The sequence below is a fragment of the Eupeodes corollae genome, chromosome 1 (assembly GCF_945859685.1).
Source record: "Eupeodes corollae chromosome 1, idEupCoro1.1, whole genome shotgun sequence".
In the NCBI taxonomy this organism is placed as follows: Eukaryota; Metazoa; Arthropoda; class Insecta; order Diptera; family Syrphidae; genus Eupeodes; species Eupeodes corollae.
This window is the reverse complement of record NC_079147.1, coordinates 30,991,032-31,095,073: the sequence shown is the minus strand read 5'-3', so window position 1 is coordinate 31,095,073 and position 104,042 is coordinate 30,991,032. Positions and strand designations below refer to the sequence as shown.

The 104,042-nt window shown below is 32.1% G+C and overlaps 3 protein-coding genes and 2 long non-coding RNA genes across 5 annotated transcripts; 1 reads left to right on the top strand and 4 right to left on the bottom strand.

Moving 5' to 3' along the window:
• The first annotated feature begins 5,369 nt into the window (after positions 1-5,369).
• Positions 5,370-12,735, top strand: LOC129941358 (integrator complex subunit 5). Its single transcript, XM_056049970.1, has 8 exons — positions 5,370-5,982; positions 6,037-6,366; positions 6,423-6,767; positions 6,834-7,083; positions 11,080-11,857; positions 11,916-12,195; positions 12,259-12,401; positions 12,470-12,735. Exons 1-8 carry the CDS (start codon positions 5,466-5,468, stop codon positions 12,716-12,718), a joined length of 2,892 nt encoding a protein of 963 aa, XP_055905945.1. The 5' UTR covers positions 5,370-5,465; the 3' UTR covers positions 12,719-12,735.
• A 9,048-nt stretch (positions 12,736-21,783) lies between these two features.
• On the bottom strand, positions 21,784-31,959 carry LOC129940239 (serine/threonine-protein kinase STK11). The gene is made up of 5 exons (XM_056048503.1): positions 30,498-31,959; positions 30,092-30,414; positions 22,780-22,974; positions 22,546-22,709; positions 21,784-22,473 (listed from the first exon to the last, which is right to left on the bottom strand). Exons 1-5 carry the CDS (start codon positions 31,170-31,172, stop codon positions 22,232-22,234), a joined length of 1,599 nt encoding a protein of 532 aa, XP_055904478.1. The 5' UTR covers positions 31,173-31,959; the 3' UTR covers positions 21,784-22,231.
• A 3,624-nt stretch (positions 31,960-35,583) lies between these two features.
• Positions 35,584-36,921, bottom strand: LOC129942283 (uncharacterized). Its single transcript, XR_008781012.1, has 3 exons — positions 36,571-36,921; positions 36,396-36,500; positions 35,584-36,057 (listed from the first exon to the last, which is right to left on the bottom strand). It is a non-coding gene; the product is annotated as an uncharacterized LOC129942283 (long non-coding RNA).
• A 3,510-nt stretch (positions 36,922-40,431) lies between these two features.
• Positions 40,432-80,387, bottom strand: LOC129939061 (elongation of very long chain fatty acids protein 7). Its single transcript, XM_056046927.1, has 6 exons — positions 79,800-80,387; positions 72,669-72,859; positions 72,147-72,227; positions 63,097-63,259; positions 62,199-62,335; positions 40,432-41,926 (listed from the first exon to the last, which is right to left on the bottom strand). The coding sequence occupies exons 1-6, from the start codon at positions 79,939-79,941 to the stop codon at positions 41,690-41,692; spliced, it is 951 nt and encodes a 316-aa protein (XP_055902902.1). The 5' UTR covers positions 79,942-80,387; the 3' UTR covers positions 40,432-41,689.
• An 11,621-nt stretch (positions 80,388-92,008) lies between these two features.
• On the bottom strand, positions 92,009-93,230 carry LOC129942682 (uncharacterized). The gene is made up of 4 exons (XR_008781078.1): positions 92,999-93,230; positions 92,608-92,763; positions 92,505-92,532; positions 92,009-92,451 (listed from the first exon to the last, which is right to left on the bottom strand). It is a non-coding gene; the product is annotated as an uncharacterized LOC129942682 (long non-coding RNA).
• Positions 93,231-104,042: the final 10,812 nt, after the last annotated feature.

Genomic DNA, 104,042 nt, shown 5'->3' with positions numbered 1-104,042 from the left:
TTTGATTTTTAATCACTTCAGCAAATCTTCAAAACATGGAGTCAATTAAGTTGTTATTATACTGTTTACCAGTATTTTTAATTAAATCAAGCAGATAATTTTTATTTCTGGAATAAGTCCATACAATTCATCGATCTACAACTTAACATAGATTTTCTTGGGATAGACCTGGCAAAAATCCCCGTTTCAAACCCTCCTAGTGGGTGCCGGGCGGTAATGATCACCACAGTTGTCTTGCTCGTTGTCAAGATGGAGATCAGCTAAGGTCAGATTGAATTGCTGAAGTTTCCTACTTCTTAATAGTATCAAGCATTAGCAATTCAATTTGACCATAGATACTATACGGGGCCCCTAATTTCAGTGGTGGTGTGAGCGTCTTACATAATCCGTGCCGAAGAATGAAAGGCTGGGGGCAAACCAGTAGCTAACGAGCTCATTCGGATGCCTTGGTTGGGTTCCGTCTTATCTTTTACCTTACCCCGGTATACTGGCTCTGTCGGGGCTGACCTCTTTTTTCCGGCCTACTCGTGGGACCAACATTCAAAAAATGAACTCTTGGCCTCCAGCCAGGAGACCTTGAGGGGAGCTCAATTAGCGCTGGTAGTTCCAGTACTTGTGAGCAACCCAAAACCACAGGAAGTATAGGCAGCGCTATTCATAGTACTCCTATACTTCCTAAACGGTATACAAAACTGAAACCCTCGAGTAGCAGTGCAACTCGAGGAACCAAAAAACCATCAGAAGGCGCTCTTCTCAGGAACCGCTTCAAAACGGCCTCTCACATTCTTGCCAAGATTGCCAACAATGAAGAGACCGGAGTGATTCATGAGAGGGACGCCCAAGATAAAATAAAGTACCAGAAGGTTGTTGATGAATACAACAACCCTCTGGCCAGCCGAGACAAGGCCGTTAAGCAAAACAAATCTCAGGTAGAGATCTGCACGTCTCAGAAAAAGAGCAAGCTTGACGGCCGGACAAAGCCAGTGAAAGCACCATCTTCTGGAGCAGCGCAACTGCGTACTCTTAGTGAGGCTGTCAGGGATGACCTCCACGTAGCAGTTGTGGATGAGCTTTCCACAAACAGCAAAGGTCTGCTGAACGTGTGGAACTCTATCGAAGGCAAGCTCTCTGAGATGGTGTTTTCACACACTATATCAAACAGTGAGGGCCCCTACCCTAGTTTTGACTCTGGCGAGATTTTTAGGGGGTATAGGGTAATTAAGTGTGCGGACAGGTTTTCTAGGGAATTCCTTAGTGAAAGCATTGCTAAGGTTAGCAATGACTGGGAGGGCATAAGGAATGCCAAAATTAAAATTCTGCAGAGTCAGGAAACAGACACCGACAAAGCTGATAACAACGTCCAGGTTGACGATGTTATAAGCGGAGTCGAGATCTCCAGCGATTTGCCGGGCACCAGCTCTGCAGTTAAAAAAAAAAATAATTAAAAAACGCGCTGAAGGTCATCCAGATTAATCTGAAGCACTCTAAGTGTGTGAGATAATCTGAAAATTTTCCTTAGGGAGGAAAACTTCGACATTGGCGTTATCCAAGAACCGTGGATAAACGGCCTCAAGGTGCGAGACCTCCAAGACAACCAATACGACCTCTTTTAAAAACCGCAGATCAAGACCAAGGTAATCCCAGAACTTTTATTTTAGCTAAGAAACATTTAAAAGGTTTTTTATGTCCAAATTTTAGCACTCCCGCTCCCAGGGTTTGCTGTTGGCCTCTTTTTACTCTGTCCATAATTCACCCTCACCTTCGGAGGAGGTGTGAAAAATCATAACCGAAGCTAAAATCAAAAAGGCAAACCTTCTGATCGGAGGTGACGCAAATGCTCGCCATACCCTTTGGGAAAGCTCTGAGATCAACGAACAAGGTGAGTCACTTTTTGATTTTATTATTGAAAATAATATGACCATTTGTAACAGAGGCAATACTCCCACTTTCGTCTTTCCGAGCTCGGAAAATTATCATGGATGGGAGGATGTGCTTGATGTTATTTTAGTAAACTACCGTAATTTATTAGTGGAGAATTGGAGAGTTTCCCTTTTGGATTTGTTTTCAGATCATAAGTGGATTCTTTTTCAAATTAATTTCGAGTAGAAAACCCTCCGCCTTATAGAAATCCCAAAAGAACTGACTGGACGAAATTCAGTCAAATCGCTAATACCTGACTAAGCAACTTACCAAATCTCGCTGCATCGATAGGAGACCTTGAATCAAAGGTGAAAACCTTTGAAACTTTTATAAGTAAAGCTTTTAGAGTCACTTGCCCAGTTAAATATAGCCGTAAAACCCTTCCTTCTTGGTGGAATGAAGAACTGCCCAGTCTTAGGAAAATGACGAGGAGCATTTTCAATATCTGCCACAAACATAAGTTTTAACAACCGTATTAAGACTCTCTTAAAATTTACAAGTAAGCCCTGTCATCACCCAAAAGTAAAGGCTGGAGAGAATACTCTCAATCAATCGAGGACATAAAGGACTCCGCAAAGTTTTATCGAAGCAACATTGTAATCCTTCATTTCTAAAAAATCCTGATGGAACCTGGACAGCCTCTCCAGCCGAATCTCTTGAGCTACTGATGAACATGAAGACGCACTTTCCGGGTTGCGAGAGTGATAACCCCGAATCGCTTGAAACCACAGAGCTAGACGTAGCTCATGTGGAGCAAGTCAATTTCCGTTATAACTAGAGAAAATATTTTGTGGGCCATCAACACATTTTCTTCATATAAATCCCCAGGCATGGATGGCAATATGGCATACTGCCAGTTATGCTTCAAAAGTTGCATGATGTGGCAGCTCCATGGCTGGAACAAATTTTCAAAGGTTGATTCCTTCTCAAACATGTGCCCATGTCGTGGAGACAAGTCAAAGTAGTTTTTACCCCGAAAGTGGGTAGGCGAGGTCACGAATCCGCGAAGGATTTCAGACCAATAAGCTTAACATCTTTTGTGCTTAAAACCTTGGAGCGCATTCTTGATTACCATATTAGAGGAATCGAAAGCTCTCAGCATTCTTATCTTAAGGGCAAATCTACGGAGACTGCCCTCCATGAGGTAGTGCGTACTGTAGAACAAACAATCCATTATAAAGAATTAATTCTTGCCACCTTCCTAGACATAGAAGGTGCTTTTAACAACTTCCTTACCGAATCCATAGAAGAATCGCTCGTTAAGTTCGGTGTAGAAGAGAATCGATTATTTCCATGCTCAGTGGTAGGAAGATTCGAGCCACTCTAGGCAATATAATCGCAACAAAACACGTGAGTAGGGGAACACCCCAGGGTGGTGTCCTTTCGCCTCTTCTATGGCTTCTGGTCATGGATACAATTCTCCTTAAATTAGAGAGATGTGGAGTGAAGGCGGTAGCCTATGAGGATGAGGCCTGTGTTGCCTTCTACGCCTGCAGCAAAACTAACGGCAAAAAGTGGGGACTTAGTCGAAGATGACTTAATGGACGTACACAGCCGTAGTACGCCCAATCTTAACATATGGTTCGATTGTGTGGTAGCCTGCTCTTAGCAAAGCCTATAATATTAATAAGCTAAAGAAGGTTCAGAGAACAGCTTGCGTGTTCACCACAGGTGCCATGCGAACTTGCCCAACGGACGCCTTAAACGTTATTTTGGATCTTCTACCAATCGACCTTTTTATTAAATACATCGTTTCCTGCAGCGCTATTAGGCTGAAGGAATCAAACAGCTGGTTGTCCAAACTTTATGGTCACAGCAACACAAAGAAATTGATTCCCTCAGATACAATCTCGGTAAACACTGACTACTGCACTCCTACTTTGAGCTTTAATAAGGGTTTTAAGGTTATTTTCCCATCCAGAGAAGATTGGGAGGATGACATCGTGTCGATAGGTTTCGACACAACCATCTTTACTGACGGCTCAAAGATGGAGCGCGGAGTTGGTTCTGGGTTCATTTCTGAGTCCCTAACGTAGCTAAATCCTTTAGGCTTCCTGACTTTGCTAGTGTTTTTCAGGCTGAACTGCTGGTAATAAGGGAGGCATGCAAGATACTTAAACAAAGCCCAAACCAAAACCGAAATGCGGCTATCTTTACAGACAGTCAGGCAGCTGTCAAAGCCATTAACTCGGCCACATCCTCTTTTTAATTGGTCCAGCAATGTCGCGATGAGCTTGCGAGCCTGAACCTTGGCGTCACCCTGATCTGGGTTCCGGGCCATATCGTGGGAAATGAACGGGCTGACGAGCTAGCCAAGCAAGGATCGGCCCTTCATAGCTCACTTGCGGAAATGATTAACATTCCTATTGGTGCTATGAAGGGTAAAATCTTTTCTATCTAATAAACTGAATCAAACCGAAGGTGGAGCAATTTACCCAACTGCATTATATCTAGGAAGATATGGCCAACCTATAACAGAACCCGTACAAACGATCTTCTATGCAGGCCAAGGCAAGACATAGCCAGGATTATTGCGGTTTGTTTATAGGAGTTCATGCAGAGAAGTTGGGTATCTCTTACAACACCTTTTGCCGTAGCTGTAGTGACCAAAGAGAAACTGAAACTATAATCCATTTCCTCTGCAAATGTCCTGCTTTGGCAAACACTAGAATGAAATACTTTGGAAAAGCATTCTTTCACGAACTTGATGAGCTATCTAAGACAAAGATTAGAGACCTAATCTTTTTTCTCAATGCGACAAAATGGCTCTAACATAATCGCTATGAAGCTTCTCTATAAATCTGTCCATTTCAATCACTGCTCAAACGAGTTTTTGGTATCAAAACGGCGCACTACAGCGCTAATTTTATCTCAGGCTAGGCTACCTTGAGATCGCCATTTCTACCTACCTACCATTAGTTGTTGCATGGTTTATATTATGACATATTTTAAGCTCCACATTTCTAACAAGAAATTCGTAAAATATCAAATTACTTAGCCCTCTGAAATATTTATGAAACGTACTGGAGCGCTAATTACTTGAATTTTTTGGAAGCCTTTTAGTCTTATTTATGTAAAGGTCAATACAAACATCATTAATAATAAATAACAATTTTTTCTTTACTTGAAAAAGACTGGCGAATGTCTCGTCCGAACCCATTTTAAATTCCAAGTTCACTTTTATGTTTAAATCACTAAAAAGGTAAAAGGTCAAACATAAAATCGTTATACTAGTGTTGATAGCATAAGTAAGTGTTAACAAGAGAATCAATTGAAAATTTACAATATCAAGCAATGTAAAAAGCCTCAACTTTTTCCATGTGGACGGGGGCTTAAATATATAAAAAATCTGAACACTTAATTCTCATCAAATTCACACCTACGTGGCGCTAGCATAAACCACACAAAATGTTTAGAACGTCACTTTCATTTTGACAGTTGCAATTGACACTTCACTGATAACATTTTCTTATGAAGCGGTCAATGTAATGTTGTTTACTTTTTCCCATTAAAATATTAAATAATTAAAAAACCATCAAATAAAAATGCTTAAGCAACATATTCTCATTGAATTAAAACAATTTATTGCCGCCATAACTGGCCACCGAGGTAATCCGAAGAACATCAACGCCACTCACTTGGTTCGGACGAGCCTGCATTTGCTGGAGGATCTGCCAGCGTCTCGAGAAATCGTCTTCGAGTATTTTTCTCTCGTCTTTGATGTTGCCGTAGCCAATTATGTTGCCAACAACGCGGGAAGTGAATCAAAAGCCCAACAACAAATGCCTCCTGAAGATGAATCCTTCGCTGACATTCAGGAAGCTCTGGAGAATCTGGTCAACAAGGGACCGTCAGCCTGGAGTCCTCTGATTGCTTCGTGGAGTTTAGACTTGGTCGGTAAATTGTCGGACAAATATTCCCATAAAAGAAAAATGAGCATTGGGGCGTCTTGTAATTTCTGGTTAAATTGCAATGCAATGAAGGGACTCTTGAGTTTAATCAGCTCCTGCTTTAGGAAGCTCACCGATTCCGAGGCAGAATCGTGCGTTGAAACTTTATTAGGTTTGACCTGCATTTATTTTATCCAAAGAATTTCATTTGAAAATTTATTTTCAGCTGCATTTCAGAGGTATTCTCTGACCTTTGATTGGGTTGTTGCGCGTCTTGGGGGCTGCTTCCCTCTCAAAATCATTTCACACATTCTTCAGTGTGGATTGAAGCGTTTTTCGGAAGACATTCGCTGTCGATTTGACTCGGAGATTGGAATTCTTGACTATTTGGCCTTCGCTCACGAAAATGAACTCCTCCAGTCCCTCCGAGACCTCCTGGAGGACGGCTTCGTCCCCAAGAAACCAATACACGTTCACATAATTCCCTTCATCACTCAAATATCCCACTACTCTGAGTCTCTGTTGCAAAACGTCGTAACTGTGTTTCTTGAATTATGTAAGTTTTTTAACAAGATGTTTTTTTGTACACCAACTTTATAACTCTTTCTCCAGATAACGACACCCTCCTCGAAGCAATCATCCGCCAGACACCAGTTTGGATGACCAATAAAACGTTCATGGACATGCAACCCTCTTTCAATAATCTCCCCCTCAATCTCAAGACAAATGGATCGAAACTTCTGATGACCGCCGCTCGTCTAGCTGAACAATATTCGTGGTGTCAGGAGTTTTTGGAGTACAATCTGCAAGAATTGGAACAGGTCATCCTCATGAATGCCCGCTGCCCACTGCTCAGTGATTTGGCCACAGATGCATCGAAGTTTCTCATTTGGAAAGCATGTCTCAGTTGGAATACAATCGAACAACAAACTGCAGTACGATTGCTTTTGCTTGTCTGTGAGTCGAATCAATTGAATTTTTTGTTATTTTTGGAAAACAGAATTTTGAAAAATTAATTTTCAGCTACTCAACAATCTCACATCTATCATCAAACAATATCGGAGTTGCTTAGGAAGTCGTACAATTTGAATAAAGGAGGAATTGGTGCTCTCATTCGGATCATTGGCAGTCAAAATGGTATTGTGGATTTTCCAGACATAAAACCCGGCTTCCAAATGGCGTTGGAAGAGGTTTTGCTGAAGTTACAATTCCACGATAAGGAACAACAGACGCAGGCTTTGAATACGTTTCAAAACTTAGTTACACTCGCCAAGTAAGTTTAATCTTCTCAATTTTTTTTTATAAAAAGTGATTGTTATTTGTTTTCAATGCTTTGAGTTAAAAATGTGTCGAAAATATTCACAAAGAGATGGTTGAGCAATTAAGACAGCCTTTAATGCATTATTGATCGATTGCACTAACTCCTTTTCAAGGTCAAACAAAGTTTTAATTATTATAATACTATTTGAAAAATTAAATTCTTTGTTTTTTTTTAAACTCTTTTCTTGATATTTGTTTCGACGCAGAAACAGGCGAGGGCGACATACAATTAAAAACATGGATTTTCAATATTAATGCCACAATCGATTAGCGACTGCCTTTGATATTTTATTCATCGACATTGCCAATGCAATTTAATTGCAATTGAAATTTTAACCGTTCCAAGTATGGCATGTCGTTCGGAGACAAAGGAATCCGGGAAATAAAACCGTCATCGCTTTTGTACTTAATTTGAGTGTTCCAACGTCTTTCCATACAATTGAATACTTAAAATAAGCGTTAAATTCCTCGCCTGGTGTTGATCGTGGTACTACTGGTGTTTGACAAAAATCACCTGTTAATAAAATCATTGCACTATTTCGGAAATCTTGCAACGTGCGGTCTAATGTTCAAAAATTATTAATGTGTATTGAAAATTTCTCAAAAAATTCCAAAGTGGTGTTTCATTTATTAGCAGGCTCAACGGGAACTTGAGTGCGGAATGAGCTGTTCGATTGACTTCTAACAACGTAGCTACAATACCTAACGAAGCACGTGCAAGTGCGATACCATTTTGCGATCGAATCAATTATATCAAACATATTTTTTCCGTCCTACCGGGAGCGTCTAAGAAAAAAAATTAACCAGTTCAAACGTCCACTACTTTCGAAATCAAAATATGTCTTACATTCCAAACAACTGTTTGTTATATTTCGGTAAAAAGTTCGCTCAAAATTTGTTCCAAGCCATCTGGTGTTTCAGGAAGCAAGCAAAACAATGTCATCTTTGCACCATATGTTTGTTCAAAATCTATTGGTTCGGTTAAACTTGTGAAAAATGTCTTCGACTGCTGATGGTACTTGCCAAACACCCATTTATGTCCTTCGTTGAAAACTATCGATTCGTCAAAGACTTTCTGTAAATATATTTTATAAATTGCAAGTACGGTCTCTCCATATTTTCTGCGGAGTCTACAACGATGTTCATTTGAATTTTTCTAAAGGTTCTGGTGAAGAATGTATGGCCGAGGGATGTTTTGTGTTTTCTTTATTTTCTGTTGCAAAAGTTGGCGATTTAATATTAGCTTTTCGAAAAGTTAAGGACTCCTAGTTTATGGTTAATGGATCAAAAGATCTCAAAATTCCCCTGTAAATATTCAGATGTTTAAACTGTTTACTAGTTACATCTCGTCTACACCCTTAATCATTTATATTACGTTATGTCGTTCAGATTGTATTTTTCAATTAAAAATTTCTTCTCTACAACTTTACAACTTTAATGTCTTAACTACGGCTTGCGTCGTTGGCTTTCTCCTCTTTGAAGGCATACGCACATTTTGAAACTAAAAAATCCAAATAAAATAATCGCTGCAAGATTATCTCTTGCCATTCACATCCATAGTCCATACCCAAGGCTTGCTTTTGCTTCGCAGAGTATATTTTCGTGCCCGAGAGTGCAATCCAGCTAGATCGACAGCAAAGTAACCTCATAAGGTGTTCACTAAGTGGTTCAACCTAGCTGATTGTATACCTTTACTATTTTTTTGTATTGTGCGCGCACTAAAGGGGTTATGAATACCCTTATAATGATTAAACACAGTGCGAGCAATTAGGAAACAAGGATAGGATTTGAAAAGAGAAACCGATGCATATTAGTTTTGAATGTCTGCACATTGCAATGAGTGGGATATATTGAGTGAAAGAATATCTGTACTTAACAGTACGTCCGAAATTGGGCTCAAGGGTAAACTGATGGGCATTCCTAGCAGTATGGGTATTACGGTTGAATTGTTTAAGGGGAGGAATGCAACTGGCTATTTCGCTAGAGCATTGTTTATACAAATAACAATAAAACAGTGACAGGCATGAGACCTTGCGGCGTTGTTCAAGAGAAGCAAATGTCACGGTAAGAGAACGATCTCCTTTCATTTTTAGAGCTTTTTTTTCAATTTTATCCAGAAGGCTCAAGTACGTATTTGGGGCAACAGCCGAAATGTGAGAATTATACTCGAGTTTTGGACGAATACAAAATTTTTAAATTATAGCCAGATCAGAAGGGGTAAAAAACTGTTTGCATCGTCGGAGAAAACCTAAACATTTAGCAGCATTTTTAGCGATGTCAAATATATCATCACTCCACAACAAGTTGTTTGTAATAGACAAACAGGACTGATAGTTGTTCAGTCTCCTCGATGCAAGTACCATTCTTGGAAAGTGTTATTGGGGAAGGGTAACGCTTTTTCGACAGTAGACAGCATTGAGTTTTCGAAGCATTATATACTACATGGTTTTTGATTCCCCATTGGACAATGCTGTCAAGATCAGAATTCAGTTAGCTTATCAGTCCACATCCGAAGAACAAGGATGACAATCTAAAAACGAATATGAAAAGCTTAGGATACGTCATCCAGTTGCACACATCAGAATTCATGATCTTCTTCAGGTTTTTAATATTCGATCCCTTTTTTTTTGATCGGGGGTTAATCAGGGAATCCAACATGGTTCTTTGACGTTTGTCTTAAAATTCAACGTTTATATCTCAGCTGATGAGTTAAGTTTCCAACCCATTTTCACCACATTATTAATAAACATCAGCTAGCGACTCACTATATAGAAATCTCACTCCCAACAAATACAAGCTACACAACGCAAAACAAGTATTTGATTTCTATTCAACAGGAAGGTCCGCCCTCTAAGTTTAAAACAAACAAAAAAAGAGAAAGATCTGGATACTTTCAGTCAATACTTACAATACTAGCGAATATCTTACCTGCAACGCATCAGAAATGGTTATTACTGTTTCGTTCCTAACCAAAACACAGCCCAAATAATCAGCTTTCTTTGCAGATATCTAACTACCCTAACATCACGGTTTCTTAAAAAAGAGATCTACCAACACAAACCTCATAAAGTTCGTTTTATACACTCTAGGAGCCTTAGAAAGCTTGATAAAAATGCTCATATTCTTATAGTCTTTAATCTCTCCACCTTAGGTTTTGAACCGCTTTCTTACCTTGAGAATCGTTAATATTATGTCGTATTTAGAATCGCACTTCTAGTGTGCCCCAAGGTAGTCATTTAGACCCCCTCCTTTATCATTACAATTAACGACATTACAGCACATGAAGACATATCTCTCCTCAAAACAGATCTCGATAATTTCTCCACCTGGTGTACAAAAAATTGCTTACAGCTTAACATTACCAAATTCCAGACAATGAACTCTTCAGGTAAATCTTAACTCAATAGGAACGAAAATGCTAACATACTTTTCATACATCTGCTTCTCTCTGGTTCAGTTGACTTCTCCTCTCTCTATAATACATATCTTTTAACACTAACACCCGTAACCTGAGATACTCTCGTCTCTTCTTTTTACCAACACACCACACCTCCTATGGCCTTAACGAACCTCTGACCCTGTATGCTTCGGTTCATCAATTAGAATCCAAATTCATTTTATTTCAACGTCAGCACCTATAACCTCAAACTCCTTTTGACCCCCACTCACCGTTATTATACGTACATTTAAGTTAGTTTTTAAGTTAAACGAAATAAATGGGGGTTAAGCCCTCACTCAAATTATCTACGGTTGTAACATTGACTGGCTCTAGTTCCTAGTTTTGATTGACTGCTTACCCTTGTTCCTGGTTGTCAATGACTACTTTATAATATCCATGTGGCTTTGTAGATATGTATATTGACGCGAGAAGCTCTCAAAAACTGCTTGTTTTGACCAAATTTTACGCATCTTCCTTTTTGAATAGCCTTCATTTTTGTTCTATTCACAGATTGGAGAAAAAAGGAATTGTGCCCTACTTGAAACAACAAAGTATCGTCAACACTCTAAATGAATGCCTGGGAAAAATTTTGGAAGTCTTTAATTGTGCTTTGACTAAATTACTTATGGAAATGGAAGATTCAGCTCGATCAAACTTTACAAACAACAACAATAACATTCAATCTAATGACCCTTTGAACGCAAAACGTGCTAAAACTGAGTCGGATAAAATGGACACCACCCCCTCGAATGAAGTTTTAATTCCCAAACAGAGTGATCACGCTACATTAGTTCATATCATAGCTGATTTAATTAATACCATCGATGCTGGTTCAAGGATCAATGTCATAAGTACGGCGGATGTACTCAAGTTGAGCAGACTGACAGTGAAGTACTTCTTTTGGAGTCTCACAGAGAAAAGTCCATCTATTCGTTCGACTGCAATTAATCGAGCGCTTGATCTTTTCCAGAGACAATGTAGTGCAAGAAAATCAGCACGTTCTGTCTGTCTGAGGGAATTGGTTGAAGGAGCATTGTATTTCTATGGATATCTGTTTGGAGCTTATCAAGAACCAGAAGTTGATGATAGCATTCTGCCGGAGAATGAAATGCTTTTTTATTCAAATCAGAAGCAAAGTGTTGGACCGAATGCCAATCGAACAGTTCTACATGCGGGAGTGATAGGCAAAGGCTTGAGATCGGAGAACACTCAGGGCAGGGCCTCAGAACCAGATCCTGAAATGCAGAGATTGTTACTAAAAGCAATTGATTGTTGTTGTTGTGATTGGGTAAGTCTAAAAGTTACAATCAAAAACAAATCATTAATGGTATTGAATTTGTTTAAAGGAAAAACCTAACCACGTTGAAGGTTATTCCATGGTTTCATTGCTTCTGGTCGAAATGGTTTCAACCGATGTCATGTACAATGGTTTGCCTTTTCCGGATGAGGAATTCACAAAAGTTACCATGGAACGAGATCTTCGTATAAGACGAACCTTCATATCATCGCCGATTTTGTGGGCTTTACTTGGACTCATAGCAACCCATCGGCCAGCTCTTTGCTTCTCCTCTGTCCTGCTTCGTGCTCTTTGTGCAACTTGTCTACATCAATGGAGAGCGAAAAATGGTAGAAAATAGAGAATATTGGTTTCTTAATTTGTCTTTAACTGTAACTTTTTTTATTTTAAAGTTAACAAATTCCAACAAATTGATAAAAGTGAGGAACTCATGCAGTGTACCATTAAGCTTCTCCAGATTCTAGCTATGGGCCAATTGTTGCCACCTCCTTTGGCCAGTTTGCATATGGTTGTTGAATATTTTGATCCACCAGAGGTAAGTAACCTTTATCTTATGCTATGGAGAGTTCTTACACCTTGTCTAAATTTATTTCATTTCATTAGATGGCTCTTGTTCTAAAAGAATGCATATGGAATTATCTGAAAGACAATGTACCATCACCTGCGCTATTTACCTGCGACAATAATGCCCTGCATTGGCGCAATCCAAGTACTTCGAAAATTCCCCCACAATATGTTGATATTCTACGAAATATTATGCAAAAGAAATTACCGCAATTAGGTACACATTATCATCAGATGTTTCAAATGGGTGATATGGAAAATGTAGTAATTGAAATTGTTGAGAAATAAAATTACAAATTTATGTATGTTTTTTTGTTCATTAAAGTTTTTATTTTGTAAAATTGTTTACAACGTAAAATTATGTTAATAAAGAAAGGCCTAGTTAGAAGGTATATGAATTTTAAAGTAACAACAAACAATCGTTTTGAATGCGTCAACTTTGTCTTTTCTAAACGAAAAATTAATAACAATAATCAACAAAATTAAACTTTATTTCTGTTTTAAATATTTATTTATCAAAAGATTTTCATGTCCTAAATTCGAACTTGACCTTTTAATAGATAGAGGCTAGATTGAAGTGGCTGTCAGGGATGGAGCGAGAAACACTTTGGCCAGTTTTTTTGAAGAAGTTTATAAAAAATTAAACAAGAGAATTTGTTCGACTTTTTTTTTATAATAAGCACACACTCAAGGGGATATTACCACCTTTATTATGCAGAGACACAGTGTGAAGAGGAGAGAGGGTTTGAAAGGAGATGTTGGTGCACATTGATTTTGAATTTCTGAATATTGGAATGACTGGCAAAGACAGAGTGTGGTAATGCATTCCACATTCGCTTAGTGCGGCTAAAGAATGAATCTCTGTATTTGGCAGTACGGCAGAAGCTGGACTCGAAGGTATACTGAAAACTGATGAACATTCCTATAAGCGGGAGTATTACGGTTGAATTGTTAAAGGGGTGGAAGGCAGCTGGTATGTTGTTATTGGAGTTATACTCAAGCTTAAGATGTATACAAGTCTTGTAGATAACAGCCCGATCAGAAAGAGTGAAACATTTCTTGCATCGCCTAAAGAACAAAAACACCTTGCGGAATTTTTGGCTACATCGCGTATGTGATCGTTCCACAAGAGGTGGTTGGTGACACACATACTTAGAATATCGAGATGTTCAGTCTCATTGATGCAAGTGCCATCCATGGATACTTTAACGATACAAGACAGCATTGGGTTTTCGAAAAATTAAATTTCACGCGGTTTTTAAATCTCCATTGTAGAATGCTGTTTAGGTAGGAATTTAATGAGCTCATCATATTTTGTCGTTGCAGTTCCACATCCGAAGAAGAGGGATGTGAGTCTAAGCGAAATAATAAGAGTACCATCGTCAGCGAAACAAGGTATTTGATTAGAAGTAGCAGACAGGTGTTCATTAATAAAAATAAGAACGAGTGTTGGAGATAGAACAGATTCTTGGGGCACACCAGCATTTATTTTGTGGTTTTCAGGCTTGAATCCATCCAATACTTCTGGATACTACTTGTATTGTCCGATCCGAAAGGTAATTACTAATCCAATGAAGCAGGGATTGATGAAAACCGAAAGCACGCAATTCCGATAAGAGAGCCTGATGCCAAGCCCAATCAAATGCTGTTCGGTGAGATGAATCATGAGATCACCTATTGCTGCGAAAGCCGTACTGCTGGTCTTTCGATCTTCGAGATATTTCTTGAGCTGATAATTTAACAGTGTTTCCATGACCTTGGAAAGACGAGACGTAAGTGCAATTGGTCGGTAATCAGAGCGTGAGGAAGATTCGCCCGTCTTGGGTATGCGCTGGACAACTACAGTTTCCCATCCGCTCGAAACGAGACCTGAGGAGTAGGACAGGTGAAAAATCTTATGCAGTGGTTTTGCCAGCGTTGAAGAACACCTCTTCAGAACAAGGACCAGTGGATTTATATTGTTTAGACCTTTAAGGACTCTTGCCACATTACGAGTGCGAAAAAAGATTGGTCCCATAAAATTACTAATTAGCTCAATTTATTATAGGAGGAGTCATAACGCTTACTGGCAGCATAAATTGGCGGCGAACAGCCTAGCAAAGAGATTGGCTTTCTCTAAAAAGCTTACAAAAGGAGTGGTATTGACAACGAGCGCAGGAAGAGGAAGAGCATGTTTTTTTTACAAATTACCAAAAAATTGTACTGCCTTTGAGACATTGCAGTATTTTTTGCCGTGATTTTTGGTCATGTGTATATTTGGTCCGTCGAACATGGACGTTGCATGCCTTCCTGACTTGCTTGAACTTTCCGGCTTTCCTCAGTAGGATTGATATTATAGCAACGGAAACTTACTTCTTTGGCCCTAATAACTTCTTTACAGCTCGCATCAAACCCTGCGTTCTGTTTTCATTCCCAGGAGAATGATCATATCACCACTGGCATCAACGTCACCGTATTGCCAAACGGTTCTCCTAGAAGCTCTTTCCTTAACCGGAAAGTTTTGACACGAGAAATTTGCACATATGTATAACATTATGGTAAGATATCCTTAGAGGAGATAGAACTCTTACAGCGTACATATCAGGGTCAGAGGTATGAAACAAGTCAAGAGTGTTTTCTGCTGGACTTTCCACGTCCGATATTCAGGTGGGCTCGTTGACCAGGTGAGTTAGGTGGTTCAACTCGGCGAAGATCTTAGCACACACTCCTTCGGATGGAAACAGTAGTTAATTTGTACCATAGAAATGGGGAGGGTTTGGTAAAAGGTATAACCAAACCTAACAAACAAAGCCAAGAATATAAAAGTGCCTTAAGATCAATATCGTTGATTTTTGAGCCGCTTAAGATTGGCTCTTAGAAAATCCATACTTTAATCCTAAAGAGTGCTTTGTGTAGTCAGAATTGGAGAGTTTGACAGGATTTTCTTTAAATTCTTAAGATATATTAACAGAAGCAGTGTCAAAAATACCAATGGAAACTGTATGTGTCACTATAGGCCGATGACCAAAAGCTTTAAGGCCTGACTTTAAGGCTGATAACGGTCATTTTTACTGAAACTGCCAAATTAATTAACAATGAATACAAAATATTATAAATTTCTTGAACTAATGGCACGACTGGGTACATATACATACATATATGTACATATTATGTTTCAAGAACATGATATAATGGCCTATTTTTGAAAAACGTGTTGGCTAACATAACAAAAATAAATTTTAACCGCTTATGAAAGAAACCGGTGTGAAGTGAAGATAAGTAAATGCGTTACTGAAAATATTTAAACTATTTAAATGTTGGGGAAGGGATTACAGCTTCGAAAAAATATTGTGCGTTTTACTAAAAGAAGCTTTAAGTGATAGAGTGATTATGAAGGCGGTTTCGGACCAAGCCTACCAAAACCATTTGGAATAATGTAGAATTTGATTGGCAGTTACATAACTCTTTTTACTAGTGTAATCGATTTTCATAAACATTGCAACCGTAAAACCAAAATTTAGAATCAAAATGGGGTGGCGCAACAGTCCGTTGTGAACCAGGGCCTAGTGACTTACAACTCTCAACCATTCCTGTGTGCGAGCACTGTTGTCAGGAATGGAAGGGACCTACAATTTAAGGCCGAATCCGAACGGCTAGTTTGAGAAAGCACTTTTTCATGACAAGAATTACTCTTGAAGGATTTGTCAATTCCTCGCAAGAGGCAGTACCCGCGAAAATTAATTTTTTTAAATTAAGGTGGCACAGGCAGGAGGCAGGGATTGAACCCAAGACCCCTTGCGTGACAGTCCAACGCACTAACCATCATGCTACGTGTACTACAAAAATTTAGAATATTTGTATTAAAATTATCTTTCAAAAGCAATACATTTTTGTTTTTAATCCACAACTTTTTTTTTGGGTCTTGACATGCTGAATCTTTTAGAGTCCCGTGCTATGCTAGGGGATGGCCCTGTGGACTTATTTTTGTGTGTTTGTTTACTATAATTTTACTTAAAGTCCTTAAAATTACGGCATTGGTCCAACTCAGAACTCAGTTTTTCTGATTTTCTTGCTATATGTTGTCTGGAGATTTTGGATCAATGAAACCGAAACATTGAAGATAATGATCTTTTTCGACATTTTGTCAAAAATTACTACACCTGGTCTATTAGCTGATGAATTAGTCTGTCACAATGGCTTCTGTTTCTTTTATTCACACAAATATCAAATGTCACATTGTACATCGGGTCTTTTTATATTCTGATATAGGAATATTTGGATTCAAAACTTGAAGAAATAATAATAGTTTTTATTGGTAAATAAACGGCTAAACATTTAAAGACGGAAAAGTTTAGCCGATAGTTATTTTTATAGATCAAAGTCCTCTATCCAGACATCATATAGCCTGGATAATTGCAACCTCTACAAAGTACTAGCCTAGCTGCAGCAAAGCTGGTCGTAAGTGTGAAGACCGACAACAATGAAACATTTGAAGAATCATGTATGAATCACATGTAATTATTGTTACGGTAAATTTTACCGCTGTTTTTTTTCCCTAGTTGTAACTGCAAAATATCGGCAAAGTTGAGGGCAACCATGGTCTCATCAACCACAGGGATACCTAGCCTTTTTTTGCAAAAGCAACGAAAGCAGGTGATCGAGAACGAGTTCTTTCGACAAGGTCGAAAATCCCGGTGGATGAGCCGAAGAAGTATGAGGTCAGGCGGACCCTTACTTTAACAACAATAACAACGTGTATTGTATTTAAACAATTCTTATGTTAACGTAAATTAACTGAATTTAACATTTAATCGTTTATGGAAAAAATAGGTTTTCAACGCCACGTTTTTAAAGTCGCTTATCTTAATGTTTGGTACAAAACTCACACCTCGAATCTCGCGGGTAATATAAATAGTAACAGGAAAATTCCTAGTTGAGACTTCTACTCGATTTTTGTTTTTCTTTAAACTTTCTCGAAAAATAAGAAAAGTTGAGAAGGGGTCTTAACTCGTCCATTATTTTGGGTGTGAAAGCAAAGTTTCGCTGAGAATCAACAACGGTGGCTTTCCTGATGAGCGTAAGGGGCCAGTTATAGCTATCAGTAAAATGTTTTACTGATGAGCGATCATAGCAATCAGTAAATTTACGTCATTAAATTAAATGTCACTTTGAAGTTTCTATTTGAAGAGTTCGTTTTGTTATTCATTTGTTTGTTATCGTTTGTGCTTCTGTGAAATTAAGTTGATCTTATCATGGGTCGTGCAAAAAATAAACAAAATTTATTGATTGCAACAGCTTTGTGTATAATAAATAAAAGATCTTCTCAAAAAATACGACGCTTTCAAGTACACCCGCTTTTCCATGCTCGGAAGATACATGGCGAATATTTTTCACTTAATTGAGAGACTCGAGTTGTTCCCAATTAAGTTTTTTGAGTACTTTCGGATGAGCCGTCAGCAGTTCCAGTGTATACTTTTAAAAATACGAAGTGATATCCAGCCTAGATTTAATTTGTTTCGAAACGATACCATAAGTGCCAAGGAGAAACTTTGTTTGACTTTAAGGTACAAAAATTCAATATTATCATAATTTGAGATTTTCATTACACTGATTGTTTCAGATTGCTCGCTACGGGAGCTAGTTTCGCGGACCTATCTTTCCGATTTTTGATGGGAAAAACAACAGTCAGATGGTGTATAATGCAGACTATTCAGGCAATCAACAACAACAAGCATTATACAGACTTGGTTATGCCAGTCCCCGAAATCCCCAGTTTTTGGAAAGAAATTTCTTTGGATTCGAAAATAAGACCGAAAAGAGTTTCGGAGCGTGGTCCATTTACTTTGGCACTCTTCGACTGAAAATAACAAATTTTATTGCCAACAATTCAGGTTTAATCATTCCATAACTATAAACTTACCAGGCCTTCCCAAGACAAGGGATATATCCCCCCAAGCATTTATTCGTGCCATTTTGTCTGAATACTTTTGGTCGTCTTTGGCATAAAGACACATATGGTTTTTCACTTCAAGTATTAATTTGGTTTCAAACTCTTTTTTTGAAGTCATTTTTGTTATTTTTTTAATTTGTTTTGCTAGGAAAATGTTGTTTACTTTCGATCATAACATCGAGCTTCGCGCCTCAGACAATTTTTTTGCTGTTGCTTTCATCAGTAAAATTTTTAATGATGTTTTTTTAAAAATTAAATTGTTCCATATTTTCTGACGTTTAAACTTTTCAAACCAAAAAGGAATTTGTCACTTTTAAGGCACGTCGGTTATACCTATAGCTTTTCCGATTATACCTTTGTCTGCGTCTGCTTAGATGTGGCAATACTCAAGACACCGTTTTGAACCCCCTCTTTTATCCCGAAAAACAACGAAGATCAAAGACAATAATTATGTACCTACATACATAATGTATACATATAACAAAAATATTAGTAAAAAAAAACTTCAGTTTCGATCCTTTCGATTACGTATTTTATTTGATGACAATTAATTTTTTATACGCCCGCCAGCAATTAAACCGTAAGTTGTCCCAAATTAGCAGGGCTGATTCAGACAAGAGTGTCAAAAACAACGGTTTGGAGAGCTATTCAGCGAAATCCAAGCTTGTGTTGGTCTAAAATGAATCAGGCACCACGTCACAACATTTCTAGGCTGGGGTTCAACAAGAATAATGTGGACACTAATTGTACATCTGTATATTTGAATTCAAAGCTCTTATTGAATCTTCATTAACGTGCATTTTTTTTTCACACCTACTTAATATGTTGTTTAAAGGTTATTTTTTCTGATGAGAAATAATGAAATTTATATGGCTCTCTTATTGGAAGGAGTTACGGAAGGAACCGAAATATTTCCTTAGGCGAACTTTTGGTGGCGACTGGGTGATGATGTGGGGTGCTTTCTCATCAAAGGCGTGTCTAGAAATGCAATTCACTTCATCAACAATGAACAGTAGAGATTATATTCAAGTTCTTGGACGTTGTTTGGTTCCTTTTTTGGCAGACAACCATGAGAGATCTTGGATTTTTCAGCAGGATAATGCCAGAATCTATACCAGCAGAAAAACCATTTATTGGTTAGGAATAAATACTATGTAATTAATTGGCCCGCATGCTCTCCCGATGTAAACCCTATTGAAAATCTTTGGGGAAATCTTGTAAATAGAATATAAGCGGAAGGAAAGACATATACATACATATGGGACGTTATCACGCTCATCGTGAGGAATGGCTTAAAATCGAGGCAGAAATTTAGGATAACTTAATTAAATCAATGAGAAGAAGAGTTTTTGACTTGATTCTTGCCAAAGGTTCTCAAATAAATAGTTATGCCCATGTTCTGCAGTCCATTTTGTGAATACACTTTGCGAAAGTGAATTTGGATGTTCCACAATTCGTTATTGTGAATTGGATTTTCGAACATGCAAATGGATGTTCTGTATTTCGGTTTGTTTTATTTTTTTAACGCATTGAAATCACATTTTTTTTCTGCGAATTTATTGTTGATAGCTTCCTCCTGCTAGGATTCGGAGGGTTGCATGAAGTTTTTGAATTGAAGTAATCGATGAAGGTTCTATTTCCCTTAAAACATATAAAAAAGCGTCTTTCCTTAATCTAAAATTATAATGACAGCTTTAAAGAGGAAACCAAGAATTTACTATATTTATCAGAACAATTCTACATAATTTTCACACACTTATATGTTGTATCAGGTGAATCCAATATATTTGATTTTTCTAAAAAAATTCGTCTTCTTATTTTTTCTCTTCAATTTTGCTTATTTTTTTCACTTAAAATTGCCAATAATATTGCATCCATCTTCAAAACAGTAAACATTTTACTTCAGAAACAAAATAAAAATGGACGATCCTTCAGTTCTGGCAGTTCGAAGCGATTTCGAAATCGATCGAATTGAAGAACATGGAATTTCATTTCACGTGAAATCGAAAAGTGATTTCAATTCACTTTCGATCGAAATTCGGAACATGGGCGTTAGTTTCCGTTTTTCATTTAGTTTAATAAACTGTTGTAGCCATGGGTTATAAATTTGAAACACTTCAATTTTGTTATTTTCGTATTACTAAGAAGTAAAAATACACTTATTACGTTTTTGAAACTAATTTATTGCTTGAATTAACTGCCATGACCATTACTTTTATTCATTATCATTTTTTTTTTAATTGTTCATAAACGAAAAAAATTCACGCTTTTTAAAGTGGGTTATAAAAAAGAATCGCACTGTACAAATTGATTGATAAGAAAACTACCATTATGTAGTAAACATAATAGATAGTATATCAATCTTGTTAGGTGATTTATCTTAAGCTTCCACACTTCCTTCATAAAGTTTCTGTTGTTGTCACAACAAACATTAAACATTAAACAAAAATAAAATGTTTATACTTGATCAATGCATATTTTCTTTTGAAGTATTTAAAAACGAACTCGATGTTAATAGGTCAGGTCTTGAAATATGTTACAGTGCACCTTCACTTGAAGACATTATTTTAGCTTCAGTTGTTGACAAGGCCACGTTAAACTTGAATTGTCCATTAGGTTGAATCGATTTTTTTTTCCTTTTATTATGGATTTCATCCATTGATAAAAAGGTGTCACTATTCAAACAATTTTTCGAAAAAAATCAATTTTTTCAAAGCTAAATCATATTGAAAAAAAAAATCAAAACAATAATTGCCTTTAAAATTTATATTTCATTGCAGTTAAAAGATCAAAAAAGACATTCTTGGATTTGAACACTTTTTTAACAAAACTTGATTAAATATTTTAATCTTGAATAAATTAAGGAATATGATAGTCTTTTTCCGTATTAAAAACAGGCATTATTTTGTGCGATTCTTTCTCCTGTTAGGACCGCATAAAACAGCAAAGGCCTCAGTTACCAATCCTTTAACACTTACAGAAAATAAAACAAAATTATTTTGAATTTATTATATTTATTTTTTTCTTTTTCATTTTATTTTTAACAATTAATTCCACTTTGGTTTTTTGATGTAAATTTTTCGTTTAGCTTTGTGAAGTATAATCCTTGGTATCAGATCATTCTGTCCAGCAGTAAATGATCACTAATAAATTGTTGTATATTATACACAAAAAGCATTATTTAAGGTTTTTTAAACAACTTTCTATAATTTTTTTTTTTTTTTTGATTTAACATAAATTTTACATCAAGAGTAGAAAAATGAAATTTTATGCTGAAAGATGCTTGAAGATTTTTTTGTTGTTCTATATTTATGTATATATATTTCAAAGTGAAAAATAAAGAAAATTAAAGAAAAAAAAAACATAGAAAACGATTTGTTATTTAAAAACAATATTTGGCCCGTTTTTTATGTTATAATTTGAATGTAAATTGTTGATTGAAGAGTTATTTTTTTTTAAACAATATCAAATCAGAAATATAAAACTGACGGAAAAACAATAATATTATAAATTATTCTAAAGACATGCAAATTCATAACAAAAGATGCAGATGCTGGTGTGTATTATTTATGTATTGTATTGTCGGTAGGAAAGTTCTTAAGTTTGTGACTGTGAAAAACAAAAAAATCAAAAACAAAATCGTTGTAAATTAATTAAACTAATTTTTTTGAAAATTTCACCCTACTTAATTTTTGGGGGTTTTGATAAACAAAAAGAGAAAAAAGACAAGAAAACAAAACTAACAAAAAGAAAATTAAATAACAATGATCAAACGATAAATAGGTCTATCAAAAAACGAATAAAAGAAAAAAAGAAAACGTATTGAATTCGTCATCTCCGTTTCTGGTTCCGTTTCCGTGTCCGTCTCGGTCTCAAGATGGTCGGCAATTGGTTAATTTTCTAACCGATATACACGATGTGAGTTTCTTCGCTCGCCTTTTGAGCGATGACGCCGACGAAGAATGATGCTTTTTATTTTCTTTGAGACTATTGGAGGATGCAACAGCAGCGGCCGAGGTGCCTGCTGATGAAATCGTTGGATTCGATGCAGAAGCGGCATTCTTTTTGGCTTTTATTTCAGCTGCTGCAGCAGCAGCTTGTCGGGCAAGTTCCTCTGAAAAAAGGCAAAAGAAAAATAATCATTATAAGATTTTTGTTTATTCTTTAAAGTGGTATCAACTCTTACGATTTAGGTCGTGTTCGGTGAAATAATTATCCTCCTGATCGTATTCAGTTTCATAATGGAAAGCATCTAGGTAAGGCAGTACTGTGGATCGACGATACTTGTCATTTTTTAATGGTGGAATGGGAATTGGTGGTCCTTTTTCTTCTGGAGCAGAAATAAACCAACTATACAAAAATAAATATAAGGTCAAGTATTACTATATTATCTTTTTTCTTTGGTTTTTTGAAAACTTGCGGTTCATATCGAATTTGTTGAATAGTAAAGCGTTTTTCTGGATCCGATTGCAACATCCCCAAGACTAGTCGAGCTAATTTTTCATCTAATTGATAGAGCCAATGTGGTGCCTCCCATTGTCCGCGTCCAATATTTTCTAATAGCCTATAAATGTTGTCTCCCTCGAATGGATATTGCCCAGTTGTTAGATTATACCTGCAACAAAAAGAAAAAACATGTATAGTATACAAATTGACTTATTAAAAAACTCGTTCTATGGGTGGTTCACCATCGAAAACAGAGGCAAAGATGGAGTCAATGAAGATTGGCATCGGTCGCTAAGCAAATATTAAATGTTTTAATTATATTGAAATGAATAACAAAATCTTAGAGGTAATTTAAACGGTTCCTTCTATTCTAGCCAAACTTACTTCCATACAGTAATTTTTAAGATTTAAGAAGGACTACGCTTTAATTTCTCTAATTTTATCGTAAACGAGTTTCGAAATTTTGTGTGGAGGATTTTATTATTCGAGAGGAGTGAAGGAGGACAACCAACCAGAAAAATTTAAAACCCTTGTGCTGCCAGATGACAAGAGAAATATCTACAGCAACTCAATTGTGAGAGCTTTCGCAGCAATAGAGTTTGAAAAACAAATATCGGCAATTTCCTAAATAGATCTTATATCGACAATTATTGCATTGGACTCAAACATCGAGGGTTGCTTTTTATTTATACGGTTTAGGAACAATAACACATAATATTTCATTTTTAATGCTTTTATAGTTTTTCAACATTTTTTTGACCAATTTAGAAATAATTTTTAACCTATACTCGTAAAAGACCCCTAAAAACCTATTTTTACTTTATTTTACAAAAAGACTTCCCGCAAAAACAATTATTGAACACATATCATTCCTTATTGACCACTCTACGTCCCTCAAGTGGCCATACATCCGGCTATTGTAAAGAAACATGTGAATAATTGTTGAAAGAGCTTCGTACTGTCTTTTTTTAGCAATTGTAAAATTATTTTGTAAACCGTTTGAACATATGGCCAATTATTTCAAAGCAGCTGGAGATAATTACGTGCGGCTTTGTCAATGGAGCCAGATTTAGGCAAGAAGTCTTGATCTATAGGTGTATCAACGAGCGCCTCATGATCATCCGCATCAAGGCTAAATTCCGAAACATTAGCCTGATATGCGCGCACGCCCCCACAGAAGGGAAGGATGACAACACCAAATATATGTTCCTCGAGCTCTTAGATAAAACATATGAACAGTGTCCTAGCTACGATATTAAAATTGTCTTGGGTGATTTTCATGGCAAGCTAGGAAGGGAAGACATCTTTCGTGGAATAATCGGGAAAAACAGCCTGCACGACAACACTCCCGACAACGGATTCAGGCTCATAGATTTTGCTGAGGGAGAAAAGGTCTTGGTAGCCAGTACGCGTTTTCCACAAAGGAACTTGGAGTTCTCCAGATCAATTTACCGTCAACCATATTGCGATCGATGCCAGACACGCTTTAACATCATAGATGTCCGAACTTTCCGAGAAGCTAACATTGACTTGGACCACTACCTCGTTGTAGCCAAGGTATTTCTTCGGGTTTCAAGACCCAAGGCACAACAGGGAGATGCTGGGAGAAGGTAAAACGTCGAACGGCTACAATCGCAAGAGATCACCAAATCCTACTCCGACTCACACTCCTGATACACTTACTACTCCGAGTTACAAGTAACATTGCCGGCAACACAATGTATTGAGGACCAGTGGCAACATTGCCAAGATGGAATCAGAGAAGCCGATTAATTATCTATGTTAAGGTCCATGTCACTCTCCCTAGCAAGTTTCATTCATTCTGCATAACATCCTGAACATTGAAGTGCCACTATCTTCGGTAACCGGTAGTTATCCATATTTATGATTTTGAGCACATTATCAATCTGTATTCGAAGTGTTCGTACAAAGTGTGGATGTAGTCCTGTTTCCAACATAAATTCGGCGTATTTGGTGGCAGCCGGAAGATCCTTTTAACGTAGAAGCGTACAAATTTTTCCACATCTTCATATTGCTTCGCTACCCACACTTGAGCTGCATAAAATAAGATTGATTCTGCTACTGCCTTATTTATTTCTGTTTGAGAAATACCTACTCCACAATGCGCTGATGGCGGCTTTTGCACTTGTAAGCTTTTCTCTTAGATGCGTTTCCATATTTCAATTTTTTGTCATAGTCACTTCCAGGTATTTGAACTCTTTGACAATCTCTATATTTTTACTATTGTTGGTCCAATTTTCATTACGGCAGTTTCTATCTCCTTCGTTCTTAAAAATCATGATCTTGGACTTTTCCATGTTTACTATTAGGTTTCATATTTTAAAGTACTCAAAAATCCCGTTTATCATAAGTTGGAGTGATTCTGGAGATGACGCGAGAACCACAATATCATCCGCAAATAAGAGTGCTTTAATTAATTCTCCCGCGTATTCGATACCAGCAGGTAAGAAATCGACTAAATCTTCGATAAAATAGAGCGAATAAGCTTGGGCTCATCTTAGAACCTTTTCGAACGCCTGATTCAGTTCTTAACTAATCTGACCTTTCTGTACCATTCCAAACTGCAGGACTCTTCCAAATTTAACCGACATTCCCATACCAAAGAGCTTATAGAAAAGAGCTTGCCTATTCACCGTGTCAAATGCAGACTTAAAATATACGAAAAACGCGTATAAATTCTTCCTTCTTCTTATAAATGAATCCGCAATGCTTTTTAGAACAAAGATATGATCGATTTTTGAGTAACCGGATCTTAAGCCTGCCTGAGATTCTTTCAAAAGCTTATTTTCTTCAATCCATTTATTTACTTTAGCCGTATTTGCAGAACAGCTGTAAGTATTTTATAACACGAATTAAAAAAAAATATTCCTCTGTAGTTCGACATCTCAGACCAGCTTCCTTTTTTGTGGATCGGAAAAATAATTGATTACCTAAATTCTTGAGGAATCATACCTGTTTCCAACACCTCGTTGTAAACTGCAGTAAGCTTACTTATTAACTCAACGGTTCCATACTTAAAAAATTCCGCTGGTATCCCATTGGAGCCTGCCGCTTTTCCATCCTTCATTTTTTTCATTGCTGCATCTACTTCTTCGTTGGTTATATCTGTATTCTGCCGACTGTTTGCCCGATTCTGAAAAAAGGAGAGCTTCTAAACTGCAACAACTATAGAGGCATCAGTTTACTTAACCTCGCTTACAAAATCTTCTCAAAAATTCACCTTCTACACATTCTTAAAAATGTAAGGTCGAGAAAAACTTTAAAGGGCAGTTCAATTAGAAGATAAAGTTATTATGTAAAAATGTAAATTACAGCTACAAACCAAATACCACAAAGTGGAAGAAAGCAAGATTTTCCCCAAACATATAAAGAATCCTTTAAAGTTTATTAGCGAGCTATAGAAACCGCCAAAAAGCAAGGTTGGAGGCTTTTGTCAAGAGATTCTGCCATACTTAGTAAAATCTTATCGGAGGACCATTGCAATCCATATTATCTGAAGAAACCTGATGGATTGTGGACAGCCCCTCCAACTGAGTCCTTGGAAGTACTAATGGCGACTCAATTTCCGGACTGCGAAAATTGCAACCCCGAAACTCTTATAACTCCAAACACGAATATAGTTCATGTAGAATAATATAATAATTACTAGTAGTCCTACAAAAACTGCAAGACATAGCAGTAACATGGCTGGAGACCATCCTTAAAGGATGCTTCTATCTCAATCATATACCGGAGACAAGGAAACAGGTTAAAGTAGTTTTTATCCCGAAAGTGGGATAAACACTACTACAATTAGCTTGACCTCTTTTAAGCTTAAAACACTCTAATGCATCCTAGATACCCATATCTTGGTATCATTTTGGACGAATGTCTGCTAGAAAAATCTCAGCATGCATATCTCAAAGGCAAGTCTACTGAGAGGTAGTGCGTACCATTAAGAAGACAATTTATTACAAAGAATTTACTCCTGCTACCTTGCTAGACGTAGAAGATGCTTTCGAAAAAGTCCATCGATTCACGAATCACTTACGAACTTTGGGGTAGATGTTTTTATTCAAGAATAGATTATTTCTATGCAAGTGAAAGAAGAATTCAAGCTTCGTTAGGTAACACAATCTCTTCCATGCATGTGAGTAGAATAACACTCCAGGACGTTGTTCTCTTCCCTCTCCTATGGATTTTAGTCATAAATAAAGTTCTCGTTAAGTAAAAAGTTTTTAGGTGAAGACGGTAGCTTTTGCCGATGGTTTGGTTTCAATGGTCTAGGGAAAGTAGTAGACAAAACTGTACAGATGCTCTTTACGACCAAAACTAAAATACCTCCCTTCACTCTACGCCGACTGAACTGTCGAATCCTGTCTTTACACAGCCGTTTTACGTTCTATTTTGTCTTATGGAACCATTGTGTGGTGGCCTGCGCTAAACAAAAAATACAATATCGACAACAAGGGAAGGTTCAAGAATAGCTGGTGTCAGCACTACCGGGGCCCAACCATCCTGCCCAACAAATAATTTAAATGTTAGGCTTAACGAATCAAACTCTTGGTTTTCCAGACCCTATGTGCATGGCATTACTAATGAACTGATTCCAACAAAATATTTTTTGGCAGACACTGACTACAGCACCCCTGCTCTGAAGCTCAGTAAAGATTTTTAAGTCATCTTTTCTACCAGAAATCTTTACTGCCGGGTTAAAGATGGAGTGTGGAGTTGCGTCGGTAATCTTCTCTGAGGCTCTAAGTCTTTTCAAATACCAGTTTTTGCCAGTTTAGTTCAAGCGCAATTAATAGCAATCAAAGTAGCCTTAACAAAAATGTGTTAAGGCTACCAATTCGGCCACAAAATCCTCTATACCGGTCCAACAATGTCGGTATGAACTATCCAGCCTCAACATCAACTTACAGGTTACTTTTATTTGGATTCCAAGTCTTAGTGTCATTTATGGAAATGATGGATCGGAACTTAATAGCTCAATTACGTAGAAGCATAATTATTCCGCTTGGTGCTATGAAGGGCAAAATGTTCTCAATTTTTCTGTCTAACAGTCTATCGTTTTTTCGAACTTTTATGCAGACTCATGCGTGGTATCACCAGAGTCACTGCAATATGTATCGAACATTGACCGATAGGAGAGCATGCAGCAAAGTTGGTTATCCCTCACAATACTGATTGCCGCAGCTGCGGCGATTAACTGTTGGAAGGGCATTCCTTAAACATCTTGATAAACTTTCAGAGATTAAAATCAAAGACTTGATATCCTTTACGAACCTGAAAAAGGCTCTTACTTACTTACTTGAGGTCTCCAACCACATGTGAGCGTTACCTGAATCGCGGTTTTCCTCTACTGTGCCGTCCCTCGGGATTGGATTCGAAGACCTTCCGGGCTGGAGCGTTGATGTCCATTCGCTCTACATGACCAAGTCATTTAAGCCTCTGGACTTAATTCTGTTAACTAGGTCAGTGTCGCTGAGCAGCCCGTACAGTTCATCGTTATATCTTCTACTTCATTCACCATCTATGCAGACGGGACAAAAAATCACCCAAAGAATTTTTCTCTCGAAGCATCCTAAGACGCTCTCATCTTTCTTTGACAGCTTCCAGACTTTAGCGCCATAAATGAGAACCGTAATGATGAGTGTCTTATAGATGGTGATTTTAGATGCTCGAGAGAGGACTCTACAACTCAATTGCCATCCAAGTCCAAAGAAGAAGCTATTTGCAAGAGTTATTCTTCGTTTGATTTCAGCGCTGTTGTCGTTGTCCGAGTTTATAGCGGTGCCTAGGTAGGCAAGACCTCAACTACCTCAAAAGTTATAGCTGCCCATGGTGATGTTTCGTCCAAGACGTCGTTGTTCAATGTCCTTTTTTGATGACAGCATATACTTGGTCATGCACTCATTGACCACTAAACCCAATTATGTCAATATCATCTGCGTATCCGAGTAATTGGATGGACCTTTGGAAGATTGTGCCTCTAGTGTTGACGGTTGAGTTTTGCACAATTCTTTCCAGAACGATGTGGAAAAGTCGCATGACAGTGCATCGCCTTGTCTAAAACCTTTTTTTTCATCAAATGCATCGGTTAGATCTTTTCCGACCATGATAGAGCAGCGTCCATTCTCCATCGTCATTCTGAAAAAATGAATAAGTTTGACAGGGATGCCAAAACTAGACATTGCTCTGTAGAGGTCTTTCCCGTAGATGCTGTCATACCTGGCTTTAAAATCGTAAAGGGATAATGGGTATCGATTTGAAGTTCCTGGGTTCTCTCTAAGTTTTGCCGTAGTGTAAATATTTGTTTTATCGTGGACTTTCCTGGTCTATAGCTACACTGATACGGACCAATCAGGTTGTTGACGAACGGCTTCAGACGTTCACATAATACGGCAGAGAGGATCTTATACGCAATGTTAATGAGACTGATGCCTCTGTAGTTGGCGCAATTTAGAGGGTCTCCTTTCTTATGTATCGGGCACACTATGCTGAGATTCCACTCATCGGGCATGCTTTCTTCCGACCATATTTTGCAGATGAGTTGGTGCATGCTCTCACCAAGTCATCGCCTGCTGCTTTCAATAGTTCGGCAGCAATGCCGTCAGTCCCAGCAGCTTTGTTTGACTTCAGTTTAGATGTAGCTATCTTCACTTTGTCAAGGTCGGGTAGGCGGAATTGTTGATCTGCGTCGCCGAGGTTGAGTGGTTGTATCTCCCTTACAGCGGAATTCGGTTCGTCATCGCCGTTATATAATTTGGAGAAGTGATCTTTTTATATTCTCAGTATCGACTGCGGTTCTACTACGATGTTCCCCTGATCGTCCAAATGGCTCTAGCGTGGGTGATTTTGTCTATGTAATCATAAATCAGTTTTAAAATATTCTTTTTCAAGACGACGCCTGCTAGTACAAATTGAAACGTGCAGCAAGGGCTTCTTGTGACTGTCATTTCTACTTACCTACCTACCTTCCAAAGAAGACGAATCAATCAAATTGAAGGGGAATTCCAATTCAAATTGGAGAGGAATTCTATACCTATTTGATTAAGCTAAAGCTTTCCTATGAAACAGGGGGTGTCTGATTTAAGGGATATAATCAGGTTTTTCGTAATACGCAAATTAGAAACACATTTGTCCCCTCTCCTTAAATAAATAATTAATTCCTTTCTGCAACCAAATTTCCGCCCGAAATATTGCGTGATAGGTCACAGACGACATTAACACTTTGGGATTGGTATACACTTAATAAAAAAGTAAATAAAAAGCAAACTTACAAAGTCACCCCACTGCTCCATATATCAACTTTAGAACCGGAAAACGATTCTTGACCATTTGCAATTTCTGGTGGCTGAAATGCCGGCGACCCCTGTCCCGTTGTGCACGTATCATCTTCGGCAAACGTCTCCAACTGCTCTGCCACCCCAAAGTCTGATATCTTCAGAGTCTGATCCAACGTTAGCAATAAATTGCCAGGTTTTATGTCTTTGTGAATGACTCGACAGCCATGCAAATACTCCAGGCCATTGATTAACTGCCGAAAGTATCTATGAGCTTGAAATAAAGGCATTTTCTTTTCAGGCGCATGGTCTAACATTTCCTTAAAAAAAGGAAAACAACAAGAAAAGACAGAAAGGAATTTAGTTAGTTCCAGTGTATGGACAATAAATGGAGAAATCTTACTTGTAAGCCTCCAACGCAATACTCCATGATAAGGTACATCTTTTGTTTTTCATCGTTGTAAAGAACATCTAGAAGTTGGATGACGTTTTTGTGGTGCAAATTCTTGAGAAGTTGTATCTCCCGCTGGACATTTTGTTCTCCATTGGGGATCCTCCGCAATTTTCGCTTGGTTAGGATCTTCACAGCTCGCCTCGTCAGATTCTCAGAGTCAAGGACTTCTTTCACCTTGCCATAGGATCCCTCACCAAGGACATCGCCCATCATGTACTTCCCGACCATTTTGATGTTCTTCTTCTTGGGCTGGTAGATAATCTCGGTGCTGTCCACACGATTGAAGAACATATGCCCCACATCCAAGTCGAGGTTGTCGATCTCTTCGTCGTCATCCAACCAGGTAACCTGATTCTCGCCCCACGCCTCCTTCACAGTATCTTCTCCATTCAGACCCATAACACTTACACTTCCGCCAGCTACGTCAGCGTCTATGTCCACGTCTGTCTCACTGGCACCGTCGCGGTGATAGTTCTCATTTATTAGCAAGACCTTGACTTCATCATCCTCACCTGTGCGCAGCGGTTTGTAGTAACTCTTGGAAGCTCCTGCTACGGCCTGGTTTAAAGCTGGAGGATTAACATGCGATTTCACTTCCATTGTATGGATGGTTGTGACGGTCATTGGGCAATTTTCGAAGAACTCACTGAAATTTTTGGAATTAGGTGTTTCCTTCTTTATTTATGAGGATTTCACTTGGAGTTTGGCAACCACGTCCAGAGCCGAAGCGGTGCTCTTCTCTCGCATAACCCGGATCTCTTCACAAGAACTGCAGCTGCGTCTTTTTCCTCGTTTTTACCTTTGTCGTCTTCAACGTCGCGTTGTCTTATATCACAATCAAAGAGCTCAACATTATTTTTTCGTAACTCTTGTGTCCGTTTTTTTAATTATTTATCTTGTGATTTTATTCACTCGCAACTCATTGTGACCGATAAGTAATTTATTATGCAAATATTTGGTGCTCTTGTAAGCAAAGCAAGTTAGCAACTTGGAAGAAGTTAGCAAAGGCGATGGCGAAGACGACTAGCGACTAGAAAATTTGTTGTTTTTGGAACGATTAAGGCTAAGCAACTATTGACGACTTAACTGGAACTGGACTGAGGCTGGGACTGGCTGCCCGAACGTTCGCACAGAGGGAATTTGAAGAAGTTCAAGAGCCAAGGAATTCAATTTTGATTTTGATTTTATTTTTGAAACAAATGAGAAAATTCTTATCACTTGTGTGTTTTTGATATAATTTTTCTTTCTTATGTTTTTGAGGAGTTATATTTTATTTTTGTATTACGATTTTGTGCAATTTCTTCTTGTTTCTATTTCTTTTTCTAATAATTTTTCCATTCTCTAATTTGAAAGATGGCGAAGAATGTGGAAATGTCAAAATTTGAAGAGAACTCGATAAGAGGAATAACGGAGGAAAAGAGATAACAAGTGTTTCGTTGGTTTGTTGTTTTCGTAGATGGTAGAAGGAAAATACAAAATAGAACGACAGAGAGCAAAACAAAAATGTGTAAAAACAAATCTGAGAAGAAGAAGAGCAACACGAGATAAGTGCATTTCTTTTCTTCTTTTTTGTTTTTGTTTGTTTTATTTTTTGAGAAATGTGAGAATGTGAAATGGAAAGGGGAAATGATGGTAGCTTTTGCATGAAGTTGGATGGGGTTGGTTTTTTTTATTTTTATAACTGGAACCGGAAGTAAGTAGGATGGTCGTTAATTTTGAAAAAAAAAAGAATGACAGAAGAATGGATTAGTGAATTTTGTGGTACATAAAAGTTATCGTGTGTATTGCCACACGCTTTCACGCTTTTAAAAAAAACACATTCAGTTTCGTGATTGACTAAAGATTGCTTACGCTATGATTTGTTGTTTCAAAATATATTGCTTAATGCTAAAGAAATTATTCAATTTATTGTTTCAAAATGATTCTTAGAAATACGAATGACAAAGATAAAGTATACAATTCAATACAAGTTATTATTTATTTGGATTTGGGTTTGGGAAAAGAAAAAGAGGTTTGCTATGGAAAAGGAAATTAGGTGTAGTGTTAACTCCCCCTTTGTTAATTATCTGCGTCCCGCAGATTAGGTTTTAATTTTGTACTGATTCTAGTGTTGGAATTTGGGTAGAAATTGAATTGAGTGAGTCAAAATTGAGTTTTACTGGATTAAATTGAGGAATAATGAGTTTTTTCTTATGTTTTGATTGTCGTCTTATGAAAATAAACAAAACTAAGTTAATTACTACACTGATAAAAAGAATAGTTAAATCTGAACCTAAGAATAATCCAGTTTTTGAAGATATATACGAAAGTCTCTACATTGTCTAAATGTAGCTTATGCAAATATTGAAGGTCGAGTCTTATTTGACCTTCCGTAAGGTTATCTTGAAGCAGTGGAGGAATTATGTGGTATACTTTATTTTCACTATTTATATATTTAACATTATTTACTTCTATAGATTCGTTAAAGAAATTAATTATATAACTACCGTTGAGGCTTCGAAAATGTCGACTGTATGTAATGTTGCAAATAAAATAAGTAAGAAATAATGTAGCTTTTATTTGTGCAATTGCACCTCTTGAGAGATTTTTCAGTGGCTTTGCTACTTTTGGAAAATGTTTGATGAATTTCCGATAATACGATGCAAGACTAAGAAAGCTTTTGAGTTCTTTCAGATTCTGTGGAGGTGGAATTTTGAATTACAGTTTGCGGGATCAGCGCAAATTCCTTCTTGGGTAATGATGTATCCTAAAAAGTCAACTTGGATTTTCAAAAACTTCGACTTTCCTAGATTCACCTTTAAATTTGCTCTTTTCAAATATGATAAAACTTCGTTCAGATTCTTTAAGTGGTCAAATTCGTTTTTCCCAAAGACGATGATATCGTCTATGTAGACATAGCAAGTTTTACCAATTAGAGGGCTCAAGACATCGTTTATCATACGCTGAAATATAACGGGCTCATTTTTCAGACCGAATGGTAATCGAGTGAACTCATATTTACCATTAGCTGTTGAAAAGGCGGTTTTGGGAATATCGCTATCTTTCATTTTTATATGGTGAAAGCCAGATGTCAGGTCAGGTGTTGTGAACAATTTGGATTCACCTAAGCTTCCTAAAGTGTTGGTTATGTCTGGAATGGGATAGGCGTCTGGGATGGTTATTGCGTTCAATCTTTTAAAGTCCATTACTAACCTGTATTGTTTTCCACCTGCTGCATTTGTTTTTTTTTTGACACAATCCAAAGAGGTGAATTATAAAGGCTTTTAGATGGTCTTATAACATTATCGGCTAGCAATTCATTAATATGGGATTCGACTTCGGATCGAAGGTTAGAAGGATAAGGGTATGATTTGGTATAAATTGGATCGGAAGTAGTGGTTCTTATTTCTGCACAGCACTCGTGTCTACAGTACCACTGTCAGAAACCGGTTTAAATAGTGATTCATGTTTTCTTAATAGGTTCTCAATTTTATCTTGTTCATCGCAATTGGTTTGGATATTGTTCACTTGTTAAGAAACTTTTTCTTTAAGGTCAATTTTAATGTTTGAAATTGTAAGAGTATTATTTTTCCTATCTATTATGGCTTCTAACTCTTTCAGCTTATCATCACCTATGATACCATCAAAAGAGGTTAGTCCGGGAAGAACAAAAAAATCGAGGAGGGTGTTGTTTATGGGTTTGAAAAATGGGACTATGATTTTTTCAGTTATTTCTAACTGTCCAGTTGCAGATTGGATTTGAAATGGCTTAGAGACTGGTTTAGTCTTAAGCGCAATTCTTCCAGATATGAAGTTTTTGTTTGCTCCAGTATCTATTAAGAATTTTAACACTTCGCCATCTCTTTTAACATACTCTAGGTATGGTACGCTAGAGAGACTCCCGTCGTAAAATTTAGTTCTGTGTAATCAGTTTCATCGTTGTCCTCAAGTTTATTCTACGCGATTGAATTGACTGATCATTCTCCATTGGTTTCGGAGGCTTTGGATTGGATGGCCTAGGAGGTGGTGGATTTGCCAAACATGCTTTTTGATCTATGGATCGTTGATTATATAGCTGGGATTTTTCTGCTGGTTTTAATTGAGGAGATATGTATTTTGCTTGATGTGTTAAAGGGAACATCTGGTTATTTCGAGAAGTGATTCTATTATTTAGATTGCTATTGTGAATTTGGAAATTTCTAAAATTAAGATTTTGAAACTCTAAACAAGAGGTATAAGCCTCTGGTAGTGTCTGAGGTTTCTGAATCATTAACATTTTAGAGACATCTCCGTTGAGAGCTCTTATAAATATATCTAACGCTCTGTTTCGGTAATTTGCCGTCAAAGCATTTACCGTCTCTTGGCAATAATCTTCAGCTTTAATTTTATTAATTAAAATGGATAATTGATGGTTAACCCTGGCGTAAAATTCGTCAATTGTTCTGCGGCCTTGTGTTAGCAAATTGAGCTCGTGCTCCAAGGTGCGAACGTCACGTTTGTTTGCATAGTGCAGTGACAAAAATTTTTTTATTGTTGCCCAATCTTCATCAAAAATATTATACGAAACGATGGCAGCATCGGCTGGACCTCTTATTTTATATCGTATATGTTGTAAGATGGCTCTATATATTGGTTTTAATTTTACAATCCATAGTCTTTTAATATGGACTCCACACTGTGGACCCATGAAATATAGTGGACGGCATTGCCGTCAAAGACTTGGAGATCCTCAACGCAGTCCAGAAGTTTCCTTATTTCGATAAGGTCTTGTTCCGTTCTTGGAAGGGAAAGGTTATTGTTTAAGCTTTGAGGTGGTGTTACCCTACTCTCCACTTGACTCAGTATATTATTTATTAGTTTAATTTGTTCGATTTGGGCATTTACAGCCCCCGTTAGTTGCCTAACAAGTTCATTTAAATGTTCAATTTCAGACATGATAGTTGGAGGAATGTGGGAATGGGAAAAGATAACAGATATGTGACTTAAAAAAAATTACTTTTTTTTTTTGATTTTGGCACAAATATTTATTTGCGTAACAGCTTTAAAGAATTCGATATGATTTTTTTATTTTAAATTCTTCTTTTTGTATAAAGTATATTTTTTTGAATTTGTTTGTAGTTTATATAAAATATAATGATATAATTATTATGAAATATAATATAGTATGGTAATATATTTTTTGTAAAATATAGGAAATATTTGTAATTCCTTACAGAAATAGCAGCATCGCCGGGATTTCGTTTAGTCCTTTTTTTGTTGGATACTCGGGAACGGGTTCTTCCACTGTTTGATGCACTTATTTACGAGGTTCTGATGTTTCCCGTAGGTTCTCCTTAATGCACGCACTGCACTGCTTTTAGGTCTGTGTGAGGTTCTGATGTTTCTCCCTTCACTGTTTTTTAATATTTTTCGCGAATCACTAAATTTTTCCGCAAGGTGGTTCCGCGCTTTAAGTTTTTAATATACTTCGCGTAGCCCTTTAGGGTTTATAATGCTCGGACGCCAGTTATTGTGCGTGATCACTTACTCGCTGGAAGAGAATACTATATAAGTTTTAAAAACAGACTTGACATTTAACGTAACGTTATTCACTTATCTTTTACAACGTTCACATAGTTTTACTCAATATGTCTAAATTAAAATATTCATCTTAAAAGTACTAATGATCATGCAATAAAGAACAATAACAATCTACCTGACACAGGACTGACGCCATAGGACTGATGAAAAAGACGAAATTTGAGATTATAATAAGGACTAATTTTTTTTTGTAATTTCGAATATCAACAAACTACATTTTAACAAATCAAAGTCTAATATAAATAAATAAAAATAAACTTTAGATTAACAAAAAAAATAAAGACTTACCATACGACTGACATGTTGACTGGCCTAGCACGTGTATAAAGAACAAACATAACCCCAACTCTGGTACAGTTATGGTGACCGTCAAATTGTGCGACCCGCAACTAACTTTATTAAAAAAAAATAAATAAATTGGGTGGCGCGACAGTCCGTTGAGAACCAAGGCCCAGTGACTTACAACTCTCAACCATTACTGTGCGCGAGTAATGTTGTCAGGAATGGAGGGGACCTACAGTTTATATGCCGACTCCGAACGGCTAATTTTTGAGAAAGCACTTTTTCATGACAATAGTTACTCTTGGAGAATTTGTCAATTCCTCGCAAGAGGCAGTACCCGTGAAAAGACTTTAGATGGCATAGGCAGGGATCGAACCCAAGACCTCTAGCATGACAGTCCAACGCACTAACCATCATGCCACGGTACCACTAACTAACTAACTTTATTACCAACATTAAAATTTAAAGTGGGATTTGACGTTGAATTGGCGATATTTCGCTCGAATTTTAAATTTAAATAACACACAACGGACTGAGGAACGAAACTGAACACCAAATTTCAATTTTTGTTTAAATAAAGTGGAGAACACTGCATTATGAAAGTTGTATAGTATATATTTATATACATCGCAGATTGTAGTATCATTATAAGTTTTCTCAAGTCAATGATAATGGTTAATAGACAGTCGCTTAATTGTTAGTTTTCGGGGTTGTGACATGCAAAAGGGCTGAAGTTTTAAAAACTATTTGTGTTTATTTTTAATACTTTGTATTAAAAATGAAGAACTAAAATTGGGTGATTTAATAAAGGTATTTCCATTGTTTTAAAATGAATTGTAATCTCAATAAAATATAATAAGACTTTGTGTATATTGGTTGATGACATCGAGTTACTTAACTTTTGTATAGTCACCCATATATTCTTTTTCTTCCATTATTAATATTTATTTGATTTTTTTAAATTTAAGTTTCGTTTTAATAACGCGGTTCGTGGAAAATACTTCACACCACAAACTCGAAACTCATCCAAAATTTTACAAATAAATTCAGGAACTTGTTGGCTGTTCTACAAAGTTAATTTAAACCCAGAACTAAAATGTGGAAAGAAATTCTGACGAGTTATTCGATTATTGAAGATAAATGTTGTGTTCATACACACGTAGATAAATGGTTAAAATTTGAGTAAGATCATTAAAAATGGTGAAATTTACTTTGGACTGAAGAGAGGAAGGTTGTGCTTTATGCTAAAAGTTATCGGCAGTCCAAAAGACGATCTCCAAATTTCTAATAAAACCTTAGGTATATAACGAAAAGGATCAAACATGAAGGTTCGAGCGTAGAGCGGTATGCTGCCGTATACCGATTTGGAAATGCTGCTCAAGTGCGTCTTCCAGCAGAATAATGATCGTTGAACAATAGTATTGCCGTAATGGGGGTTCCTGCTCAGTCTCCTGACGTAAAAGTTGGGTTGCGAAACCGAAAAATAATAATAACGATGTTTGGCTGATAGCTAAGCAGGTATGGAGGTCAATACAACAACAAAGATGTGAAGCGCTAATCAATTATATGCAACGTCGTTGCGAAGCTGTGATTTAAAATAAGGGTCATGCGAACTTTTCAACTAAGGGTATTTCTTGAACCACTGTATTTTGTTGCTAGCAGCAGCTGTATGTTTTTAACACTACCTAATGTGACCGAGTACACTTAAACCATAGATTTTTTTTCTTCATTTTTAAAAAAATAAAAAGAGACTGTGATGCGACCCACACTGATAATTTCCCATCCCGTCTGTTGCCTTGTTTAAAAGTTTGTCTATATGTACTCGTATCAATTTTTACCAAATTTGCGTACTATTTTTTGTAGATTTTATTTTTTATGAAAAAAAACAGACTGTTGGATATTTATATAAAAATTACTGAATATCGAAAACAATGTTTTCTGTGAAATAAAATAAGTTTAAAGCCAATATTTTTAATTTTTGAAAAGCTATTTGAATCAAAAGTAAATTTTTACCAAGTTTTAGTATTGTTTTTTTAGCGTTTAATTTTTTGTGAAAAAACTGTCAATTCGATTTTTTCAAAATTTTACTGAATGTTGACAACAATATTTTTTGAAAGATAAAAGTAAATTAAAGACAATGTGTCAAAGTTTTGAAAAGATATTTTTAGTTAAAAATCAATTTTTTTCCAACTTTTACTGTCAATTCGATTTTTCTCAACATTTTTTAGAATATTGAAAACAATATTTTTTTATAAGATAAAATAAGTTTGAAGCCTAAATTTCAGGTTTTTGAAAAGATATTTGAATCGATATTCAATTTTTACAAACTTTGAGTATGTTTTTTTAGATTTTTATTTTTTATAAAAAAAAACTGTCAATTCAATTTTCTCAAAATTTTATCAGATGTCAAAAACATTATTCTTCGTTGCACAAAATTGTTTTGGAAATAAAATCATATTTTTGTCGTTTTTTAAGTTTTTTGATTTATAAAAAAAAAAAAACGTTAAATGTATTTTTTTCAAAAAATATTCTTCTTTGATAACACCTTACAATATATTATATAAAATTTAATTCAAGTCTCTAGCGTTTTTGGTTCGTATGATATTTAGGGTTAGCCAAAATTTTCACATTTTTTTCAAACTGCTATGATAAAAAAAACCACCCACGCAATTTTCTTGAGAGCCCTTTCTGCATCTTTCTGCCTTATTATCTGTATAACAAAATTTATTTGAAATCGATATCTGTTCTGGTTCTTGAGCTATGGACGACGAAAAAAATGTCGCGGACGTACGAACGTACGTACACACGCGCGCACACTCATCTTTCTAAAAATCTTTTATTTCGACTCTAGGGACCTTGAAACGTTGAGAAATGTCAAAATTTTCAATTTGACAAATCGGACCCATTGCAACAACTTCCTATGGGAAGTTAAAAAGAACTTAAAGTTAGGAACAATATTTTGCATATGATAAAATAAGTTGTATTTCAAATTAGTCGAAACCCAATTTTTGCCAATTTCAGTAGCATTTAAAAAAAAAAACTTGTAATTGTTTATACAAATATACAGATATAATTTTTCTAATACCATTACCTAACTTCAAAAACAAAAGTTTAGCTCATATTTAAATCTTTTCATTATTTTTATTTATTTCAAGGAGACTTCGAGAATCAAACTCAAATTCTTACCAATTCTGTATTTTTTGTGAAATTATTTGTTGTATTTTTATAAAAATTTTACTAAATGTCGAAAACAATATTTTCTATAAGATGAGAGTTTGAAGCCAATATTTTTCTTATTTTTGACCGATTACAATAATTTCATTTGGGAAATTAATAAATATGGGTGGGAACCACGCTCTGGTATGAACAGTTGAAGTATTTTTGTATATTGATTCTACATGATTCAGTACCAATCATAAATTGACAACCCCGAGGCCTACAAATGCTAATATTCTTCAGTCAATTAGGGCTTAACAATTAATTTTTGAAGTTCTGTATATAACAAACTGCTTCGGATTTAAAGTTTGAATTTGGCCAAGTGCTGTCCTCAACAAGCTTAGTAAATATTGCAAAACTAACAAATTTCAAATATCTTTCTATTTTGGTCGTGATGTTCGAGAAGCATCTGACTTCGCTTCTGTTAAAATGGAGTATTGATATAAATTGGAAAACTCGTTTTAATCAATATATGAATTTGGGATTCGAGATGTTGACCCCCAACTTAACATGTACACTACTTCAATAAATGTTTTCTATTTCAAACAATTATTAAAGATTGAAATAAAAGTCTTAATGGTGAGTTGGAAAAAAAGGCTTGTAAACCAAATCCCAAATGCAATTTTTTGACTTAAGAAGCTTACACATGCCTAAGAATTTTGGGGCTCTATTTGACACAAAGGTATTATTATTAAGACCTGTGAATAAGCCTTAATAAATGTTCTTACACTGGATAATTATTAACCCAGTGATGGTGTTTTAATGACTTTAACACAATATCAAATAAAATTAACAAAATTAATAAATGAGATAAATAAAAACACAGTTTTTAACAAGTAATAAAAAGAATCATTTTATTGCAAAATTCTGGTTAATTAACTAATTATTATTGGCAAATTTTTCAGTGTCTTTTCTTAATTAATTCAATAAAGATCTTATAAATTTCTATCTTCCATTAAACTCGAAGCTAAAAAATAGTTTCATATAACAATAGATCGCAAAATGCTCTTTAAGTTACGTATACAATCAATGAAATAAAAAAGAAAAGGCACTGAACAATTTGTTTAAGAACTAAATAATTTTGTTGTAATTCGTTCCAATTTATTTTTATTTCCGTTTTATAAAAACTTATTTTTATAATAATCTACACATTTTATTGTTCGATTTAAGACTAGGATAAACATTATACAAAGAAAACAAATTAAAAAAAAAAGTTCGAACAAACAAATACAAGAATTATTAATAAAATAAGTTTTTTTTTAAGAAAGAAATAATAATTAAATTATTAAAATTTCTTTTACAATATTTCGGTCCGGCAAGGTCGTCATAAGCTTTCCAAGCTTTGATATATAATATTTTATTTATGTATATTTAAAAAAATATTCTATTTATTTTACTCTTGAAAATATATTGTACTTTGTAGATAAACATGGATGTCTTTTTAAAAACACCCATGTTTTATTGCTTTTTTCTTTTTTTTTTTTTAATTTTTAAATATTTACAGAAATATTAATTATACATTTAAAAATCTCTTGTAAATATTTTAACAATATTTGTTTACTATATATTTAGCTTAAATTTTATGTAAGGTATATATTATTTAGTCTATTGTTTTGTTTATTTTTATATTTTTCTTTTATTTATGTCTTATTTATTATTTAAAATAATTAAGAATATTATAACATTTTAAAAACCTATTTATATATAATTTGTGATTAATTTACACAACCAACAAGTTTTTTTTTGATTTTGTGACAATATTATAAAAATACCTACTTATTTTTATTTAACTTAAAATTTTATTTAGTTTTCATTTTTATATACGAAAAAAATCAATTCTAAGGTAAAAATAAAGAAGATATTTTACAAAAGTCTAATTCTGGATAAAAACAATAACTAACAAAATACCACAATTATTCTTCATTTTCGAATTTTAACAATTTATTTCTAGTTTTTGTTTTGCTGAGACAATCAATGAATTCAAAATTGAAGAAAATATGGAAATTTATCAGTCAGTCATTCTAAAATCCAGCCTAATGGATGTTTATTAATATAATTTTCAGTTGCATCTTTTGTTGTTTTGGTTAATTGGCTTTTTGTTTAACTCCTTCCACAGCTTTCACAGCTTCTTGACTTTTTTTCAAAGCAGCCTCCTGTTGCAGGGTGACTAACTTTTTGTAACTTTGAATGTAGAAATTCATGAACAAACAGAAGAAAATAGCTGAGTTCAGGAGCAGAAGCGATGAAATGAACTTTGAGAATTTACATTGCGTTGAGAAGAGGGCGCGGATGGTGTGTCCTATGCACAAAACAAATTGAGCCTGGAATGAAAAAAGAAGGAGAAAGTTAATAAATTGTTATAAGATAAAGTAACTAATTAATATTTGTGATATTTTTAAATTCAAAATTCAAAAACCTTTAATTACAACGTTTACAAAATTTCAGCGAATCTATATTTAGAACACAATCAAATACTTAGTTAGAAACATATTTTTCTATAGCATAAAATATTTAATTTATGATCAAAATAGAAGGTCGTCAACCACGTTGGAACCACTTCTGAGATAAGTAAATTCTTTCATAAAAAATATGTTAATAAAATATACATGCGTTGGTTTTCGTTAGTAACAATTTATTATGTTCTTGAAATTCATCTTCAAGGATTAAACTTTTACCAATCAATTTAAAAAAAAAAAACAAAAATCACTCTTCTTGGGTTTTTAAATATTAATTTTGTTGATTTTTCTGAGCTCATCATGATGATATTTTAAGATCCTGCCTTGATTTGTTTTTGTTCTTCATTATAATAAAACTATAAATTTAAATCGGAAACTCGCAACTGATCATTCATATATATATATACAAATTAACGCGTGAAACTAATTGATGAATAATGTATAAACCTTCCAGGCATTAAACATTCTTTTATCTATTCTTTTTATTGCTATATCAATTTTAGCCATTCGAAATATCAAAGTTCAATTTTGAGTTCACACCTATGAACTTTTGAGGTTTGTTTAATTGGTTGGAGGTTCTTCCTTCCGTGACATTTTGTATCTATTTGAAATTCGGTCATTAACTTAACAAAAATTCTTTCTTTCAAACTTATAGATATAAATTAAAATCAAGCTTAGTATTTTGCTCGTTTTGTTTATAATATTACTTTAAATATTAATGAATTCGCAATAGATTTCTATAAAGTGAAGATTTTAAAGCGGAATTTTAAATATAAAACCAGAATAATTTTGCAAAATTAATTCAAGCAAAGAAATTTTAAGAAAGATTATAGAAATTATAATTTTGTCAGCAAAATAAACGGGTTTGTTTTTTAAACAAATTAAAAACATGGAAACATTTATATTTACACTTCTTAACGTAGCTATAAAAGCTATTTGAAAAGAATTTGACTTAAAATATATGATTTATGTAACGTTCGGTTATTAGCTTTTAAAAAATAATAATTCAATTAAAACTCTAATAAAATGTAAAGCATATTGGATCAAGCAATGTGATACAATATTTCATTGGTTTTGAAATATTGTTCAACAACTTTTCTTATTTGTATTCGACTTAAGTTTTTAAAACTCAAATATATCATAACCCGGATTTGTATACGTGTACTTGAATTACACCACTAAATAAATTTAAATCATAACTAATTTTTTACTTTAGTTTCTTTTAAGGAAGAAAGGAATTGAAAGGTTAAAGTATTTGAAGTACATACAGAAATTTAACTACAGTTAAATTTCAAGCATAGGGTTTTTGTTTTTGCAATAAAGGTTTCAGCTTAGAGAAAAATGGATGAATGTTTGTTTCGTTGTAAACAGGAACACATGCCATTAGCATTGAAAAATATAATCGAAATGGCCGCCACGTCAACAGCACCATATCCTTCTTATGAAATTTTTCATGACTAATTCGCACATTTGTGGTTGACTCCCTTGATTAATTCACAAATTCCATATTTAAGATCTTGATATGTCTGTGTAGTATTGGAATCGAACCTATATTTCAGATGGCCTTAAATACAAAAGTATAAAAGTGTAAAATCCCAGATCCAAGGTTATTTTGAGCAAAAATTGTCCCTTGAGCTTAAATTTTTTCACTGGTTTCACAAGTGCTTTAAGTTTTTCGAACCTTTTTTGTAACCAGTTTTTAAAACTTCAATGTATTGTTGGAGTATTTCTAGAAATGGAGTAATTTTTTGTTATTTAAAGCTGCCAAAATAGTGGGCTATTAAAAAATCGGGAGGTTCAGATGACAAATGGGACTTAAAAGTAAGGCAAGTGTCTGGTTGGCCAGCTGTTAAAAAATTAAGGTTACTTAATTGGAAAGTTGAATGAAAGATAAGTCAAGCAACAAATGCCCCTAACTATCAAGACAAGTCTACTTAGGTCAAAATCACGGCTAATCATATTTTTTATTCAACTACAAACTGAACCTTACATTCTCAGTGATTTATTTATTTTCTGCATAATTCCATTTAATGTTTTGTGTAATTTTGTGTAAAAGGGTTCCTTATCGAAATGGAAAAAATATAAGTGAGGGATATTTGTTGTTGGTATTTTTCCCTGATTATGATGTCTGGACCTGCCCAAGTTACCTTTTTATTGCGAGTTAGCTTTTTCAGTAATTGTATTGGTTCTTGAATTTGACCAATAAATTCACAGCCCTATCCTGAACTCTTAACTGTAATTTTTCTTTGAAATTTCCGAAATGCCAAAAAATAAGGGATTTTAAGTTTTTTCTTGTCACGGATATTATTCATTTTAAATTGATAAAGTTTTCCGAACTTACAATAACTTTTTTTTCATCAAATTTCAGGCTTTTCTCGTGACCACGAATAATGAAACTTCCTCGAAATGTCGGAACATTTTTTTAAATTTTTCTTGAGAAAAAAACGAAAAAATGTATCGGTTTAAAATGCCAACAAATAATGTATTAAAAACTGAGTAATAAACTTTTGATTTTTAAACAAAAATAAATGATAACTATTAATTTTTTGAAGTTTAAGTATAACTATTGTCACCGATGATGTCAAAACCTATGTCAAAATCATGTTAAAATTATACGATACGATAAACTTCAATACTTTTTATAGTTTTTTAAATGTGTTTTTTACTAAAGCTCTATAAATAAATGTAATTTATTAAGTTGAATTAATTACAACGCCACGTTTTGGGTCACTACTGGGCCCAGTTTTTGAGTGCTGAGTTAACTTCGATTTAAACCCAGAGCTAACTAATCCTAAATTTAGAGTTATCTCACAAACAAGTTTTTCAGACGGGTTTGAAAGATACTGAAATAGCAATGGAGACGTTATTTTTATTTTTCATTTTTTTTTAAAAGACTTATTAAATCGTGTCCAAATAATTTTAATTTATTATAATAAAAACTTTGAATTTCGTTTATTCATTTTGTATAATTTAATTTAAAAAAAAATGAGGTTTTAAACAAGGATTGGTGAGTGGCTGTCAATCAAAATGTAAGAATCTATCGATTTAGATATATTTTTTAGAACTTAATCGATAAATTTTCAGTGCTACCAAACCATAATTCCACTCATGAAGTTAAAATTAAACCCCGGCAAAAACGTGTTGGTGGCTTAACTCTGAATTCAGAATTAACTAGCTCTGTGTTTCACTCAGAGTTAATTCAGCACTGAAAAAATGGACTTTTGTAGACTGAATTTTGGTCTTAAATAACAAAACAAAAACGGTATTGGACTTTCTATAATTATAAAAGGAAGCTTAAAATGAATTATCCAATTTAGTTTTTAAAATATTTGCGTTATAAATGATAAAACTATTCACAATTCTTTATTGTTTGCCTATTCGTATAACGCAGTTGTCAAGTTTACAAGTGTCCAATTTATTTTATATAAGTTGCAATTTGTAAACATAATCTTCTGATAAGATGATTTGCTTTGCGCCATCCGCTTAGGAAATATGTTTATTAGTAATCTTGTATAAATTTTAAATATACTAACAGCCATGTGTACAAATACTCTAAACTGTCAACCCTTTTTACGTACTTATAAAGTTTTTAATTTGCTAACAACAAAATAAATTTGTTTTTATTTTTAAATTACTTCCTTACTATGAGAATATAATTCTTTACTGAAACGTATAATTTATTTTTACAACTAAATATTTTTATAAACAAAAATTCATCTCCTCAAATGTTCACGTTTTTCATGTATTTTACGAGAATGTTATTATTCAACAACCCGTGTGAGATGTTCTTCTGAAAAAGTACAAGTGCTTTTTAACTTGTTTGATATATCAACTACCTACGTCAGCTTTTTATGATTGTTGGTTGCAAGTGTACAATTTTTAACTAATTATATATTCTATGGTTTGTTTATTTTGTTCTCTTGGTGTTTTACTTATTTGGTAGTATATAATTTAATTTAGTTTTAATTTCAAAATTTTAACAACTATGTGTTTTCTTCATCTGTCAAAAAAAGTTAGTGATGTTTGATGGGAAAAATGGGTGTCCAATCTATGCTAAGGTAGTGCCCGTAAAATTATGGTTAGTGCTTTGGACTTTAATGCTAGATGTCTTGGGTTTGATTCCTGCCTGTGCCATTTAAATTTTTTTTTACGAGTACTGCCTTTTACGAGGAGTTGACAAATTTTCCAAGAGTAATTCTTGCCATGAACAGTGCTTTCTCAAATTAGCCGTTCGGATTCGGCTTAAAACTATAGCTCCCCTCCATTTCTGACAACATTACTCGCACACAGGAATATTTGAGAGTCGTAAGACACTAGGCCCCAGTTCTCGACGGACTGTTGCTCCACCTAATTTATTTATTTAATCTATTTTAAGACTCAAGAGGTTTCAAAAACTAATGCTTAAGATGTATAATAAACAAAATATATTTTAAAATCTCTAACCGCAATAAAAACTAAGGCCCTATTAATAAGACATTTTTTTCGATATCAGCCTTATGTTTGACTGTACCTTACTTCTAAATGGCATTAGAACCACGACTATAACGTTGTATCGATCTTCTAAAAAATATTTCCTTATTGTTTCTCAAGTTTCCTTTTTGCTTATTTTAATGTTCTTTTTTGTTCTTGTTGTTTTTCAAGATTTATTTGAATTAGCATTAGAAACAAGTTTCGGAAAAAAAACTCTCCACATGTCACATTAAATTGTGACACAGGAACTCTATTGAAACAGAGAACGGTATTATAAATTTTGTCATTTACATAATTATTTTCAATTAACAAAAGATGATGGCAAAAATGTTAATTTCTTCTTCTTTTTGTTTTTTTTTCTTGTTGATAAAATTACTAATGACCGATCTTGAACTTGAAATTATTTACCTATGTACATCATCTATAAGAAGAGAATTAGAATACATTTTTATTTAAGAAATCAGATAAAGAAGAAGAACAAAATTATTGAATATTTATGAAGATTTGAACTTAAACAAAAAAAAAACTTTGCATTAATGAAGACATGTATGTATGTATGCATAAAATAACAAAAAATAAGAGTGGTTTAATATTATCATCGATATTTTGAAAGTAAATCAAAATTAACTTAATAAATTATTATTGTTTTAATTAGTTTTGTGTGCTTTTTTAATGAAGCTCAAAACTTTGTCTAAAATTTTGCAAAATTGTTAATCATTTATTTTTGCTCTTTAAACAATAAATTTGAGGATCAAGTAATTAATTCCAAAATAATTTTGATAATATTTTCTTAAGAAGAAAATTTGTTTGACAACCGGATATACATATATTTTTAAAGTTTTATTTGATAAATATTCAAATTTGTTCGACACAAAAGTTTCCAAAAGTTCTAAATTCTCAAAATTGATATAAAAATAAAAGTAAAACTGAAATAAAAGTTTATTTTGTCAAAGTTATAGAAAAGATTAAAATTTTAAGTCCACATTTGTATTTTGGAGCTATTATGAACTTTGTTGGTTTTAGGCTTTTAAACTAGTGTTATCTGAGCCCTTTAAAGCCCTTATTACTTGTTCAATGATGGTCAACTTAGTATTACATTTCCATTTCGTTTCATTTTTCTATTAGACTCTTTTATAAATTCAAAACTGTTTCCAAAGTCTAACGAAAATGGTAGTTTCGAATTAATATTAGCTAGGTTGTTGCCGAAATGATCACAAATTACGAGAGCTGAAGTTAACGTTTTTGACAATGTCGTTTTTGACAAGACCGAATTCCAGTAGAGTTTTTTAAAAACTGTTCCATGGAATTCTTATACGTATTGATAGAAGAGTTCAACAGGATTTTTGAGAGCGCAGACGTCCCTGAAAGCTTCAAGAGGTCAATAATATACTCTTTACACAAAAAACGGTCTTATGATGTACCGGAAAATTATAGGGGCATCTCTTTCTTGAATTCTTTCGTAAAGCTTTTCAGTACTCTAATTTTTAATAGGCTTACATATTGGACCGAGGAAAGAAAATTTTTAATCCATTTCAAGCAGGATTAAGAAAAAGCTATTCGACAATAGACCAAGTATTCAGTTTGACAAACATTGCAGATGACTTCAAAAGAAGGAAACAAAAACTTTACGCCTTTTTTGTGGATTTTCGGGCTGCGTTTGATTCAATCGCTCGTGAAGGGCTTTTTATAAACTTTACAAGCTTGGAGTATCAAGTAAAGTCATTACCCTTGTCATGAATGGTGTATGAAAATAATGTGGCCTACGTATGGGATGGGGAGTATATATCTTAAGAGTTTTCAACAGAAATGGGTGTTAAAAAAGGCTGTGTGTTGAGCACACTACTATTTGTTTTGTTTATTAATGATATCTTGGTTGAGGTCGGTGGAGGAATCCAGTTCGGAAGTACTCGGATACCAGGACTGATATTTGCGGATGATATTGTTTTTTTTTTTTTATCTGAATCGGTGGAAGGTATGTTGAAGAGACTGGAGATATACTGTGGAAATTGGAATCTGTCACTTAATTTACAGAAATCTAAAATTCTGATGTTTCGGCGCTAATTTTCACTCCAATTTATATGCTACATTTGGCAACAACTGAACCTTCATTGTTCTTAAGCGTTTTAAAGCTGCATTTTGACTACATTATTAATATGATGGAAATGGACGAAGAAAGTTTGCCGAGACAAGTACTTAAAAAGATTTTGTCATCCAGGAGTAATCTAGTCTAAAAGTGGTAGGTGTTGGCTCTTAGCTTAGGTGAAAGCATCGAATTTTTACCCGGTATAAGCTCTTCAGATCTAAAAGACAATTTAAGAACAATAATGGAGTAGTTAAGAAATGTCGCGCCTATAGAAATTTGTCAATTGAAATAAAAAGCGATTTTTCGAAAAGTCTTCAAACTTGAAACTATTTAAAACTATAAGTTTGACTTAAAAATCAATGGAACCTAACAAAAATGTCAAAAGGGTTTCAATATTTCACAAGAGATTTCGAATTATTGCAAATTCCAAGGCTTTGTTAATTTTACATTGCCGAATTATGTAATTCCAAGTCACGATTTTAATCGAACGTGACATGACGATGATAGAAAACTCTTTAAACCTTAAGTAATAAAAACAGAGCGTTACTCGATACAATAAACTACAAAAAGAAAACTATTGTTGCAATATTTGAAATTCCCATCACCTCATCTCGAGTTATAATTTTTTTTATATTAAACAAACGATATGCACAAAGTAGCAATTTACCACATAAAATGATCAAACAATAAAATTTAATTTTACTTGCATTTAAACGATGTGCAATAAAAATTTAATTCCCAAAGGGTCAAACTGGACTAGCTTCTATGTAATATTACAAATATTGTAATTCGAATAATGTTTATTTTACTGAATAATTCTCTTCACGTGTGAAGTTCAAAAGTTGTTTAATAACTTTTGATTGTTTTTTTTTTTTTTAAGTCTCATCAAACATTGAAATGATCATCATCAAGAACTTGGATGATCCCTCGCTGATCTCATAAAATGTTTACACCTTTATGTTTCATATGTTTTTATTGCATTTTATGTGATTTTAAAATAAATGTATTTTCAAGTCAAGTATATCTATGTATCTCTTCAAATAAGTATCTATACTCAAATGTACATATGTACAACAAAAACACATCTCCCACTGTAGTGTAAATTTATTGCACAAATGTAAATAAACAAAATTCCTCAATTTTTGTCTCTCTCTTAAATAATGTAGTATCTAAGGCATTTGTATCTCTCGAAGCATCTGTGACCTACAAAAGAATTCATTGGTCATCGGACTCGGGCCGCGCCGCCGCGCGATACAATATACCGTGAAGTTGATGAGAGAATCATAGGTAAACAAAACAGATGCAAAGTTTCTTATATACGAAACACTTAAATCACTGCGCTGCATCCATATCCAATCCTATATACAACAAAATAAAATGTCGAAACATTCCGGTTAAAAGCGCGATCAAAGCCCGATAAACGGGTATATATGTACATTTGTAAAGCCTGGCTTGAAGCTATGTTAGATGAAAACAAAAAAAATCAATTTGAAAGACAGGTATTTCTAAGATTGTCTGCTTTAATGTAGTGCAATGCACTTGCAACATGATTTGATGCAAAAACACAGAGGAAAACGAAAAAAACACTACAACTTAGCCCATACACAGTTTTTTGAAAGTCTCGGTTGATTGCAAACGACAAAAATAATAACAATGCTGTTTAATAACTTTTCGTCAAATATAAAGTTTTCGTTCAGTTAGGGAAAAGTCATTAAATTGACAACACTGTTTTTAGTGTTAGTTGGCGAAAAAACGAATTGCATATTGATTTCAGGCGTTTTTTAATTAATTTGATTAAAGAAAATTTTGAACTCCTTTAAACAGACGATATTTGAAACCATGACAGTTTAGTGCTCTAGTTATTTCATAATTAAATCAGAGAGCTACGAGTATGAACATATTCTGCTCAGAACTCTACTCTACTCTACCCTGTTCGCTTAGACTCTGCTCAGTACACAGCTCTGAACTAAAAAAGAAAAACGGCATTGGTAGCACAAGCTTTACCCTAAAGTTATCAAAGTTCAAATTTTAATGAATCAAAGTTCTATAAGGTCGAGTCTTAAGGCAAACTACATGCTCTTATGTATTTCTTAAAAGTTAACTGTGATTCTATGTACGTGTTTCAGAATTATGTCACTAACTTATTTTTAATAATTTTTCGTCGAATACGGAGTTTCCGCTTAGTATGGGAAAAGTTATTAAATTGACAGCCCTGTTTTCATAGTATGGGTTTGTTTGACAGCTGAAACTTTAAAATTGTTAAAATCCAAAAATATTACACTTTGAAGTTTTTAGAAAGTCAATTCAGCGAGTTAAAACTGAAAAAATATACTGAATACCATTTTTATTTGGTTCATAAATGTGCGATTATACTTCAAAATTATGTCATAACATTATGTTTTGTAGTTCTTCCTCAAATATTAAGTTTTTTCGAGTTGGGAAAAAGTTATTAAATTGTTTTAAAAGTGTCAATATGTTTGACAGTTGCAATTAACGACACATGCAGTTGCCCAACATAAAGTTGTTAATAATTAGACTTCAAAGTTTCGATAAGTTCTAGTCAGATATTTTAAAAATATGACTTAAGAGTGAAAAAACATCTTCGCCAATGTCCACATCTTTGGGTTTTTAGGTAAATTACATGATCTTGTGTCTTAAAAGGTGACGATGATCTGATATACTTGTTTCAGAATCATGTCATTAAATTATGTTAAATATGAAAATATGAAGTTTTCGTTCAGTTTGGGAAAACTTATTTAATTGGCAATGCTGTTTTCATAGTATTGATTGGGTTGACAGTTAACACTTTGCAATTAACAGCACAACTTGTCAAAATCAAAAAATATTATACTTTTAAGTTTTGGTAAGGCCGATTCAGCGATTCAAGACTGAAAATAGATCATACTTAATATCATTCTTATTGGGATCATAAATGTTAGTTCATATTTCACAATCACGACAATAAATTATTTTTAAGCATTCTTTGTTAAATACAAAGTATGGTGAGTTTTGAAAAATGTATTAATTGATTTCAAAGTGTAGATTAGTTTGACAGTTGAAACCAACGACACCAGTTGATAACAAACATCGGACTTCCAATTTTAGATAAGTTTGAGTCAAACATGTCAGAAGGATAAATGGATAACTTAAGAGTGGACAAAATATCATAGTCTATATTGCTATTTTTGTGTCTTAAAAATGAGCATTTGTCAAAGTACTGTCTGTCACAATTTAATCTCGATTTATATGAAAAATATTCCAAAATCTATGGAGATCTGTTCGTTTTGATTTTTTCACATCACTGTATATTCGTTATTGGAAGGGTAAAGTCGACGACATGTTCATAATAAGATAATAATCCTTTAGCGGCCACTTGCACTTTCAAGTTTTCATCGTCGTCGGTCGTTCAAAAACTGCAACACACGCGTTGCATGTCTTTGCCGAGCCCACAAGCCAAAATACACAACATATTGTATATGTCTATTTCTATGACTATGTTTGAAAGTGTATTCATTTAGATTCAGTGTGGCAGTGGGTTAAAACTTTAAAGTTCACAAATAATGATATAAATTTACTACGCCTCACTGGCCAGGATAGATTTAACGATGTAGATATATGTATACACGTATTTTGAAGACATTGCTGCAGACATTAGGCCATTGGCTTATGAGAGTGTTGCCATTTATGTAGTTATTTTTTTTGTATTTTAATACGATGTGAAATATTACATGTTATAAGAAAATCTTGAAGTGTATGTCTTACTTTATTTTTTTGTTTTTGTTAAAGTGGAAAAGGAAATGGAGCTTATAGAAGTATTTTTGATTGCAATAAAAATAAGGCCATATGGACAGCACAAAGAATTTTGTTATAAATGCGTTTTAAGCTTTTTCTAACTTAAGATATAGATTGTGAGTAGGCAGCTCATGTTCGTTTAAAAAGACTACCGAACACGAGGTCAGAAACGATCACACAACTAACAAATTGCGTATTGGACGTATAGACGTACTGTTGAGAGAAACACTTCGATTTTTAACACAAAGTTTATGAAATTTATTAAACTTACTAAAGAGGATAAGTTTTCTTTCTTTTGTGATCGCATTCAAATATTATCAATACTCTTATAATGACTAAACAAAGTACGAGCAATTAAGAAGGGAGTGCAGAATTAGAACGGAGATACCAATGTACATTTGTTTTTAATGTCTGCACATTGTAATGAGAAGGAAATATTGAGATAAAGCGTTTCACATTCGTGTAGTGCTGCTAAAGAAAGAATCCCTATACTTGTCAATACGTCCGAAATTGGGCTCATTGGTAAGTTGATTCCTAAAAGTAATTCTGCCCAAAAGACCTAAGTACATTATTGGGGCACCAGCGCAAATATAAGAATTATACTGGAGTTTTGGACTATTAAAACCCTCTTAAATTAAAGTCAGATTAGAAGGGGTTAACAGCTTGCATTGTCGAAAAAAACCTAAACACTTAGCAGCATTTTCTGGGAAGTCAAATATATGAATACTCCACAATAAGTGGTTTGTAAAGCCAGAATGTCTGGAACTGAAAGCTGTTAGGTCCCGATGCAGGTACCACCCAAAGATAGTGGCATTATAGACAGGCTACGTTATTACGATAGAAGATAACATTGAGTTTTCAAAGCATTAGGTTCTACACTGTTTTTGATTCCTCATTGGACAAGATCAGAATTAATTGAGCTTATCATGCGCTGCTGTTGGTAGCCCATAACCGAAAATTAAGAATGAGAATATAAAAACCAGTATGAAAAGCTGAAAAAAGGTACTGTCATCAGCGAAACAATTAAGTGGGCAAAAAGATTCAGACAAAACGTCATTTATAAAAATAAGTAAGAGTGTCGGAGACAAAAGGGAGCCCTGAGGCACACCAGTTTAGAAATAATTCAAATAAGTTCTTAAAAAATCAAGTTTTTTAGTACTGTTTGAAAAACGCAATAATATGGTCAGTAATGATTTAAAAAAAATAAAAGAGTACCTTCGGAAGAGGTTAAAAAATGTTGTTTTGTTAAAAAACACATCAACTATACCGATTCGATTGTGGAGCTGGACAATGAACTTATTTTGCACGTGCATCTAAAGATGTTAAATCATAAGATATTGATGCACCATCCTATCACCTCTTCTTAATGTGACAAATCCAGAAACATTTTAGTGGAAAATAGTAATTGTTACACTTAGTTCATTTTGTATACTGAAATTTAACTGCACTTGAAAATATTTTTGAACTGTGCATATTTCCAATTTAATTTATTTCGTATTTTTTTCTTTTCAAATAATTAAGGCTTCAAAAATGACAGCTGCCCAAATTGCTGGCTATTTAAAATGAAATATTTCCATTCAATAATCTTTTAACTTTTTTACCTTATCAAAATAACTAAAACCTTTTTTTAATTGATATCTGCAATTTTAATTTAACAGCATATTTTATAAAAATCGGAAGTGAAAAAATGTAACTTTATCTATACCCTTAAACATACTTTGAGTTGGACTTCATTTATACAGCAGAGGCTGTAATTATCTTATAGAAACACATGACACACTTTTTGTCTCTATAGGTCTTGAATGCTGTGGAATTAAAATACTTAACCTACAGTTTACAATTATTATTATTCTTGTAACAAAACATAAGCTACACAACGTTAGACTATATTATGTCTTGAGAATGTGTACACAATATCCTACAGCCAGGAAAATCCATTTGATTAGACACCTGACACAAATGGTTTTTTCCTGGCTGTCATACATTGTGCTTCAAAAAAGTATCAAGTTTGTAATTGAAAATGAGATTTTAAATGATTTTTAATATTTAAAAACTATTTTTTAAGGTGGCCATATGTTTTATTTTGAAATAGTTAATTGTACATCTGATCTTGAGAAACTTTAACCATACTTTTTCCTTTTAAATTCATTTAAAAGACTTTTTGAAAAAGAAAATATATTGAGGAATTTCGGAAAATGCTTCATATTTCAATTTTTTTTTAATGATTTTCCTTATCTTGCAATATGTCTGAAAGCGATTTTAAAGAAAATGACGAAAGAAGACATATATATTAAATTCGAGTCTGATGTATTATTTCATTTGTCATATACATATAGTCTGGTCACTCCTTTTCTAGTAGCATAAATGGTCACTTTATGTGTCACTTATAAGATCCGCGAATTTGATTGATAGCTCCTCTTAGAGTATCATTTGATTTCTTATAAAACCCAAACACAAAACAAACATTTTTACAATTACAAGCAATAAAATTGAGTCATTTCGTGCGGCTTAAGACTATGCACTACACAAGTAGGTACATTTATATCGTGTCGGTTCAATTCATTTGATAATTATAAACTTATAAACTACCTTCTTCTCAAGTTGTTGATTAATTAAAATATCTACAATGTGACGTGTGCCGAAAGGGCAATGGAAACATGAAGTTTTATAATTGGAATGGCTACACCCGCACATTAAAAATGATGTGTGCACAATAATAATGCAATAACTATCTAACTGTTGACATCTATCTTCTTCGTCATAGTTTGCCGAGTGTCTCACGATGACATTTATTATAGAAAAAACTGGACAGTATAATTGGATGCGCTTGTTTATGCATCCATTGCTGGGTGGATCTTATGGATGTGACTTAAGCTTTATGCGTCGTTAGGTTTTTTACTTTGTTTAGTGTTTTTTTTTCTTTTTATTAGCAATAAAGTTATGAGGTGAAACTGGCACCATATTTAAATGGCTAAAATATGTTAACAAATAATAAACAATAAAATGAACTTCTGAATATTATGATGGATTTGTTTCTGGGTTAGGTTATATAGATCAAGTGTAGTTTGATATTGAGATGATTTACACATAGATAACTATTTGTGTATGACTCAATAATTTTGATATTAAAAATACTGTTGTTAAATTCATTCGTGTTTTCTGTATATGTATTTAAAAAATATAATGCTTTATTCAAACATTACAAAACTTTAATCAATACAAAAACTGACAAAAATAAATGCGAAATTTTTGACCTTCCACCGTTTTTTAAGTTTATTGTATTCTATTGCTAAAGGCTTGCGGTTTTATCTGCTTAAAATTTAAGTTGTTTTCCTTACTAATAAAATTCTTATTTTATAAAAAACGTTTTTCTGGGCGTATCCAGAAAGTGACAGTCCATGAAAAAAATCAAAACAAACACACTCTTATATGGGGAACGGACATATTATGTATTTATGGTTAATGATAAAAAGCAAAAGATTCTAAGACTGTTTAGTTAAAATGAGGAAAGTGAGTTTTTAAAATAAGCTTAAGTCTTGCTCCAAGATTTTATAAAAAGCGGTCCAAACGTGAAATATGTATTGCAGTTTGTTCCGTAGATATAATTACATACTAATTTCAAAATCTTTAATAAAGTAAACTAGAACCACTTAGACAAACTAATGATAGCTGGACGTATACCTATGTTACTTTCTTTTGTACTTCTCTTTTAAAAGAGGCTCTTTATACAAAAATTGTATCAGAAGTTTGTGAAATATAAAAGTACTAATAGTAACGTATGTCGTTCTCGATATTAAAGACTTTTTCAATATGATATTTCGTTTTGAATAAGCAACTATTTGGGCATTGAACAACTAAAAACTATGTCATCTCTAAAACAAAATTGATATATTCGTGAATAGAGGACATACGTGCACAATAAAATTGGTAGAAAGTTTCTTTTCAATTCTTCATTGTCACAATGAAATTAACATCCATTCATTTCTCTTAAAAATACTGTTTTTTTTATTAAATATAAAATGTACACCTCTTATTGGAAAACCCTATATGTGACTAAACTTTCCAAAATTCTTGATAAAAATATATTTTAGATTTAGTTAATCTCGTTCAATACTAATATCCTCAAATAAACTAGCTGATCCTTGTGCTGTTTTTTTAAATAGGTGTCATCGAAAGTAGTATTGTAAAATAAACTAGAACAATGAGTTCTTATGTGCTGAAAACCAAATTAACAAATTGGAAAAAGATTTAAACCAATAAGAAACAATAACAAAGTGAAAATTGGTTGCGCTGCAAACCAAACTGATAACTTTTCATCCCTTATCTCGATTTGTTTAAAACTTAAACAAAAGGTTAAAAACAACATGTTTTATAAGATGAACAATTTTAAGCCAATATCATTCTTTTTTCTAATAATACTTGAGTCGAAAACCATTTCTTATAAGTTTTTGTTGTTATTTTTGTGTTTTGTTAAAAAGTTGAAAATTTAATTTATCTAAAAAAAAATAACTAAAAGTTAACAACAAAATGTTGCATATGATAAAATAAGTTTTTGCTCCCGTTGTTGTTTTAGTAGAAAACTTATTTTAGTAGCATTTTTTGAAAGTTTGTATTTTTTATACATAATGTACATGATAGATAAAGATATTTACAAATTAAAACTTTGTAAATTTGTTATTAGCAGATCGATAAGCTTTGAAAACGTCGTTAAGGATTGTTTGAAAATGAAACAAAAACAATAAATTATTTTCGTCTAGTGAAAAGTGAAACGATGAGAATTTGGGCATTCTTAAGTAGAACTATGACCATTATTTTACGTTAGCAAACAAATTTAGCACAAAATAAAATGATTTTAAAGTCAATATTTTTATGTATTCATATTTATTCACACCAATTTTTAACAAATATGTGACGTATTTTTTGTAGATTTGACTAAAAGTTGAGCACAAGTTTGTTTGCATACAATGAGATAAAATTAGTTTGAAGTAAAAATCTTTAAAGTTTAAAAGGATATTGGAGTAACAAGTGAATTTTTACAAACTTGTATTTATGTTTTTTTTTGTAAATAATTGTCAATATAACTTTTCTCAAAATTGTACCAGACGTCAAAAACTTTATTTTTTATCGCATACAATTATTTTGTTCGAATAAATAATTTTTGGTTCGTACAATATTCGAGTTAAACATTTTTTTTTCAGTTTTTTCATTTATAAAACAAGTTGTTTTTAAAATTATACTACTAATCACGCTATCGTGTACATTTCATAATATAAATTTTGATTGAAGCGGCCAGCTTTATTGAAATAATAAAAAAAAATTAGGTTGTGCAGCAGTCCGTTGAGAACAAAGGTCCGGAACTTGTACTTGAGATATATGGAAGGAGAAAAAAGGTATCCCAAACGTATGGACTATAGACGTACGACCGTACGTACACAAGCACGCACAGATATCTCTCTAAAAATCTTTGATTTTGATTCTAGGAACCTTGAAACTTCAAATTCACATTTTCAATTCAACAAATCAGAAAGATTACAATGATTTCCTATGAGAAGTTAATAATAAATTTTAAAAGCATTATAAGACTGATGTACATTATAGAGATAACTGAGTTTAAGGAAGTGTTCAGTTAAATCCATTCTTTAATCAGTTTTTTTATTTTTGAAGGTAAGTTCCTTCTTGGCATTTTTCACGCAATAAAAATGCTTACAGACTTTAGATCGTAATCTAATAAATGCGTAATTTTTCCTCAAATCCTAAGATTTTTAAATTTCAAATAGAAAATGATAAAATTTAAATAGAAACAAGTGATTGTATATCAAGGCAAAAGATTATCCGTTTCTACATAATAACAAAAACAGCAACATAAATAAACTCTTCCAAAAATTAAGCCTTTCTAACTTTCCGCTGCGTTGTGGTCGTAGCCAAGTATAAATTTATTAAGCAAGAATAACAAATACGAGTCATTCTGGTTCTTAAACGGTATCATTAATTATGTATTTTTTAACAAATTTGTTTATATAGGAGTTCTTTTCCTAAACTGTCAACAAAAAAATAAAAATAAATAAATTGCGTTTAATAAAATTGAATTACATCTAAATTAAAACGCAATCAAAGAAAACATCTTAAGAAAATTAAAAACAATTTTTTTTTTTAATTTTTTTTGTGCGAGAGCCCCAAAAAATTTCCCAATACTCAAGCTTGTATAGTATAGTCTCTATAAACTTAATTCAAAACACTATAAGAGACCAAATCCAATCAGATTGTGTTTCATGCACCATGCACAAAGATTGTTTTTTTTTTTTGCTTGCTGCCAAATCATGACCCAGTTGCAGAATTCTTCGTGAAGCTCTCTGGCTATACTTTAGTTAGATCGTACATGCAGCCAAGTTTTGCAGCTTGCAACGCTGCTGGCTGCTGGTGGTGTTTTAATAGAAACAAACCAACAAAACTGGATACCCAAAATTTCGCAAGATTTTTAACTTTTTTTTCTATATCTGTGGAAAATAAAATACTGCTAGAATAGCTGGAATATCAACTTAAGCGGATATTTTATTAGTTACCGGACTAAAAAACTGAGACTAACACTAAGACTAAGACTTAGAAACAAATGCATTGAACGACGAACATTCGATTGCCATAAGATCAACGGAATTTGAACGTAAACGAGATATTACATAATAACCGGTGGAAGTGCGATTCTACTTTGGATGCAATGTTGTATTCGTATGAAATGAAAAAAGATATTCATACTAAATTTAATCAGATACTTTCAATGGTACATAGTGTGTAGATACTTTTTGGTTCTTGTGCTTTTTACCAGTAGGCTAGGCTTTTTCATAAAAACTTGTTGTTTATATAGAGACTGGAGGTGATATATTTATTTAATTAGATGATTAATGGAAAACGTTTCTGTTTTGAAATTTGATTCTTAGATAGTATCAAGGCCTTAGCTTTAAGTTTTGATTTATAAACGGGAAATTGTTAACAATTATTTTGTTTTCACGTTTTTACTACTTAAGAATAAAATATGAAGGCAAGCTTTTTTTTTTTAATAACAATTGGGGGAAAGTATATTACTTCTTTCACGACTATTCTATGAAAAAATAATGACTTTCGAATAATATGTAATAGTGCTTTTATTAGTTTATATACTAACTGAAACAACGTATGTTTAGTGATCTTTTTATGATACAATTACCTGTATATATGAATAAACAAAAAGGGAGAGTATATATGTATAAGGGTATTTTGATATAAACAAATCAGTATCTTTTGAGAGAAATCAATGAATGTTTAATTGACAGCAATTAAAAATGTATGCCAATAACAATGAAAAATGATATCAGTCAAATAAGGATGCCACAGATACGTTTGCAGCACCATATCCTTTTCATGATATATTTCCTATTTTTCACGTAGCCCCAAAAAAAGGTCTAAAAGTGTTACATCACAAAATATCGGTGGCCAAAATTATGATCACCTCTTCGAGAAAAAATACGATCAGGAAACATTTCTTGCAAGACTGTGAACTGTGACTGCAAATTTTGTTTTTAAAGTGAATTTTAACAAATTATTTTAAGTTATTTTTCAAATGTCGAAGATGACAGCTAGCGAAATATCGTGCTATTTAAAATGTAATCTTTTAATTCCAGGGGCAAGTATATCGGTAAGCTTTCCACAATCAAAAGAAACAAAGTGGAACCAAAAGTAAGGCGCCAGTTATAGCCATAATTGGTTTTCATCATAGAAAACAAACAGTGGAATTTTGTTGGCAGGTCGTTTATAGCTTTTATTAAAAATATGTGTCATTGAAAATTATTTCCTGATTGAAAGCCACCGAAAAATTTTTACTGACAGAAATCTGTCATTGGAATTGTGTGAAATTGTAACACAAATCAGTGGAACGATTTGTTTCACTTTTGAACATAAAAGGATCAGCTGTTGAGGAAAATGAATTGCCGTTCGGAAAATAGCAAAATACATTTTCAGAGAAAAATAAACGCGTAATTACACTTTTGTTCTCAAAAAATTCTTTGTGCGATTTCTGATCGATCAATATATAATTTTAATTTCTAATAAGAGGAAAACACCGTCAAATATCGGTTTAAAATTTTTTCCGGATCGATTTTAATGATAGCTATAACTGGCGCCTAACGCTGTTTGTTGTACAAGTGTTGAAGCTCGCCTTTTTTAGGTTCAACCAAGTTAACCATAATATGGAATTGAAGCCTTTTGAGTTGGTAAGTCTGTAAGAATTATTGGGATTAGAGGAATGTCTACATTTTCACCCTTTTCCTCATTTCAACTGGAGCTTATGTGAGGGCACACCGGACAGCTCAAGGAAGTTAGGAAACTATATTGGGCATGAACCCATGACAGTGTTCGCTTCTTTATCCAATATGTTGGAACACATTATCAAAACACTTGCGTTTCTTGATGTTAAAATCGCTCTTTGACAGGATAATTAATCGTCAAATATGTTTTATATTTTGTAAGCCATAGTAAGCACTTGGAATAAGTTTAGAATTACTTGTATTACATTTAAAAATCTTCCCTAAGTTTTTAACCGTCCGTCTCTTAATATTCGCAGTGTTTTAAAAAACTTCCATGTGTTAATATAACTAAATGAAAAAAATTATATACATATGTTTATCGACGATGATAGGTTAAAAGCAGGCAGATTTGAAGCTCTAAAAAAGATATTTTACAGCTGTAAAAAGTATCCAGACAAAAAAATAACGGAGTGAAGGACGGACAAACAAACAAATAAACTGACTTTTTCATTTATATTATTAGTGTTAAATATTGTTAGTATTAAGTATGAATTATTATTTTTTAATTTTTGTGCGTTTTGTCTTTAAAGGTATTTTTACAATTTAAGTTATTATGTATTTTTACTGTTCTTAAATAAATAATAGGTGATTCTTAAATTTTTTAAAATTTGGGTTTTGCTAAATGTTCCTAATTAACCTTTTAGTTATTTTTTTAAAACTGCCAAAATAAATTCATCTTACTTTTTTACTTGCTAATGTATTTCTTTAAATAATGTTTCATATAGTTTATCTTTTTAAGTTCTTAGTGCTATTAAGTACATAGACACAGAATTCTAAAAACCATTTGCTCTTTACTTTTAAATACATAATTCATTAGGCTATTCATTAAATATTTCCCAAGCAAACAATAACAAGTCGTTTATGTTTTTGTGACAATTTTTTTGATTGTTTTATAAACAAACAATTTATTTTTTTTTAATATTCATTGTTATTGTTTTTGCGTGTAAAACAAGTTAAACCAGTGTTTGTTTCTTAGGTGACAGAGTACTCGTGAGTAAATAAAAACAATAGATAATTACCGCATCTACATAATGGTCTTCTATTAATTTATAAGTCGTCATAACTACTGTACACAAAAAATTACAAAAGTAGTCTTGAGTTTTTTTTACCACCTTCAAAGAAACCTAACTAATAATATAAATTAAATGAAAAGAGTTAAAACCTTTAAAGTTAAGGTCAATGATTAATTTTCTTTGATAACAAAGATCAAATAATTTAAATAAATCAATCAACAAAAAAAACATCATTATATTATTATACTATAAGATTAATTATAGCTTCTAGTGTTAACCTACAAGAGTACTGATTTTGCAATATTTATTATTTATAGCAATTTAATTACAGTCTACTGAATAAATATTGTGGATCATAAATTTTGTGATCTATTGTTTGTTTTCCTTTTCTGTTTATTTTTATAGAATTTGTAATATTTATTTTGAAGTCAGAAAGGTATACTTACAATTTGAAGTTCAGTCATATATTTTTTCCACCACAAGAATTTGGAGTATTCAGGGCCCATTGCAGACATCATGTAATAGAAGTACATACAAACATGGACGAAGTTGTTAAGAAGATTTGGGAATGTTGCATTTCCACCTGAACAACAAAAATGAATTTAACATTATCTTTTATTTTATAAATTTTTAAAAAATGAAAACAAAAATTGAAATGAATGAAATAAAATAAAATACAGGCTTTCCTAATAAGAGTTTTCATTCCCTTAACAATGCCACACAATGTCAGTCAAATGGTTAAGATTGTGGTACCAAATCCATATTCAGCCGAACATCCTTGATAACTTCACGAATTCTATTTTTAAGTTCTTAAATCGAATATAGATCATTGAGATAAACTTCATCTTTAACTTGGCATAAAAGATAAAAGTCTTGTAAATCTTCCAACTGGGGTTCCAGTTATCTCCATTTTTGTCGTGAATATAAACAATTTTATTATTTTTATGGAGCATGTATCTCCCCATTTGTAGAATATCTTAATTTTTACTTGTCATATTTATGTCAAAAGATGACAGCTTTTCAAGTGACAGCTGTCAAAAAATGGGTTTTTCAAAATAAAACTTTTCATAAAGTTTACCAAATCTTTAAGATAATGTATATTTTTAATATCTACAATTGATTCAAAAAGTTTGACTTTATTTTTCACAGCAAAAATTGAGCTGTTGATTTAAAAATTATTTGTGATAATTTGACATTTTTGAGCACGAATTTTTTTATTTTAAAGGAACAATAATACCTGAGTAAAAGAGTTTTTTTTAAATCTTTCTTACATGATGACCAATATGTGAGCACTTCAAGGTGAGTTTTTTTTTATTATTTTATATCATAAAAAGATTATATTACCTGCAATGAATTTAACCAAAACCCATGTTTCTAGTGGAGTTAACGAATGATGGTACACATGCAGCCAAGTTATTTGTGATGTCTTTTTTCTTAACACAAAGAATATTGTGTCCGCAAATTCAGTCAGTTTTGATAGATAGTAAATGTAGCACAAATTCAGCATCTGTAAAATAAAATATTAAAAAATGTTAATAATAGAATTTAATACAACTTATTATTGCAAAACTATTTTTAGCACGCAATCAAATCGATTCTTTAATAATAATAATAAAATAATAAGTCATAGGAAATAGAAGGTCTGGTGCTTATTACCCACAAGACCATTCAATTGAACAATGTTACCAAATGGCAAAAATAAAAAGAAATTTACAAGTTTTTTTTTTAATATTGAACGGCAAGTGTTTTTACCTCAAAATATCAATATTTATCTAGTTTCTATAAATTTTTCTGTTCGTCATTATTAGGAATCTTTTAGGGTATTGAGAAAGAGTCTACAATCGTTTTGGCTTGTTCCTATACATAAGATATAGTGCCTAAAAACCAACTACTTTTTTCACTGATTTCTTACTACTTTCATAATTTTTGATTGTAAAATAAGTAAGGAAGAACATACATAGAAACATAAACTTCTAGTTGCCACATTCTTGTAAGGTGACCCATTCTTGTAAGGTTACTAAAAGGTATTAGTAAAATCAGGGAAACCAATCAATAGCTAGATTGCTATCCATTGTTAATTAACAATAACAGCATTCGAAGCTTAATAAGTTGTAATGAGTTTAAGAATATCTTCAGAGCTAATTTTATTGCATCAATTTTCAACTTTCAAAAAGTGTCAAATGTTTCAGTTTTTACGTTAGGCTTGAAAACAGTAATAAAGCGAATATTGTTTGCCCCCCCTAAAAGTCGATTAAGTTTGCGTTAATGGAAGAAAATTGATTTCACAATAAAAATCCTTGATTACGCTCGCTGAAGAATGTTTTTTTTTTTGTTGAGTATAATGCTGTTAATTTTTCATAAGCAAAGTGTGTATTATTTTTGTTTAAAAATAAATTGAAAACCTTGGAATAGGCAAATATTATAAATTTTGTAATATTCTGAATATAAAAAATCGTTAAAACTTTGCCACCAACACAATATTGTTTAGCATTGTCTAACTTCGGAAGAAATTTAAGAATATGTTTTGCATTTAAAAATTATGTAATATTCTAATTTTTTGTTTTTATGTTTAATTAATTGAGTTATTAATATTAAAATAGGAAAGAAATTAATTAAGTTATAATTTTGTTAAAGATATTTCCGGGTTTAAAATTTGGTAGTGCAATGTAAGTTCAATTTCGATAGTTTTTCCAAAAACTTTATAATTTCAAATTTTACAGAAACTAATTTTTTTTTAAAGTATTACAAACTTTAAATTTGATCAAAAAATAAAAACACATCAACATTAAAATTAAAGTGAAAGCGAAACAAATCAGTTTTTTGAGAATAACTTATGATTTCCGAGTTGTACAAAAGTTTTTATGCATCTCTGCTCAAATGTATAAACTTTTAATGTAGCACAACATAGAACACCCCTAAGCTAGCTTGTCTGTTATTAATTAGAACCAAGTGTCAAGTGGGTGTAGTAAAAAAGAAAGTTTAGTTATGTCCAATTTCATAAACAACTTTTATACATTTAACAGGATTTTAAACTTTAAAATGGGATATTTTAGTTTCACCAAGCGTTTCTAAAGTAAACAAGCTTTTAAACACCTTTTAAAACTAAATGTCCATTTTTGGCTTAATTCGTGTTAATTTTCAGAGCTGATTTCAAATTTTAGCTTTAATTTTAACTATTTGCTAAAATTTATTCTTTTTTCTTTTTTCTATTGAAAATCGTTTTGCCATAAATGGTTAAGCGTTTCTTTCATATTTTTGTAAGACAGGTAAAATCCTAGATTTTTCGAATATTATAATATAATGTGTAAATATTTTATAGATTTTGAAAATAATCACGGATTTTATTGGAAAAAGAAAATTCATATATTTAGATAGCCTCAAAAGCCTTTAATAATTTTTTTACCAAATTTTAAAAAGTAATAACTCAAAAATATGAAGTGATACATTAATTTTGAAATCGGGTTCAAATTTTTCTGATTTTCCGAAATTAATAGGTCCGTTTCCCAGATTAAGGTTTGTTTGCTTTGATTTTTGTTCACGAATTTTCACTAAGTGCGTGTTTTTTGTATTCCATATATAGTACAGTGAGAAATTGCCAACAATTGCCAAAATTGGTACAACTGAAAGAAGATCTGTCAGAATAATAGTAATAAAAAACATAAATAGAGGAAAGTTTTGTGACAATCAAAAGTTAAATTAACTTAGCAAAAAAACTAATAAAATGGACAATTTTTAAGAAGAAATGTTAAGAAAGCATCGGAAAATTGAGATTCTATAAAAAAAATCATTTAACTATTGATTTAAGGAGAGGGTTTGTTCGTAGACTGCTACATTAACATGTGGTGTTGAAGCGACCTTGGAGCTCACCTCAATTCTTTATATTCCGAACCGAGTTGAAATGACCTTGATTTGCCTCGATCACGTACGGGGATCGCAGTCGAGTCAAAATTTGTAAAGAAAAACCTGTGTGGAGTAGTTGGATTTACAGATAATGCGTTATGCATTTCTTTTCTCTTGCGAAATAAGCCCAGTTAGTCCATTTTCACTAACAAAACTAAATAATATCAACAGTAATAGATCGATTTTTTCCCCAATGGAAAACACACATGATTCCAAATGCACAACTACTCAACGAACACAGCCATCGAGATACAAATGCAATATCAATCGTACCAACATTTGAGAATAACATCACATAAGATCCATTCGAGGCTCGTATAAATGTCAAAAACCCATGCATAGTAAGATTCTACTCTAACTTTTATCGGTGTTATTCATTCTGTGGATATTGTTTTAGTTATTCGTGTAAGATCCTACTATACTATGGATAGATTTTCCAACAAAACATGGGTACTGTTGATAACGTTTTAAGGTAAATAGTAAAGAATTATTTCACTAATTTGCGAAATATTTAAACATTTAAATTCAGGAAAATGATTTTCCGTCCGGAAAATATAAAAATACATTTTAAGAAAAATATAAATGCGCAATTACATTTTGTATTCTTAAAAAAATTCTTAATGTGATTTCCGATCAATCATAATACATAATTTTCATTTCTACTAAATATCGATTCAAACATTTTTTAGGACCGATTTTAATGAAAGCTATAACTGGCCCCTAAGAACAAAATTATATTCCTTATATTTTGATTTTGTTTTCTAACGTTAATTCTTAGGTTCTGAAAAAAATGCCGTAAAATAAGACAAACTTTACAAAAATGTAATTATTGCACTTCTAAAAAATAAAATGATTCCAATTTTCATCAGTTGGTCTTATTGCACTTTGACAAAGTGAAATAAAGATAAATTAAATAAAGATTTCTAGAACTAGAATCGTTCAATCGATATCGTTCGTTTAGAGTTTCTTCAAAATTTATAATGTGTAACAAGTAGCATTAATATGTTATATCTGGCAACCCTGCTACCTTGTTAAAACAAGTGTTGTCATATAGTTTTTTTTTGTAATTTTTTTCTTAATCAAAAGCGCGTATTACGAGTATCTTCTAGAAAAACTAGCAAAGAAAAAGAGAAACAAAAATCAAAATATTCAAATGCACTGATGCGTTTCATGTGGTGAGTGGTGGCTTGGTTTCTATTTGTTTCTATATTTAACCAAAATAAAATCAACATACTAAAAAATAGCTAACATAAAAATCAACGAAGGAAGCAATAAAATGTTAAAATTAATCAAATCTAACTTTATATTCCATCAACTGTCTGCCACTCTTTCTGTTGCCTGCACTGGATTGCAAGATCGATGGAGTAACTATTGGTTTTTTGATTATAATTCATATACAATTTCGTGTTAATCAATTAGTGCACTAATTTTATGTATTGTTGTTGTTATTTGTGTTGCTGTTCAGCAGGCATAGGTAAGGCAGAGGTATATCAAGCACGAGCGTACTTTTGTTTTTAATTTCAAGTTTAAACTTTGACCATGAACTGAATGGTTTTTCAGCCGCAGAAATTGAACCTGCTTTTGTTAAAAAGTTAAAATTTTTAATGTTTGTCTTTGGCAAATATAACAATTTTTTTTTGTTTTTAGAGGTACATAGGACGTTCTTTAACCTTTAAATATAGTTTTCTGTGGAAAAACCTAAACTTAAAGTGCTATAAGCTTTCGTATATACACAATATTTATAGCTTATTTGTTTCCTCTATAAGTAAATTTATGACCATGGACTAAACACACTTCAGATAGGTACATAGTGTCGAAGCGGGGATTAGATTTTATTTGTCGATGATGAAGTTTAATGGACCACACCACGGTCACTTGACGAAGTGTGATGATCGCAGTATTTTCGTTATTTTGTGCATTTTTGTTGTTGTTGGTCATTGTTGATATTGTCATAGATTGTTATATTTGCTTATCGAACAAAATCTAATAAGTGAAGTCTGCTTAAAGACGTCTTTTAGGTTTAGTTTTGACTTTGACAATTATGGTTTGTGTAGGGTAGAGCTACGTTATTATCATCGTGTCATGATGAATCATTCAAAAACACGCAGACAAAGTTGTAACTTGTAAAATGAACTTGACAACCCACTGGCTACTGCTGATTTTAAAAGTACTTTAGTTTCACAAACTCATAGCCATTTCTTTAGGGCCTAGCTTTTTTTAGTAGTATACATATACATAATAACAAATCTTCAAAGACATTAATACTGCAATGCTTTCGAAAGATCTTCAACTGTGTAGGTAATTGTATGGGACCCAAAAACATTGATAGGTTAGGTTAGGTTCAAGTGGCTGCAGATTCAGAATCCACACACTTAGGCCAAAAGATAAGGTCCATTGTGATACCACATGAATCCAGAGAATTACTTCTTACTAGTCGAACCATATAGAGCGAAGTTTGCGTCTTAGTGAAAGAGCAGGGCAAGTGCAGAGGAGTTGAGAGATTGTTTCCTCTTCTTTTTCGTCCATACAGCTCCTGCAGAAGTCATTTGAGGCTACACCAATTCTTATTGCTGTTCTGCCTATAAGGCAGTGTCCCGTAAAGCACCTATTAGGGAACTAATATGAAGTCTGCTTTGAGATAACATTATAACAAGTCTTTAGAGCGCTTTAGGTTCAAAGTAGGCCCCACATTGTTGTTGGTTCATTGAGATGGGGCGTTAAGTCTTATAGCTGTACTAGCTGCCACTTATTTGCTGAGAATGTCGAGGAGTGTCAGATGGAGGAAAGTGTCTAACGCTGCTTAGGGAGTGGTTCTCAATGCCCCGCTTATGCAGAGACATGCAGTGCGTTGGACTCTGCTGAGTTTGCCGTAGTATGTCACTTCCTCCAGTGCAGTCCACCATACTGCAAGCCCGTACATAAGTATTGGTCGGATGACCGATGTGTATAGCCAATAGGTTATGAGAGGTTGAAAACCCCATTTGCTTCCTATAGCTTTCTGGCAAAAGAAAAGGTTTTTTAACTGTTTCCTGAATATTAGATTTCCAACTTAAATTTGGTCCAATATCAGACCAAAATATTTGGCTTCATTGGTTAAAATTAGTGGTACACCTTTTATTGAAGGAGGTACAATTACTAGGATCTTGTATTTCCGTGTAAAAATGACGAGGTCTGTTTTTTGAGGATTAATACTAAGTCCGAAGTGATCTAGTGAGCATATTGAGTGCGTCTTCAAAATATGGAATGTGGAATTTTATTTATTTATTTATTAAAAGAGGTTGTTTCAAAAAATATGCTTTTAAGAAGTTCTGAAATTCTTTTTTGCTTATACTGATTGGCGACATTTCCTTCCCGACACAAATTTCCAGTGGTTTTTGATAGCCTTAATTTAAATATGACTCCAAAATTAATGAATCATGAAAAGTTTTTGAAATATATTTTTAAGATTAAAAAAACCTTTCTTAAATCTTTTTTCGGGCTACCTAAATTCAATTTTTGATGGTTTTCCAAATCTATAATCCACACATTTATTCACATTTATATTATTTAAAGCATTTAAAATGCCATATTAGAATTAAGATTACCATCATCTTCATCTTTTAAAAAAGTTTTGTTTTGTTTGTCAAAAATCTATGTTTTTAGAATATCTTGAGATTTTCTAGGTAACCAAAAATTTGGAAGTAACATAAACATAAACCGTTATATCTACAGTTTCTGCTAAAACCTTAAAAGTAAACTTTAAGTGAAGTGTAAAAACCCCAATTACCGTAAATTTTCTAGATATATCGTCACCCATTTTGTCTTATAGTAATCTTTAATCAACTTTACCCAAAACAGTCGTATGACGGTATGATAAATAATTTATACCAAAGTCTAATTAGTTTGAAAAAATTCTAAGTTATTGTATCGGAGTCATTCAAATTCCCAAAGCTTATGTTCAAATAGCACCAGTTACAAAAATCCCCAAATGTTTATGATCAAATCTTAGGGAATAATTAAAAAATGTATTTAAAAAAAGTTGTGTTTTGGAAATTAAAAGTGTTCATTCAAAAAATGGCAGGAAAAAAGTAAATACAGGAAATATTCTTGTCATGCAGAAAGTAATAATTTTATTGTTTTTGTAGTTAAATTAAAATTGTATACGAGGTAAATGGTGTTGACGTCTCATGTGTCATTGACATGTGATTTAATGTATTAGAAGTAATTATTTTTTGTAGTTATAAGTAAAACAAAACAAAATATTGTAGAACATGATTCATTTAATTATGTCTTTTAATTCATGTGATGGCTCAAAGCTATCAAATTAGGTGCCAAAGTCGTCATTTTTTTTTAAGTGAAATTCGTTTTGTTGATTCTTTATTTTTGTTTATTTTTTTTGCAAATATTAAAATACTTTTTAATCACATCTAATTATGACTTTTTTTGTTTTGAATTTTCTTCCGGTCCTTGAATGAAGATTGCAAATTGATAAATATAATCAAAGGTTATATTAAAGCAAAACTAAGTTAACAAAAAATAATAATTCGTCACCCGTCTAAGATTTTCTTCAAGGTTCAAAGCATCTTGAGTTGCCGTCAGTTCAGTTTTTTGAAACCATGTACTCTTTTAGGAAAAGACCAATATTAATACAAATTACTAGCAAAAGTATTAAATTTAGCCGACATAACGTCACTTTAAAGTGACCATTTGTTTATGGTTATAAATTTTTTGGTTAAAATGTTGGTCCTTCATTTTCTTTTTCAGTTTTTTTAGTTTTAGGTTTTTATTTTTTATAAAAAAATTGTCGATTTGATTTTTCTCAAAATTTTACCTGATTTTAATAACATTACTTTTCATTGCACAAAATTGTTTTGGAGATGAAATCAGTGTTTTTGATTTTTAAAAAAAGCCGGTGATTGGATTTTTTTCCAAAAATATTTTGGTTTGGTATCACGTTACAATATATAATTTAATTCTAGCGTCATTGATTCGTGAGATATTTAGGGTTAACCAGACTTTGCACCTTTTTTTAAACTGCTATGGTAAAAAAACACCGACGCAATTTTCTTGAGAGCCCTTTCTGCATCTTTCTAAAAATCTTTTATTTCGACTCTAGGGACCTTAAAACGTCTAAAAAATTTCAAAAGTTTTAATTCAACAAAATTAACCCATTACAATAACTACCTATGGAAAGTTAATAAAACTCACATGTAAATATTTAAGGAACATTTTAAGCAACTTTCTTGCACATTTCGGGTGGTAATTTAAGTAATGTTAGTTTTTAACCATTTTAGAGTTCGGAGATTGGTTGACAAGGTTTTCTTCCAGTACTGAAAAATTACACTTTTACAATAGGCTTTGATGGTTTTAATTGAAAACCGACTTCAAAATTAGTGTATTACGTTAGATCTTTTGAGATTTCATGAAAAAAAGCTTTTTGAAGCTATGTAAATTCATGAAGTAGGTCTTTTTAACACAATCTGTGAGGTTTCTTAATCTATAGGTATAATCCCTTTCTTTAATATTCAGTTGAAATATTTACATTAAATCTGCAAGACACACTCAACCATTTATGATCAAACGGTGTTTAACAGGAAAAGGCAAAACTGTTTAAAAGTGAGTTTTGTTCTTGTAGCGAAGCTCTTGTCTAAACAATTCGATTATACTAAGTTCTCGAAATATTTAAAAAAATATGAAAATAATGTTGAAAACAGGTATTTTTAAAACTTGAGGACATATTTAAAATTAAAGTTTAAATTCAAAATAAGCATTAAAAAATAGATCCAAAACGTATTTTGCAAAACAATTTAAGTATTAAATTCAAAGTCAAAACTTTATATAGAGTCAATTAAACACTAATAACTAAAAAGAATTTCCAAAAACTTGTTAAGATACTTAAATGATTAAATTTTTTTTTTATTTAGAGAAAGATTTGAACTTTTCAAAATCATCATAAAACTCATCGTTAAGAGATATTTTAACTTTAAACAAAGCCTTTAAAACATCGTTTTTTTTAACTGTCTTTAGTTTTTTAAGCGCACATATTTTAAAAGCCTGATGGTATCGAAAAATAAAAAGGTGAGATTTGAAATTAGGACACATTAATCTTTTAAAAAAAAATGTTTTTTATTTGTTGCAAAAAAACGTAGGTACTTTCTCGCCCAGTGTTATGACAACTTGTATTGAATTTAAATTCATTTTTCGATTGCTAAGTGATCCATTTTCGCAAATGGGAAGGATTTAAATAATGTTATTACAGTTCAAACAGAGTCGAGTTTGGGGTGTCAAATTAAACTCAGCTTCCATAACTTGAATGACCTTATCTATGCTTTTTATGGAACTTTAATATCTGTACACAAGACTGTCGATTGGAGTTTTACAAAAATGTAACCTGATGTCGAGAACTTCATCTCTCTAAAAACCATATTTTTAGATTCTAGTAATTTTAAAACGTCGAGAAATGTCAAAATTTTGACAAAGATAAGTTTTTAGCTATAGTAAAGTAATGTGCTTACCCGTTTTGACATTGGTCCATCTGAATAATCGACGGGTTGGCATTTAAGATTGTACAAGTTCAACCATCCAGCCATAAGATGCTAAAAAGTACAAAAATTAATATATAAAAAATGTCATTCTAGAAAATTATCTTTCTTTAATATTTTATTTAAAAAAAAAATAATTTTATTTCAAAACTTTATAAAACTTTATTTTAATTCTCAGTTTAGTTTTCTTAAATTTCTTCATAATTATAATTGACGATAGTAGAAAAAAACTTGAATTAAAATGTTAATCTTAATATTTTCAACTAAAAAAAGTTAAAACGCTCGTATTTCGTTTGAGTTAGTTAATAATAAATGATACGAAGGAAATGATACATGAACATCATAAATTACTTCTTATCAACTCAACAAAAAAAGCACACGTTTTTTTTAAAGCATTTTATAAACAAATAAATACTCGTTTATGTAATTTGATGCATAAAATTCAAATTAATCACTACAGTTAATTATTATATTATATTTATTTATTAGACTTACCTCATAGAACATGTAACCACTCAATAGAACCTGAAATGCGTTATACACAATCAATGTTTGTCGCAGTTGGAATGGTTTTCTATCTCTCATGAACATTGGACCAAAATATAAAACCCATGACAGGTAAATTCCGACTAGACCGAAGGTAGGCAGGGGATTATCCATTAAGGGAAACCTTTTCGCTCTTGGATCTAAGAAAAAAATCAAATTGAAAAAGAATATAAATATTAATTTTGTCTCAATAAATAATTACTTTTATTATTAAACTAATTCTTTCCTATCAAAAACATTATTTTTGTTTTTTATGGGAGTCCTAGATTAAGCTTTTAGTAACTCCCTTTTGAATTATCAAACAATTCCAATAACTCTCTGTATATTTTATCTTTCATCTCAACAAAAAAAAAATACTTTAACAAGCTGGATGTTATTTTCTAGCTATTACAATCACAAGAAGTGTTAAAACGAACATCATTTGATCAAATGCATATAATTTTCCATTTAATTTAAATGGAAATATACCTGCAAATATAATTACATATTATTGTTACAGCGATACTGTCGAAGTGATTTTATAAAAATAAAATGAGAGAGAGGGAAAAAAACACAAGAATCTGGAAATGTAATTTATCACGATTGCAAATTGAATGATAAAATCAGAGAATCATTAAATTGGTATTATTTGTGAAAACCAATATTTATTTATTATTAACACAATTAATTATTTATTTGAATTTTTTTACTATAGTGTTTTTTGTTAGGTTCATTCACTTAATTAACTAAAGATATAAGATTGATTCTGTGCTTCTGTGTTTTAAGCAGTTTTTTCATTGTTGATTTCTAGTTGGATTCATATTTACTTGTGGAAATTAATTTAATAAATAAATAAATGAAAATCAAAATATTTGTCTTTAGAATCTAAATAAAATTTTAACTAAATTAAATCTATTGCTATTATTTTTTTCTTTTACGGTGAAGTTCTAAGATAAATTCAAAACTCGATCTGGTAATTTTCGGTTTGTCTTGATAACTTCAATTTAAAAATATTTCTTCACTTCTGATCATGTAGAAATCGGTTTGAGATAATTTTTGAGTTCTAGGAATTTAAGGTTGTAACCTGTTTTTTGCTGTTTTAGTAGCACCCTGTAGCTAGTTCCAACTCAAAATTGTGACATTTTACGAAAAAAATTAAAAACATGTATTAGTTTTTGTTGGAACAGGCAATTATTTTAGGATTAAGTGTTAATGTTTCCACTTTTTTCGAAGTCAAAATTGTGTTTTAATTCATTTCCTTTAAGATTAATGTTTGTCTTAAAATCTTCTGTTTTGAATTTACACATATTCGTGTAGCACTAAACATCTTTACTTGAATAATCAAAAGTCATTGATTTCGTTTTCATTTTTCCAGAGTTTCTTAAAAACTCGAAACATTAATTTAGATATTAAAATGCTGTAAATTCTATGACGTTTGACAAACCGTCTAAGTTTATATATTTTCTAAAAATATTTTATTATTTCACTAAAGATGTCCTTGTGGTCTGAAATTTAGTGAATCTAAAAATTAGGCCTTTGGAAGAAGTACAAAAACATTACTGTACCGAGTTCTAATATCCTAGACCCCCAAATTTTAAGTCCTACTAAATCGAAGTTCTTTCTCATATTCAAATTTATAACAGAGTTCAAACGCTTGCGAACTTGATAAAGAAATGAGTAAGAGCTTGATCGTATTCTTAGTTATCAATGAACTGAGTTCAGAGACTACAACTTTGTTAAAGTATCAAATTTTCTAAAAAATTTGATTTTCTCTTAATTTCTAACCTAAGATTTCTTTAAAAATTAGAATAGTAGTTCTGAGAATTTTAAATAAACAAATATTTTAACTTTTGTACTCGTTTTCAAGATATTTAATTTTAAAACAAATGACGAAACGGTTTTGACTTAGTTTCCATTCTTACTATTCTATTGTCTTTTACTAAGAAATTAAAAATACAAAATTGATTCTTTAAAATTACATATTTTGCTAAATTTCATATGAAACCAGAAAAAAGTATTTTTTAGGCCAACTTTGATGGTCAACAAAGTCAAGAAATTTATCTGGATCAAAAACTAAGAATACTTTTCCGAAGGGTTGTGTTGTCCTCATATATAGTCCTACCTTACAATTTTTGTATCGGGTCAGGTTTTTGAAATATACATAAGTCTTTAACTGTGCCAAAAAAAAATTAGGTGATGATAGATATTTCTTACATTATTTTCGTATTTACCGAAAACTTTCATAGTTGTGATCTTTATTTGACTCTTTTCATAAAGTTTCCTGGTTTTCGAAAAAATGTCTTAAAGTTAATTTTCCGATTCCGATCTAAGCTACATTCTCAGATTGAAAAATTTCCATTTTCAATACCAATTTTTATATATTTTTAACGTATGTACATATTTCAAAAACTTGATGTGACAAATTCCTTATAAAAATAACAGGGTTTAGCGTTTAAGCTTTTAAGAAGCATTTAGCATACGTCTTCACCTGACGAACAATTAATGAGGATTTTTTGTAATGTAAACAACGAACTGAAAACATTTGAACGAGATATTTAAGATAGGAAATGTGGATTTAGAAAATCTACGAATTTTACTGCAAAAAAATTCTTCCTAAGTTAACATAGCCCTAAACAGCGTAATATAAGTTTTATTTTTAGTTTAGTTTAGTTAAGAGGCTATACCTTAAAGACCTGATGTAAAAAATTGATTTTAATATCTGATTTAAACTACAGCCATCAAAAACTTCTGGAAAAGTATGATTTGATTCCCAATATGGAAAAGTTTTTGATCAGGATAGATTAGATTACATTAGATCTCTTTTTATTTTTTCAATAATAAAGTTTACAAAATTTACAATTCAAACTTTAATAAATAAAAAAGTTATTGGTGTGGCATTGCCGACTGCCCGAATCAGGCTAGTTTATTTTGTATCCCTTATTTAATCTAGAACATCTAAGAAAGTCTTAGAAATGAAATCAAAGGTTTGATATGTTTTAATTATTTTCTAGCCCCTTAGCTTTATATCCGAACCAGGATTTAATTATGTGGCTATTTGTTTTTATCTTCTAATAAAACGAAAACAAAAAGATTGCCAGAAACAAGTAAAATCAAAACTTTTGAAACATTAAAACAAAGAATTATCTTCTTTTTCTCATAAAACAAGCAATATTTAAATATGCAAAAAGAACAAAACAAACAAACAAACTTGAAACCGGGGTAATTATGAATTCCCCAAAAAGTTGTTTTCCTTTTTCTACCTTGAGAACAATAAAATCAAAGAAACGATACTATCATTATTTCGGTTTAAACAATAATAATTATACTTCTGCGTACTAAATTAAAACAATTAAATATTAATAAAAAAAGAAAACAAAATACTTTTGCGACAAAACTAATCACCAATTTAATAATGAACTTGAAAAGAAAAAACAAAAACTATAAGAAAAACACCGGCATTATTAAAAATAGCTAAAGCCATCATACATCTTCAGAGATGGATGGTATTTTGCGGTTCAGGGCTGTCGACCTTAGTTAAAGGTGAGTGACATACAACAAAAATAAACATTATAAAATTAGTTGTATTTATAAAATTTTGTTGCACAAGAAAGTAACATAATTCTTATTCTTTAGATTTTACAAATACGCATTAAAAACCATTAACGACAACAATGACATAATTTTTTGGTGAATTTTCTTTTTCGTAATTATTTTTAAATTGATTGCATTTCATTTTTATTTAATTTCATTTTTGTTTTAAATTTGCTGTACTTTACTCTATTTTAATTTATAAAAAATCATTTCATATCATTTCATTTTATATTATTTTAATTGATTAAACTTTAATTTAATTTAATCTAATTTGTTTTATTTCTTATTTATTTATTTTATTTTATTTAAATTTATTTTACTTTCATTACATTTTGTTTAATTGTATTTGATTTTGTTTGCCTTTATTTTTGAAATAATTTTCTTTAATTTAATTATTATTTACAAATTTTTCAATTGATTTGAGTTTCTAAATTATATCACTTTTAATAAATGTAAAGAAATAAATTCGTCCAAAGAAATAGTTTCAGAATTATGTAGGTTAAATTTTTAGGTCTTCCGAAAACTTCCATCACATTCCATAAATTTATTAGGTATGGGCAAAACGACAGCACTGTAAAAATAAAACACACTAACCCATAATGACCTTCTCAATGTCAATAATTGCTGACAAGTTCATTCCCTCAATTACTCTCGTAAGTTACTATTTTATACATATTTTTTTCATATAATGCTATTTATGATGTTTAGGTACATATTCAATTTTATAATTCTAGCATTATGTCAACGAATATTAAATGTTTGTATGGTTAAAGTTTTTTGATGGTCTCTAGAGATAGATATACAAAACCTTTTTGTGTATAATAGTTTATCATATCATAGGAAGAGGTCATGGCAAGTTATGCATACATTTTATCACGCAGTTTTTGAGTATTTAAACATTTGAGCGAAAGATGCTTTAAAAATGTTTAAAACCAAAAAAAAAATAATGATAATAATCACTTTTAATAATAATTATATTTTTTGAGATGATACCTTGGAGCATTATTATAGTTTGCCTACAGAAAAGAAGCTAAAAGGCCAAAAATGAATAATTGCTTTTAGCAAGTAAAAAAAAAAAACAAAGTTATTGAAGATGGTATTTAGATTAAGTTAAAGGTTTTGTGATAAAGGTGTGAATGAACTTAATTGATATTCAATAATTTTTTCATCACGATGACAGTTAGATAATGTTTTTATTTGTTATGTTTTAAGGTCAAAAGCCCGCAAATAATGTGTGGTTTCAAACTATTGATGCACAATAATATAAAACATTTAAAAAATAGTTAAATTTATTATTTTAACTATTAAAAATTATAATATATATAGATATATAGTATAAATTTATCTATAGTAGTATCAGTCAAATTCCTTAAGTTTCTTAAAGAAAAAAACATTATCTTAAAAGAGTGATGTTTGTATAACTTTTCTTAAAATAATATAAACATCAGAATTTTTTAAATCAGAAATTGCTTGAGTCAAGAAAAGATGAAACACGGAACCAATGATAAAAGCAAAATATTGTTCTTTGAGGTATTTCAATGACTTAATGAATACAATAAAAATGCATCTAATCTAATTGTTAAAAAATAAAATATAAAATATTATTTAGTTTTTTTTTTTAATTTTTTATTCAATGAATCTATATTTAAAATTTGTTATGTTTTGTAAACATAACGAAAGAATTATTTTTTGTATTTTATCGTTTGAAAATTGGTGGTATTGAAAATTAAACTGTTTATCGTATAAATAAATTTTCAGAAATAGTATGTTTGTCAATTTCGGTAAAGTTTTCAACACTAGAAAAAGGAGTATTTACAGAAATGGCTATTTTTGTGACCTATGACGGCCCATAAAAATATAATAATTAACAACAATTTTGCTGGGCTATTGAATCAAAAAATAATACGGGAAATAGAAACTGAATAAAAACTTTGTATATAAACAGAAAAACTAAAATTATCTCTTTCTGCAGGAAGTCAGAGAAATCAGAGTTAAGTTTTAATTCCTGTCAGGATCGACATTACAATAAGATTTTAAAGTCTCCCAATTATGTATTCGTAAATCATTTATTGTGTATTGAATTTTTATCTTTTAAACTTTTAAATTGTAATATACAATAATTCAAATGTGATAGCAAATATATTTGAAACATTCAATAAATAATTTAATTATATTGCACACAACTGTATCATAAGGGTTGTATTAAAATTCCCTGGACATTTTAAACCGACTTAATAAATGTTGGATATTTTGTTAATCGGTAATCTTAAATAAAATACATCTGATTTACTAATTTAATTTAAAATATCAACAATATTGACTACAGTTGAAAGGACAAAGTCCCCAAAGAAAATATTTGGGAAAAGAAAACGAGAAAGTGAAATTTACTTAACACTTAATGTTTGTTTTAATGACACCACAAACAATTCAAATTTCAACGTACATTCTTCATTGATTTCTTTTTATTATTTTATGTATAAAAGATCACATCAATCAAAATTGAAATATTAAATCATTAAGATTTTGTATGTTTAGAAAAGCTATTTTTAGTTTTTCTGTTTTTGAGTTTATTTACTTTATTTGTTTTTTTATTTCAACTTTTCAACTATTTTCTACACATAAAAATAGTAATTTAAAGTGTTTTCAAAAATCAAACAAATTTAAGGCATCAATTTTTTATATTTAACTAAACTTAATCATTTGACAAAGTAGAACTAAAAGGATACCGCATCCTTTCATTTGTTTAAATGTCTTAAAATTGAGAGGAAATTATATTATTTACTCTATTAAAATGTTCCTCTTTATATAATTTTTTTCTTGGTGCTACAATTTAAAACCATTATCTAAAACATAATGCACACATGGTTGCACACAAAATGCATGTGTATATTATGTATGCATAGGGTATCTATAAATACTTTCAAACTATAAAATGTTGTTTTTAAAACACAAATTTTGAATAAAGTTGACGAACGAAATGACATCGAGTTGCGATGCATTTAATCTTGAATCACTAAACTTTTAAAAATTGTTAATTTAATTTACTTTTATTTTTATATTATGCACCCATTTTAAGTTGAATATAAAATATAAACTTGTTTTCGTTATGGTATTTATCAACGTTCAACAATATATTCCATTTCAATATTAACAGACTAACTGTTCATTTACAAAATGTGCATTCAAATGTGACATAATCTTTTGTAAATATTTAAATATGTTTGAAGAAGCAATAAAAGAATATACTGAATCAATCACAGGCGAAAAATGGAAAATGATTTCGAAAAATTTAATCTTGGCATACATGAATATTATGTCTCTTAGAATTTTTTTTTAAATATGTGCAAGTCCTTAGGATACAAAAAAAATCCTTAAGAACAAATTAAATTCCATATTCAAATCACTCTTATTAAAACTCTTAAAAATAAGGTTTGTTGCTCAGCTCTTTCGTTTCACATTAGTTTCCTATTAACAAAAATTAAAGAAAAATGCATAAATCTAAAAACATACCTCCATATTCTTCTTCGACCAGCCAATAATATCTCGGTATCAATCCTGAATAATTTCCAGATAAATGATGTGTGTTTAATTCTTCAAATGCAACTTTGACAATTTCAGCAGCATAATCAAAATTTGATGTAATATTTTCCATTTTGATGCAGGATTTAGGATTTTTGTTTTAATATAAATTTAAACTTATTTGATAATTTTTTAACACTAACACAACAAAAGAACACTTAAAAAGCTCTCAAAACAAACGCACAAAATATTAAATAATTTTATTTTTTCAGGCTATGTTTCAGTCATGGTTGTGTTTCGTTGTTAATTTTTGCAAAACAAAATCAAAATTCAAATTTAAGAATTCAAATTATTTTTCCGTTAGCTAAATAATCGTTTCATTTAAAAATTTAACTGTTAAATAGAATTTATCGACAAAACAAAAAAATACTCGTGTTAAGTACGCTATTAAAATAGTATCCTTCTATTTATTTTATTTTTTTCTTCTTATTTTGTATCTTGACCGTTACGAGTTGGCAAAGCCTAAATTGACAATCTTAACCGAACCGACTGAGAGTTTATGCTTAACTGATTCAAAAACTTCTCGACAATCCTAAGATAAAAATAAAAATGTCAAGCAATTTTCAAAGAAGTAAGAGATACAACTAAAACAACGTAAATCAATCCACACAGTCACAGCTACATACGTACAGCAGCAGCAGCAGTAAGCTCACAGCAAAAATTAACCCTCTTATGCTTTAAGCCAAACTTAAGGCTAAATACTATTTTCCAAGACTGCGATGAGTGGCTGTATTTTCATAACGCGAATATCACCAATACACACACTCGATCGTCTTGCGCTCGTACGGACTTGAAGTTAATATCTCAACATTTGGATTTGAAACCAGCTTTTGATTAAAATAAGATATTTTGTTGAAACTTAGTCTAAGTTAAAGTTAAAGAGTGCAAAGACGGAGAGCGATGAATTTAGTTAAGAAAATAAAAAGAGAATTGGTTGGTGGTAGGCCAAGCGATGAATTTTATGGAGTTCATTCGACGATATATGATTGGATTAAAGACTTATAGAGTTGCGCTTCTTTTAAGTTTTTAAGCTTTGATGATGGTGCTAACTGCTAATGCTGATAAAACACAAAAATAAATACAACAACAATTCTCCGATATAAGAATTGAAATTTGGACAAAATGGAAGTAAATTTAAAAAAAAACAGGTAGATCGGGGAATGTGTGTATTTGTCCTTGAAATCTGGTCAATCAGTTGTCAATTTATTCTTAAAAAAGAACAGAATAAGGAAAAGATCTTAATTTTGAAAGTGTGTGTTTTTTTGTCTTAATTGCTAGAATAAACTTAAAAATTTAAACATATTTTCATTGATTTTGATTTGTTTTTTTTTTGTATCAAATAAAAATTGAGATAACAATTTTTTGTCTAGGAAATCATTTGTATATTTTATGAATTTCTATTATGGAAAAAAACACCCCTTATTATATTAATCTGGTTTCGTATGCCTAAGATACAAATTACGAGTGATCTTAAGAACTTGCTCTTTTGTTTATTATAATAGGGTAGCAATGAAAAGAAGATACAAAGTTGGTTTGTTTTTGTTATTTGTTTTCCAGTTTTGTGTTTATTATTTGCATGCATTTTGCATCATTTGTTTGTTTTTAATTGTATTTCTATTTCAACAAACTAGGTCGTTAATTGTATTTAATACTTTTCTTCCAATTAATATGTAGTAACGTTTTTATGTTTTTTTGTGTTTTTATTCAAATGATTAATTTCTAAATATCAACGTTTTTTAAATAAGAAAGAAAGAAACCAGAAATTTGATCCGTTATAAAGTTAAAGTTTAGTTTTAGAACGTTAACAAAATATCACTTGTTTTAAGACTGCTTTAAAGTAATTAAAAAAAGGTGATTTATCTTATCACAAAATATTTAGATAATTAGATACTCAAACCATCAGTAAATAAAAGATATGAAAAGAGTTATTGTAATAAAATCACTGTATAAAAATCAATCGGATGCAAGACCCAAAGTTATCAGTTATGATATATTGAACAAAATTGATAGTAATTGTTTTTTGGATTAGTTTCAATAAGGTTACAAAAATTAGTTGTATCCTTTTTAAAAAAAATATAAATTACATTTTTTCAAAATAAGAACAACTATGTTTTTTAAAAGATACAATTATTTTATATTTATTATTAACCAGCAAAGTTATTTAGAATTAGCAATAGATTTGATTTAAATAAATGTCTACTAACATTTAAATCAGTCATGTCGCAAACAGTGTTTGTTTCTCTTAAACAGTTCTATGATATGGAACATTGCATTCGATTGGTTTTCGAAGCAATCTCACAGGAATATTAATCCCAATTAGAGCTAAAATTTGTGAACAATCAATATGATCTGCCTATATGTCACGAATGAACATAACCTCTGTAAAATTTCTACGAATGTTAAGAAGCAAAATACAAATTAATTTACATCTCGTTTCATAGGTAGGAAGACTTATGTCCCATTGAAGTATTTTTACAACAACTCTCGTAATGATCTTTTCCATTCTAAAAGAATGAAGAAAATATAAAGGATTCCAGATTACACTGCAGTATTTAAGATAAGACCTTATAAACGCAAAGTATTAACACTTTAAGTTGTGTGGATTGGAAAACCCCTTTGAGTTACGCAATATGAAACCTAGCAACTAAAAAATCTATATGATTTAGAAAGTCAAATTTTTTGTCAAAAATCACACCAAGATCTTTTTTAAAGGTTATGATGGATATGATTGATTTTATAGATAAAATTAATTGGACAACGGTTTCGATAAAACGTTAAGCTTTTTTCTTAATTTGACTTTTTTTTCAATTTGACCACATGATTTCAATGTACACTATTCATCTTCGCTTCTACATTTGAGTCAGACTCCACGTGAAGGAATGAGTTTAACCATCTCACTCAGTTTGGCAATGAGCCCCTCCAATATTAGACGTGGAAGGTCAAGCAGAAAACACCCTTGACTTGATTCTTTCCTTCAACCATGATAAGTATTCTAAGTGTCTTATCTAATCTAGGCACATCTGACCATTGTATTTTAACTGCAAATTTCTCGTACGAAAACACTTTAGTTAAAGAACGAGCTCCTAAGAGAATCGTTTGGTAATACTAAAAGCCAACTGAGACGGTCTCAATAATTATTTTAGGATCTTTAACTGGTCACTAAACTTCCTCGATAGTGACGTTAACTCCAATATAGATATGATTACACTTTCATCCTCAATAGAATTTAAAGTCAAATAGGGTTCAAAGTATCAGCCCCAAAAAAAGGGTATGGTTTAATTTGAACTGCAAAGAGGTTATTAAGGTTATAGAGGAAATTCGGAAAAAGTTCAAGCAAGCCAGAAAGGATTGTAACGCCCACATTCTACTGTCAAAATTTATGAATGACCAAAAATCAATCAAAAAATACTGCAATTTTTAGTCATTCGAAAAGAACGTGAGGAATTCTACCTCGGGTCCTATGCTCATTGTCAACGACACTCCCTTTTTTAGTTCACCAACAATTTAACACTGCCAGAGAATGTTATGACCTATACTTGAGAGCGTAAATAATTGTATGGAACATATTTTCGCACTCGTGAAACACGAAATAAATGCTGGTGTGCACCAGGACTCTGTTCTGTTTTTGAAACTTTTTCTCATTTTTATTAATTATCTCCTATTGGAACATTCAAATCCACTTACCTGCTACGCTAACGATGATAGCCTCAGCTTTTCATTTTCTTTTTTAGATTCACAGCCCTTATATTTGGATGTTGATCTTTGAATACAATGAACTAATTCTGGTTTAGACAGCATTGCAAAATGAATAATCAAAAATCGAGTAGAATTCAATACGTCAAAAACTCAATAATTTACCACCTTAGTCACTATCCACGAGGAGACTAAAAACATTCAAATTCCGGGTATGTGTAATTCCAATTCCATCTAGTAAAAGGATCACATTCGCGATGTCACCAAAAATGTCAATAGATGTTTGCGTGGCGATTAAAGAAGTTTTTCTCCGCCTTTTATCTGGCTGTTATATACAAGACTTATATTCATACGTCTTAAGCTTACAAGACTTATATACATCTAAAGCTTTAGTTTAACCCCCCTCTCCGGACTGGTGCTCCTGCAACTTACTTAAATCTCCTGGAAAGTATTGAACAGTAGAACATTCAAATTGATTGGTGATGATATCATCGTTGAATCATTTACTTCGGTTGAACATCGTCCGTCGTTAAGTTCCTTGTCTCACCCTTTCTTACTCTCATTTTTACGGATCATGCTTTAAAAAAATTGCCAGTTGCACTTCTCCCTTCAAGCAATTTAACTATAATATTTGCGCCTTTAGTATACTCTTGAGCCCAACTTTATACTTACTATCAAGTATAGAGATTATAAGCCGTACTACATGAGTGTGGAGCCCTTTAGCACATTTAGCCCTTCCCCGTCAATATAATTATATATAGGAATTCAAAAACAATGTGCACCGATACCTATTTTCAAACCCTCTCACCATTTCCTAATGTTCAAATTATGTCTTATACATTAAAAGTATCAAAAATCTCCTAGAGTTTGCGGTTATTATAATAAAACGATTAAAGAATATTTAGAATTTTTTTTTTGTGTTCAGTTCAACTTTTTCAAAGTTTTTTCCGATTTTAAATGACACCACTACTTATTAATAAAAATTCAGTTAAAATTGATGGCTTTATTACTTCGTGAGACGATTGGGGTCTAAACCCTGCAACTAAATTTGTTTGAAGTCCGTTCTGAATAAATTGATGTTATTATCTTTAAAAAATAGTTTGAAGTATGCCAAATTTAAAAATATTATATAGTTTCTGACATTAAACTAAATTCCATCGATGTCATGTTACATTTGATAGTAAGTATTTTTTTTAAAGTCTCTTAAACACAGCTTTAACAAAATGGTATGGTTTAGAGCTGTTCAGTCATCCCATCACCTGTTAAGTCCATGTATACATGTTTATCTATATAACAAAACAACTCAAATAGATGAAATAAGTAAACAGTTATCTGCCTCTTTAACATGGTTTATTGGTCAGTGTAAAGTTTAGATCTTTTTCAGAAACTACTAAATTCATACAATGCCCATTTAATTAATTTATATTTGTAATTATAATTTTTATATATTTTTTTGAACTCTCTGGTTCTTTTTTATTTCAATTTATGTTTTATTTCCGTAATTTATAAAAATTAGAAGGTTGTGGTTTTGAATTAATTAAAATTAAGTTGAAATTTAACGTCCATTGATAGGTATTTAATTTCTTAATTTATTAATCTTCAAATATTATTGTATATTAAAAGTCTAAACATATCCGATCATACTTGTTTATGATTTGCATTGTTAATTAAGGTTTTCTTTTTTTTAACTTACACATTTTTTAAGTAAGAACTTTATCTAAAAAATAGAATCGAAAAAACTATATTTAATAAAATTTGTTTTAAATATAGATCAAATACAATCTGGAACTTTGAACTATTAAATATTAATTTTAATGTTTACATATTAAAAATTAAAAAAAAAATGATAACATAAGCCTTTTAAGAGTCTATTTAAATGTAACTTTATATTTAAAAACAAAAGTGAAAAGTTGACTACATTAAAAATTGTAGTATAACCATGTTTGTTCTTATTATTTATGTTATTCGTTTACCTTTTTTTTATCTTTTAGCTAAGACACATAAATATTTGTCAACTAGTTTTTACTCAATGATGATAGAAATTATTGTTTTTCTTTTGTTATGATTTGATTACGGACTGGTATCAAAAGCTATTTTGCATTGCAAAGAAATGACAATCTAATTATCTTTCTATGCAAAAAATTTGTTGAATTAACTTTGTGACATTAATGTTGATGGTGTTTATAACTCTTTAGTTCATTTAGGATTTTTTTCTTCTTCACGTAACTTTTTCACCGTAAGAAAAATAAAAATAATACGCATAAATTTAAGAAAAGTTTATTTTATGTCAATACATGTGTCAATAAACGTGATAGTTGTTCTATTTGCTACTTTGAACATAATTTACCTTTGATTGTTGTATAATTTTTTTTTTATAAAATAATAGTACCAAGATAATGATAACCAAGTTTAATTTTAGTGGTGCTTATTTTTAATTTACAAATCGTTAAAGCTGCTTTTCTATATGAATTTATTTTGTACAAATACAATTTTTTCTAGAAATAATGTCGGTTTGTAGTTATTTAATTAGACCAGCTCAGAACAGAAGGAGGACAAGACCATAAACATTGAACCAAAGGCTGCAAAGACGAAAGTAAAAACATGAAAGTAGCAGCGCAGTCAATTCTGAGGATATGATAGAACCATTTCTGACGACTGAAAAACGGCAACGACAGACCGAATTCCGCTGTCAGGCAGGATGATCTTTTCAATATAGATGTTATCGGAGGTGTATGTAATCCGTCGTTATATATAATTCCTAGGAAATTATACAGTGCCAAAAATCGTAAGGAATAGTGTGAATTCATTTTTTCTATACACATTGCATAGGAATTCTATACATATCCTAAGCAGCAATAGGACTTGTATATAAATCCAAGAAGCTTAGCTACTTAATGTCGTGTATATAATATTAGACATATTTACTCTACTGGGTGCTACAAAGGTTTCCAACGAAGTAATCGAACATTTTAAAACATACGCAAAGCCAGGAAAGTGTGAAAAGGCGAATCAGGAAATCGAAAATATACTTACCACTTGCAAGACAATAATAAGTCACATTGGAGCGAGGGTATAATGTTTGTACAAACTCATGAGAAACAGGGCTTTTCATGTTGGCATCAAGCAAAGTGCTTATGAAGCCCTGTTTGCATGTAAAATTAAGGTAGGCCTGCAGTTACCACATGATATCAAACTGAAGAAGATTTAGAGAAAACCATTGAAAACCTTCAACAGAATAGTGAAGAAGATCCCAAGGCATCAACGGCTAAACTTGATGTAAATATGATAGAACCAATCGCAGTCTGTAATAATTTAGATCAATGTGACACCAGTACAGTACCTTCAGTCAGCAAAAGAGGCAACGAAAGTAAAGGGTGATTTTTTTGAGGTTAGGATTTTAATGCATTAGTATTTGACAGATCACGCGGGATTTCAGACATGGTGTCAAAGAGAAAGATGCTCAGTATGCTTTGACATTTCATCATAAATAGACTTACTAACGAGCAACGCTCGAATTTTCAGTGAATGGGCCCTAGAAAAGTTGGCAGAAAATCCGCTTTTTTATCGACAAATTTTGTTCAGCGATGAGGCTCATTTCTGGTTGAATGGCTACGTAAATAAGCAAAATTGCCGCATTTGGAGTGAAGAGCAACCAGAAGCCGTTCAAGAATTGCCCATGCATCCCGAAAAATGCACTGTTTGGTGTGGTTTGTACGCTGGTGGAATCATTGGACCGTATTTTTTCAAAGATGCTGTTGGACGCAACGTTACGGTGTATGGCGATCGCTATCGTTCAATGCTAACAAACTTTTTGTTGCCAAAAATGGAAGAACTGAACTTGGTTGACATGTGGTTTCAACAAGATGGCGCTACATGCCACACACCTCGCGATTCTATGGCCATTTTGAGGGAAAACTTCGGAGAACAATTCATCTCAAGGAATGGACCGTTAAGTTGGCCACCAAGATCATGCGATTTGACGCCTTTAGACTATTTATTGTGGGGCTACGTCAAGTCTAAAGTCTACACAAATAAGCCAGCAACTATTCCAGCTTTGGAAGACAACATTTCCGAAGAAATTCGGGCTATTCGAAATAGGCTCGAAAAAGTTACCCAAAATTGGACTTTCCGAATGGACCACCTAAGACGCAGCCGCGGTCAACATTTAAATGAAATTATCTTCAAAAAGTAAATGTCATGGACCAATCTAACGTTTCAAATAAAGAATCGATGAGATTTTGCAAATTTTATGCGTTTTTTTTTTTTTTAAAGTTCTCAAGCTCTTAAAAAATCACCGTTTACAAGGGTCCAAACTGCTTCGTCTGATGTGTTCAAAAAATTTAGTAGTTTAAAAAAAATCGTCATTCTGCAAAGCAAAACCTGCAACAACAGCCAGGAAAAATGTTAAAAACAAGGGACAAGAAGTTTCCTTCTTTGTCCTTAGGAACTTGTGTAAGGGTTTCCGTACCAGAAGTCGACCGGGGACGTGATGAGATCTGAATTTAGTTTGCGCCCGAGGGATATTCTGAATACCATAAAAGTACATAGTACCGAAATTTCCATACACACAGTTGCGAATATGCAATTAACTGGGACTGGACAAGGATTCAAAAATGATTTTGCTTCAAAAATAAAATATTATCTTATTATAAGTGACAATCCCCAGCTTGCCTTGTAAAAATAAATAAGATCTTTCATTTAAAAATAAAGTAATACAAAATTAATAAAAATCAATTTTTTCAAGATTTTTATATACATAATATTAATTAAACACATTTCCTCGCGTTGTTAAGTCAGTTGTATACAATTCCTAGGTAATATAATACATCTCCTAGGAAATATGTGCTTAAATAATCTTTTGTCATTCCTAGGTTTCCTAGGTTTCATACATTTCTGGTAACATAGACGACGAAAGCCAACAATCCCGTATTAGATGACCCAGTCTAACAAAGCAACAGATGATGAATTGAATGCCGAGATTTTCGAAGGAACTGAAGATAATTTGGTTAGGGGCATACAATACCTTATCTGTAAAATATGGTCTGAAGAAAGCATGCGCAATGAATTGAACCTCAATAAAAAAAAAATAAATAAAATAAAAAGTTTTTGTATCTGCAAATTTCTCGTGTCAAAGCTCTCCAAGAAAACGCATGGTTTGATTCGAGCTGTTAATAGGGTTAAAGAAATAAGTTTCCGCCATAATAAAGCCCACCCTTTTCCGCGGTTTCTACCTTAATCTCTTTGCTAGGATGTTCGCAGCCAATTCAACGGTGCGAGTGTTTTGACTCCTTGCAGGAAAAATGATTTTATTGGACTAATTTTTATTCGTAATGACACTGTAGCTAGATTCCTTAAAGATCTCAACTTTCTTAACAATCCCACTACAGAGGAGTTCTTCAAAGTTATAAAAACTACAAAGTGTAAGCTTTTTCCTCTTTTTTACTCTGCAGCTCTCATTCCGAGTAGGTGGATAGCAGAATTTGTCCAGGCCATACCCAAAAAAAAATAAATCGTCCTCCTCTAATTATTATCGATCTCTGATTAATTATCAGCTCAAGAAATATCTCGAAGATCGAAAGTGTCAAATATTTACATTATTTTGGAGAAAGTAAGATTATTGCACTTTATTTTTCAAAGTCATTTCATAGAATTTAGATTCCAGTCCTCTTACCAAAAATATGTGCATTCGGTTAAGATAAAACACCCCTTCGTTGGGTTAGAAATTTCTTTTATGTCCTTCCAATTCAAGTAGTATTGGATGATTGTAAGTCAGAATTCCATAATACAAATGCTGGTGTGCCCCAGGACTCCGTTTTGTCTCTAAAATTCTTTCTTATTTTTACCACATGATACATTGTCTGTAATTTTTAATAAAATGTTTCGCTGATGATATTAATCATAGCTTACACTTTTGTAAAAAGGGAGTAAAACCTATACATAAAAACCACCAGCCATTAAGAATAACTATATCTAAAAGTAAACAACATTCTAACTTAATAAAAAATTGTTACTAGGCCATTACTGCTAGAAATTCGATTCAGGAATTAAGGTTTAATTTTGTGTTAAAGAATGAATTTAGAGTTCGAAAATGCAGTATTAAGAATTTTTGGAATATTTGTTTTCACATCTTCAGCTGTATGAAAATTAATTTCAAAAATTAATGATAAAAGAATAAATTGGATTTAAGGCCTTTTCATGAAATTGACCAATTCGATGTTTTATATCCTCAATAACAAAACTTCTTCCATCTTTAGAATCTTAAATCTATTAAGGAGCATTAATATGTATCTTACCTTTTACGTGACCCTAAAAGAAATCTAAATTTCTCGTTGGCCGATTGTCATAAGCAGGGATAGGATTTTACTTATTTTGCCTTTTTTTTTGGTTGAACGGAAAATGAAATTGACTTTCGACATACGCATGCATGAAGCCCTGGTGTTTGCAAATAAAATACATATATGTATTTTATTTTGCCTTTTTTGACTTTTCATACTTTTCATTGTTGCCTTTTTCTGCCTTTTTTGCTTTTTCATTATTTTATTTTATTAAATAATTTTGTTAAGAAATATGTAATAATTGACTTAGCATTAAAAGAAATGCAAACATTTTGGCATAACGCTGAGTATCCTTAGTAAAAACCCAGCTTTGTGACGATTTGATGCGATTGTTGTGGCCCGAAGAGCTTAAGAAAGAAAAGGTTTTGTTGTTGGTAACAGACGCTGCATTGTATATGAATACGAGTGGCAAAACTTTACAAGGATTGTACTCGAAAATGGTTCACGAAACTTGCTTCGCTCAAGGTTTAAACAGAGTTTGTAAAGGCACTACTCAAAATTTGACGCCTATGTTGCGAACTTGAAAAAAGTATTTGTGAAGACTCCATTTAGTATTGCTATTTTTAAGAATATGGAACCTGTAAGTTTTTTTTGAAACTGAATTTGAAGTCGTATTTTTGAATTTTCATTTAAATTAGGTTTTAACTCTCTGGGGTACGTGGTTAGAGGCAGCAGCATATTATGCAGACTGTTTTGCTCGGATCAAAAAATTCGTCATGATGCAGGCTGTGTTGCATTTGCAGAAAAAAAATTATTGAAGATGAAGAACTGCAAGTGCAGCTGGCTTACATTACAGTCTGGGTTTTAGTTGATCCAAAAAATCAGTTACGTAAATATGGTCAGGGTACATAAATAAGCAGAATTGTCGATTTTGGAGTAAATATCATTCAGAAGCATTGCAAGAGCTAAAAACGTATCCAGAAAAGTCACAGTTTGGTACGGTAGATGGGCTGGTGGCATCATTAGACCGTACATTTTCAAAGATGATGCGTATCGTAACTTAACTGTGAATGGTGAGTGCTATCGTGAGATGAAATCCAACTTTCCGCTTTAATTGACGTATTGGAAGTTATACATTGAAGCAGTTATTCGTGCGATACCGGCCGAAATGTTGGAAAGAGAATGCCAAAATTGGACATGGACCATTTAAGGTGCAGTCAAGGTCAAAATCAACATTTGCATGAAATAATCTTTAAATATTAAATTATACAACCCGAACTATCGATTTCATGCATTTTTTTAAATTTTGTGTGTTTTTTGTTTTTTTAAAAACCTTCCTATAGCTTTTAAAAAATCACCCTTTACAAATTAAGTGTTGCAATTTTTGATGCAAAAAATCATTACTAATGCGTAGCTCAATTGCAATAAGTTCACCGCACCATTTACACCAACCTTATTTTCGAAAAAGCACAAAACGGTAACACGTGGAGATTGGAAAGGCTTTCCAATAATCATTTTTGCATTTTCCGAGCCCCAATTCAACAAATCTGATTATAACGTACCCTCTAGGGTGGAAATGAACCCCATTAAGAATATTGATGAAAATCAATATTATTTTACGAACCCAATCAGTACGAAGTTAAAGGTAACTATCCGTCTTTAGTTCTTGTATGAACTTAACTTTAATCGCCTTTAAGTCCTTACAGAAAATACGGTGTTTGTAGAAGCCTTATTCAATAAATCAATACTACAAACGATACTCTCAATTGGATTCTATTTTAACATCACTAATTTGTCGTAAAAGCTTATTTTTACACTAGTTGCCTGATTAATAAATGTGTTTCACGACTACCCAAGAGTGCTTTAGTTTTGCGAAATGATGACAAATAATTTTGTATCGGGTTTATTGTGAGTTTTAACAAATTCTTTGCGTAAATAGGCTGTATTGTTCTATTTTGAAAAGAAAAGATTAGTTTTTATTAGTCAAATTACAAAATATGACAGGATAGTGGGTTATTCAAAATGAAACGTCTTATTGGAAAATCCTGAAGAAAAATATCCGTTTTCTTTAATTTAATTTCATTCATAATAAACACTTTGAAACACGTTTTTAAATAATTTTTATTGTTGAATGCAACCATTCTGTTTATCCCATTAGATTTGACCCCTTAATGAATATAAAACGCAGCATCGAAACACGTCATAGAGTACCCTTTACGTCAGTTAACACTTCTAAAGTTCTTTTTCAATATGCTCTATAACTTGTTTACGGTATATTTAAAATTATTTTTTAACTATATCTATGTATGTATATTAAACAAAAAAATAAAATACATTAAAACTCATAGAGGTTTTGGCTTTATAACAAATACATTCCATCATTGACAATTAAACTTCTTGCCCTTGCATAACATTTAATAACCCATATTACACAATACTTCTCTACTTAAAACAAAGTGTTGCAGCAATTAACTAGCACTGTTCTTCATAAATACCTCTTGTTACTGTAATTACCTTTGACCATACAAGAATTCGGCATTGAAACCCAAAAGTATATAAAAACCTTATAAAAACATGTCCATCCAGATACGTTTATATACCAACTTCTTTGCTGACTAAAAATAATCGGAATTTATGGCAATTTTTTATAATTTATAAATTGTCTTACCGATGGTCTTGTCTCACGAAGACTTTTTCTTATAAAGTAAAGAGAAAAAAAATACGGGTTTACCAAAAAATGTTATGTAATAATTCCAGAATCAAAATATTACCATCTCGAACCAGACCACGAATACAAGAAGAAGACGCACCATCCCATTACTGATATCTCACATCTCGTGGCTCAGTAAAAGTTACAAGGTCGTTTGTTATATGAAGCCGGTTTCCATCGAAAGTAAAATGCAACCTGGTGCGCTTCAAGCTTCAAACTTAAAAAAAAGAAAAAAAAATACTTTACTTTAGGTACGGTTGTATTAAAAATTGTTGTTTTCTTTTACTACAGTCATTCATGAATCCAAAATTGTCGTTAAGAGACTTAAAAAAAAAGAAAAGAGTAAGACCCTCAGAGTTAAGATCTTGTTTTACAAGCATCTGCAGCTACAGCTACAGCTTTACCAACCGGCTTATGGAGAAAAGTAAAAATGCAAGTTATCTTTAAATTACCTTGTTTGGAGAATTTGAGCGGAGTGGAAGAGTGAGAAATTGGGACACTATGCCCCCCAACTAAAGTAAGAGAAGTCTTTCTTTATTATATAAGAATTATCTTGGAAGAAGATGGAAATAAAAGCTATTTTAAGGCTTGGTAAATCTTAAATAAAATTTTACGAGCAGTCCAAGCTCACTTATTATTAACTGCCCCACTTATAAAAATATCTACAGCCGGCTATGGTTTATGTCTTTCCAGATCCCAGAGCCCGCTTATACGATATTGATTGACCGGTTTCTAAAAATTATGCGTCCATTGCAAATTCCTGCATTTCAGTACTTTACCGTCTTGACCGTCTGCCCCAATTGACGTTATTGTTTTTCTACATTTTCTTCGGACCTATAAACAAAGTCTGAAAATTTATAATTGACTACAAGGGTTACCGGTCAGGCGAGTGTTTCCCCGACTTGATTCCACTACGACTGGTGAAGGTCGTTTCTCTTTCTGACTCTGATGTGATGCGGTTGGCTGTGCGGTTGGTGCGAAGATGCATTTACCTCGAAAAGGTTACAACCTTGTTCTGATGACGGAAGCAAATTCACGGAAAAGTATTCAGTCTATAAGGACCTAATTAAAAAGACTATTATTACAGATATTTCCGTTAATTACAATAACAGTTTAAAAAAGTTTCCCTCAAGATGTAAACAAAAAAGTGAAGAAAAACAAAAATATTTATAATAATTGAAAGTTTTGTTGCGGAAATTTAAACCAAAACAAATTAGTTAGGTTAAAAATAATCACACTAAAGTCGTATTTACCTACACACATAAATATAAAAATTAATTTTATTATTTATTAATTCTCCACGTGTATTATAGTGCGAAATGTGTACATAATGTGGATATTCAGTGGATTTCATTGATCTTTGCTTGATCTTCGGACACTAGATGCATTAATTTGTGAGTTTTTATTTAGTTTTGTTTAAATAATAATATTGTCGCGTTTATTATGAAATTACGCGCGAGCAAATCACTTGACGCTTGAATAACATGGGTGAAGAACAGAGGGCAGATTTTATTTTTTTTTGTTGCTTACATTAGAGACAAAGCATTTCTGCACAATTAAATAATTAAATGATGTGTGAAGGTGTGTCACATATAAATAAAGTGTAGTGTCCTTGAAGACTTTTGCATAATCAGAGTGTATATTAGGTTGTTTATTATTGCAATATACAATATCTTCCTCTTTATAAAATTGGTATTTGAAATATATCATGCTATAAAAATAAAAATCGTTCTTTTTGCACTTGAAATATAAGAAATTTGGACTTGTACCTCTCAACTTGTGATGAAAGCATACTTATATTTGTTGCTTTACATATTAATTATCGACTTAGAAGGGTTTAAACAGTGCAGTTAAATATCTTCTATTTACGATAGTAATTCTTAGGAAGAATGTTCATTCGGCTTTTTTCACTATATATCTGCTGAAGATGTGGCAAAAATAATCTTCCCATTCTAATCAAAAGCTATTGGATTGGATGAAATGCTTCCGTCGTTCTTAGAAATTGCAGCCTACACTGTTGCCATAAACATATTAATTTATTAATACGATGGGAGAATGCCAAAAATAAAACCCGTTCTGAAAGGATATCACTTAAAGCTTATTTCAATATTGCCATTTCTATCAAAGGCATTCAAGGTGATCTATTCGTATCTTACCAAAAGAATACAAGCGGTCGATCATATAGAAGTCCTCTCGACTTTTATTTAAAAAAAGGCTCGGATGCGACCCACACTGATAACTTCCCATCCTGTCTATAGAGTTGCTTAAAACTTTGACAAAATATTAATAACATTATTTTGCGTGAGATATACAAATTTAAACCATAATCTTTCTTTTATAATAATCTTCTTTATAATACTTGAGTCGAAAACTTATCTTATCAGTTTTTTGTAGTTTTTTAAGGTTTTCGTTTTTTCTCAAAAAAAATTTCAATTTAATTGAAAATAAATACAGTTCCAATATTTGCTGCATTTTTTGAAAGTTTTTATTTCTTATAAAAAATAACGTGCACAACTTGATCGCACGCTTCTTCTTATGTATCCAAAAAGAATGCTAGAAACAATTCCTGTATTTAAAAAAAAACTTGATTTTTTTTTAAATTTGTATTTGAAAATCGTTATAGCGGTTTTCAACTATTTTTTTTATTTATAAAATACATTTTCTTAAGCTAGATTTAAAAATAATTTTTGTATGAGATTTTTTAGAGCTTATTAATTTACTTTTAACATTTCAATTTTGTACAAAATAAAAATTCGGTCTCGAGATATCGAATCAAAAATAAAAACTATGTCATTTTTGATTAGATATCATATATTTTTATATTGTACCCTTCTCGGTACAAAAATATGTTTTTTTTTTGTTAAAAGAAGCCAAGTCTAGAGAAATTTTAATGAAAATCTACTGATTGGTTTTTGAGAAGATTCGAATTTTCAATTTTTGGACAAACAATGAACAAAACGCCTAACTTGAATCGGCTTAGGACCTTAGTTTCCAAATTTGAAGTCAATTGACCGAATGGTTCGGGCTGTGGGGCCGAGGACAGATTGACGGACAGAGAAACGGACGAAATCGGGGAACCCACTTTTTTCTATTTCGCTACCATCGCAATGTCATGTTTAATTAAAAATTTATTAAGTAAAAAGCGTTTATCTCATATTTTGGTAGTTAAATCTTTTATAAACAGACAAAAAACTTTTAATAATTTCTTATTACTAAAATAAAATGAGCTACATCCCAAAAAACACCTGGAAAACCTTAAAAAACATAATTTTATACTAATTTTTTCTGTAACCTGAATTTTAAATCGAACTCCAACTAAAACATAGTTATTTTTAAACTTCAATTATTATAGTAAAATGTTTGAAAAAAGGCTGGAATCCGTCATATAAATTTTTTTTAATGTTGTTTGAAATTTCACAAAACTTAACTTTATTATTCAATTGCCTTTTCCTTTCCAGGGCTTTCTGCTGCGATTGATACATTTGAGGTTGTAAATAATTTTGATAAAATAAAAATCCTTGGGCGGTCTAGGGTGTACAAAGCAAGAGTGGCATAACTCTTGATTTGAACATCCCCGACCGCCCAAAGGAAGAGATACAGAGGTTAATTTAAATTTTTTCTAGGGTTTTTAAGATTCTATATACATTTTTTATGTTAAGTTCAGAGGGAACTGAAAGAATATTCAAAAGGTTACTATAATTTAAAAGACCATTGCAAAGATTGTTTATTTTACTGCAATCGGTAGTTAGGTGTTTAATTGTAAGTGGAACGTTTGGATGGCAAAGATGGCAAGTCGGGCGGGTTCTTTATTGATTAAGTAGCTGTGTGTTAAACGGGTGTGTCCAAGTCGGAGTCGGAGGAAGCATCTGTTCATCAAAGTTGTGGTGGGCGTAGGGTATAAAATAGGTGTTGCATTCGGATTGATAGTGCTGTAATGATGAAAGTAATCGTCCCATAATTGTGATTTTCTTTGATCCCAGTAAGTTTTTTTAATTTCTTCAAACCGTTTTTGCTGGGTCGATAAGAAATTAATTCTGCATTTGAGTCTGTTGCTATAAGTTTGGCGTTAAGATAAGCAGATTCATTCCCTCTTATAGATACCAATGTGTGCAGTAACCCATATAATTTTTATTTTAGTACTAAGGGATATTATGTTGTCCCGAATTTGTTTTATGACTGATGCGTGGTGTTTAACGTTGTTAATGGCGGAAAGTACAGAAAGGCTGTCAGTGCAAATTATGGTTCTCTGTTTTCTTTGGTAGCAATTTGTGTTGCTTTAAGAATAGCTAAGGCTTCAACTGAGAATATCGAGAGGTAGCTTGGGAGTCTTTCTGCCGATTGAACCTCACAATTTTTGTTGAAAATTGCCATACCTGTGCCAATATCATTTTTTGAGCCGTCTGTATACAGAACATTCCATATGTTGGTAGGGAAGTGGTTTATCAGCTCGTGGAAGAGTTGGATGAAGGTTTCCTTAGGGGTAGCGACTTTGTTGTGTTTCGACAAGCTGATATTGATAGCTTCTTTCGGGAGCAACCAGGGAGGGTATTTTTCGACGATGGAGTTCTTCACACATGGTACCATGTCATAATAGTATTGGCAAGCTCAATGCTTTATATAAGGTAGAGGGTTTTTTTGGCACCTTTTTTCGTTTCAAAATTTTTGTTGAATCAGTGTTAATTTGGGAACGGTATAATTCTCAAATTTTTCGGATGAGTCGGGATGTCAAAAACTCTATGCGGTCTTCAATGCATGTTTTTTATTGGTGTTGTCCTAAAAGCTTTTAATGATGTCCTTATAGCTGCGTGGTATATGGAATCAAGTATCTTTAAGTTTGTTTTCGCGCATTTGCCATATATAACTAAGCCATAATCAATCTTTGACAAAATAATGGTTTTTGTGATATGAATAAGTGTGTATATGTGAACATAACTATTTTTCATTAAATAGATGAACAGATCGGTTTGTATCATTACATTTGGACATTATATATAAGTCATCCTCATAGACAGAATGATCAATATTTTTAAATTTAATAATTATTTCACTTAACTCATTGTAGGCTATGATAAAAAGGACAACTGAAAGAGGTGATGTGGTATACTATTACTTAAGTCATGTATATCTTAAAGCGTGTTATTAACTTTGGATCTAAATTTTCTGTTCATTAAGAATGATTTAATGAAATTATACATTCTCGGTCCAATTTTCCATTTGGATAATGTGTTTAGTATGGCATGTATGCCTATACGGTCAAAAGCTTTCTCAAAATCTATAGAAACCAGTGAGATATGGTTTTTGGATGAGAGGGCAGATGAGATAAACTCATCAATATGCAGCAGTGAGTCGATGGTGCTACGGCCTAATTTGAAAGCGACTTGATTTGTATTAATGAGATTGTGCCTTTTGATGTACCATAACAATCTTTTTGAAATAATTTTGTCTAAGATTTTGCTAGTGCAAGGTAGTAAAGGGATGGGTCGATACCCGTTGGTATCAGTTAATTGTTTGTTTGGTTTAGGAATAGGGATGGTAGTGGAGGTATAATACCTTGGTCAAAGATTTGATTGAACAGTGCCATAATACGGCTTTTGACTGAGTAAGGGGCGAACTGAAGCATAGGATACGATACGCTATCGTACACCGGAGTTTTTCCTTTTACAGAACTAAGGCAACTATCAAGTTCCACGTAGTTGATGGGCGTATCGATAAATTTGGCAGAAGTAGATAATTCAAAAACTGAGTAGACTTTATTTAATGCTTCGCGGAATTCATAAGAAAAGTTAGTATCACTACTGTATGTTGACCAGCATTTTGCAAATTGATCAGCAATTTTTAATGGGTTGGTGAGCGGTTCAGAATTGGTTATTATAACTTTGATCGGTGTAGGGATATAACTCCCTGTAAGTGTCTTAATATCGGACCATATCTTTTTAATTGGCGTGTTCGGGTTTAGATTCGAGGTGAAATTTTGGAAGCTCTCTTTTTTAGACTCTTTTTATTTTCTGCGAAACAGTGCGTTAGCTTTCTTATAATTTATCAAATTATAATTATTGGGAAACTTTACAAATTTTCGCCATAGGGTTTGTTTATTTTTACGCAAGACTGCCAGATCGTGGCAAGTACAATTTGAGATAAAATAAGTCAAATTAAAATTTTACCAGCTGCTAAAAACGTTATTTTTCGTTGCACAAAATTGTTTTGGAGATAGAATCATTTTTTAATCGTAAAATTTTAGAGGTTACACATTTTTGTTTTAGTTTTTTTTTATTTATAAAAAAAACCGTTTATTGGATTTTTTTAAATATAATTTTTTGGTATCATATTACAATATATTGTATAAAATCTAGTCTCTAGCGTTTTTGGTTCGTGAGATATTTGGGGTTAATAATATTCACCTTTTTTAAAACTGATATTGAAATAAAACCGCACGCGCAATTTTCTTTAGAGCCCTTTCTGCATCGTTCTGCTTTATTATCTGTATAACAAAATTTATTTTAAGTCAATATCTCTTTTGATTCTTGAGCTATGGAGGACGAGAAAAACGTCACGAACTTACGGACGTACGAACGTACAGTCCCTGATCATATTAATAGACCCACTGCAGAATTTTTATAATTATTTATCAGTTTTTAATATCTCTCAAATTAATTGCGTTCATGAAATTTGTAAAAATTTAAGAAATGTTACTAAAATTGGTAACATTTTTTTTTTTTACTAAAAATCTATTTAACAAAGCAAGATTTTCAAACTAAACTTTTTCTTTTTTTGAAAAATATAGTTGGTAATTTTAAATTTTTAAGAATAATTCAACTGATAACTTTTTTAACCCAACAAGAAAACATACAAACTTTAAAGCAAGACAATTCGACGGATGGGATGGGAAGTTATCAGTGTGGGTCGCATCCCAGCCTCATTTTTGTTAATGTTTTTTTTTTTCAAATATTGGAATGTACGTACATAATATTGCGTTAAAACATTTCAAATAATTAAATAAATATATTTTAATAAAAAAAAACATTCATGAATACGATAAGAATCGATTAAGAGTAAGAAACAAGGTTCTAAGCAAAATATTAACAAAATATAACAAATTATTAATTCTTAGGTCAATTTTTTAGCTAAGAATGCAAAGACTTCAATTTAATAAAAAGAATTTAAGTGAATGCAAAGAATACATGAAGTTAAAAATAATTGTAACAATTGCAATAAAATGATTGGAGAAAAGTGATTGCAGTCTTTTTTTTATGTGAATTCAGTAAATGATTTATAATGATTGTCAAAAGCTTGCATTCTGTTACAATCCTGCCCTCTTTTTAATTAGTTTCATTTCATTTTTAAAAAGGTTTAATATCATACATGATCGACTAATAGACATACTAATTCTCTTAATTTCGAATTCCCTTAAGAGTTAAAGACCTATCAATTATATATACGGCTAGCACTCATACTTTCATGTCTCAGAAAAAAAATGAACAAAAATGGAAAAATACAACATTTTTACGATCTCAGTTTCTTACACATTTTACAACATTGACCGACAAACTTAAATCTAGTCAACACCAACGGTCAATGTCCGTAACCCACTAGGGTCAAGCTTACACGACCTAAAGGTCAATTCGTAAAGATCTAACAAAAAAAACTGTGTGCTTTTATGCATATACCAAACAAATTACCCTAGAATTTTTTTATTTATTTTTTCTTCAAGATTTATTATTATTTTAATTGTCAAATTTTCTAAACCAATGAGCAGCCAGATTAAGACCAAATCATTTGTTGATTAAAGGAATACAAAGAATATCTTAATAATAAATGAATGACAGTCAAATGATGGAGGGGAATTTTGGATTCTGTGAATGAAATTATTATATTCTGCAAACTTTGTACATTTCCATGACACACTTTGGTTAGGGTCATTTTTTTAAATTGACTCGTTCAAAATTTTAAGCAATTTCGAGATTTTCGTGATTGTTTTATCAATCCGGAAGAGATACATTTGCTGAATGCCACTTAATTATATTCGCATCGAACTACGACATCCGGAATGGTGCTAGTTTGCGGAATTATCTTTGTTTCTTTTGCGAAAAGTTTAAGGTGAATCGGATGTAGAAGATTATGAATAAATTTGTCGCTATCACACCATCGAACAAAATTGTACTTGAAATTGTGTTCTTTTTTAGGTTTTGTTTATTTCAAAAGTCAGAAATCCATTCGTATTTCTTGACACAGTGAAACAGAGTTTTCAAATCGTCAATATAAAATTTTTCATAGTAATCAGTTTCCACATGTTTTAGTCACAGTTTCGTTTCAGTATAAACAAAAAGATATTAAAATTATAATATTTTTAGTATGCAAACATTTTTGTGTTAAGTTTCTATAATTTATTGTTTATTTTTCTCACAACTAGTCATCATCGCCATGCTTCATTTGCCATTTGCTATACTATAAGTCTGCAAAAGCCCTTTTGCTGATGGCTAGCTTATGTTAATGTTAATTTTTTCGTTTGTTTTATAATTAAATTCATATTAGTATATACCGTAAACTCAAGGTTCAAAGTCATGATCAAAAGAAACTTGTTTGCAAAGTTAATTCAGCAAACAGTTTTTGGTTGAAGATTAAGATATTTCGGTATTCGTATAGGTATTGGAGTATATTGATAACTAATTTTACTTTTTGTTGAACTTGAACTCTGTGAAAATTTACTTCCTGATACCCATTGGAATGAAGAATATTCAACAAAATAAAAAAAAATTGAAAGTTACAATTTAGAATTTTAGATGTAGCAAATATTTTTAAAACAGAACTTGGAAGAATTTTACGTGATCTAGAATGACAACTAAAAAAAAATTAGGACTGTGGAACTATTTAAAATATTTCATATTATCAACAACTGTAAGGCTTGAAATAGAGACAAAAAATCTACGCTTTTAGTATCTATTGTAAATGTATTTGTAATATAAGTACCTTGTATCATTTAATGGGACGAGTTTGGAAAAACGTGTCTTAAGGAGTTCATAGAATTTTGTTTTAAAGGCCTTGAAAAGGTTCGTAAAGTTAAGTATATTATAGATGGAGAATACAAATTAATATTTTTTCATATAGTTGAGACAGTTTTTAGTATGTACATAATCATTTTCAAATGTTGTGGTACCATAAACTTGATTACAATTATTTATGATTCATTCTTCATCTTTTGAAAAGTTGTTAAATGGTTAAACACATTATAGGAACATTTAAGAAAGTAGACGAAGATAAAAAAGACTATATTTTAAATAAACCTGTGTTCATTTTTTGTATACCTTTGTTTGTATGTTCATTTCAATAACAAGTGTTTAGAAGAAGTGCTGAATTGTTTAATACAAGTAAACTGGAAAAAGATTTTCTATTGTTATGTTATTTTGTACAAGGCTCGTAGGGGTCGAGAGTTCTTCCCAAAGAAAGAAAACACTTGGATCTAGAGGTTTCTCCAACTGCAACCATTTTCTTTAACTGGAAATCGTTAGATCATAACCATAATTGTAAAATTATGAGAGAAACCGTTTTCAACAATATCGTTTTCGGAGAAGCTAATAATGGGCGCCTTACAGATTTAAAATGAATACACAAGCATAGAAACAGAGATTATACTCGAACCTTTAGCGAAAATCAGAGTGTTGCGACAGATCAGGCAACGCCTTTGCCTAACATCCAAACGCACCCCAATCCACCTGTCAATCAGTATTTTAATTCAATTAATGTTACTCACGAGCCCAACTAACCTCAATTCAATTTGGCACCAGCGGCAGAACACCAGAAGGAATACGAAAGTAATATAAAAATTATTTACTTTAAATTTATAATTTCAATTATAATTGTTTTGTTTAGGATTTTTTTAATAAATTTATTGAATTAAAATCGATATATTTTCCTTGAGAACATTTTAAAAAAATCTTTCTGGAATATGCCGCCGAAGGCCCCAAAAAATACTGGAACTAAGGAGAAGACATATAGCTGCCTCTTGTGCAACAAAGTGGATAATCTCCGAATGGTTCGCTGTGATAATTGCGATGGCTGGTATCACTATATTTGTGTTGGAGTGACTTCTTCAGTAGCCCATCGTGATTGGCGATGTACCCATTGTTCCAGGCTGCTTTCAAGTGGATTACTAGCATCACAGCAAACACCATGTAATTCTAAGAATGCATCAGATAAATCCAAGAGTGAAGGGAAATTGGATAAAGTACATAAGGAACGTCGCATGTCTCTTAACGATGGAGATTCACGTCCTTTCGTCGGCGATCTGGTATCTCGAACCTCTTCATTATCCTTACCTGGTACAGAAAATACACCAAACCTATTGAGCGTGGTCACCAGTCGGCCACTTCCTGAAGCTCATTCTTCTCAAGATGATTTAGGTAATGATAATCTAGAGGTAGCACGGGATCTCAGCAATTCTCATACAGTTTTGCCGACTTCTGTAAATGGCGAACATTTAGGTAGTCATGAGATCTCTGCCCCAGCAAAAGATGACATTCAAAAACTTGATGGGATGTCTGCACCCAAGAAAATCAATAAGCGTGCGCGTTCTCAGATATCGAAGGCTTCTTCCTCTAATGTTAGGCGAATAAATCTTGAATTGCAGCTACTGCAAGAACAACAATCAATTTTGAAACAAAGGGAAGAATTACTTACCAAGCAAAGAAATTTAACCGCCCAACTAGCAGAGGAAGAAGACCAAGTTTCATCATCAGATGAGGAAAGTGAGATTTTAAAAGTTGAAAGCTGGCTAAAAGCATCATATCCGATTCAGTCAACATCTAAAGGTGCACCTGCTGCGGAAAGCACAAACGCGACGCTGCTTCAGCCACCCACTGTTCCTCTAGTTAATGTTGGTACTGGAGTGTCTCACCACGACCCACTGCTACAGCAGATCTTAGAAAAATTACTTGCTTTAGAGATCAAAACGTCTACCCAAACGGTTAATGTAAATACAACTGATTGGATTCCATCTGAAATGCTTACAATAAGCGCAACAAACACAGCGCCGGAAAAAGAAGATGCGTCCAAATCAAAAACTGATTCAAATGATGTACGAACTATAACACGTGAACAGGTTGCGGCTCGCAAGGGAATATCAAAAGAACTTCCTAAATTTGATGGTGACCCAGAAGAATGGCCCTTATTTGTGGCCACATTCGAGCAAACAACTAAGCTATGTGGATTTTCGGATCCGGAAAACCTTCTTCGTCTTCGACAAGCTTTGGAAGGAAAAGCACGAAATTCAGTTAGAAACTTATTGCTGCATGAATATTGTGTGACGCAAATAATATCAACATTACGAATGAAGTTTGGCAGACCGGAACTAATAATAGATGTCCTGTTGTCGCAAATCAAAGAAATGGCAGCACCTAAAGAAAATCGTCCAGAAACAAAGTTGACTTTGCACTAGAGGTACAAAACATATGTGCCACCATGAAAGCTTCTGGTTTGGTGAATCATCTGTGCAGCCCTGAACTT

Excerpts from the sequence above, each read along its gene's own strand:
- LOC129941358 (XM_056049970.1), top strand. The coding sequence starts at position 5,466 with ATGCTTAAGCAACATATTCTCATTGAATTAAAACAATTTATTGCCGCC. Across the intron at positions 11,858-11,915 it reads ATTGTTGTTGTTGTGATTGG|GAAAAACCTAACCACGTTGA; the intron begins GTAAGTCTAAAA and ends ATTTGTTTAAAG. Across the intron at positions 12,196-12,258 it reads TCAATGGAGAGCGAAAAATG|TTAACAAATTCCAACAAATT; the intron begins GTAGAAAATAGA and ends TTTATTTTAAAG.
- LOC129939061 (XM_056046927.1), bottom strand. The coding sequence starts at position 79,941 with ATGGAAAATATTACATCAAATTTTGATTATGCTGCTGAAATTGTCAAA. Across the intron at positions 72,228-72,668 it reads GTGGTTACATGTTCTATGAG|CATCTTATGGCTGGATGGTT; the intron begins GTAAGTCTAATA and ends TGTACTTTTTAG. Across the intron at positions 63,260-72,146 it reads ATGGACCAATGTCAAAACGG|ATGCTGAATTTGTGCTACAT; the intron begins GTAAGCACATTA and ends TTTATTTTACAG.
- LOC129940239 (XM_056048503.1), bottom strand. The coding sequence starts at position 31,172 with ATGACCGTCACAACCATCCATACAATGGAAGTGAAATCGCATGTTAAT. Across the intron at positions 30,415-30,497 it reads ATTGCGTTGGAGGCTTACAA|GAAATGTTAGACCATGCGCC; the intron begins GTAAGATTTCTC and ends CCTTTTTTTAAG. Across the intron at positions 22,474-22,545 it reads CACCGAACACGACCTAAATC|AGGAACTTGCCCGACAAGCT; the intron begins GTAAGAGTTGAT and ends GCCTTTTTTCAG.